The sequence below is a fragment of the Adiantum capillus-veneris genome, chromosome 28, assembly GCF_014529385.1.
Source record: "Adiantum capillus-veneris isolate H3 chromosome 28, ASM1452938v2, whole genome shotgun sequence".
NCBI lineage: Eukaryota > Viridiplantae > Streptophyta > Polypodiopsida > Polypodiales > Pteridaceae > Adiantum > Adiantum capillus-veneris.
The window spans coordinates 65,103,419-65,247,597 of NC_140958.1; the positions used below are offsets into that span (position 1 = coordinate 65,103,419).

At 43.1% G+C, this 144,179-nt stretch overlaps 1 protein-coding gene across 1 annotated transcript; it reads right to left on the reverse strand.

Moving 5' to 3' along the window:
* Positions 1-11,698: 11,698 nt before the first annotated feature.
* LOC147420579 (cytoplasmic tRNA 2-thiolation protein 1-like) lies at positions 11,699-71,882 on the reverse strand. Its single transcript, XM_086503850.1, has 10 exons — positions 71,681-71,882; positions 30,123-30,237; positions 29,905-30,047; positions 29,698-29,817; positions 29,264-29,376; positions 29,094-29,186; positions 28,580-28,620; positions 13,038-13,104; positions 12,837-12,948; positions 11,699-12,604 (listed from the first exon to the last, which is right to left on the reverse strand). The coding sequence occupies exons 1-10, from the start codon at positions 71,879-71,881 to the stop codon at positions 12,416-12,418; spliced, it is 1,194 nt and encodes a 397-aa protein (XP_086359976.1). The 5' UTR covers position 71,882; the 3' UTR covers positions 11,699-12,415.
* Positions 71,883-144,179: the final 72,297 nt, after the last annotated feature.

The window sequence follows — 144,179 nt, forward strand, 5'->3', positions numbered from 1 at the left end:
GATTACATTTTTAGAGACATTTGATACATAAATCATGTAAAGTCCTCCAGAATTTACTCCATGTGCTACTGTCATAGAACCCTTGGATATCTTCCACATGTTCTGTCCAAAAGTGGTGACGTAGCCAGCATCATCAAGTAAACCTGTGCTGATCAAGCTCTTTGTAATTGCGGGAACATGTCTCACATTCTTCAGCGTGAAAGAAGAGCCATTCTGAAACTTCAATTGAACATCTCCAACACCTAAGATCTCACATGTCTGCCCATTGCCTAGCCGAACATGATCTTTAGTGGTCACATAAGAGGTAAACCACTCCTTGTTTGGAGACACATGAAGTGATGCCCCTGAGTCTATAATCCAGTCACTCAGTGTATTTCCATCAGATGTTGTAAGAAGAGCTGAGTCCATTGTATTCTTCAAGAAGTAGATGTCTCTTGACACTAGACTGTCATCCTCTACAACAGTGTTTGTCACATTTATTTCTTGAATCTTCACTGAGGACTTGTTCTTCTCACCATGGTCTTCAGCTTTCTCTTTGCCTTTTTCTGCTTTCCATTCTCTGCAGTCTCTTTTCATGTGACCCTTCTTGCCACAATGGTAGCATTCTATGTCACTCTTGCCTTTAGCACTGCGAGACTTGCTATGAGACTGATTCCTCTTTCCACCTTTGTACTTTTCTTTGGTCCTTCCCGTGACAACTAAGGCTGTTCCTTTGCCTTTGCCCATTGTCTTTCTATTGGTTTCTTCAGTAAGCAGACTTCCTTCTACACCTGCTATGTTCAAACCATCTGGAGGTGCAGAATTACTCAAAGATGTGCGAAAAGTGTCCCAACTTTCCGGCAATGTGATCAACAGGAACATAGCTCTAACAGGTTCATCAAACTTGACACCTTGAGCTGACAACTGACTGTAGATGGTGTTGAATTCATTCAAATGATTGGACATAGGTGTCCCTTCTTTCATCTTCAAGTCAACAAGCTTCTTAAGCCAGTATACATGTGAAGTTGCACTCTGCTTCTCATAAAGATCACTCAGCTTTAACCATGCTTGATAAGCCGACATCTCGTCTGCTACATTGAAGTAAACGCTTTCTGCCAAAGTCAGCATAATGGTAGAAAGTGCCAATTCATCCATTTCGCTTCATTCATCTTCGTTCATATCTTCTGGTTTTATCCCCTTGAGCTTTATAGGTTTTATCTGCTTCTTTTGTACCAACACGTGCCAAATGTGCTTCTTCCACAATGGGAAATTGATTCCATCCAGCTTCTTGATATTGTAAAGAGCAGTGTCTTGTGATCCAGCCATAGCTATGCTTCACAGTAGTTTACTTTCCTGAGAAAAATTCGACAGAGTTTCCCCTGTAAACTGACCTCTGAACCAATATCAACCTGTCAAATGAACCAAGAAAGCTTCAGATTCTGCAAAAATTTCGACAGAGTCTCCTTTGTAAAATGGCTCTGATGTACTCAAAAACAGACCAAAAATAGCTCAAAAAACCATTGTCTCTCTAACACTGTAAGCTGTGGGTAAACCTGTCCTGCACCTGTACTGTCTCTCAATGTCCTGTCACTGTCCTGTAAGCATAGACTGCGACAATGCCTCAACGGCAGTAAAGCAAAGATGCAATCCCAACTGTCTAACTCACAGTCAATACATCCTAACTGCCTATCTAATGGTGCTCGAGGGATCGCTCCAAGACATGTATCACCGAAAGGATCTCAACATTCGAGAATTCCCCAGCTCAATAAAACCTCACTCGACCCTCAACAAAGGCTGCAGTAAATCTGACAATACATAGACTTCCCACAAAATCATACATCCACAAATTTCCGACTATATGTTGTAACCGTTGCGGCGGTTGTTTGCTGCGTGACTCACAGCCAGCAAACCCTCAACAGACATACATCATCTCTGACAATACATCCCATGTGGAAGTACCTGCAATGTCAGGATGAAATCTGGAATATCAAGCAGCAAACACAAGCTACCTGATGAACTAGTGGATGTCGCCTACAGTCTGTGTGTAGATGCGCCCGTGTCGTATGTGACACGCCTCCAAGAACTGTGAGTCGTCCTTCGATGTGTAGAGAGCCACAAATCAACACTCTGGGAGTGTCGATATCCTCAGCACCTGCAGTCGTAGGCCAAAACCCCAAATTTGCAGAGTTGGATCTGCACCCGGCAGATCTGCACCCGCTGAGACCACGTAGTCGAAAATGGCATGCGCAGAACTTTGTCGAAGCCGAACGGTGGCCGAGATGACCTCAGAATGAAATTCTTAGAACACCAAACCGTTCGTGTTCACCCACAAGATTTGGGGCCGTGTCTTTGCCTGTCGAATCTCACTCCAATCTGAGCAGGTGACTCTGGCTACCTGCAAATGCTGCCCTGAGCCTCGATCTGAGCTCTGATACCAGTTGAAGGAGTACGAGTGGAAGTGCGACGCGAGAGAGAGTGCGAGAAGAAGAGCACGACGATATGGTGAACTCGCTCTACTATAATGTGTAGAGCATTGTGAGTTCTTATTAGGTTTTTACAAAAGAATATATGTACATACCTGGCGGCCCGCCCAGTTACCTGGGCGACCACATTGGGCTTTATACCTCAACATTGCGTACCCAGAAGTCTGCTTCTTTGAGAAAATGGGGTCACTTGGAAAAAGATTCAAAAGAATGTGTTGCATTTGGGACTTGTTAGGTCCATCAAAGTATGGGTTTTTTTTTGCACCATGATCAAGTTACATGCCTCATTTTTGGAGCAAAAAATTGGAGTTTTCCATGCGAGGCCATGTTCCGGGGACAGATTACGGCCAAATCAGGCATCTTTTACACCAAAGAACCGCGTCGTGGGGTGTTTCGGGACGCGAGGGGTCAGTACCATGCTCCCTGCACCACGGGTGCGCAAAATCCATGTTTGAAATTTAGATTTTGGCCAAATCAAGCATCTTTTGCACAAAAGAACGGTGTCGGGGGGGGTCTTCCGGACCGGAGGGGGTCCGGACCAAGCTCCGTGCGCCGTGACCCCCTGGTCAAACAGGCCATTTGCGTGCTGTGGCGCACAGAGCTTGGTCCGGACCCCCTGTTCAAATAGGCCATTTGCGCGCCGTGGCGGATGGAGCTTGGTCCAAACCCCCCGGTCCCGAAAAACCCCCCAGCGCCGTTCTTTTATGCAAAAGATGCTTGATTTGACCAAAATCTACAGGTCAAACATGGATTTTGCACGCTTGTGGCGCAAGGAGCCTAGTACAGACCCCTCGCGTCCCAAAACACGCCCCGACGCGGTTCTTTGGTGCAAAAGATGCCTGATTTGGCCGGTATAGACTCCTCGGGTCCCGAAACACCCCCTGGTGCGGTTCTTTGGTACAAAAGATGCCTGATTTGGCCGATACAGACCGCTCGCGTTCTGAAACACCCCCCGGCACAGTTCTTTGGTGCAAAAGATGCCTGATCTTGCCATAATCTGCTCCCGGAACATAGCCTTGCATGGAAAACTCCAATTTTTTAACCACAATCCGGCCAATATATTCCGACAAAGAGAATATTCTAGAGAACCTGCTCGAGACCGGGGATTGAGTTTTGGATTTTTGGCCAGTGATTTTAGTTTTTCGACGAGTGATTTTTCTCATGTACAATGGATTCTACTCATTACGGGGTCTTAAAAATGTGTTTTTCTAAAAGAAGAATTACAAGGGTAAATCAAGCTCTATACTTAACGCATTTCCATGTCCATCTTTAACAGAATAATTTGTCAAATTGCAAGAATTTTCACTATCATTAATGTATGTTAAATATTTCTTAAGTTGGCTCAAACTTTTTTGAAAAATCCATTTTAGGTATGTAGTATAGTTGTGAAGCTTCTACGATATCTCAATAAAGATTGATGGAATTCAATACTCATTTAGGCTCAGTAACAAATTGCAACTTATTGCATAACTTCTACGTTTTATTAAATCCAATTTTTGGGTCCTTTGAAATCAAATGAAAGTCTTATCATGTTTTTAATGTATTAAAACTATACTTCCATGAATATTTCATATTGTATATGGAAGCTATGGTCAGATTATCAGAATCTATCATGACCTGAGGGGTCTAAGCCACTAACTTGGTCCAAGGAACTTTTGTGCATATGTCCTAAAGTCCACCACTTACCCCACCATTCTAGCATTTGGTCAAAGATTCATTAAGTTTCAAGTACTTAAACTTCTAAATAAGAGGCCCTCCTATATCCCATTCTCTTCCTAATTTCTATAAAGGCTAATTGTGCTATTACTATATGTTTCATGTTCACATTTTAGATTTAGATGCCCTTTATTTAGAAATAAGAATAATGATCTTTCCTTTGTTTTATGGTGCCTTCTGACCATCCTTTCACCAGCCGCTATTGATATCCAATTATGTACAAGGAGAGAGAAGACAAAGAGGGGACAAAGAGAGGGAAACTTTTAATATTTAAAAATTGAAAGGTGCTTTTGGGGGGAGACCAGATCTTGTAAAATCTGCATATATTCCCCAAGAAAATAAACAAAAGTATTTTTATAAAGGCATGTCTAGGCTATCTATCCCACCATTTTAGCCCTTGGTCAAAGCTTGATTAAGTTTTAAGTATTTCCTTAAACTGTCAAATAAAGAGGCCCTCCTATACCCCATTCCCTTCCTAATGACTTCAAAGTGCCAATCTTAAGATATTGTTGATGTTCCTTCAAAGGTATTTTAAAGGGACTTGGACAATGGTAAGAGGGAATTGGATTTATGTAAGATATTGGAAAGGTTTTAGTCTCAACCATAAGGTTTTAAAGTAATATGTAAGGTACCTAGAAGGTAGTATATAGGTACTAGTAGAGAGATGTAACAATATGTAAGGTACCTAGAAGGTAGTATATAGGTACTAGTAGAGAGATGTTCCAAAGATTCTTCATTAAAGGCAGGTGCTTGGAACAGTATAAGGTGTCAAAAAGGGGCATGTTGGAAGGTACTTGTTGCAGTATTAAGGTATCTATTAGGTACTCGAAAGGATATTGTAGAAGCACTTTACAATGTTAAGGTGTGCTTGGCATAGTGGGACAACTTAAGGGTTTGTGAATAGTATCTTTCTCAAGCTCAAGGTACTTACAAGTACTTCCAAAAGTATGGCTGATTGATGACACATTATTGTGAATTTAACTCGTTGTGCATCTTTTCATGTAGGTGGAGCTTTTTAGGAGATTCGGGGAGAAAATTCCACATGTTGAAATCTTGATACAAAGCTTTGAAGGCTTGAAGCCCTTTTTTGTTCGCAAACTAAAGGATCAAGATATGTGTGTTTTTATATATCATGTCTAGATGATTTCCCTAAAGGATGCACTAAATATGATGAGGTGGAGCAACAATGGAGTACATAGTGCAGGTTGTGATTGTGATTGTCCAATATGCAGGCTTGAGATAGCCTCTCCTACATTCAAAGCCGCTAACCATCCTAGTACTACCAGAATTACCACTTTATAGAAGTCACTGCTTTGCAAAAAGCATCTAGATGAAATGTTTCATTTGAAAGCATTTCTGACTGGAGATTGTGATGTGGGTCAGGGAAAATGATGGTATGTCCAGAGGAAGTGACATCAAACAACATGTATGTTTTGATCAAAGTGTTTAAGGACATCCATACATGCAATCCCAATGATGAGGAAAGCATGAGAAGCGCAAGGATGTGGTGGCAAAGCAACTGAGTTCCAAGGATTTTGTATCCTTTCTATAGAGTCACCTATAACATATTTTATTAAACACAATTATTTTGTTAACATGTAGGGTCAGATGGTTGTGTTCTCAATTCAAATCAAGGCAACCCTTCTTCTTTGTGTCCAAGTACTATCAATTATGGTGCAGGAGCATGATGGTGTAGGAGCGATTATAAAGAGGATATTGATGCACAAGAAATCGAAGCCAAGTGCATGGAGCATGAAGTGTGAAACAAATGTTGTGGATTATCTAAAGCATCATTTTCAAAATGTTGTTTCTCTGCAATCTCTTGAGTATGTAGCAATGATTGTGAACCTTGATTTGGGTAGAATCTTAAAGAGATGCCTCATATGATGTTTAAAGGAAAAGTATGAGGGTAATTAGGAAGGGAAAAGTCGAAGGATTATCTCTCTCTCTCTCTCTCTCTCTCTCTCTCTCTCTCTCTCTATATATATATATATATATATATATATATATATATATATATATATATATATATATATATATATATATATATATATATATATATATATATGTATAGATATACATTTATATATACACACACACACACATGTGTGTGTGTGTGTGTGTGTGTGTATATATATATACATATATAATATATATACACACACACACATGTGTGTGTGTGTGTATATATACACAATCACACACACACACACACACATATATATATATATATATATATATATATATATATATATACATATATATACATATATATATATATACATATATATATATATATACATATATATATATATATACATATATATATATATATACATATATATATATATATACATATATATATATATATATATGTATATATATATATATGTATATATATATATATATGTATATATATATATATATGTATATATATATATATATGTATATATATATATATATATATATATATATATATATATATATAATATAGATACATACACACACACACACACACACACACACACACATATATATATATATACATATATATATGTGTGTGTGTTCTATCTCTTTGTATTCCCCTAGCGAGTGCGCAAAATCTCTCTCTCTCTCTCTCTCTCTCTCTCTCTCTCTCTCTCTCTCTCTCTCTCTCTCTGTGTGTGTGTGTGTGTGTGTGTGTGTGTGTGTGTGTGTGTGTGTGTGTGTGTGTCTCTGCCCCTTGCAAGCACAAAGGGAGTTTCTTTGCCCTTGCAATCGAGCCAACACACGTTGTCAAGTTAGGCAAGCAAGATGTCCATGCATCGCCCTACAGGCAACAGGGCCAAGCAAGGCAAGATGCACCATTCTTCTTTTGAGAATGATGTTGCTAGAACGCACAGGGGGTTAAGAAGGGGGGAGGGTGGTGGAAGCTTGCAGGGACGATGCTTTTGCTTTGGAAAAGGGGGCATAGTAAATCTTTGAAGATTTCTGTTAATAAGCTCAAAAAGGAGGGAGTATGGAATGAGAATGTTTCTCTTGATATACTATAGTTTGTTACATAGAGAAAATTTGCAGTTTTCTTTCACCTCATAACTTAAGTAAACTATGAGCAAGGCATGCAAAATGTGTTTCTAGCTTCATAAAATATATGAGGCTATGTCCAAAGGAGCTAGATTGGTTGGTTGAGCAATCGACCGCGCCATGATCTGGGTCATGGGTTCGAGTGCGGCCAAACGACACTAGTAACACACAAACATTTGTATCACCTCGCACATGATATGTGCGATTTGCTACAAATATGTGTGTGTGTGTGTGTGTGTGTGTGTGTGTGTGTGTGTGTGTGTGTGTGTGTGTGTGTGTGTGTGTGTGTGTGTGTGTGTGTGTGTGTGTGAGTGAGAGAGAGAGAGAGAGAGAGAGAGAGAGAGATTAGACATGATTAACTTAACTTAATTAGACTATGAGCAAGATATGCAAAAGGTGTTTGCAGCTTTATAAAATATATGCAACTTGGTGGGAAAACATGACACTAAAGTGTCCTAGTGTCCAATTACACAACTAGTGTCAAAGACGTGTGTGTGTATATATATATATATATTTATTTATTTATATTTATATGTATGTATGTATCTATATTATATATATGTGTGTGTGTGTGTGTGTGTCTCTCTCTCTCTCTCTGCCCCTTGCAAGCACAAAGGGAGTTTCTTTGTCCTTGCAGTCGAGCCAACACACGTTGTCAAGTTAGGCAAGCAAGATGTCCATGCATCGCCCTACAGGCAGCAGAGCCAAGCAAGGCAAGATGCACCATTCTTCTTTTGAGAATGATGTTGCTAGAACGCACAGGGGGCGAAGAAGGGGGGAGGGTGGTGGAAGCTTGCAGGGACGATGCTTTTGCTTTGGAAAAGGGGGCATAGTAAGTCTTTGAAGGTTTCTGTTAATAAGCTCAAAAAGGAGTGAGTATGGAATGAGAATGTTTCTCTTGATATACTATAGTTTGTTACATAGAGAAAATTTGCAGTTTTCTTTCACCTCATAACTTAAGTAAACTATGAGCAAGGCATGCAAAATGTGTTTCTAGCTTCATAAAATATATGAGGCTATGTCCAAAGGAGCTGGATTGGTTGGTTGAGCAATCGACCGCGCCACGATCTGGGTCATGGGCTCGAGTGCGGCCAAACGACGCTAGTAACACACAAACACTTGTATCACCTTGCACATGATATGTGCGATTTGCTACAATATATTGTGTGTGTGTGTGTGTGTGTGTGTGTGTGTGTGTGTGTGTGTGTGTGTGTGTGTGTGTGTGTGTGTGTGTGTGTGAGAGAGAGAGAGAGAGAGAGAGAGAGAGAGAGAGAGAGAGAGAGAGAGACTAGACATGCTTAACTTAACTAAAATATACTTAACTTAATTAGACTATGAGCAAGACATGCAAAAGGTGTTTGCAGCTTCATAAAATATATGCAACTTGGTGGGAAAACATGACACTAAAGTGTCCTAGTGTCCAATTACACAACTAGTGTCAAAGACGTTGTGTGTTTTATGTGTGTGTGTGTGTGTGTGTGTGGGGGGGTGGGGGGGGGGGGGGCTGTTGATAGTGGCATGGTTGCTTTTGGCTCTCGCAAATCTATAGCCACATGTATGCAAGTGCACATTTACCCGGGGAGATTGCTGAGGCACTCCCAACAAAGACCTAGGCACCTATTATTCAGAATATTACCTTAACTTTCCCATCATATAAGCATGACATATAGGCCTTGAGAGCTATGTGCCATATGAGCAACCAAGGGGAATTGAAACACCCAAGACCTTAGACATAGAGGCTTTACGGACACTAGTAAATGGCGCATTATTTCCACAGTGGGGGACTGTGTGTGTGTCTGTGTGTGTTTTGTTGTTGTTTCTAACTAATACTAATTAAATGCGACAGTTCATACCAATAAGCCAGTAAACTCAAGAACAAGGCATAAAAACTCAAGCCAGGTAAGGCACAAGCCTGAGAAGCATTGTCATGCTCAACCAACTCCATAGATCCAAGTGTTCACATCCTTTACTCCACAGTAACAAAAAATGCCCTCACTCCTCTCTTTCACAAACACTCACCACGCAATCAAGGCTAAGTGAGGGGCCAAAGCAACCCTCACCTTCTTTTATAGCAGCTCCCAAAGGTTGAGCCAATCTATGCCCCACAATCTGCATACTCAACTAGTCCACAATCCGAGACAGATAGTTACATCGCTTAGCCGCCATGGGTAGACAATAGCGGCATAGGTAGGAGAGAGATATATGGGTAGGAAAATAACATACAGTAGCATTGCGAAAGTTAACCCGCTAGCAGATGGTGCGTGGCAGAGGGGGAGAGAGGGAGGAGTGTGAAATGAAAAGCCGTTAATTACCCCATCTGTCTTGGGGGTGTAAAATGTTAAATGTGGAGTACTGACATTATGAAAGAGCTTATCAAACCCCAAGCGTTCTCCAAGGGTAATATTCCCACGAGAGGTTATAGAGAGGGGGGTCTTATAGACAACAAAGGGTGGTTGTTCCACAACTCAGTGAGAGAAGTCCAATACCCAAACCATAGGGGTTTGCTCCCACCCAATATTGGGAAAAAAACTTGGTTGATACGAGAGGTGGTTTCTACCATAGGAATAGCAGTAGTTTAAGACTAAAAAACGCTAAGAATTCCCAATAGCAATAGGTTGCCAAGAGATAGTGTAATAAGTGTATGTAAACAGATTTTAAATCAATCAAAAAAAAAATCAAAGACAATAGTGATGTGTGCGTGTGTGTTGGGGGGAGGGGGGATCCCTCCCCCTTTTATAATAGTATAAATTCACACTTTAGATGAGTTGAAGACATATCACATAACGAAATTTTCATTTTAGGATTAAGGCCTTTATTTGGAAAGTGCTCTGAGAGGCCTTGCCGACTGGGGTGAAGGTCCTAGCTAGAGGTATTGGGCCAGATAGATTCCCACAATGCAGATCTGCAAGTGAGAACCTCCCCCACCTGTTCAAGGATTTTTTGGGGATATTTGGCCTAGCAAGGAAGATTTGCAAGTGGATTCGAAAGACATGGAAGATTCGGTTCTACAAGAACGATCTTTTTCTTGGGGGGGGGGGAAGGCGATCATAAACCAACCACTTCTCATTAGTACACAAATTGTTAGGTTTGTTACTTTAAACACGTCTAGAAGGCCAGGAACAATCGACTTTTCGAGAATTGCATATTCAAGAAAGCAAGGTAGCGATTATTGCCATTGGGAAAAGGAAAAACTGTGCAGAGTGGGACAAGGTGGTGAACTGTGTGGGTAATGATCTGTTTCTGAGCCAGACAGGTCTTTCACCATTGCCACCCTATTAACCGATGTACTAATGTTTACTGAAAGACGTCATGGCTCGTCATGAGCATGACTAGTATTTGTAATTCTTTTGGGTTGCTGATATAATATACTCACGTTCGTGAGTTTGAAAAAAAAAAAACCCCAGAAAAATCATTTCACAAACATAAAAGATGGGGAGTCGACAGTTGACTCATGCCCATCTTCTCGGATGCTTGGCAAAGGTAGAAGATGGAACTATCAAACTCTATCAGACTATAATCAAAATTCACCTTGTTCAATATAACTCATTTGAGGATCATGGGCAAACTGAATATGTAGCATAGTTAAATGCATAGCGAGTCAAAAGAAAGGGGTTGAGTCCATTGAGAATGTAAAGTCACTTCTATATTTTGTATAATATAAGAATATCGCTAAAGAAAATTCGTCAAGGAATGTAGCATGTGGTGAGTAATCCTTCATCTAGATCGCTTCCCCCTTGCCAAGATCCTTCTCGTAACCAGTTTTTTTCCCTTTTCGTTTCTCCGATGTGTTGAACCCACCAAATGCATAGCAATGTTTGGGAAAGGTTTGCCTCAGGTTAGCCTTGAGCCGGTTGAAAATCAAGATTAGCCAATTGCTAACCAAAATAAAGGGAAGAAATATACATCAAGCCTCGCCAAGAATCTTGGTCATAGCTCGAAATATATATGTGGTGTGAACTTGACATTTGTGACCTAGAAGTGAACTTGGTGGTAAACTATTTGTGAACAAGACACTTTTAAGTGTATTTGGTAGTGTGTACTATGTGTCAATACCAAGTGAACTTCGTGTAAACTAAGGCTACTTACACAATGCGTGTCCGAGCTTGGGCACGCACACATGGAAGTCAACCGTCAAAAGAGCATTGGTTGCACGAGACGGACACTTGACAATCGCATGGGCAGCCAGAAGCCCCTTGGGCGAGGGGTGAGCTGCTAACAACGAGTGTGAAAGGGCTTTCCCATCCAATGTGCTACACAAGCTTAATGACAAGCGTGGAGATTCATACCTTTGATGTGTAAAGCTTTCCGAGAGAGAGAGAGAGAGAGAGAGAGAGAGAGAGAGTGTTTGTGTGTATGTAGAGCTTGTTCAAGAGGTATCAGTGTTCATTTTTTATTTTGTGTGTGTGTGTGTGTGTGTGTGTGAGAGTGAGAGAGAGAGAGAGAGAGAGAGAGAGAGCTTGTTCAGGAGGCACTAGTGTTCATGTTTGTGACTTATACAAGAAGAAAAATGCCCTTCTCGCAAAAGGGTACAGATTGATGCACCTTGCACTTGAACTGCAAGTGTTTTGGTTTCTGTCTGGATGGGTTTTTCTTGTGATCCTTGTGATTCACAACCTACTTCTTGAAACACTTCTGCTTCACATTGTGAGCATGCTTAAGCCCTTGCTATCCTTGTAACAGACTGTACTTACGAGGAATAAAAGCAAAGAATAGCAAGGATAGCATTCTTGTAACAGACTGTACTTACGAGGAATAGAAGCAAAAAATGTAGGTATGGGACATGGCAAGGATATCAAGGATAGCCCTTGTAACAGACTGTACTTACGCGAAAGAATGTAGGTATGGGACATGGCAACCTAATCATGGTGTTACATTGCCATGGGCTCTATTTTACTACAAGGATCTCTTGACTACTGTAGTTCGTTGTCGCATTCTCTCGGTTGTATCTTCTCATGGATAACCATGCAAGGCTTTTGAGGATTCTCATTCTTCCTCGTGAGTTCCATTTACTGGAATGTCAGCTAGTCCTGCCGTTAGTTTTTGTATGGAGAACGGTGGACATGTTCGCCAAGACACCACATTTGTATTGTGGGTATTTTGTCAAGCCCATCAAGATCCAAAACCCTTTGCACAATTGCGGGTCAGTAGACCTCTTAAAATTCGGATAATATACATCAAAAATCCAATGCGCGTCTTGGAACATTTCCTTCCACATTTCTCTCTCTTGCCTGGTTTTCTGTAATGTTAGAATGGGCACCCTCATCAAGCGAACTCAACTTTTTCGACTGTCTGGTCCTGCTGAGTCCCAATCGAGGAAGTCCTCTATTTAATCCATCCAGCAAAACACATGCCTTGCACCATTTCTGCAAGAAGACCTTACAGTAATAAGCCTTACTCTTGAGTGAAAATTTTATGTCTTATCCTGATAAGGAAAGAAGGACAGAGCACGCCATTTTGCTTGCTTTGTACTTCAAACACACAAGGCAAAATGTAATAACAAAATGCTGTTCTCAAACAATTGACAAAGGTTGTCAACTGCACAGCTAGCACTTTTAAAAAACAAGTAATGTCTCTTGCACTAGTTGGCATAATCACCTGACTAGAAATGTATCCACATCGCTCACAGACTCCTTGCTCTGGCATTTTGACGTCAATAGAAATCCGAAAGCTCTCTCCTGACTTGATGATATCAAGAATCGCCCTCGGTCTGTCCATTATTCCAAAGCAGTGCAGCATGGATTAAGTGCAATCAATCCAAACTTCAAAACTTTCTATCTTGAAGTTCCAAAAACGTGCCTTAAAGCTTCTAGATCCTTTATAAATTCACGGGCAAAGCCTCTGTATGCATTTGGTGAGTAGATGCCTGAAACAACCAGAACAGTTCCATATATATCTGGTGATAAAAGAAACACGTACAATTCATGCATCATGCCATCAAACATTTTGTCAAGCAGCTATTCCAATGACCATTAAGTACTCCAAACTAGGAAGATTTTCAAAGTGTCAATGCATGGGCAGGGCTTCATTGTATCCAATTTTTTTCAGCTTGCTTCAGCCACCTGCTCACATAGGCAATAGGAAAACCCATGTTGCCTTCCACTGATTGAGCTAACATACAGCAATAACCTTAACAGAGTGAAACAAAACGGACAAGTGCTGTGCACACAGGACGGCTAATAACTTTATCAGTGCTCAAACCCATCCTTGTGCATCCTAGCTATGTATGCTTAGGTAGGCATACAAGCAGCATGCTCTCAAGCTGTCTATTCCCAAATTAGAAAGATCAAGAAAAGCAAGAGAGAGAAGGAAAGGGGGAAGACATATTGAAGAAGAAGTAAAAGAACAGCAAACAGAGACCTTGCTACAACCATGCTGGGGCAAGAGCATGAACCCTACCATGAAAGCACTAGCATTCAGTCAAGGGCCACATGCGAAGGGAAACTTTTCATAGCCCTTAAGCATCTGGGCAAGTGCAGCCCAAGTAGGATCCGCTTTTTATAGCTCTCTGGCCCCAAAAAAATTGGTCCTCACATTTCAGCCCAAGGGAAAAGTGGCAAGCTTCTCGACTCCGAGAGGAACCGCACTCCCACCGCGGGGCATGCAGGAAACAGAGGGGGTAAACTTCATTGTATTGTGTATCTCCTCTTCGTTTTCTTATAGCTATTAAGAACCTCCTTGTGTTGTGTCCCTCCTCTTGTCTTCGACATCTCTTTCATCAAACAGGTGCAGGAGTAACAAAGAATGAAATTTCTTGCTTACAAATATCTTTGGCTCTCCCTGCTTTCCTTCCAATTGCTGTAAAGCCATGAACAAGGATGTGCTAATCTCCACCCAACCGCTCCTCTTTATAGGAGAACCTGGCCCTATCTTTAGGACCCCTTTCCTCCCTGTTCAGAAGGTTTGTGGTGTGAGTGCGCGTGTGCGGAAGCGTGAGAGAGAGAGAGAGAGAGAGAGAGAGAGAGAGAGAGAGAGAGAGAGAGAGAGAGAGGAGGGGGCGATCAACCCCCCACGACTACCATCAACCACAAGACTTGCAAATACACTGTTTCAGTGTGTCCTGTGGGTACCCCCCTGGCCCCATATATAGGTGCCCAAGGGGAGGTAGGGCAATGCATGGAGAAATCCCCATATGCAAAGGATGGCCAGCCCGGAGGCACACTAGCCGTACATGTCTGCCCTAGACCTGTGAAGCAACAGAGTGGTGTGAGTCTCTCTCAGCACCTGATGTTGAACAAACCATGTGAAGCAGAAGATGTGAGGCAAATGATGAAGATGTGAGTGAGCGCGTGTGCGGAAGCGTGAGAGAGGAGAGAAGAGAGGAAGACAGAAGACAAAACGCTAGATGTGAGAGGAGGGGGCTAATCAGCCCCCCATGACCACCATCAACCACAAACCTGCAATGTACAGTGCGTCAGACTATGGAAGTGGGTACCCCCCTGCCACCTGGCCCCATATATAGGTGCCCAAGGGGAAGGTAGGGCAATGCATAAAGAAACCCCACGACCCAACATGAAAATAATATAGTAGGGCGTCCGAACAAAGTGGACGGCCAGCCCCAAACTCGGGCGGCCGGACCAAGTACAACCTAGACTATGGGTGGCCAACCCAGAGACACTAGCCGTACAAGGAAGTGCTGAAACCAGCCCGTAAAGCGGTAGACTTTGGCTTTCACCCGAAACTTTACTTTGGACACACACACAGAGAACTTTGCAAAGGTAACCTGCGACAGGAATTAACACTTAAAGCGCACACACGGCTCGGAAGCTAGAATGCTCCGAGCAGACGCCGACAACTTGTAGGCCCCAAAATTGGCGCCCCTTTTGGTATTTCTTTATTCTTTAAGAGGGTAAATCACAAAGAAGAGTCCTAGGAATTCTTTACCTGTATCTAGCTAGATACCACCTGTTTTGGCAAAATTTCGACAGGATAACAACCCCAAAACTTGCCCGAAACCAATTCCCCTGCTCGAACTCACTTCCATTGACATATAACCTCTGTTTTCTGCCCAAAAACAGTAAATTCAGCACGCTGTATTTACTGGTTTTTGGCCTGTTTTCAGCCCTAAACAGTTTCTGAACTTTCCTCTAACAGTGGGGCACTGCTCCCTGTTCCCAGTGGTTCTGGCATCCGTATGGCTGAAAAACAGTCCAAATTCAGCGCATAACCAGCACTGAAAACGCACTTGTACGGTGAGGTCGTCACCCTCACCGGTGTTTGCTTTTGGAGCAGCAGTTAGCTACTCCTGTTCCGACTCAGAGAGGCTCTTGCCTCAGCAGAAACGCATATGACCACACAGCTATACATGAGTCAAATGAAGAGCCCTCTCGAGGGGCATCACATTACTACACGTAGGGGAGAGAGAGAGCAGTGTAAGGTGTGCAGGACATGACTTCTTGCACTACACTGTACACGAGAGGGAAAGCTTGCAGTCAATAGCTCTTTACCTGTGGACAAACTTGCAAATGAGACTTTCCCAGCTAGAAATCGAGCGCCCCTTCTTCTGCATGAACGAAAAGGTGCCACTTGGCACATTTACAAGCAGTTTTCCGCTTTAGGCTTCTCGCTAAAAAATCTCCTGATTGGTTGCCCAGTTGACTTTGCAGTAGAGTTCTAATATGTTCCCCTTGTCATTCTGGAGGTAATGACGCGAAGAGATTTTATGGTCCAAAATAGCAATTCCCTAAATTTTAGGGGATGCTTCCTTTGGACTCCCACCGGTCATCTGACCATCTATCCCCATAGGGACCGCATCCAAAAATGCGCGTAGCCCAACTGTCGAGTACTTTCCTTTGGTGACCCCACCTTGGCATTGTGCCTTTATTGAGTTCACTTCCTAGTATCCACCAACTTGCTAAGTGCGACGGGGGAACCTACATGATCTTGAACTGAGCCTAGACATCCTCTTACTATACGAGTTCCAGTGCCGACCAACTTCCCGTCTGCGGAGGAAACTACCGTTCACATTGGCCATACAATGTCTAACCCTTTGCAACTTCAAAAAGAGGGTCTCAAAAATTAAAAAAAAAATCATTGAAAAGAAACCAACTAAGGTTAGTAGTTGCCACGTCCTCGTGACAAGTGCCGTAGACCTGTGTGAAGTAGCAGAGTGGTGTAAATCTAACACCCCCTCTCAGCACTTGATGCTGAACAAACCGCATGAAGCCGAAGATGTGAGGCAAAAAATGAAGATGTCTGTTGTGATGTCTGCAGGCAGTCTGGGGAGTCCCAACCGCCGAGAAATCTTCGTGGAAAGATGCCGTCACGAGCAATGTAGCAAACTGCTGTACTCTGCCGATACACGATGAAGATAATGCGTGAAGGTCCCGAACTGAGTGTGAAAACAACTCCTTGTCATGAAAGAAGTGCCTATAGACCTACAAGTGTCCTGCCTAATAAGATCTGTGGTGTCTGTAGTCAATGTCTGTAGTCAAACCGTCTGGAGAAAATGGAGAAGCCCAAGAACCGTCATGAGAATGACCGGAAGCCCGTCAATGTATAAACCTACAACCCAAGGTGGCCAGGTGCTAAGCTACAAAAAACTCCAAGAAGGCCAGATGTAGCAATCTGCACTGTCTTGCCTGTATCTCTTGCCTCCAATCTCCGGTGTCAACCAAAACAGAATCCGCGCCAACAACGCCACCACACCGTATCTCGGTGTGGCTCTCAATGTGAATGAGCTGGGAGTAGCCTACTGCCCAAGTCAGGGGATAAGTCTGCTCTAAGGTTACCGAGGGTGAGTGTAAGCAACTTTGAAGGTAGCAATCCAAATGATAAGGAGTAAAGAAGAGCAAATGTTGCTAAATTGTCTTTATCTGACAGGATAATAATTCTAAATGGATTATTGGATTTATAAGTGAGAGGGTTTTCTCGCTTGGAACACCAAGAAAAATAATTCTAAATGAATTATTGGAATTTTAAGTGAGAGGGTTTTTCTCACAGGAGACATCCGAGTACAGAGTATTTCTAGTGCGTCATTCAGAGTAATGACAGGAGCACTGTGAAAGCGAATATCTGTAAGGCCACCAGGAATGGGTACTTCTGATGCGTCACATCGGATGGGTGACAGGGAGCATCGGAAAGAAGGTAATCCGACCATCCGGGAACGGGTATCTTTGATGCGTCATAGGATGGGTGACATACAGCATCGCGAAGGAGATTGTACCGTAAATTCGGTAGGAAAGGACTAGGTGATGGGTATTTTTGATGCGTCGCAAGGTGGGTGACGGGTGCATCGAAAAGGGAATATCCATAGTCAGGAGAAAATTCCGAACTGTGTTGAAATTGTGCACAAGGAAAAGCAAGCACTTGAATGAAGATGGGTTCAATGGAAACTTTGAGGAAAAACGGATGCTTTCTGAGAAAGCGGGTTGCTTTTCGGGAGAGCAGATGCTTTCCCGCGAGGAAGTCTATGTCTGCATTGCAACTGTGTATGTGATTGCATCCAGGGACGCCTGGGAAGTGCTGTGAAAGCATTGGTTTTAAGTTATAAGGTTTTATTGAGTTTTTGGACAGATTCATACCATTTTTAAAGGTGACCGGCCGCCCACTTAATAAGTGGGCAGCCTATGATTAAATAAAGCAGTATAAACCAGCCAACGATTTTTCTCTCTTTTTCTGGCAAAACAGCACATAAAAAAAAAAGACCGCGATCTCTACGCGAGCAGCCTGTGCTCAGCTATTTGTGCCGTGGCCAGGAGCTATAAAAGCATCACATGCCCTCAATCAGAGGATAGATCAGTTTTTGCAAGAAGAAGATGCTGCTGCAGATTTCATCCCAAAGAAGACGTTGCCAGTGATGCCCATGGCTGCCCCTAGTGTACCAGATGTCGCCAAACCCAGTGCGCGAGTTCGCTCACGAAGAAGTGCCTACGGAGCGTGTTTCCATTGCGACAAATTGCTGTTTTTCTCTGTTTTCAGTCCATGAACGTCGTAGACAGGGCTGATTTACGAGAAGGAACCCGAGAACACACCTCTTTTGTGTGTAGGATTGGAAGAGAGGATTTTCTATGTAGAGATCTCTTCCAGGGAATTGCTTTTCGAGAACCGAGTTGCGTTTCGAGCGTCGAGACTTCGAAGGTAACAATTTTCATGTTATGATCTCTAAGTATTTGTTTGCAGGTGTACTTCCTCTTAGTGAGGGAGTAGGAGCAAAGGAAGGTATGAGCCTCTGCAAGATAGAAAGCGCTCTCAAAAACTAGAGCCCAAGGGTTTCGTACCCGAGTTTGGGAAGTAGATCCACGGATCGGAGAGAGATAGTCTCTCAAGTTGTGATCCGGAAGTTGGGATTCCCAAGTAAGGACTTCGTGTTCGGGAAAGCAGAGTTGTTCTGCGGGAAGAGGACGCTCGAACAGAGTTGGAAAAGAGAGTTGTAGGGATGCCATGCCCTGAGTCTGGAAGGTGAGATCCAGAGGCGAGAACCTTGATTCTCAAGGATTTGGAATGAGGAACGGAAGTTCCTTGGAATAGGGTTTTGCCTTAGGAATAGGAAGCCGAGGCTTCCAAGAACCATCAAGTCTTATTCTAGAACGAACGCGGTAATACGTTCGGTTCAAGTGCTTGTATAGACTTCTCCTCTATAATAAAGATACTATTACCGGGGGGGGGGGGACCAGCCCATCTTCTAGTCCCCAATATTGTGTCGATCTTCTCACTCTCTCTCTCTCTCTCTCTCTCTCTCTCTCTCTCTCTCTCTCTCTCTATCTATCTATCTATCTATCTATCTATCTATTTCTCTCTATATCCTCTGGCTTCAATAATAAGTGATAAATCCTATTTCTCCAAATATATTTTATATTGCTATGTGCTCCCGTTTGTGACAGTGGTATCAGAGCATGGTATCCTCTCTTTCTCTGTAAAGGAGGACGACTCTGGGAAGATACGGGAAGAAGCCATGACAAGCCAAGAGAGAAGTAAGCAGGCAGAACCCTAAGTCCTGCAAGAAAAAGCTCGCAGAGTTGGAGAAAAAAAAAATCTCTGCAAGAAGTCGACACAAGACTTGGGATTCTCTGAGAAGGCGACAAGAGCGTGATGCTCAAGAACCTAGAGAATCCAAGGAGCAGAATGCTCAAGATCCTTCAGAACCCAAAAGATATCCATGAACATCAATCCAGAACCATAGCCAAGAAATCCCGTCATTTTGGGAAGGATATGAAGAAGGTCTCTAGACCTAGGAACACTCCAGTCAAGTTTGATACTTTTGACGGAAGGGAAGATGTCCTGAAAGCTACTGCTTTCATTTGATAGTTTTAAGTTGCCTTTGCAAACGGCAATTTCTAAGAAGTGTTGAAGGTGAGGCATGTGACCAAACACCTCAAGGGGGGTATATAAAAGCTCTGCAAGGAACTTACAACAAGACTTGGATTCAATTCAAGGCTGAATTTTCCGACAAATTTTTTTTTCCTCTACGCTTTGAGGAAGGCATCCAAGAAGATTGGGATCGGTTTGCCCAATAGGAACACGAGCGAGTCAAAGCAAGTAGTGGAAAACACTGTTGGTGGTAATAACTCGCAAGAGGAAAAGATTGGAAAGAAGAGACGCCATGCACAAGGAATCTTCGGATTGGAACCGTCCGCCTACGTTGAGCGACGGCCCGGAACAAGAACCTTCTTTAATGTGACCGCAACTCTGTTTGTGAAAGAAAGACACCGAGCTTAATGCTCTATGACTTGGGCATTCCCTATGTGGGAGGACACAAGAGATTTAATACCCTCAGGACTAACAGCGCAAGATTATGCGCAAGGACAGAGATCAGATTGATTTCTAGGAGGATTATTCTTCTCAGGATTGAGAAGGCGAAAGTGAGTTAACAGATTCCCGGATGAGGAAACTTCCGATCTATTGGAAAGACGCGAATAACGAGTTCTTACATGGCTCGTAAGTTTGATGATTGGTGAAGGATATCCTCAAGGTATTAGAGGACGGACATGGACCGGTAAGGTAAGTATTGAATTATTGAATTTTTGTTTAATTTAATTTCTAAGTTCTCTTTTGAGAAAGGACTAGCTCAACTCACCATTGAGCAAGATTTGAAATTTTTCCGGTTTCTCTCCGACAGTTTACTTGGACCTCTAAAGTTGAGGACAATTGTTTATAAGTGAGAGGCATGTTGCTAAATTGGCTTTATCTGCAGGAAGATAATTCTAAATGAATTATTGGATTTATAAGTGAGAGGGTTTTCTCGCTTGGAACACCAAGAAAAATAATTCTAAATGAATTATTGGAATTTTAAGTGGGGGTTTTTCTCAAAGGAGACATCCGAGTACAGAGTATTTCTAGTGCCTCATTCAGAGTAATGACAGGAGCACTGTGAAAGCGAATATCTGTAAGGCCACCAGGAATGGGTACTTCTGATGCGTCACATCGGATGGGTGACAGGGAGCATCGGAAAGAAGGTAATCCGACCATCCGGGAACGGGTATCTTTGATGCGTCATAGGATGGGTGACATACAGCATCGCGAAGGAGATTGTACCGTAAATTCGGTAGGAAAGGACTAGGTGATGGGTATTTTTGATGCGTCGCAAGGTGGGTGACGGGTGCATCGAAAAGGGAATATCCATAGTCATGAGGAAATTCCGAACTGTGTTGAAATTGTGCACAAGGAAAAGCAAGCACTTGAATGAAGATGGGTTCAATGGAAACTTTGAGGAAAAACGGATGCTTTCTGAGAAAGCGGGTTGCTTTTCGGGAGAGCAGATGCTTTCCCGCAAGGAAGTCTATGTCTGCATTGCAACTGTGTATGTGATTGCATCCAGGGACGCCTGGGAAGTGCTGTGAAAGCATTGTTTTTAACTTATAAGGTTTTATTGAGATTTTGGACAGATTCAGACCATTTTTAAAGGTGACCTGCCGCCCACTTAATAAGTGGGCAGCCTATGATCAAATGTAGCAGTATAAACCAGCCAGCGATTTTACTCTCTTTTTCTAGCTAAACAGCACACAAAAAAAAGGCCGCGATCTCTACGCAAGCAGCCTGTGCTCAGCTATTCGTGTCGTGGCCACGAGCTATAAAAGCATCACATGCCCTCAATCAGAGGAGAGATAAGTTTTTCCAAGAAGAAGATGCTGCTGCAGATTTCATCCGCAAAGAAGACGTTGCCGGTGATGCCCATGGCTGTCCCAAGTGTCCCAGATGTTGCAAGACCCAATGCGCGAGTTCCCTCACGAAGAAGTGCCTACGGAGCGAGTTTCCATCGCGACTAATTGCTGTTTTTCTCTGTTTTCAGCCCATAAACTTCGTAGACAAGGCTGATTTACGAGAAGGAACCGGAGAACACACCTCTTTTGTGTGTAGAATTGGAAGAGAGGATTTTCTATGTAGAGATCGCTTTCGGGGAATTGCTTTTCGAGAACCGAGTTGCGTTTCGAGCGTCGAGACTTCGAAGGTAACAATTTTCATGTTATGATCTCTAAGTATTTGTTTGCAGGTGTACTTCCTCTTAGTGAGGGAGTAGGAGCAAAGGAAGGCATGAGCCTCTGCAAGATAGAAAGCGCTCTCAGGAATTAGAGCCCAAGGGTTTCATACCCGAGTTTGGGAAGTAGATCCACGGATCGGAGAGAGGTAGTCTCTCAAGTTGTGATCCAGAAGTTGGGATTCCCAAGTAAGGACTTCGTGGTCGGGAAAGCAGAGTTGTTCTGCGGGAAGAGGACTCTCGAAACAGAGTTGGAAAAGAGAGTTGTATGCCCTGAGTCTGGAAGGTGAGATCCAGAGGCGAGAACCTTGATTCTCGAGGATTTGGAATAAGGAACGGAAGTTCCTTGGAATTAGGAAGCCGAGGCTTCCAGGAACCATCAAATCGTATTCTAAAATGAACGTGGTAATACGTTCGGTTCAAGTGCTTGTATAGACTTCTCCTCAGTAATAAAGATACTATTACAAGGGGGGACCAGCCCATCTTCTGGTCCCCAGTATTATGTCGATCTTCTCACTCTATCTCTCTCGCTCTCACTCTCTATCTATTTCTCTCTATATCCTCTGGCTTCAATAATAAGTGATAAATCCTATTTATCCGAATATTTATATTGCTATGCGCTCCCATTTGTGACAGCAACTGCACTACCATCCAAGCCAAGCTCCGGGTGACTCCGGATGTAGTCGTGGGATGCATGATCTCCTGCATCTCGCAGGTAATGTCACAAGACGGGCACCACGTGCCAACAGAAAAGAACAGACCGAACAGACTTTTAGTACTTCAATAACAACAGAACTGAGAGAGAGAGAGAGAGAGAGAGAGAGAGAGAGAGAGAGAGAGAGACGACACACGACACAGAGTGGCGGAATTCCACCCGAGAGTATTGGCCCCAAACCTTGGCACCCCTTTCGGTATTTCTTTATATTGCATCAACACAGTACAAGCCGGTACTCCAGTCTCTACACCTTCTCTAGGAAGCATGCTAGAGAATGAACCCTAACCTTATATTTAAAGGCCCTTGGCCTGAAAAGCAGTTACAGTGAAAAGCCTTCAAAACTCAAAAGCTTCTGGTCCAAAAGCAATGCCAAAAAGCTACCAGCGCGTTCTGCGGAATTCCAGACAGCTGCCACGTCAGCAGTCAACGCAAAACGCGGAGCGTCCGTACAGCTGCCACGTCATCAGTTTTTGCGTGAGTACAAGTCCTGCTTTATTTTACTTTCCTTTCATGAGCTTATAGTCGACCGAGGCATGGTCCATAAGCTCTTGCATGGTAGAGACTTGCTTGGAGAGACAATATTCCTGCAATGGTGATGGTAGTCCAATGGTGTAGCGCTCGCACTGGTCCTCCAAAGAAATAAACTTAAAGAAGGACACCGAAAGGTACACGTCGAGAAACCTTTGGTTATAGTCGTCCATGGTTTCGGTGGCAAAGTTGCCCCACTCTGCCAAAATCCGGACTTCAAAGATCGAAGTCATGTAACTACGTGCAAAAACTGTCTTGAAAGCTTGCCAGGTCCTTGGAGCATGCGGTTGTGTCGTAATTGAACTCCACCATTGCATAGCATTATCTTTAAGAAATCCCACTGCTCGAGAAATCTTGGATTCTTCTGTATAGTTCCCCAAAGCATAGATGTTGTCGAATTGCTGTAGGAACTGCAATGCTTTCACCCCGAAAAAAGTGAAAAATTTGACTGTCGTGCCGCCATCTTTGAAATCTTTGGGTTGGTTAGGTGCATATCCGGGGTATGGATAATAAGGGTATCCATATGGGCTCCAACCATTGTAGCCTGGTGGCGGCGGTGGTGGAGGTGGTGGCAATGACGGTGGCAAAGGCGGTTGCACTGGATCAGGGTCAGATGGTTGCACCATATTCGTGAAGACTCCCTGATCAGAACAGATGGCTGAGAAGGTTGCCGGTTAGAAGCTCTCGTACTTTCTGATGCCGGAGGAGGAGGTACCACCTGGGGCATCAGAGGGGGTAACATGTAGTTCAAAAATTGTTGAAAAATTTGCAGGATCGAAAGATTCTGTTGAGGATGCCGCGAAAGAACGTCATGAAGATCATTGAGCAGAAACTGCAAATATTATGTTGAATCCATGAATTCTATGTATTGGGTTCTTTATGGGTTATGCCCTGTAAGACAGAGTGATGAAGACGGAAGCGCGATGAAGTAAGGGTGGGAGTGGCTAATAAGTCCGGGGTCAGGACCCAAAGATACTTCAAGTAAAAATTCCAATAGCTCTGTCTGCTCTTTTGTAGGGCCGGTGTGCTTTCAGAAAAGCTCACGCCTGATGCTCTGATACCACCTGTCACAAGACGGACACCATGTGCCAATAGAAAAGAACAGACTGAACAAACTTTTAGTACTTCAATAACAACTGAACTGAAAGAGAGAGAGAGAGACGACACGCGACATGGAGTGGCAGAATTCCACCCCAGAGAGTATAGGCCCCAACCTTGGCGTCCCTTTCGGTATTTCTTTATATTGCATCAACACAGTACAACCCAGTACTCCAATCTCTGCACCTTCTCCAGGAAGCATGCCAGAGAATGAGCCCTAACCTCATATTTAAAGGCCCTTGGCCTGAAAAGCAATTACAGTGAAAAGCCTTCAAAACTCAAAAGCTTCTGGTCCAAAAGCAATGCCAAAAAGCTGCCCACGCGTTTTGCGGAATTCCGTACAACTGCCACGTCAACAGTGAGCGCAAAACGCGGAGCGTCCATACAACTACCACGTCACCAATTTGTGTGTGTGTGTGTGTGGGTCTTGCTTTATTTTACTTCCTTTATGTCACTGGGGCCCCATCAGATGGGGTCCCCATAAGTTGGTAGGACTTCTTCTTCTGCTACTTGTCTTCTTAGGGTTTAGGCCCCTCGGCCATGATCTGCAAGTTGGCTCCATCTTTCAGGGCTTTGACAGGTCAGCAATTTGTGACAAGTAAACTCTCCAAGACAGTCCAAAGCACTGAAGTCCCACTTCAGTCTGTAGATCCAAGCAATGAACCTGTCAAAGAAGAGATCCAACATCCTCTCCCTAAGTCCATGTAGATGCTCCTGTGTAAGCAAGTGATCTGACGTGTCGAGGTCAAGTCGTAAGTGTCTGTCCACCCAAGATGGTGGTGTCTTCTCTTGCAATGTCGGAATCCCATATGTCATGAGCATGGCCATATCTCGCGTGAACTCCTCTGATGAATGCATAGGTGTGTCCATAGCAAACCACAAGTCACCACCCCCTCTGGAGTGCGCAACCGCCGAATGATGGTTGGAATGAATGGATCTCCCAAGGATCGTACGCCCGTAGATGATCAAGCCGATGTCGAAGATATCGTATACTGCAGCAGTCACTGAGAGACTGCACGAACCACCACCGGATGGTGTCCTGGCAGGAGGTAACTTCATCCTCTGTGAAAAACACAAGCCAAGAGGCTGCTGTCCGCCCAAAAAAGCAATTGCGAGGTGATGAAAACGCTTCCGCGATTTTCAGCGTGCTCATATGCTCTCGGCAGGGTCCAAAGCGGTGCAGAGGGTCTGGGGAGGGTGGGGAATCAAAGTCACAACCCTAGGTGGGCTGAAAACAGAGAAAACAGCAGGTATGTATGGCTGAAATCTGTAGCAGAAGAAGAGGAATCTCGCCAGCAGAGCACCGGATGCCGAGCCGTGTAGGAATAGCAAGATCCAATGGGCAAGGCCAAGAGCTGTCCCCCCTCTTCTGAAAATGCTGACCTGCTGTCCAGAAAACGCTGGTAATTCAGCCCCAAAAACGCAGGTGCTGCTGTCCCAAAAAAACGCAGATTTGCTGGCTGAAAACGCAGGTAGAGGGAGGGGTGTTCCAGCGAGGAAACAGCCTGAGAAGGCTAACGCTTGCAGCCAGAAGGTGATCGCCATGTGGATCTGCAAAAAACGCAGGTGGAGAGGGTCCTCCACGACAGAAAACTCAGCATCCTATCGCTTGCCTAGCTGATGCAAAAAACGCTGGCAGATCTGGTCTTGGGAGGGAGGACCTCACGCGGGAAGCACCCCGACCATGGAGAGCCTGAGCTATTGATACCATGTGAGAGTGCGCGTGTGCGGAAGCATGAGAGAGGAGAGAGGAGAGGAGAGACAAGAGGAAGACAGAAGACAAAACGCTAGGTGTAAGAGGAGGGGGCTGATCAGCTCCCCATGACCACCATCAACCACAAACCTGCAATGTACAGTGTCAGGCTGTGGAAGTAGGTACCCCCCTGGCCCCATATTGTCACAAACGGGAGCGCATAGCAATATAAAATACATTCGGATAAATAGGATTTATCACTTATTACTGAAGCAGAGGATATAGAGAGAAATGGATAGAGAGAGAGATAGAAAGTGAGAAGATCGACACAATACTGGGGACCAAAAGATGGGCTGGTCCCCCCCATAATAGTATCTTTATTACTGAGGAGAAGTCTATACAAGCACTTGAACTGAACGTATTACCACGTTCGTTCTAGAATAAGACTTGATGGTTCCTAGAAGCCTCAACTTCCGATTCCTAAGGCAAAACTCTATTCCAAGGAACTTCCGTTCCTTATTCCAAATCATCAAGAATCAAGGTTCTCGCCTCTGGATCTCACCTTCCAGACTCGTGGCATAGCATCCATGAAACTCTTTTCTAACTCTAATTCCAGAGTCCTGTTCCTGCAGAATAACTCCGCTTTCCTCGACACGAAGTCCTTCCCTTGGGAATTTCAACTTCCGGATCACATCTCGAGAGTCTACCTCTCTTTGATCTGTGAATCTGCTTCCCAAACTTGGGCACGAAACCCTTGGGCTGATTTGGCTCTAGTTCCTTAGAGCGCTTTCTCCTGCAGAGGCTCATGCCTTCCTCTGCTCCTACTCCCTCACTAAGAGGAAGTACACTTGCAAGCAAAAACTTAGAGATCATAACATGAAAATCGTTACCTTCAAAGTCTCAACGCTCGAAACCCAACTCGGTTCTCGAAAAGCAATTCCCCGGAAGAGATCTCTACATAGAAAATCCTCTCTTCCAATCCTACACACAAAAGAGGTGTGTTCTCAGGTTCCTTCTTGTAAATCAGCCCCGTCTAGGACGTTTATGGGCTGAAAACAGAGGAAAACAGCAGCTTGTCGCGATGGAAACAAGCTCCGTAGGCACGTCTTCGCGAGGGAACTCGCGCACTGGGTCCTGGCGACATCTAGTACACTTGGGGCAGCCATGGGCATCATCGGCAACGTCTTCATTGCGAATGAAATCTACAGCAGCATCTTCTTCTTGCAAAAACCGATCTTCCCTCGGGGAGAGGGTGTGTGAGGCTTTTATAGCTCCCTGGCCACGACACGAATAGCTGCTCGCGTAGAGATCGCGGTCGTTTTTTTTTTTTCTTTTTTTCTTTTTTTTTTGCGTTGTTCTGCCAAAAAAAGAGAGAGAGAATATGTTGGTTGATCTGTTGCCTTATTTATCAGATGGCTGCCCACTTATTGTGTGGGCGGCCGGCATATTTTAAAATAGTCTGAAACTGCCCAAAAACTCAATAAAACCTTATAAGTTTAAAACAATGCTTTCACAGCACTTCCCAGGCGTCCCTGGATGCAATTACATTCACAATTGCAATGCAGACATAGACTTCCTCGCGGGAAAGCATCTGCTTTCCCGAAAAGCAATCCCGCTTTCTAAGAAAGCATTTGTTTTTTTCAAAGTTTCCTCTGAACCCATCTTCATTCAAGTGCTCGCTTTGCCTTGTGCACAATTCTAACACAGTTCGGAATTTCCTCTTGACTATGGATATTCCCTTTCTGATGCACCCGTCACCCACCTTGCGACACATTAGGAATACCTATCACCTAGTCTTTTCCTACCGAACTTACGGTACAATCTTCTTCACGATGCTCTATGTCACCCATCCTATGACGCATCAGAGATGTCCGTTCCCGGATGGTCGGATACTTCTTTCCGATGCTCCTTGTCACCCATCCGATGTGACGCATCCAAAGTACCTGTTCCCGGTGGCCTTACAAATATTCCCTTTCACAAGTGCTCCCGTCATTACTCTGAATGACGCACTAGGAATACTCTGTACTCGGACGTCTCCGGTGAGAAAAACCCTCTCACTTAAAATTCAATAATTCATTTAGAATTATTTTTCTTGGTGTTCCAAGCGAGAAAACCCTCTCACTTATAAATCCAATAATTCATTTAGAATTATTTTACTGTCAGATAAAGCCAATTTAGCAACACATATATAGGTGCGCAAGGGGGAGGTAGGGCAATGCATAAAGAAACCCCACGACCCAGCATGAAAATAATATAGTGGGGCGCCCGGACAAAGTGGACGGCCGGCCCCAAACTTGGGCGGCCGGACAAGGTACAACCTAGACCATGGGTGGCCAACCCGGAGACACTAGCCGTACAAGGAAGTGCCCTAGAACTGTGTGAAGCAGCAAAGTGGTGTAAATCTAACACGTGGTGTCCATCTTTCAGAGATTGTTGAAGTTTCTCTCTTCTCTGTTGTAGGTGGCCAAGGCACTTTTTACTCTCTTTAGGATAGCCCCCCCCCCCCCCCCCCCCTTGTCGGATTTTACAGACTTATACCCCTGTGGCTTTGTTGTATCAATTTTGATGTCTTTTCAATTAGTGTGCCCTTGTGCTTCATTTATATCGGTTCAGATTATGCCTAGGGGCTTGCTCATTGTACTCCATATAAAGGAAAGAGATTGAGTAAAGGCTGCTTGGAAATAGAGGCCCCATAGAATTGTCATCCCATCCAAAAGCCATCTTAGAGAACGCTTTCAAAGGCAAGATGATACAAAAATCCCCCCCCCCCCCCCCCCCCCCCCCCCCCCCCCCCCCCCCCCCCCCCCACACACACACACACACACACACACACACAGAGAGAGAGAGAGAGAGAGAGAGAGAGAGAGAGAGAGAGAGAGAGAGAGAGAACTTACACTCTGTGGAGAAATAGTCCAGCTTCTTGAAGTAAGCATACGTGCACAGAAGTCAAGGTTAATGGCATTGCTTCAAGCACAAAAATAATTATAACAGACGCCTTCAATTGCTGATGCAGCAAAATGCTTTAGAACTTTCCTCTTGACTCACAATCTCACTATCCTTTTTCTTCTTCCCACCCTTCTCCTTTTCTTTCTAGAGAAACATTTGTGCATGCCATCACACGACCGAATCCCCAAGGAGATAGAAATACAAGGAAACCAAACTATCTCCATCTTCATATTCTAGAATACAGCAGCATGCTCTAATACTCGATTGAAAGACAACTAGCTCTTGTGAAAAAGGTGAAAATTGTGTTGCACCTTTTGAACATTATTAAAAATAAATAAAACACGTCTTCCTTCTTGTTCCAGTATATTGAATCAGCCCTAAGCTCTTGATACAAAAGCAAAGAATATACAAAGTTCTTGCAGCAGAAAATGTGCAAGAAGACGATACCAACAAAAAGGATATATGACAATTTCTTTTTCATATGTGTACTTAAAAGGCTTGCAACGAGGGAGAGATCCCTCCTCTCCAGTAACAATGGACGTGCATCGACTCAATCTGCATCCCAAATTTATTTGCACATGACTCTGGAAATCGGAAGCTCCTAACTGCTCACAATTGAAAGAAACATTTACCTTGCAATATCTCCCCTTAGAAGATTCAACAGTATGGTTTCAGCCATATCATCTGCATTATGACCGGTTGCTAGCTTGTTAGCACCAAGCATGACTGCACCTCTATCTAAAGCCTGTCAAAATAATAAATTAAGAAAGCTCATTGTTTGCATCTATGAACGTATGTGCATCTGTTCTTGTACAACCTAGGAATACTGTTCAAGGTCTTCCTTTTGAAGGTAAAAAACAGCCTCACATAAGTTGGCCTTGCCAACTGCTGATACAATCAATTAGAAACACCTCTTTTGTATAAAATAGAGATGAGCCACAAGGTTAGGACAGACATGGATTTACAGATCTATTCACATCAAGTCAAACTTGGCAGGAACATGCTGAGGTAAACAAACAAAGGCATGCAGCACGTGCATAAAAAAGTAAATCCTGTTAGATGTTACCTGGCGTCTGAAGACACCGCAAAATGTACAATTGTTCTTCCGACCTGTCTCAGACACAATCTCATCCATGGTCCAGCCATATAACGATTTGTAGGAGACAACTAGAAGGGGTACACCGTACTGCAAGGCAAATTAAACCACCACATGGGGATCCTTTAAATATAAAACCTTATTTCTAATTTCAAACACCTATATGAATTCATGCACCTGTTTCTCATTTCGCTTCACAGTTTCTAGAGAGTCATCTCTGTATCCAGTAATGCCTTCGTCAATTGACAAAAGAAATATATCCAGACCATAGCCATGTCGCTTATTGAGCTCTGTCAGCACATAAGCCAGGACAGTAGAATCTGCAAAATATAGATTAGTGGGAGACTCATTGCAAAATGTTTTATGCCTGTGACATTTGATAAGGTCCAAAGTACCTTTCCCACCCGAAGCTCCAATTGCAACAAGCTCCCCAGGTTTAAACAGCTGATTTTCAATAATAGTTTGATGGATTTCTTCCTCAAATGCCAGGTAAAAGCAATCCTTGCAGACCTGTGCAAATTTTTTTATTTAAATAAAGTGAAGCAGACAAAAGCACAATTCCTTTGTGGCTCTCTCTCTCTCTCTCTCTCTCTCTCTCTCTCTCTCTCTCTCTCTCTCTCTCTTTTTCTCTTTTTTAAAGAACAATTGCTATATACCGAGTACAGACAGACTTCTAGAGATGCTCAAGAGAGCCTGTCTTCTAGTAGTGTGGATGATCACTGGTAGGGCTATATGTACATCAAGGTGGAAACTAATGAATAAACCACCGTGGAGGGGCATAATGCCAAGTGATCGTGCCTCTATCCATACTGAAAAGAACTGTAGTACGCGCCCAGAGTCGAAGAAACTGATGTTGTCTCCTCTTTGCTGCCCTAGAGAGGCCTGCTGAAGAATCCCATTGGCAGCACAAGCTATGCAAATCTTCCATATAAGCTACAATACTATGCTACATATTGTAGCAAATAGAATATCACAAGGCTGTATGTCAAACTCATGTACTAAAGTTGTAACGTGACACATCCTAACCCTATGTGTCCGTGGACAAGCCACACCACAGCAGGGTTCAGTCAGTCCGATCAAGTTAGATTAGCAGTGATCTGGCACTTTTGTGAGTCTATTCGTAGACCGTGCATGCCCAGTCACTTAGCATAGATGCATATCCTCCGGTTGCGCACAGCATGATCATCGGAATTCCCATCAGAATCCATTAGCATCAGTTACGGGAATTTTCCAATGCATTTAGCCTATTTTCCTATTTATTGGTATTTTCACTTCTTATTTTTAAGTGACTTTCCAACAAAAGTAGGTAGGGCAATTTTGCTAAGTTAATATATAAGCAAACCCAAGTTAGCACGTTCTGGCAGAAGAGGCAGCAGGAGCTTCCCGCTCAACAGGCAACTTCTCGGCAGTACCCCCCAGCACACCCAGCGTTTTGGAGTTCGTCCTCACCGGGCCAGATCCCCACCATTGGCGTTTTCCTCATTTCCAGATATCGCCGTCTTCACCTAAATCCCCCAGCATTGCAGTTCCTCCCCGTGCTAGCAGCAAGAAGCCCAACGCTTTTGCTTTCAAAAACGCCACACAACCAGCCCAGCGTTTCCTTCACAAAAACGCCAGCCAATCTCAGCCTTTTCCAGCGAATTTCAGCATTGCATAGACCTGCAGTAACCAGCGTTTTCAGCCCCAACCACTAACGCTAGGAACCTGCAGCATCAGCGTTTTTACAGCAGAGATTCAGCCTTGAAGAAAACGCAGGTTTTCAGCCATGACACAGTAGCAGATTCCCCCCAAGTTGGTTGCAGATAATCCCCCATTTTCAGCCATAAAAACGCAGCCAAAACAGTCATTTTCAGCGACCGAAACAGTCCCCGAATTCAGCGATTAGAAGCCTACAGATTTCAGCCATCGAGTCGTCGTCGTCATCACCGTCGTCGTCATCGGCATAGTCCCATTGCATCAGTCCATTGCACTCGCATTGCACACCTTTGTGCAATCAAAGTAGACCACTCTCGCCGACGAGAGTGGGGCCTTCGGAGGAGGGTTTTACAACCTCTCGGGTGTCATATCTCTTCTCTCTCCTTCTCTCAATCTCATTCACTTGCACGCACAATATCCACTCACTTTGTTCGTGATCATAGCACTCTCCATAAGACGGAAAGCTCTCTCTTTCCCTAAGAACTAAAAGGAACCTTGAGCAATAAAGATCACTAATCTTGAGAAAATACAACATTCATTCCGCTGCACCTAACATTGATATCAGAGCTTTGGAAGTGTTCTGCATTACTCAAGGAAAGAACCACAAGAACCACAAGAACCACAAGAATTTTTTTTGCTTGTTGCGATCGCACGAACCCAAGTTTACTTGGGCATGGCGATTCCTACTCGTGTTTTGTTGAAGAGTGACAGGAATCCCAAGAAAGAAGGGCTTGTCCAGCCTCCCCTTGTGTCTCTTTTCACTCATTGGGAGCGGACCGTGCACTTAGCGGCCGGCCAATCGACGTGAGGTGGGGAAAAGCAACCTTGGTGTGAGCGCAAGGCCGCCAAGGGGTGCGCCCGCAGAAAGGAGTAGAACTCGGGTGAAGAGAAGATCCTTCTCCAACGCGATTTGCAAGCGAAAGACAACCTCAAGAACCCAAGAGCCTCAAGAACCCAAGTTTTTCGTGAACTTAAGAACCCAGACCACAAGAACCCACGACTTCAGAATGATCATCACTCGAAGCGGAATGGATACTTCGCTTGGAGGTGATGAGAATGAGAGAGGCGAAGAAGAATTTTCCCCACCAGGACGTTTTTCCGACCCTTCCCCATCTACGACAAAGATTGCACTAACTCCTATGGAGGAGTTAAAGCAAATGTTTAAGCAAAGAATAGCAGAAATGAAACGCAGACACGCAAAAGAAAAAGCAGAAAGAGAAGCCGAAAGAAAGGCAAGCCAAGAACGGCGCGACCGACACATGCAACAGTTCTTGCGACTCTCGTATCCCGTGTCGACCCAGATGCAAGAGATTCAGGAGACGGAAACTCTCTCAGTCTCTTCTTCTCCACTGCATGACACACAGGATTTGCATGATTGTGCGAAGCATGATGATGATTCGATTGACAATGAATTGCATGATGATTTGAAGCGCAATGATAAGCATGATGATTTGGATGCCAATGATTTGCATAATGATTTGGATGACAATGACAAGCATGATGATTTGCATGATCAAGATGTGATTTCTCCCAAGCATGATGAGTTGCATGAAGATAATGTGATTGTTCACAAGGATGATGTGTTAGTAGATGCTTTTCCTAGCGAAACTAACCTCGTTGTAGATTCGATCAATCACGAAGATCCGATGTTGGCTTTCGAGTCGAGGTCTAAAGAACCCCCACATGACGATTCGATCATTCAGGAAGAATCGATCTTGGCTTTCGAGTCGAGGTCCACAGATCCCCCACAAGAAGATTCAATAGATCCCGAAGAAGCGATCTTGGCTCTCGAGCCTTGGTCCAGAGAACCATCACAGGAAGTATTGTGTCTTCGGATGATTGATACGCACGCATTGTTCGAGTGATTCATTCGTGACGGTTTCCTGTATTTTCGTCAGCATCGTTATGTGATCCCTTTTCCGAGGCATGACATATTGCATGTTGAGCACGTTTCTATCATGGATGAGCACGAATGTATGCGGATTGTTCATGAAAAGTTGAAAAGTGTGTATGACAGGAAGTCACATTCCATGTCTCTTCCTTGGCATGACACAGTTTCGGAACGAGCACATGATAGTGTGAGCACCAAGCATGGGCATTTCCATTGTGATTTGCCACAGTTGATTGATTTCGATCACACAGAAAAGATTCGATCGCATTGTTTGCATGTGTTGGATGAACAGTTTGTCACTCCGTCTCTAGGTTCGTCTACATTGCATACACAGTCTTTAGAGAAGACAAGATTTTTTTCCTTCACTTTACATGGACTGGGTATGTTCATGGTTTTGTGTTGGAGATGGTTTCAGGAATTTTCAGCCATGGAGATTCTTGAAGACGGAAGCAGCAGGACTCTAGACGAAGTTGAAGCAAGGAAGGAGCCACAGAAGATTTTGTGTCTCTTTCGGTGCGGCCCAAAGAAGCAAGCGTTGTAGACCTTTATGAAGTTCAAATACCGCACGACCCACACATCAGAGTGGGCCGGCGAAGAGTCCCTTCCAGGATTCCGGATGCTGTTGGCGATCTCCCTCGACACCATACAGTTCGGTACCAGTACCTCACTTTGAAAAGGAGGGGATGTCACGTGACATATCCCGACCCTATGTGTCCGTGCACAAGCGACACCACATCACGGTTCAGTCAGTCCGATCAAGTTAGATTAGCAGTGATCTGGCACTTCTGTGAGTCTATTCGTAGACTGTGCATGCCCAGTCACTTAGCATAGATTGCATATCCTCCGGTTGCACACAGCATAATCATCGGAATTCTCATCAGAATCCATTAGCATCAATTAGGGGAATTTTCTAGTGCATTTAGCCTATATTCCTATTTATTAGTATTTTCACTTATTATTCTTAAGTGACTTTTCAACAAAAGTAGGTAGGGCAATTTTGTTAAGTTAATATATAAGCAAACCCAAGTTAGCACGTTCTGGCAGAAGAGGCAGCAGGAGCTTCCCGCTCAACAGGCAACTTCTCGGCAGTACCCCCCAGCACACCCAGCGTTTTGGCGTTCATCCTCGCCGGGCCAGATCCCCACCATTGGGGTTTTCCTCATTTGCAGATATCACCGTCTTCACCTAGATCCCCCAGCATTGCAGTTCCTCCCCGTGCTAGCAGCAAGAAGCCCAGTGTTTTTGGTTGCAAAAACACCACACAACCAGCCCAACGTTTCCTTCACAAAAACGCCAGCCAATCTCAGCCTTTTCCAGCGAATTTCAGCATTGCATAGACCTGCAGTAACCAGCGTTTTCAGCCCCACCCACTAACGCTAGGAACCTGCAGCATCAGCGTTTTTACAGCAGAGATTCAGCCTGGAAGAAAACGCAGGTTTTCAGCCATGACACAGTAGCAGATTCCCCCCAAGTTGGTTGCAGATGATCCCCCATTTTCAGTCATAAAAACGCAGCCAAAACAGTCATTTTCAGCCACCGAAACAGTCCCCGAATTCAGCGATTAGAAGCCTACAGATTTCAGCCATCGAGTCGTCGTCGTTATCACCGTCGTCGTCATCGGCATAGTCCCATTGCATCAATCCATTGCATTCGCATTGTACACCTTTGTGCAATCAAAGTAGACCACTCTCGTCGACGAGAGTGGGGCCTTCGGAGGAGGGTTTTACAACCTCTCGGGTGTCGTATCTCTTCTCTCTCCTTCTCTCAGTCTCATTCACTTGCACGCACAATATCCACTCACTTTGTTCGTGATCATAGCACTCTCCATAAGACGAAAAGCTCTCTCTTTCCCTAAGAACTAAAAGGAACCTTGAGCAATAAAGATCACTATTCTTGAGAAAATACAACATTCATTCCGCTGCACCTAACATTGGTATCAGAGCTTTGGAAGTGTTCTGCATTACTCAAGGAAAGAACCGCAAGAACCACAAGAAATTTTTTTGCTTGTTGCGATCACACGAACCCAAGTTTACTTGGGCATGGCGATTCCTACTCGTGTTTTGTTGAAGAGTGACAGGAATCCCAAGAAAGAAGGGCTTGTCCAGCCTCCCCTTGTGTCTCTTTTCACTCATTGGGAGCGGACCGTGCACTTAGCGGCCGGCCAATCGACGTGAGGTGGGAAAAAGCAACCTTGGTGTGAGCGCAAGGCCGCCAAGGGGTGCGCCCGCAGAAAGGAGTAGAACTCGGGTGAAGAGAATATCCTTCTCCAACGCGATTTGCAAGCGAAAAAAACCCTCAACAACCCAAGTTTTTAATGAACTTAAGAACCCAGACCACAAGAACCCACGACTTCAGAATGATCATCACTCGAAGCGGAATGGATACTTCGCTTGGAGGTGATGAGCATGAGAGAGGCGAAGAAGAATTTTCCCCACCAAGAGGTTTTTCCGACCCTTCCCCATCTACGACAAAGATTGCACTAACTCCTATGGAGGAGTTAAAGCAGATGTTTAAGGAAAGAATGGCAGAAATGAAACGCAGACACGCAAAAGAAAAAGCAGAAAGAGAAGCCGAAAGAAAGGCAAGCCAAGAACGGTGTGACCAACACATGCAAGAGTTCTTGCGACTCTCGTATCCCGTGCCGACCCAAATGCAAGAGATTCAGGAGACAGAGACTCTCTCAGTCTCTTCTTCTCCACTGCATGACACACAGGATTTGCATGATTGTGCCTTCTGATGATGATTTGATTGACAATGACTTGCATGATGATTTGAAGCACAATGACTTGCATGATGATTTGGATGCCAATGATTTGGATGACAATGACAAGCATGATGATTTGCATGATCAAGATGTGATTTCTCCCAAGCATGATGAGTTGCATGAAGATGATGTGATTGTTCACAAGGATGATGTGTTAGTGGATGCTTTTCCTAGCGAAACTAACCTCGTTGTAGATTCGATCAATCACGAAGATCCGATCTTGGCTTTCGAGTCGAGGTCTAAAGAACTCCCACAGGACGATTCGATCATTCAGGAAGAATCGATCTTGGCTTTCGAGTCGAGGTCCACAGATCCCCCGCAAGAAGATTCAATAGATCCCGAAAAAGCGATCTTGGCTCTCGAGCCTTGGTCCAAAGAACCATCACAGAAAGTATTGTGTGTTAGCATGATTGATACGCACGCATTGTTCGAGTGTTTCATTCGTGACAGTTTCCTGTATTTTAGTCAGCATCGTTATGTGACCCCTTTTCCTAGGCATGACATATTGCATGTTGAGCACGTTTCTATCATAGATGAGCACGAATGTATGCGGATTTTTCATGAAAAGTTGAAAAGTCTGTATGACAGGAAGTCACATTCCATGTCTCTTCCTTGGCATGACGCAGTTTCGGAAGGAGCACATGATAGTGTGAGCACCAAGCATGGGCATTTCCATTGTGATTTGCCACAATTGATTGATTTCGATCACACAGAAAAGATTCGATCGCATTGTTTGCATGTGTTGGATGAACGGTTTGTCACTCCGTCTCTAGGTTCGTCTACATTGCATACACAGTCTTTAGAGAAGACAAGATTTTTTTCCTTCACTTTACATGGACTGGGTATGTTCATGGTTTTGTGTTGGAGATGGTTTCAGGAATTTTCAACCATGGAGATTCTTGAAGACGGAAGAAGCAGGACTCTAGACGAAGTTGAAGCAAGGAAGGAGCCACAGAAGACTTTGTGTCTCTTTCGGTGCGGCCCAAAGAAGCAAGCGTTGCAGACCTTTATGAAGTTCAAATACCGCACGACCCACACATCAGAGTGGGCCGACGAAGAGTCCCTTCCAGGATTCAGGATGCTGTTGGCGATCTCCCTCGACGCCATACAGTTCGGTACCAGTACCTCACTTTGAAAAGGAGGGGATGTCACGTGACACATCCCGACCCTATGTGTCCGTGGACAAACCACACCACAGCAGGGTTCAGTCAGTCCGATCAAGTTAGATTAGCAGTGATCTGGCACTTTTGTGAGTCTATTCGTAGACCGTGCATGCCCAGTCACTTCGCATAGATGCATATCCTCCCGTTGCACACTGCATGATCATCGGAATTCCCATCAGAATCCATTAGCATCAGTTACGGGAATTTTCCAATGCATTTAGCCTATTTTCCTATTTATTGGTATTTTCACTTCTTATTTTTAAGTGACTTTCCAACAAAAGTAGGTAGGGCAATTTTGCTAAGTTAATATATAAGCAAACCCAAGTTAGCACGTTCTGGCAGAAGAGGCAGCAGGAGCTTCCCGCTCAACAGGCAACTTCTCGGCAGTACCCCCCAGCACACCCAACGTTTTGGAGTTCATCCTCACCGGGCCAGATCCCCACCATTGGCGTTTTCCTCATTTGCAGATATCGCCGACTTCACCTAGATCCCCCAGCATTGCAGTTCCTCCCCGTGCTAGCAGCAAGAAGCCCAGCGTTTTCGCTTGCAAAAACGCCACACAACCAGCCCAGCGTTTCCTTCACAAAAACGCCAGCCAATCTCAGCCTTTTCCAGCGAATTTCAGCATTGCATAGACCTGCAGTAACCAGCGTTTTCAGCCCCAACCACTAACGCTAGGAACCTGCAGCATCAGCGTTTTTACAGCAGAGATTCAGCCTTGAAGAAAACGCAGGTTTTCAGCCATGACATAGTAGCAGATTCCCCCCAAGTTGGTTGCAGATGATCCCCCATTTTCAGTCATAAAAACGCAGCCAAAACAGTCATTTTCAGCCACCGAAACAGTCCCCGAATTCAGCGATTAGAAGCCTACAGATTTCAGCCATCGAGTCGTCGTCGTCATCACCGTCGTCGTCATCGGCATAGTCCCATTGCATCAATCCATTGCATTCGCATTGTACACCTTTGTGCAATCAAAGTAGACCACTCTCGCCGACGAGAGTGGGGCCTTCGGAGGAGGGTTTTACAACCTCTCGGGTGTCGTATCTCTTCTCTCTCCTTCTCTCAATCTCATTCACTTGCACGCACAATATCCACTCACTTTGTTCGTGATCATAGCACTCTCCATTATACGAAAAGCTCTCTCTTTCCCTAAGAACTAAAAGGAACCTTGAGCAATAAAGATCACTATTCTTGAGAAAATACAACATTCATTCCGCTGCACCTAACATTGGTATCAGAGCTTTGGAAGTGTTCTGCATTACTCTAGGAAAGAACCACAAGAACCACAAGAATTTTTTTTGCTTGTTGCGATCGCACGAACCCAAGTTTACTTGGGCGTGGCGATTCCTACTCGTGTTTTGTTGAAGAGTTACAGGAATCCCAAGAAAGAAGGGCTTGTCCAGCCTCCCCTTGTGTCTCTTTTCACTCATTGGCAGCGGACCGTGCACTTAGCGTCCGGCCAATCGACGTGAGGTGGGAAAAAGAAACCTTGGTGTGAGCGCAAGGCCGCCAAGGGGTGCGCCCGCAGAAAGGAGTAGAACTCGGGTGAAGAGAAGATCCTTCTCCAACGCGATTTGCAAGCGAAAAAAACCCTCAACAACCCAAGTTTTTCATGAACTTAAGAACCCAGACCACAAGAACCCACGACTTCAGAATGATCATCACTCGAAGCGGAATGGATACTTCGCTTGGAGGTGATGAGCATGAGAGAGGCGAAGAAGAATTTTCCCCACCAGGAGGTTTTTCCGACCCTTCCCACTCTACGACAAAGATTGCACTAACTCCTATGGAGGAGTTAAGGCAGATGTTTAAGGAAAGAATGGCAGAAATGAAACGCAGACACGCAAAAGGAAAAGCAGAAAGAGAAGCCGAAAGAAAGGCAAGCCAAAAACGGCACGACCGACACATGCAAGAGTTCTTGCGACTCTCGTATCCCGTGCCGACCCAAATGCAAGAGATTCAGGAGACGGAGACTCTCTCAGTCTCTTCTTCTCCAATGCATGACACACAGGATTTGCATAATTGTGTGAAGCATGATGATGATTTGATTGACAATGACTTGCATGATGATTTGGATGCCAATGATTTGCATAATGATTTGGATGACAATGACAAGCATGATGATTTGCATGATCAAGATGTGATTTCTCCCAAGCATGATGAGTTGCATGAAGATGATGTGATTGTTCACAAGGATGATGTGTTAGTGATTGCTTTTCCTAGCGAAACTAACCTCGTTGTAGATTCGATCAATCACGAAGATCCGATCTTGGCTTTCGAGTCGAGGTCTAAAGAACTCCCACAGGACGATTCGATCATTCAGGAAGAATCGATCTTGGCTTTCGAGTCGAGGTCCACAGATCCCCCGCAAGAAGATTCAATAGATCCCAAAGAAGCGATCTTGGCTCTCGAGCCTTGGTCCATAGAACCATCACAGGAAGTATTGTGTGTTAGCATGATTGATACGCACGCATTGTTCGAGTGTTTCATTCGTGACTGTTTCCTGTATTTTAGTCAGCATCGTTATGTGACCCCTTTTCCTAGGCATGACATATTGCATGTTGAGCACGTTTCTATCATGGATGAGCACGAATGTATGCGGATTGTTCATGAAAAGTTGAAAAGTCTGTATGACAGGAAGTCACATTCCATGTCTCTTCCTTGGCATGACGCAGTTTCGGAAGGAGCACATGATAGTGTGAGCACCAAGCATGGGCATTTCCATTGTGATTTGCCACAGTTGATTGATTTCGATCACACAGAAAAGATTCGATAGCATTGTTTGCATGTGTTGGATGAACGGTTTGTCACTCCGTCTCTAGGTTCGTCTACATTGCATACACAGTCTTTAGAGAAGACAAGATTTTTTTCCTTCACTTTACATGGACTGGGTATGTTCATGGTTTTGTGTTGGAGATGGTTTCAGGAATTTTCAACCATGGAGATTCTTGAAGACGGAAGAAGCAAGACTCTAGACGAAGTTGAAGCAAGGAAGGAGCCACAGAAGACTTTGTGTCTCTTTCGGTGCGGCCCAAAGAAGCAAGCGTTGCAGACCTTTATGAAGTTCAAATACCGCACGACCCACACATCAGAGTGGGCCAGCGAAGAGTCCCTTCCAGGATTCCGGATGCTGTTGGCGATCTCCCTCGAGGCCATACAGTTCGGTTCCAGTACCTCAATTTGAAAAGGAGGGGATGTCACGTGACACATCCCGACCCTATGTGTCCGTGGACAAGCCACACCACAGCAGGGTTCAGTCAGTCCGATCAAGTTAGATTAGCAGTGATCTGGCACTTTTGTGAGTCTATTCGTAGACCGTGCATGCCCAGTCACTTAGCATAGATGCATATCCTCCGGTTGCACACAGCATGATCATCGGAATTCCCATCAAAATCCATTAGCATCAGTTACGGGAATTTTCCAATGCATTTAGCCTATTTTCCTATTTATTGGTATTTTCACTTCTTATTTTTAAGTGACTTTCCAACAAAAGTAGGTAGGGCAATTTTGCTAAGTTAATATATAAGCAAACCCAAGTTAGCACGTTCTGGCAGAAGAGGCAGCAGGAGCTTCCCGCTCAACAGGCAACTTCTCGGCAGTACCCCCCAGCACACCCAGCGTTTTGGAGTTCATCCTCATCGGGCCAGATCCCCACCATTGGCGTTTTCCTCATTTGCAGATATCGCCGTCTTCACCTAGATCCCCCAGCATTGCAGTTCCTCCCCGTGCTAGCAGCAAGAAGCCCAGCGTTTTTGCTTGCAAAAACGCCACACAACCAGCCCAGCGTTTCCTTCACAAAAACGCCAGCCAATCTCAGCCTTTTCCAGCGAATTTCAGCATTGCATAGACCTGCAGTAACCAGCGTTTTCAGCCCCAACCACTAACGCTAGGAACCTGCAGCATCAGCGTTTTTACAGCAGAGATTCAGCCTTGAAGAAAACGCAGGTTTTCAGCCATGACACACTAGCAGATTCCCCCCAAGTTGGTTGCAGATGATCCCCCATTTTCAGCCATAAAGACGCAGCCAAAACAGTCATTTTCAGCCACCGAAACAATCCCCGAATTCAGCGATTAGAAGCCTACAGATTTCAGCCATCGAGTCGTCGTCGTCGTCGTCATCACCGTCGTGGTCATCGGCATAGTCCCATTGCATCAGTCCATTGCATTCGCATTGTACACCTTTGTGCAATCAAAGTAGACCACTCTCGCCGACGAAAGTGGGGCCTTCGGAGGAGGGTTTTACAACCTCTCGGGTGTCGTATCTCTTCTCTCTCCTTCTCTCAGTCTCATTCACTTGCACGCACAATATCCACTCACTTTGTTCGTGATCATAGCACTCTCCATAAGACGAAAAGCTCTCTCTTTCCCTAAGAACTAAAAGGAACCTTGAGCAATAAAGATCACTATTCTTGACAAAATACAACATTCATTCCGCTGCACCTAACATTGGTATCAGAGCTTTGGAAGTGTTTTGCATTACTCAAGGAAAGAACCACAAGCAGCACAAGAATTTTTTTTGCTTGTTGCGATCGCACGAACCCAAGTTTACTTGGGGGTGGCGATTCCTGCTCGTGTTTTGTTGAAGAGTTACAGGAATCCCAAGAAAGAAGGGCTTGTCCAGCCTCCCCTTGTGTCTGTTTTCACTCATTGGGAGCGGACCGTGCACTTAGCGGCCGGCCAATCGACGTGAGGTGGGAAAAAGCAACCTTGGTGTGAGCGCAAGGCCGCCAAGGGGTGCGCCCGCAGAAAGGATTAGAACGCGGGTGAAGAGAAGATCCTTCTCCAACACGATTTGCAAGCGAAAGAAAACTTCAAGAACCCAAGACCCTCAAGAACCCAAGTTTTTCGTGAACTTAAGAACCCAGACCACAAGAACCCACGACTTCAGAATGATCATCACTCGAAGCGGAATGGATACTTCGCTTGGAGATGATGAGCATCAGAGAGGCGAAGAAGAATTTTCCCCACCAGGAGGTTTTTCCGACCCTTCCCCATCTACGACAAAGATTGCACTAACTCCTATGGAGGAGTTAAAGCAGATGTTGAAGGAAAGAATGGCAGAAATGAAATGCAGACACGCAAAAGAAAAAGCAGAAAGAGAAGCCGAAAGAAAGGCAAGCCAAGAACGGTGTGACCAACACATGCAAGAGTTCTTGCGACTCTCGTATCCCGTGCCGACCCAAATGCAAGAGATTCAGGAGACGGAGACTCTCTCAGTCTCTTCTTCTCCACTGCATGACACACAGGATTTGCATGATTGTGCGAAGCATGATGATGATTTGATTGACAATGACTTGCATGATGATTTGAAGCACAATGATAAGCATGATGATTTGGATGCCAATGATTTGCATAATGATTTGGATGACAATGACAAGCATGATGATTTGCATGATCAAGATGTGATTTCTCCCAAGCATGATGAGTTGCATGAAGATGATGTGATTGTTCACAAGGATGATGTGTTAGTGGATGCTTTTCCTAGCGAAACTAACCTCGTTGTAGATTCGATCAATCACGAAGATCCGATCTTGGCTTTCGAGTCGAGGTCTAAAGAACCCCCACAGGACGATTCGATCATTCAGGAAGAATCGATCTTGGCTTTCGAGTCGAGGTCCACAAATCCCCCAGAAGAAGATTCAATAGATCCCGAAGAACCGTTCTTGGCTCTTGAGCCTTGGTCCAAAGAACCATCACAGGAAGTTATGTGTGTTCGCATGATTGATACGCACGCATTGTTTGAGTGTTTCATTCGTGACGGTTTCCTGTATTTTAGTCAGCATCGTTATGTGACCCCTTTTCCTAGGCATGACATATTGCATGTTGAGCACGTTTCTATCATGGATGAGCACGAATGTATGCGGATTGTTCATGAAATGTTGAAAAGTGTGTATGACAGGAAGTCACATTCCATGTCTCTTCCTTGGCATGACACAGTTTCGGAACGAGCAAATGATAGTGTGAGCACCAAGCATGGGCATTTCCATTGTGATTTGCCACAGTTGATTGATTTCGATCACACAGAAAAGATTCGATCGCATTGTTTGCATGTGTTGGATGAACGGTTTGTCACTCCGTCTCTAGGTTCGTCTACATTGCATACACAGTCTTTAGAGAAGACAAGATTTTTTTCCTTCACTTTACATGGACTGGGTATGTTCATGGTTTTGTGTTGGAGATGGTTTCAGGAATTTTCAGCCATGGAGATTCTTGAAGACGGAAGAAGCAGGACTCTAGACGAAGTTGAAGCAAGGAAGGAGCCACAGAAGACTTTGTGTCTCTTTCGGTGCGGCCCATAGAAGCAAGCGTTGCAGACCTTTATGAAGTTCAAATACCGCACGACCCACACATCAGAGTGGGCCGGCGAAGAGTCCCTTCCAGGATTCCGGATGCTGTTGGCGATCTCCCTTGACGCCATACAGTTCGGTACCAATATCTCACTTTGAAAAGGAGGGGATGTCACGTGACACATCCCGACCCTATGTGTCCGTGCACAAGCCACACCACAGCAGGGTTCAATCAGTCCGATCAAGTTAGATTAGCAGTGATCTGGCACTTTTGTGAGTCTATTCGTAGACCGTGCATGCCCAGTCACTTAGCATAGATGCATATCCTCCGGTTGCACACAGCATGATCATCGGAATTCCCATCAGAATCCATTAGCATCAATTAGGGGAATTTTCTAGTGCATTTAGCCTATATTCCTATTTATTGGTATTTTCACTTCTTATTTTTAAGTGACTTTGCAACAAAAGTAGGTAGGGCAATTTTGCTAAGTTAATATATAAGCAAACCCAAGTTAGCACTTTCTGGCAGAAGAGGCAGCAGGAGCTTCCCACTCAACAGGCAACTTCTCGGCAGTACCCCCCAGCACACCCAGCGTTTTGGAGTTCATCCTCGTTGGGCCAGATCCCCACCATTGGCGTTTTCCTCATTTGCAGATATCCCTGTCTTCACCTAGATCCCCCAGCATTGCAGTTCCTCCCCGTGCTAGCAGCAAGAAGCCCAGTGTTTTTGCTTGCAAAAACGCCACACAACCAGCCCAACGTTTCCTTCACAAAAACGCCAGCCAATCTCAGCCTTTTCCAGCGAATTTCAGCATTGCATAGACCTGCAGTAACCAGCGTTTTCAGCCCCAACCACTAACGCTAGGAACCTGCAGCATCAGCGTTTTTACAGCAGAGATTCAGCCTTGAAGAAAACTCAGGTTTTCAGCCATGACACAGTAGCAGATTCCCCCCAAGTTGGTTGCAGATGATCCCCCATTTTCAGTCATAAAAACGCAGCCAAAACAGTCATTTTCAGCCACCGAAATAGTCCCCGAATTCAGCGATTAGAAGCCTACAGATTTCAGCCATCGAGTCGTCGTCGTCATCGGCATAGTCCCATTGCATCAGTCCATTGCATTCGCATTGTACACCTTTGTGCAATCAAAGTAGACCACTCTCGCCGACGAGAGTGGGGCCTTCGGAGGAGGGTTTTACAACCTCTCGGGTGTCGTATCTCTTCTCTCTCCTTCTCTCAGTCTCATTCACTTGCACGCACAATATCCACTCACTTTGTTCGTGATCATAGCACTCTCCATAAGACGGAAAGCTCTCTCTTTCCCTAAGAACTAAAAGGAACCTTGAGCAATAAAGATCACTAATCTTGAGAAAATACAACATTCATTCCGCTGCACATAACAAAAGTAGGCACCATGTCCAATGTGCCCCGTCTGTATCCCAAGGCTGTCAGCAAAAATATTGGATCTGTGGAAGATCCCTCATACATGGTATGTGAGCCCGGATGTCACAAAAGCCAGGTGACGGCCCCCACGTCACAAAACCCTCCTGAATCCCAAGTCTACAAAAAAGGCAACAAACAGCACGCCATACATAATGTGCATGTGGGCAGATCCAGAAACAATGGTGGAGCGTCTCCTCCACCTGTGTCAAACAACACTGACAAGCAAGATCATGTCTTGCCCGAGCAACCCACGTCCCAACCGGGAGGCCTGCATGCGCTAGCATCCAAAGGAAATACGAAATACGACAGCTGACATGAAGGCTCCAAATGCAGGACCAATACTAATACATGAATGCATGAGAGAGCTTCTGCTCCAACCAATGTTGTCGCTGGTGTGGCTGATGACGGACAGTCTAGTGGCGAAAAATGATCTCTGCCAATGCGCGTGCTGTACTGCGAACCAAGCGTGGATGCACATCATCAAAAAAAGCCCACGCCCTCATGCATGGGCAGATCCGAGTCACCCAGGATAGCTTGCCGCCAATCCGGAGGAAGAGCATCCTCAAACTCTAGCATTCGGGTGGCAACTCCCCTGCATATACCGAACTCAATGCTAATGAAATCTGCATCAAGCAAACCTGACTCTAACCAGATCCGTACAAAAGCTGTTGGCCCATCATCCCATCTGCCCAGTCAATATGAGTCCGCTCCCCTAACTGCGTCTTGATAGTTTGGACAGCAGAGCACCACTCTGCATCTCTAGATCAATGATGCCGAACCCTCCCTCTTCGTGAGGCAATATAACGGTACACCAGCTAACTCTGGGACGGGTGTCATGCATGCCATCCGAACCTCCCCACAATTAGTTGCGCACCAAACGCCGAAGCCGAATGAATACCCCAGAATGCATAGTCTGGCAAGAAGCGGTGTACCAAACAGTTGCCAAGAGAACTTGGTTCACAATCAAGCGCAAGAGAGAGATGCATAGATGACCAATGACAAAGATTCCTCCTAACTGACTGTAGAACTGGCTCAAATTGTTGTTCCAATGATACATCAATGCCAATCTCAAAGCCCAAGTAACGACATGATTGTCCACGAGCCAACCAGTGGACACCTCGACTCCGATCTAGAACACTTGCAATGCCACATACATGAGCAAGGCACGTGTGGAGAGGAGAGATCCCTAAGGTAGAAAGAGACAAGACCTTTGAGAGAGAGAGAGAGAGAGAGAGAGAGAGAGATCTCTGGGAAAGGCTCTCCATGCTAATAACAAGCTACTAATAGAAGTGACCAAGGGTGGTCCGGCATAGAACTGACATGTTGTAACAAACTTGGATACCCCAAGTCAAGATTCTACCGCAACACAGCAGAGATTCACTTCAAAACAGTTCACACTTCACAATTAGGTCGACACGGCCCGGCGTAGTTCCGGTGTCTAGAGATATTGGCCCCAAAGACTCGCACCCCTTTCGGTATTTCTTTTTGTATTGATCTGTGTTCAAAGTACGAGAGTGGGTAGGTGCTCACTCTCAAACTTTGTGTCCAGATGCTCTGAGAAGTGAGGCCCTGCCCACTTATTTATTGGTACAAGGGATGCCCAAAAGAAGAGCCCCAAAATCAAAAGCTTAAAAGCTTTTTAAAAATAAAGCAATTTATCCCAAAAGCTGCTAATTCAGCCAGCGTAGAATTAAGCTAGCGCGAAAGCAGGGAATTCCGTACAGCTATCCGTACACCTACCACGTCAGCATGTCTTTGCGCCGCAAATTTCTGATTTCGTACCAACCTGCCACGTGTCATTTGTCCGGCAGTGTGTGTATGTCCCGGGTCTGCTACCACTTTGTGAATGTGTGCAGGACCATGCCACGTCACCCATTTGTGATTTCAGCCCGTCCTCGTCGTCATCATTTGTCATCGACATCGTCGGCAAGTCCATTGCATCTAGACCATTGTACCAGATTTGTGCAATCAATAGCATAGACCTCTCTCGCCATAGAGAGGGGGGACCCTTGGAGGAGGGTTTGAGAACCGTCTCTCTCTCTCTCTCTCTCTCTCTCTCTCTCTCTCTCTCTCTCGCAGGAACCCTAGCCCAACTCTCTTCTCCCTCTCTGTCGCAGGCCTCCCTAGAGCGAGGGGCAGCCCTGCAGGAGAGCCTTTCACAGCCATAGCTCCGCCTCGCCTCCCATGTCCAGCAGAATACCTGCTCAACAGGCCTCACTCGGCGGCTCCTGCTCCGACTCAACCCGAGTTCGTCCTGCCCGACTAATGAGTGCCCCTGCCCGACTGAACTCTGTCAACACAATCAATATTGAGCCCTAACTACAGGCGACCCTTCCCACGCAGAGCCTTGACTGCGAGGAAACCGGAAGAGACTCAAATAAGCAAATCTGACCCTTCCCACAAGAAACTCAGAGCCTCAAGTGGGAGGAAACCGGAAGAGACTTGAGTAAGAAGAAACTTCTCCCACCTGCAAATCTGCGATGCAACGCGAGGGTTCTCTCTCCCCAATCAAACGGACCCGTCTTTTTGTGCCCACCCCACGGATGGATCCAATGGACCGTCTCCAATCTCAAATTCGAGAGCTCAAGGACGAGAATGCAGAACTCAAGGTGCGTCTTGCAGCCCTTGAGACACGTCTCTCCTCCTTGGAGTCCCAAAAGCAAGACGATAGTGAGCACCTTCTCGCCAAAGCAAAGGAGGTCGAACACACCCTAACCGCAACCATGGCCAACCTTGTCACCCAAGTTCAAGAAGCAACCATCACGGTCTCCTCCAAAGTAGAAGAGTGCATGCAAGAACGTCGCCAACGGGAAGGACTAGCACTATCCGTTCGAATCGGTGGCTTGCCATCTACTTGGTGGGGGGAGAGTGATGACTACACATCAACTCTAGTGAAGCTTAACCAAGCCATCCACCCAACGGAGTTCGACCCCAACACAATTGACAAGGTTCACCACGACAAGCGCACCAACCAAGGCATCTTGGTCTTCAAGGCTAAAGAGGCACGTAGAGCATTTCTACAACAAGCACGACTTCTCAAGGGCACCAAAATTTGGATAAGCGAGGCATTGACACCCGCCCAACTCAAAGTTAAGAAACAAGAACTCCAAAAGGTTCGTGAAGCACGAGCAATCGGAAAATGGGCCGTCTACCGAGGCGGCAAGGCCATCATTGAGGAATTTCGAGCTCCAAAAACTCCCAAGCCACCTTTTCCTTTTCCCTCTCCTAAGTGACATGTGTCACAATTTTGTTGTATCCACTTTAGTCATAATTCTCCATGTACTCCTCTAGTAAAGAGGCAGAACCGTGTACGTTTTCTTGGTCCCATGGGTCATATTTGACCTCCGAGGACGATAATGAAATCTATCTATCTATCTATCTATCTCTCTCAGCACCTTCATTCACAGTCGCATTCACTTTGTTTGCGATCATTGCACTCTCTCACTAAAGGAACGGAAGGCTCTCCCTTCCGTAAGGAAAAGGAACCCTTGAGCACAGTTCGGAGCACTCATCTTGAGCAAAGTTCAATATTCACTTCCGCTGCACCTTACACCCAAGGACACCCTCGCACGAACGGTAGCCGAAGGAGAAGCTAAAACTTGAAAAACACACTCAACAACCATGAGACTGTCGCTAGCATCAACCTCCACACATTGAGAATCCATGTGCAAATCACAAAAAGAAAAAGAAAGATTGTAACAAACTTGAACACTCCAAGTCAAGATTCTACCACGACACAGTAAAGATTCACTTCAAAACAGTTCACAATTCACAATTGATTCGACACGGCCCGGCGGAGTTCCGTGCCTAGAGATATTGCCGGGGTGGGTGTGTGGATGTGTCCTCTGCTGCCCCCTTGTCCAAGGCCACGACACGTCATCAGTTTGTGATATACCCCCCTCTTGAAAGCAATGTAATCGACCTCGATTACGCTTGCAAAACAGACAGAAGCCATAAACTGTCTTAGCAGACACTGACTGTTAGTACCGACGCACTAGGAACACAACGGTGACTTCTAGCACATGTACCAATCGACAGTCACTTCACAAGACATCTCAGGACATCACATGACAAATCACATTCAATAATCATTCCAACCTCAAAACCATGATTAATTGGCAACATATTTAACAATCGCATCTAGATCCAGTCGGGACCTCTCAGATGCCCGATTGACTCAATCATATCTATAGAGATTTATCAAATCGAAATGCTGCAGTCATTTCGTCTATCAGTTCCTGTCACCAGCGTGTGACTACTATCTATCCTTTTTGTTGATTTCTTTCTTATTATCTATTTACTTTCACTTTTTGGAAACACCCCTCGGGAAATCTAACTGCCCTGCATTGCATAGCTAGTGTGGAACTGTCCAGAGGGAGTCCAGGCCTGAGGGCAAGAGAGCACTAAGGTTGGACAAGGACTATGGTTAGCCAAGTGGGGTCATTGACTAGCCAAAGTGGAATCCTTTGCTACAGAGGCTACATTTCAGTTTTGGATGTGGCCACAGTGTACAAAGAGGGTCGGATGACCTAGAAAGATATAATGGCAGCATCTCCTAAAATTTAGGGAACTGCTATTTTGGGACCTGAAAATGTCTTCGCGTCATTACGTGCAGTTTGACATGGGGATCATTTTGTTACTCTGTGGCCAAGTCAACAGAGGCTGCAGGTGAGATATTTTTAGACCCGAGGGTCTAAAGCGGGAAAATGCACAAATGAGTGACACTTGGCACTCTGAGGCCAGTTTACTACTTATAGAGAAGGCAAAAACGTGATTTATAGCTGGGAGGCTCATTTTGCAAGTCTCTGTCACAGGTTAAGAGCTATGGAGTGCTTGCTTTCCCTCTTATGCACAGTGCGGTGCCAGGAGTGATGCCCTGCACGCTACGCACTGCCCTCTCTCTCCCCTTTGGCAGTATGTTATGCCCCTCTAGTGGGCTCTTCATTTGACCAATGTACAGTTGTGTGGGTTCATGCGCGATTGCCGAGGCAAGAGCCTCTTGCACAGGTACTGGATTAGCTAGCGGCTAATCCCCCCGCAGGTACAGGTGAATTCGGAGAGGTTTCACGCCAGAAATCTCGTCCGATTCAAAGGGCAAGTAGCCCTACAGGTGCGGGAGCTCGAGGACTTGCTAGGGATGCGACCGGCACGCGAAACGGAGCCCGAAACAGTGAATTACAGCCTGCTGTGTATTTTTGCAGGTTTAGGGTTTTGGCCCTAAACGGACCCTAATACCCCCAGGAGGTTCGGGGACGCAAGGGGACCGCTGTACAGGCGATCTGGCGCATTTTCAGGGCTGAAAACAGAGAATTCAGCGTGCTGCAGATTCTCGCCAGGTTTTGCAAAGTGCCCGTATGCGTCGGGAAAGTCGGTCAATGCGTGGGAATACTGACCGTGAAGGGTTCTAGTACAGTTATGCTGCCGAAATCGGGCTGGAACAGTGGAAATTCAGCCGAGTTTGTGCGGGGCAGCTTGTAGGAACCACAGCGTTTATTCCCTCTTTTGAATAATAAAGAAATACCGAAAGGGGCGCCTAAGTTAGGGGCCAATCTGGTGTCTGTCTACTCATACAGGTGCAATTTAGCAGCCTGTATCCCTCTCCCCTTTGATGTGTCTTGAAAGTACAGGTAAAATAGACGACTAATAATGGGTGAAAGCTAAATCAAGGTTTAAAGTAAAGTCTACCGCCCTTTTTGGATTGAACAGGCCGGTTTCATGGTTCCATCGACGGGATTAAATCACTTTTTTCCATAGAAGTGAGCCTTGGTCAGTTTTCGGCTTGAAGACACAGGGGATCATAGACGAGACACAGGGAATTGTAATTATGGCTGACAGACCAGATGATGTGACTGAAGAGGTTTCCTCTTCACAGGGTCAACAGACACATGAAGTGGGTGAGTCCTCAAGACCACCACAGACTGATGATGATATATTCAGGACCCAGTTGGTTACTGCTGTGGCTATGTTTACACAAGTAATGCAGAATCCGAGGTTTTTAGCCTTTCTGCAACCTCCTGTTCCGTCTCAGCAAGTTGGGTCACTGGATCATATTCAAAAGCCTGTTAAGGCTCGAGCACAGGTGATTCATACCGCACAGTCAATGGAAACACCTGTACACTTGACGGAGAACATGCAGTCTCCACAACGTATGCCTAAGGTGCAAGAACAGGTGGCTGAGATGCCAGTTTTTCAAGCTGTACCAATTCAGCCCGCCACCTTTCAGCAGCCTATAGCTGGTTCTAATGGGCAGGGAAGCAACCTACAGGCTATGCAACAGGTCTTCCCACCACCTTCAGTACACCCTGGCTATTTTGGAGGTGGATCGGTATTTCAGAGCATGGCTGGTCATGCACCTGGAAATCAGTTTTACATGCCAGGAACAGTGTTCGGGGGTGCTCAAACGATGATGCCTAACCCCATGTATGGTGTCACAGGCATGCTACCAGGGTTTCAAAGCACTCAGGGACAATTTGGGATGCCACAAGCAAATTTTGGTATGGCTGGAATTACAAATCAGCAGCCAAATATGGCATTTCTAGGTCAAGTTAATAGCGGCCAAGGAACACAGATGAACCTTAATAGTGTTCCCATGTTTCAGTCACTTCCATATGACAATTTAACGCCGCTGGAGAGGCCAACTCCGTACAAAGAAGGTGGCAAAGGAGTGTCATTCACGACCTTTACAGGGTTTGATGACAGGAAGAAGGCTCTTTCATTCCTCCAGCAGTTTGACAAGGCCTATGCAGGGGGAAACTTTACAGAGGCTTCAAAGGTCCGCAAGGCAGCCACTTTCTTGACAGGGAATGCGGGACAATGGTGGACAACTTTATTGCTTCAAGGGCAAGCTCCGTCCACATGGATTTACTTCAAGCAGATTTTTGCAGCAGCATGGTTATCTGATGATTTCGAAGCAGATGTCATGACAGAATGGCACCAGCTTAATGCTGCCACTTGCAGAAATCTGGATGATTACAATCGGAAGTTTTGGAAAGCTCTACTTCCAGTAACTTCCTATAGATTTGTGCCATTGACAGAACAGATAGAAAAATACTGTTGTGGCCTACCCAAAGGATTGAGAAAATACTGCACGAAGACAAAAGTCACTACTTTGACGCAGCTCATCGAGGTAGCAAACACTGGCAATGGTTTGCTCAAGGGAGAAGATTGTGAATTTAACACTGGCGTCAAGGCAGGATCAGGCAAGAAAAATTCAGCCAAGAAGCACGTTCCCAATGAGGCTCCTAAAGGGACTCAGGAGTCAGCCAACACAGGGAAAGACAAAGCTACGGCTGAATCAGAAAAAGGACCAGCAAAGAAATGGAAAAGACGTTTTCCTCGCAAGTCAGAAGAGCAAAAGAAGGTCCTGAGGACAGAGAACAAATGTTTTATATGTGAGCAGCCTGGCCACATCGCTTACAACTGTCCTACAAAGAAAAGGCCAGCTGATTCTGAAGACAAGGAAGACAAGAAAGGAAAGAAGCCCATGGCTGGTCTAGTGCCAGATATGGTGGGCGACAAGCCAAATTCAGATGCAAGTGAGCTTTGCAGAGCATGGGGAAAGGTTAGGGATCAAACAGTGCTTATCTTCTTTGATCCAGGTGCCAAAGCCAACTTTATTTCCCCAGAATTGGCTTCAAAGTTGGGAATCAGACCTGAAGAGATGGGGTATACAGCAGAGGCAGGTTTGGCATGTCCTGGCCATACAGAGGCTGTGACACCCATCATTGGAAAGTTGCGTCTACATATCCAGTCCTATGTAGATGCTGAAGAATTTTACATCATGCCACTGGACGGATGTGATGTGTTGTTAGGTATTCCTTGGTTGTTTCGTGTACAGGGAATCATGGATGCCTACAACAAAAAGATCACTGTACAGAGCAGGGGAAAGACTCACATTCTGGATGTAAAGCTTAAAGGGGAGTCTATTCCTACTGTATCAGCTTCTGCTATTACTTCTGTAATGAAAAAGCATCTTTCTGCGTACTTGGTTTTTGCACGTGAAGTGTCAGATTGTGATGAATCAAATTTATCTGTGCTAGATAAAGAAAGGTCAATGTTTTTACAACAGTATAGTGACTGTTTTTCCGATTCATTACCGTCTCAATTACCGCCAGAGAGACCCGAGGACCATGCGATAGATTTGGTGCCAGGCTGTAGCCCACCAAATAAGCCTCCGTACAGGGTTAGTGCGGCTCAGCAGAAAGAGATAATGGGCCAAGTACAGGAGCTGTTAGAAAAGGGGCTGATTCAGCCCAGTTCATCTCCATTCTGTTCTCCAGTGTTGTTGGTGCAGAAAAAGGATGGCTCATGGCGTATGTGCATCGACTACCGTGCACTAAACAAGAATACCATCAAGAATAGGTTTCCCATACCTAGAATTGATGATATTATGGACAAATTAGAAGGAGCAGCTATGTTTAGCAGGATAGATCTAAAGAGTGGGTATCATCAGATCCGCATTAGATCAGAGGATGTGCACAAGACTGCTTTTAGAACAACGTTTGGCCTTTACGAATTTTTAGTGATGCCCTTTGGTCTCACAAATGCTCCTGCTACGTTTAATAGGATGATGGACAGAATTTTCCGTCCACACCAGCAGTTTGTTGGTACGTTCTTTGATGACATGATAGTCTATTCAAAGAATGAAGAGGAGCATAGGCATCACTTGGCCATTGTGTTCAAAGAGCTACGCAGTCATAGGTTGCTCATCAATGCAAAGAAAAGTGAGTTTTTTCTGGAAGAGATTCACTTTCTGGGACACATTGTCTCAAAGGATGGTGTCAGAATGGATCCTGCAAAAGTCGAAGCGATCAAGTCATGGCCAAATTTGAAGACGGTGCATGATGTCCGAAGCTTTTTGGGACTATGCTCCTATTACAGAAGGTTTATCCGAAATTTCGCTGAGATTGCTTCACCTTTACATGCTCTTCAAAAGAAGGCAGTCACCTTTAGATGGACACAGAAAGAGATTTCAGCTTTTAATCTCTTAAAGGAAAAGATGACTTCAGATCCAGTCATTGTGTTGCCAGATCTTAGGAAGTCATTTGTTGTCCAGTGTGATGCCTGCGGTAGTAGCATTGGTGCTGTGCTAATGCAAGATGGCAGGGTAGTAGCCTATGAGAGCAGAATTTTGCAAGGGCCAGAGATGACCATGCAGGTCTATGAGAAAGAGTTACTGGCTGTGATTCATGCGCTCTTAAGTTGGAAACACTACCTGCTAGGTGCAGACTTTGTTGTCCAAACGGATCATCAGACCTTGCGATACTTCTTGACACAGACAAAGTTATCTGAGAAGCATATGCGATGGGCAAATATCTTGTCCATGTTCCATTTTCAGATTGTGCATGTAGAAGGCAAGAAGAACATTGTGGCTGATGCCTTGTCAAGAAAGCCACAAATTTCAGCTGTGTCGATTCCTTATCATCATGAACTTGATGATATGAGAGAACAGTATGCAAATGATGAAGATTTTGCAAGGGTCTTCGAGCAACTAATGGATGGACAACGTCATGAACACTATCTTCTTAAAGACGGGTCCATGATGATGCATGGCAGATTGTGTGTCACAAAGCCATTGCGACGCAAAGTTATGGAAGAGAGTCATGTCCCACCGTATGCAGGGCATCGTGGTATTGATGCTACAGTTAAAGCGGTTGAGACATTCTTCTATTGGCCTACATTGAGAAGGGATGTGGATGCCTTTGTGCGAGAATGCCTAATATGCCAAAAGGTCAAGTTTGACAGGCAAAAGGCACCAGGGTTATTGCAACCCCTACCTATTCCAGATAAACCATGGGAAAGTATTGCTATGGATTTTATCTTTGATCTTCCAAGAACGCAGACAGGAAATGATGGTATTTGGACCATTATTTGCAGATTCAGCAAACAGGCTCATTTTATTCCTGTCAGGAAGAAGATAAAGCCAGATCAGATGGCACGCTTGTTTATGAGCAATATTTTCAAGTATCATGGCATGCCACAGTCGATTGTTAGCGACCGTGATCCACGCATGACAAGTTTGTTCTGGAGAGGCTTGTTTGAGAATATGGGCACCACGCTCAAATTCTCTTCGTCATTTCATCCTCAAACAGATGGGCAGTCAGAAGAGGCAAATTCTACTGTCCTAGATCTGCTGAAGTGCTATGTGTCAGAGCATAAAGGAAAGTGGGAGCAGTATTTGCCATTGGTGGAGTATGCATACAATAATACAGTGCATTCATCAACTGGCAAGGCACCTTTTGAGATAGTTGAAGGTGGCAAGAAAGTTCCTCCCATACTGCATACAAAGGACAAGATATTTGAAGCAGATAAGTATGTTCAGGACATGGATGAAATGTACAAGAAGGTCAAAGTGGCCTTAGAAAGGACTCAGGCAAAGCAAAAGAAAGTAGCTGATCGTCACCGTCGTGAAGTGGTATATTCACTTGGTGATTGGGTGCTTTTACGCTTTGAAAAGGCAAGGTTAAAGAAGATGAAGGGCAAGGAAAGAGTGTTTCCAAAGCTCAGCATGCGTTACTATGGGCCTTTTCAAGTGTGCGACATAATCAGTGATGTTGCATATAGGCTGAAATTGCCTGACAGTTGGAAGATTCACAATGCGTTTCATGTGAGTCTTCTCAGACCCTATGTGGGTGATGTGCCAGAAGCTATTCCAGCTGAAGATCAGCCGGAAGTCGAGGAACTTGACGAGATCTTGGTCCCTGAACAGATTTTGGCACACAAAGAAAGGAAAGTGAAAGGCAAGGTTGCTAGGCGTTACTTGGTAAAGTTCAGAAACTATCCACCAATGGATGCTAAGTGGATGGAAGAAGGTGAACTTGCAGAGTCACCAACTGTGTTATCACTTTACCTGGAAGCCTTCGATTTGCAACCTACCTTGACCCCTTGAGTTTCAAAGCTACATGGATTGTCAGTGTGACAATGGCTTCTGAAACAAATGATGTACATGGTATTTAAAGTGAGCTCAAATGAAATACCTGTTACATGAATGTTAGAGCTGTACAGATTGTCAGTTTGGCAATTGCTCTTATGGAATGTCCAAAAGTTTGGTTAGTGCTATAGAAGTGAGTATTTCTTGTCAGTCTGTCAAGGATACAGTGATTGCTTCTATTGAAGAGTACATGTGTAACTGCATTCTTAAACTGTCGGTTTGGGTATGCTCGAAAGTGTTACGGGATCCAACGTGTACTATAAGACAGTGGCAAAATGAGCAGCTACCATTTTGTCATTGGAAAGTTAGTGACTCAAAGCAATGGCAGAGTGCGAAGCTACCACTATGTCATTGGGACAGGGTTCACACGCAGGCAATACATGAGTCGACGAGGTGTTGAATACACCAGGGTTAACAATGAGCATGTATGTGTCGTATATGTGTCGACATGTGTTGAATACATCAGTGTTGACAGTAAGCATGGACGACATAGATGCAAACGAGGACGTTTGAGATTTCAAGAGGGGGGTATGTCACCAGCGTGTGACTACTATCTATCCTTTTTGTTGATTTCTTTCTTATTATCTATTTACTTTCACTTTTTGGAAACACCCCTCGGGAAATCTAACTGCCCTGCATTGCATAGCTAGTGTGGAACTGTCCAGAGGGAGTCCAGGCCTGAGGGCAAGAGAGCACTAAGGTTGGACAAGGACTATGGTTAGCCAAGTGGGGTCATTGACTAGCCAAAGTGGAATCCTTTGCTACAGAGGCTACATTTCAGTTTTGGATGTGGCCACAGTGTACAAAGAGGGTCGGATGACCTAGAAAGATATAATGGCAGCATCTCCTAAAATTTAGGGAACTGCTATTTTGGGACCTGAAAATGTCTTCGCGTCATTACGTGCAGTTTGACATGGGGATCATTTTGTTACTCTGTGGCCAAGTCAACAGAGGCTGCAGGTGAGATATTTTTAGACCCGAGGGTCTAAAGCGGGAAAATGCACAAATGAGTGACACTTGGCACTCTGAGGCCAGTTTACTACTTATAGAGAAGGCAAAAACGTGATTTATAGCTGGGAGGCTCATTTTGCAAGTCTCTGTCACAGGTTAAGAGCTATGGAGTGCTTGCTTTCCCTCTTATGCACAGTGCGGTGCCAGGAGTGATGCCCTGCACGCTACGCACTGCCCTCTCTCTCCCCTTTGGCAGTATGTTATGCCCCTCTAGTGGGCTCTTCATTTGACCAATGTACAGTTGTGTGGGTTCATGCGCGATTGCCGAGGCAAGAGCCTCTTGCACAGGTACTGGATTAGCTAGCGGCTAATCCCCCCGCAGGTACAGGTGAATTCGGAGAGGTTTCACGCCAGAAATCTCGTCCGATTCAAAGGGCAAGTAGCCCTACAGGTGCGGGAGCTCGAGGACTTGCTAGGGATGCGACCGGCACGCGAAACGGAGCCCGAAACAGTGAATTACAGCCTGCTGTGTATTTTTGCAGGTTTAGGGTTTTGGCCCTAAACGGACCCTAATACCCCCAGGAGGTTCGGGGACGCAAGGGGACCGCTGTACAGGCGATCTGGCGCATTTTCAGGGCTGAAAACAGAGAATTCAGCGTGCTGCAGATTCTCGCCAGGTTTTGCAAAGTGCCCGTATGCGTCGGGAAAGTCGGTCAATGCGTGGGAATACTGACCGTGAAGGGTTCTAGTACAGTTATGCTGCCGAAATCGGGCTGGAACAGTGGAAATTCAGCCGAGTTTGTGCGGGGCAGCTTGTAGGAACCACAGCGTTTATTCCCTCTTTTGAATAATAAAGAAATACCGAAAGGGGCGCCTAAGTTAGGGGCCAATCTGGTGTCTGTCTACTCATACAGGTGCAATTTAGCAGCCTGTATCCCTCTCCCCTTTGATGTGTCTTGAAAGTACAGGTAAAATAGACGACTAATAATGGGTGAAAGCTAAATCAAGGTTTAAAGTAAAGTCTACCGCCCTTTTTGGATTGAACAGGCCGGTTTCAGTTCCTGCATTTAAACAAGTCAAGTACAAATTAGTATCATATTATCGGAATTCCAGTTCTTAAAGTCATTACAGCATAATACTATCAGCTCACAGTATCCTTGAAACTCAAAAGAGACATCAGTGACTGAAGTATCAAAAATCGGAGCAATCTGTTGACAAAGGAGAGGAGCGACTCCCCTCTTGTACATACCCACTGCACCAAATTCCGCCCAAGCTAAGTTCGGGGTTTGATTTGGAATAGACTATGCTAAACCATATGCTTCAAGATAAAGGTTCACAATCTGAGGAGTATCTGCCAGGTCCTCCTCCTCTATCCACTTCGCATCTAATGCGGGATAGTTCTTGAATTTAACCAAGAACTGCCTTATCACTTTACCTTTCATCTTTCTATCTTTATGTGCTAATATCTATATTGGAACGAGTATCTCCTCGTTTTCCTCTGCTTCGGATTGCTCATCTGGCTCCCCCATCCTCGGACACATCGCCTTTAAAAGGTTTCAAGAGACTCACAGGAAAAGCATTGTGAATTCTCCAAGTATCGGGCAGCTTCAGTCTAAAGGAGACATCATTTATCTTTTCGAAAATCTGGACAAGTCCATAGTATCTCATGCTAAGCTTTGGAAAAAGCAGCTCCTTTCCCTTTTTCTTTCTCAGGCGTGCTTTCTCAAAACGTAAGAGCACCCAATCGTTCTCCTTTAATTTCAAATCGCGACGATGTCGATCTGCTGCCTTTTTCTGTCTTTCCTGAGATTTCTCCAAAGCCTCCCGGACCTTGGCAAAGCAGTGTCCAAGTCCCGTGTGTACTGGTCGGCTTCAAAAATCTTATCTTTCGTGCTTAGGAAGGGTGGAACCTTCGTAGCACCTTCAATAATCTCAAATGGCGCCTTCCCCGTCGAAGAGTGAATCGTGTTATGGTAGGCAAATTCCACCAAGGGCAAATACTTTTCCCATTGAGTCTTTTGATCGAGATGTAAGACTTCGATAAATCCAATACGACTGAATTTTCAATCTCTAATTGCCCGTCTGTCTGCGGGTGGAAAGATGACGAGAACTGCAACCGCGTGCCAATGTTCTCCCAAATAGCCAAACTCGTGAATCGGGGATCTCTGTCAGAGACAATTGTCTCATGCATGCCATGTAATCTAAAAATCTGGGCAATAAACAGTCTCGCTAAGTGATCCGGCTTGATTGTTTTCTTCACTGGAATGAAATGAGCTTGCTTGCTAAATCTGTCAATAAAAGTCCAAATACCATCGTGCCCACTCTGTGTTTTCGGGAGATCAAAAATGAAATCCATTGCAATACTTTCCTAGGGGCGGGTGGGAATGGATAGGCTATAACAATCCCTGTGCTTTATGCCTATCAAACTTGACCTTCTGGCATACCAAGCAACTACGTACAAAATCGTCCACGTCCTTCTTGAGTTTCGGCCAAAAGAAGTATCGCTCCACACCTTTCAAGGTAGTAGCAATGCCCCGGTGACCCGTAAATGGTGGACAATGGCATTTGGTTAAAACCTTTTCCCTCACCAGCTATGTAACGCACAACATCGTTTTCTTCATCAAGTAGCCATCCCGAATGGAATATCCCGCGACTACCGCCCCATTCTGTATTTGACCGGATACATCTCCAAAATCTGGATCTGTGGCATACTGATCAACCATATTCTCGAAGCTTCTATGATGTATCGCGGAAATAGCCAGAAACAATGCCTTCTAGGACAAAGCATCCGTCACCAAGTTCTTCTGTCTCTACACATAGACAATCTGGAAGTGAAACTGTGACAAGATGTTCGCCCACCGTATCTGCTTTTCCGATAGCTGCTTCTGTGACACGAAGTAGCGTAAACTCTGGTGATCTGTGAAGACCGTAAAATCGGCTCCGAGTAGGTAATGTCGCCACTGAGCAAAGAGCATGGATAACCGCCAAAAGCTCTTTCTCATATATCTGTGCTGTCAATTCAGGCCTTGAGAACAATCGGCTCTCGTAGGCAATGACATGGCCTTCTTGGATTAAACTCTGGTGATCTGTGAAGACCGTAAAATCGGCTCCAATAGGTAATGTCGCCACTGAGCAAAAAGCATGGATAACCGCCAAAAGCTCTTTCTCATATATATGTGCTGTCAATTCAGGCCTTGAGAACAATCGGCTCTCGTAGGCAATGACATGGCCTTCTTGCATTAAGACCGCACCCAAACTACGATCACAAGCATCACAATATACTTCAGATGACTTTTGCAAATCCGGCAAAGTCAAAACCGGTCCTGTAGTCAATTTCTCTTTCAATGTCTGAAAGGCAGTCACCTTTGTGGGTCCCCACGAGAAAGGGACTCCTTTTTTTGTCAAGATATGCAAAGGGGAAGCAACCTGTGTAAACTTTCTAATGAACCGCCGGTAGTAAGAGCATAAGCAAAAGAAGCTTTTAACTTCGTGGACATTCTTCAAAACGGGCCAATCACGTATAGTCGCAATCTTGGCCGGGTCCATCTGCACTCCTGCTGCTGAGAGGATGTGTCCCAAAAAGTGTATCTCTGATAAGAAAAAATCACTTTTCTTTGCATTGATCACCAACTTGTGATCTCTCAATGCCTGAAAGACGTGTAGTAGATGTTCTCTATGTTCTGCCTCATCCTTGGAGAAGACAATAAAGCCATCAAAGAAAGTACCAACAAAAGATCTGTACTCTCTGAAAATCCTGTATATCATTCGGTTAAAGGTCGTTGGAGCATTGGTAAGGCCAAAAGGCATCACCAAAAATTCATATAAACCGAAGCTCGTCCGAAAAGCTGTCTTGTAGACATCTCATTCGGATCTAATGATATCCGCTCTTCAAATCGATCCTGCTGAAACAAGAGGATCCATGTAGTCGATCAAGAATATCATCGATCCTCGGAATCGGAAATCTGTTCTTGATGGTGATTTTATTGAGAGCTCTTTAATAAATGCACATTCTCCAAGATCCGTATTTCTTTCAAACCAACAACACCGGAGAGCAATAAGGTGAAGTACTCGGCTGGATAAGACCCTTTTCCAAGAGGTCTTTCACTTGGTTCATAATCTCTTCATTCTAGGCTCGGCTCACTCGGTAAGGTGGCCGGTTCGGTGGAGTGCTTCCAAGTAGCGGATCAATAGTATGATCCTTAGAACGAGATAGTGGCAACTCGCCTGGCAAGCCCTCAGAAAAGCAATCGGCAAGAGTGTGGAGAAAACCTTGGCGTTCGTTTTCAAGGTCAAAACATATTCGACCTTCAATCATCCTTCAGTTCTCTCCAGAAAATCGAGTAAAGAAACTAAATTTCATCAAGTACAATGTTTGTGCCCTTCATTTGTCAAAGTCGCTTTCTTTGCCCGATAATCAACCACGGCGTTGTTCTTGTGGTACCAAGGGATTTCGAGGAGGACGTCACAACCTCCTAAGGGCATTGCATAGAAGTCCTCGTGCCCTAAACACCCTTGACATTACAAACGAAGTTTGCCAATGATCATTGTAATGGCAACATCCTGTTCGGGTGCCGCTAGAACTACCTCCGCTTGTGGCCTCAGCCTATTGGGCGTAATTCCAAATCGAGCCACCAATTCAAGTGAAAAGAAGTTGGCCTTGGCTCCTCCATTAAAGCTTCTTGATCTTTCACTTTGCCCTAAGAGCGGCAAAGTTTTGTACTTTCATTCATCTGTGTCGGGCCCCACGCAATGTGGTACCAGTGATGCTTTCATCCTGCCACGTTCCTGCTGATGGGCTAGCCTCTATTGCAAGGGCTGGTGTCCCATACCACCAAGCCCACGTCAGGCAGGTGTGTGGGTAGAGTTGCAAGGGCCTAGAGTCCAAGTGTGGTGATCACACAAGATGTCTCACAAATGAGACCTCAATTTCTTAACCTCCCTTCAACTACGGGTGCGTTCACACGCATGGTTGATTCACATTGGCCGAACGTATTGTAGGCGCCCATTCTGATATCTGGGGATGCAACACCATCTCAGTCTTTGTCCCATGATCACTCTTCTCCTACTGACTCTTAACACTTCTTATCACTATCATGTTGTCGTGCAAGATCCTACTATTGAACAAAACTCTACTAGGCATTTTGTGGCTGAGAGAACCGTCCCCCTCCTATGACCAATCTATCGTTGTTGTCACCCTCTAGGGTAGTCTCTCCCCATATGACCCATCGCAACCCCTAAGACACTAGTTTAGTTTTCCCACAACCACGATCCTCTGTGAGTGTAGCACCCCTTTCCACTCAAAAGTAATAGTACCTAGAAACTGTGGGAGGGATGACAACCACCTTAATAGATGGCACATACGTCTCAATCTGCATTGAGCACATGAAAGATATGCCAAAGATACCTCCCATCTCCTGCACCATATAAGGCACCAAAACTGTGCAGGTAGCTCTCAAAAAGCAATTTTTACAAGATATTTCAGGACCTGACATCTGTTTCAAAAATAGCTAATTTAAAATCTTCATACCACTATACCACAAAATTCAATCTATCCACCATAGTGATAGAAAAACGGGCAGCCAATGTAGAGGTAAGCTCCTGTGATGAGAATGGCAATGGAAGTACATCTACCTAACAAAATGATGTCCTCACCTAACAAAATGATGTCCTCCACTCAACATTGATCCATGGTAACTAGTGACATCATTAGCCAATTCTAATTATTAACTTGTTAGAGTTCATATTCCTATTCGGTGGTGGCTCTAGTATCTACCATGAGCAATTGTCACAAAGTGATGACGTGCCGGACAGCAGAAACCCTAATTTCTGCCAAAAACCCTAAAATTCCTACAAACCCTAATTTCTGCCAGAAACCCTAATTTCCGAAAATCGCGGAGGTTGAAAATTTTTTATTTTTTATTTTTTATTTTTTTTAATGATGAGCGACACGAATCTTGCTTTTTCTCTACGCCATGAAAAAGAGAGAGAACTTGCTTTTTTTTTTTTTTTTAAAGAGACTCTCTAAGAGAGAGAGAGAACTGATGCTTTTTATTTTTAAAAGCTTTTGGGGCTCTGCTTTTGGGCATCCCTTGTAACCTTTAAATTAGTGGTGAGGGCCTCACTTCTCAGAGCATCTGGACGCAGAGTCTGCGAGTGAAACCCTAGCCACTCTCTTGTACTTTGATTTGATTAATATAAAAAGAAATACCAAAAGGGGCGCCAGTCTTTGGGGCCAATATCTCTAGGCACGGAATTCCGCCGGGCCAATGTACATCTATTGTGATCTATGACTTGTTTTGAAGTGGTTATTTGGTGCTGTCGCGGTTGATTCTTGACTTGGAGTGTCCAAGTCTATTACAATGGTATGACAGCACGGCCGATTTCTCTTCTACGGGATTTCCGATCCCCGGAAAAATTTTTCCGCGGCACCTATGGCTTTAGGCAATGATCAGTCCACTCCCTCTGCATCTGGAGATGCGGGCAGGGATCACAACGAAGATTCCGGCAGAGAGTATGGCCTGCCTTGGCCTACTTAGGAGGAGCGGCGAGAGATGGAGCGTCGCCAGTTCATCGGCGATGCAACAAAGATGATGCTCAATTTTGTGAAGGACCCGAAGATGGCAAAATATATGAACCAGACCTCTTTGGAAGAGGTACAGATGGAGTGGCAAAGAACAAAAAACAACATACCACTCCCAAAACCCGCTCTCAAGAAACCTTCTGCCTCCAAGAAAATATACGGAGAAGGAACTGGAGAATGTGGTTGATGCACGGATTGCTCAACTTTTTGACGTGCAAAAGAAAGCCAAAAAGCACGGCAAAAAGCAGAAGAAAAGCACTGACTTTCCAGGTTATTTGGGTCGTTAGTCGACTTTTGACAAGGCAAAGAAACAGAAGAAGCGTGTTCGATTTGAAGGAGTACCCAATTCTTCTTCTTCTTCTTCTTCTGATTCTTCTAGCTCCTCGGATTTGAGCGAAGAAGACAGAAAAGGTAAAAAGCGAAGCAAGAAACAAAGCTTCGGAAAGGGCAAGAAAAAGGCAAAAAGGCTACATCTCGCCCAGAGACTGACAGTTCTACTGAGGACTCGTCTACAGACAACTCAGATTCCGATGACGGAAAGTTTTATGCGAACAAGAAGAATTTTTACAAAGCCAACCAGTATGACTTTCTCGAAGATAAAAGCAAGAAAGTCCGAGAGTTTAAGGAAGGTGGCCACTCGATCAAGTTTGATACTTTTCAGGATACTCACATGCTTCGAAGGCTTTGTCTTTTGTACAGCAGCTTGACATTGCTTTCGCGGGAGGAGGCTATTCAGAGCACTCCAAGATTCGGAGAGCTACCTCTTACCTTAAGGGGAATGCTCGTACTTGGTGGTCCACGCTTCTTTTAAACAAGATTGCGCCAGTTAAATGGCTAAAATTTGAAAAGCTTTTATTTCTTCTTGGTTGACGCAAGAATATAAACGAGATATACGAGCTGCTTGGAACCATCTTCGGATGACCAAGAAAGACACAATCAATGCTTATTGTGAAAGATTCTGGAGCTCTTTTCTACCCGCCTCTTCATTCAAGAAGATCTGGTTCAGAGAACAGATTGAGCGGTTTACCTTGGGTCTACCTACAGAGATCCGAGATCACTGCTTGGAACAGAAGTCAGCTTCTATTCAGGAGTTGATGAGTCATGCGAAGAGGGGCTTTGCCATTCACTATGGCAGTCTGACCTACCCCACAGATGAGGCCATGACACAACGAGCCGAACAGACTTCTGGGAATGAAAGTAGAAAGAAAAAGAGCAACCCAGAGAAAAATGATGCACGACCCAAGCTTACTCCTGAGGAGAGAGCTCGCTTCATCAGAGAGGGGAAGTGCTTTGGATGCGGGGAACATGGACATATCTCCGCGAAGTGCCCTAAAAAGGCACAGAAAGAAGAGAATGATAAAGACGACGACAGGCCTGAGAGTTAGAGAGCAGCTGAGGAATGTGGCAGAAAAGGCAGATAGAAAAGCAGAACTGGTACCACATGGCGTGGGACCTGCACCGAATCTAATGAATGAAAGTAAAAACTTTGCCGCTTTTGGGGCAAAGTGAAGGAGCCAAGGCCAACTTCTTTTCACTTGGAATTGGCGGCTCGATTTGGAATCACACCCGACAGACTGACGCCAGAGGCGGAGGTGGTTCGACTGGCACCTGGATGGGATGTTGCCATTACACCGAGCATTGGCAAACTTCGTTTGCAATGACAGGGGTGTTCAGGGCACGCGAGTGACGTTCTACTCAAGATCCCTTGTTACCACAAGAACTACGCCGTGGTTGACTACCGGGCCGAGAAAGCGACTTTGATAAATGAAGGGCTTAGAGATTGTACTTGATGAACTTCGGTTTCTTACTCATTCTTTTGGGAGAGAACTGAACGATGGATAAAGGTTGAATATGTTTTGACCTGATCAAAAGAACGCCAGGATTTTTCTCCACACTCATGCCGATTGCTTTTCAGAGGGCCTGAACATCAAACCATTGATCTGATACCTGGAAGCACGCCACCGAATCGGCCACCTTACCGTGTGAGCCGAGTACAAAATGAAAAGATTATGAACCCAGTGAAAGACCTCTTGGAAAAGGGTCTTGTCCAGCCTAGTACTTCACCGTATTGCTCTCCATTGTTGTTGGTTTTGAAGAAAGACGGATCTTGGAGAATGTGCATCGATTATAGCACTCAACGAAATCACCATCAAGAACAGATTTCTGATTCCTAGGATCGATGATATACTCAACAGGTTACAGGGATCCTCGTGCTTTAGCGGGATTTACCTGAAGAGTGGATATCATCAGATCAGGATAGCGCCAAGAGATGTCTACAAGACAGCTTTTCGGACGACTTTTGGGTTATTTGAGTTTTTGGTGATGCCTTTTGGCTTAACCAATGCTCCTGCGACATTTAACCGGATGATGGACAGGATTTTTCGAGAGTACAGGCTATTTGTTGACACTTTCTTTGACGACATCATTGTTTTCTCCAAGAATGAGGCAGAACACAGAGATCATCTGCTTCAAGTCTTTCAGGCATTACGAGATCACACATTAGTGATTAATGCAAAGCAAAGTGAATTTTTCCTACCAAAGTTACACTTTTTGGGACACATTGTGTCAGCAGAGCAGGAGTGCAAATGGACCCGGCCAAGATAGAGACTATCCGTGATTGGCCCGATTTGAGGAATGTCCATGAAGTTAGAAGCTTCTTGGGACTGTGTTCGTACTACAGGCGGTTCATACAAAAGTTTGCAGAGGTTGCTTCCCCTTTGCATACCTTGACACAGAAAGGAGTACCTTTTTCGTGGGGACCCATAGAGGTGACTGCCTTTCGGACATTGAAAGAGAAATTGACTACGGGACCTATTTTGACTTTGCCGGACTTGCAGAAGTCATTTGAAGTATATTGTGATGCTTGTGGTCGTAGTCTGGGTGCGGTCTTGATGCAAGAAGGCCATGTCATAGCTTACGAGAGCCGTTTGTTCTCTAGGCCGGAGATGACAGCACAGATATATGAGAAAGAGCTTTTGGAGGTTATCCATGCTCTTACTCAGTGGCGACATTACCTACTCGGAGCGGATTTTACTATCTTTACAGACCATCAGAGATTGCGCTACTTCTTGTCACAGAAGCAGCTTTCGAAAAAGCAGATGCGGTGGGCGAACATCTTGTCACAGTTCCACTTCCAGATTGTCCATGTGCAGGGACAGAAGAATGTGGTGGCAGATGCTTTGTCTCAGAAACCGTTGGTTCTGGCTGTTTCCGCTTCAGTGATTTTAGATTTATTGAAGTCTTGTATCTCGGATCAGAAGACTCAATGGGAAAAGAACTTACCTTTGATAGAATTTGCCTACAATAACACGATACACTCTTCGACGGGGAAGACGCCATGTGAGATTGTTGAAAGTGCTGCGAAGGTTCCATCCTTCCTGAGCACGAAAGATTAGATATTTGAAGCGGATGAATATTCGCGAGATTTGGATACGGCTTTTGCCAAGGTTCGCGAGACTTTGCAGGAGTCTCAAGAACGACAGAAAAAGGCAGCGGATCGCCATCGTCGCGACTTGAAATTGAAGGAGGATGATTGGGTGCTCTTACTTTTGAGAAGGCACGCCTACGAAAGAAAAAGGGAAAGGAGAGGCTTTTTCCAAAGCTTAGTATGCAATACTGCGGACCTTTCCAGATCACTGACAAGATAAATGATGTCTCCTTTCGATTGAAACTGCCAAATACTTGGAGGATTCATAATGAATTGCATGTGAGTCTCTTGAACCCTGTGAAGGGTGATGTGCCTGATGATGGGGAGCCTGATGAGCAACCCGAAGTGGAAGAAAACGAGGAGATCCTTGTTCCTGAACAGATTTTGGCACATAACGATACGAAGAAAGGTAAAGTCCGAAGGCAGTTCTTGGTTTAGTTCAAGAACTTTCCTACATTTGATGCGAAGCGGATGGAGGAGGAGGACCTAGCAGATACTCCTCGGATTGTGAAACTTTACCTCGATGTTTTGGTTTAGCATAGTCTACTCCAAACGGAACCCAGAAACTCAGCTTGGCCGAAGATCTGGTGCAGTGGGATGCACAAGAGGGGAGTTACTCCGCTCCTTTGTCTCGATTTTGATACTAAAGTCACTGATGTCTCTTTGAGCTTCAGGGATACTGAGAGCTGACAGTATTCTGTTGGATGACTTTATCAAATGGAATTCCTGATAATGATATTGATTTGTTCTTGACTTCTTTTGAGTGCAGGAACTGATAGCCGAAATGACTGCAGCATTTTGGTCTGATTGATCTCGAATAGACATGGTTGCAATAGGGATTAGTCAATCGGACATCGATGAGGTCCTGATTGGACCTAGATGTGATTACTAGCTACATTGCCGATAAATCATGGTCTAAGATCCGAATGAATGTTGAATGTCATGTGATGTCTGGTGATGTCCAGTGATGTCGTGTGATGTGACTGTCGATTTTGTACATGTGCTAGATGTGTGTTCCTAGTACGTAGGTACTAAAAGTCAGTGTCTGCTAAGACGGTTTATGGCTTTTGTCGGTTTTGCAAGCGTAATTGCGGTCGATTACAATGCTTTCAAGAGGGGGGTATGTCACAAAGTGATGACATGGCGGACAGCAGAAACCCTAATTTCTGCCAGAAACCCTAAAATTCTTGCAAACCCTAATTTTTGCCAGAAACCCTAATTTTCGAAAATCGCGAAGGCTGGAAAAAAAAAATTTGCTTTTTTTTTTTAATGACGAGCGACGCAAATCTTGCTTTTTCTCTACGCCATGAGAAAGAGAGAGAACTTGCTTTTTTTTTTTTTTTTTAAAGACTCTCTAAGAGAGAGAGAGAGAGAACTGATGCTTATAAAAGCTTTTGGGGCTCTGCTTTTGGGCATCCCTTGTAACCTTTAAATTAGTGGTGAGGGCCTCACTTCTCAGAGCATCTGGACGTAGAGTCTGAGAGTGAAACCCTAGCAACTCTCTTGTACTTTGATTTGATTAATATAAAAAGAAATACCGAAAGGGGCGCCAGTCTTTGGGGCCAATATCTCTAGGCACGGAACTCCGTCGGGCCAGTGTACATCTATTGTGATCTGAGACTTGTTTTGAAGTGGTTATTTGGTGCTGTCGCGGTTGATTCTTGACTTGGAGTGTCCAAGTCTGTTACAGCAATTTAGGGAGTGAAGGTTGTTTTGTGGTTGTGCTTGGCCGTATTTGAGGTAAACGTACCTGTTCTCAGGTTTGTAGGTTGCTGAAGGCTCTCTACGGCCTGAAGCAAAGCCCCTCGAGCATGGTACCAGAAGATAGACTCTTTCTTCCTACGACACACCTTTGGACGATCTTCTGCGGATCGAGATTTACACATTTACCGTGAGGGAGGATTGGTGACACTTGCTATCCTCTATGTGGACGATCTTGTGATTACAGGTAGCCATGTTGAGCACATCCGTAGTACTATGGAGACCTTGGCTAAGGAGTTTGAGATGACATACCTTGACTTGCTTCACTACTTTCTTGGATTGGAGATATGGCAGAAAGAGGGGGGCATCTTTCTCTCCCAAGAGCGTTGTATCCAAAAGTTGTTGGAAGCATTTGGTATGACTGAGTGCAAACCTATCTTAACCCCTATGGATCCCAATCAAAAGTTGTCACAATATGATCTCCGAGATGTAGCAGATGCTACAAAGTATCGGAAAATGGTTGGTTCTCTTATTTGGGTCTCTCAACACCAAGTTTCCTGTTAGTTGGGACTTCTCAGTTCTTTCATGCAGAAACTCGCCAAGTCACATTTGGAGCAGGCTCTTCGGACTTTGCGGCATTAAAAGGTGACCAAGTCATTAGGCATTCACTACGCAGCTGGAGGTACAGACTCCTAGATCATTCTACAAGGATGGAGTGATTAAGATTGGGATGGAGATCGAGATGGACGACACTCGACTATAGGTTACACCTTTTCTTTTGGCTCAGGAGCAGTTTCATGGAGCAGCAAGAAACAACCTGTAGTTGCCTTATCTTCCACAGAGACAGAGTACAGGGCCGTTTGCAATGCTACATGCGAGTAAGTGTGGATACAGAGGCTACTTTCGGAGATGGGATTTCCCCAGCAAACGACCGTCATGTACTCTCACAACCAGAGTTATATAGCCATTGCGAGGAATCCGATGTTCCATGCCCGAACCAAGCATATAGAGATACAATACCATTTTGTTTGTGAGAAGACCAAGGATGGCTCTTCACCAAACCTCTTCCACAAGAGACATTATCCTCTCATACCAAGTCCCCTGGACTTGTCTCCCATCCAAGAGCCGAGAGGGCGTGTTAAAATTCAGATTCCTGTCCGGTGGTGGCTCCAGTATCTTCCACGAGCAATTTAAGGAGTAGGGGTTGTTTTGTGGCTATGCCCGACCGTATTTGAGGTAGATGTACCTGTTCTCGACGATGCACTCCACGGTGTTTCTCACCCAATAGACTGGTATAGGGCGGAACCCCCGTTCCGAGGGTTTCGCGAGGTCAAAGTCTCATATGTTCTGCATTTCTGCTACTAAATATGTGTGTCAAGTCACTTTTAGTGAGTTTACATATTTATTAGCATTTTTAGCCATTTCTCAAAATCGTGGGGTTTTACAGTAGGTAGAGCAATTCCGAGAATTGCCTATATATGCAACCCACCCCCATGTACTTTTGGCATGTTGTGATCATTACAGAGCTCCAACGTTTTGACACACACTCTCTCTCTAGCGTTTTCTCTTGCTAGAGTTTTTGCAATGTGTGGCCTCACCCTCTCTCTAGCGTTATTGCTCTCTCTCTCTCTCTCTCTCTCTCTCTCTCTTTTCACCTCTGATCCCTGTTTCTCTTGCTAGTGCTTCCTTTCCCTTGCCGTATACACATCCTCTCGGAGTGTCATTGCTTGCGGTGTGTTCCCGTGCCCATACGGTGGGCGGTTCGCGCTAGGAGCTTGAGTACGAGGAGATCCATCGCGATAGATCCGAGATCTATTGGCTGCGCGATACGGAGAGGAAGTTGCTTGCGGTTGCAGACAAGTTCATCACCCGATTCGCCCTTTTCCACTACACCTTTTGACATAACATGGGTGTAGGAACATCCCACAAGGCACCTAGTGATGCCCCTGTGAGAGAGTACCTCGATTCAATCACCAATATTCTGTTGAAGATCTTCATATATGAGCATAGACAATACCATATCACACGAGACAAGGGGAGCAATACTACACACCTTGTTGTCACCCCAACCCAACTCACCTCTCAACAAAGCTCAAAGTGTGTGTATAGTAAAGCAAAGAGTTAGCTATATAATGTGTACAAGGGACCTTTGGGGATGCTCAATGGACCTATCTCCTGTAGAAAGGACAAACTAGAGTTACTATGAGTGCTAGCTATACATCATGGTGGCATATAGGAAGAATGCAATATGAACCACCGAGGAGGTGTATAATGCCATGTGATGTGTCCCTAATCCATACTGGAAAATGCTCAAGACCATACCCATAGCCAAAGAAAAGAGTATATACGCCGCTTTGCTGCCTTAGAGAAAGTTGTCGATGTATCCCACTGGCTCCAAAGAGTATGCAACAAATCTGGCTAGATTGTTGTCAAGCTGGTAGATGTCGAGCAAGGTTGTTATCCCAATGTGAGCATAGAGAGCCTTCCACATGAACTTCCACATAATCCATACCAGCCTAACACGTGTTATATCTTGCTTGTCGCGTCACTATATGGCACGGCTCCAGCTAGGGGGATCTATGGTGGGAAAGGGAAGTGGAAATCATAATGCAATCTCAGTTTCCGTCGACTGGGTGAACTGAGGGTAAACTCGAATCAAAAATGGTGCCCCGAGTTCACTCCTAGTTCACCCGTCTCGCGGGATGTGGGTCGAACCCAAGACGTCTCAGTTGCCACACGCTAGAGCATGTCGTTGTCCATGTTAGCATGGCACATGATCACACCCTAGTTTATCCGCCCTTAGTTCACCCCCAGTTCACTGCATGATCCGACAACTGAGATTAAAGTCGCCTCGCTCCCCCAAATTTGGGCCTTAGATCCCCTGTGAGCCAAAGCCGTGCCATATAGTGACGAGGTCTTGCTTGGGTTCAGCTTCAATAGACTCAACGCAAGACCCAAAACCACCAGCTGTCGATCGGACCCGTACCCTCTATCAAGGATGAAATTGTTGACTACAGGTTAGTTTTGCGCATGCAGACAAGTACATAACAGTAGCAAGCAAAATGACAATAGCTCGCTCTCTCTCTCTCTCTCTCTCTCTCTCTCGTGCGCACGCCTACGCACCTGCTGAAGAGTCTTAGGCCTGCGTAAAGCTGGTCGCCGTTGTAGGCAGAGATCACAGAAGCGCCCCATAAAGCTAGCTCGTTGTGAAGGGGTCTTAAGATTCCTTAAGTTGTGAGAATTTTTCAACCATGAAAACCTACCAGATGTCTTGATGAATTTGGTGCGAATCAAGGTTAATGGCAGAGCTGGTGGAGGTTTCATACGTGGGGAACATAGCCACATTTGATGGATTCCGTATGAAGCCATAACCAATCGAGGTTAATGACATCGTTGGCGTAGGTTCAAATCTTCAACATTGTCATACTTAATTATTTCTGTTGGCATACTAGAGGAAAAAAGACTTCTAGCTTTTGTAAAATGCCTCTCTATCACAATTCGTTGCCATAGTGATCTAAGCACACTCATCTTTCATAGTGATTTCAAGAAATCTGCCCAAAGAAATGCAAGTTTACTCATGAAGGTGGAGAGAACTTGCCAAACTAAATGCGCTAGGCTACTCCATCGCAAAATTCTTAATGAGCAACAAAAGTGAGCCGGTCATCACGAAAGACAAGTCATCTCCTAAATAGGAGAGTAACTAGCAAGGTTGATTAACTTGGTGTACCTTGCAAGGCAGTCTAATTGCAATATTGTTTTCATTGAATGTTTGTTGCTCTCTCGAAGGCTCTCGATTTGGACCATAGTTAAGACCCCGAAAAGCTTTCAAACCATGCTTGTGTGTCTTGCATAAGAAGTTTAGCAACTTCTTTGATCATCTCTTGAGTAGTGCAAGACCTAGGGAGTGATATTGGTTGAAACTTTTAGCATTTTGCAATTTTTTTCATTGAGACTTTACTAAGAAACAATTTGAGGCTCACGTTGATGTAAAGCTTTCTCTCTTGTTGTAGGAAATTTTTCTACTTCAATTCTGAATATTTGATGCAAATTGCGTTATATTCCATGGCTCTACTTCATTACCAAAAATATCAATATTTTACAAACATGCGAAAAATGTCCTTTGAGAAACCAACTCCTTATAGAACCATTGCAAATGAATATTGTGGAAAGATGACAATTTCAAGGGGATAGTGCATACTAGTTAGTTCAAGTTGGCAACAAGAAAAGGAAATGCACTCTCTCTTAATGACCTCGTCCAATAAGAGGAAAGGTAGTGTCCAAGCACTATGCTATACAAAAGCTGACAGACAAGTTGCTTGGCCTGTACATCAACCTCTACCCTCGAATGGAGCCTAACACATAGGTTGTAAATTCTATCATGCTACCTTAAAGTTTTTTATGTGTGCAAGGATGATAACTAGGAATGTCTTTTGACGTTGTCTTCCGTAAATACTAATTTTCCTATTGGTGTTTATGATGGTGATAGGTAACAGGGCTTTCATGTACGTTCAAAGCTTTGGTAGTAACATGTTTTGAGTCTTACTTCACGTTATGTATTGCTTTTCAAAAATCCCCATCCCCTTCCATTTTGGGAGGCTGCAACAATGCACAATGTTTGGCTTAATGAAAGGAATCCTTGTTGAACACTGTTTTCCTAGTCACTCTTATTATTTTTATGCTATTGATACCAATGTGTTTTGCGTGGCTGTCACCTACACACACTAGTGTTATGAACCCTAAAGGGCCTCATAACTTTAACTTTATTTACTCTAGCTATGGAACTCATTTGTAGACTTAGAATGGTTGTTGGGACATGTCACTTGTGGCCCTAAGTTATGGTGGGACCCTCCCCCCCCCCCCCCCCCGAATCCACGTTCCCAGGGCTCCTTCTTTGTATCAAGGACACAAATTTTCATAAAATCCTCATATGCTTGGATAAGGAAGCATTGGCTAAGGATGAGAACTCCTTCCTCCTATTGCTTCACATACTAGACATACCTTGGTTCAATATTTACACCTTGGCAAAGTAGAATCCTGAAGCTGTGTGTAGCAAAATCAAAGACATCTCCCGTTGAAGAATATATGGGATGATGATATCAAAGAACACTCAGAAAGGCTAGAGCATTGTCCATACATGACGAGGAAATTCATCGGGGACCATGGGTGCAAAATCAAGAATGATACTCTTGTCAAGAAAAGAAAGAAAACCATTCTCCAAGGGTCTCCTACTTACCCACTCTCACCATTCACTACTACTAGAAGGTCCCTCATACCTAAGGAGCCCAATATACCTTTTTCAAATGCTAGCACTACATTCAACATGGCCAAAAGTCTATGGAGTAATACAAAGATCCTTACATACCCCACAGGCTCTCACAAATCACCCTTGGTGGGGCCAACAATAAGGCAGTGGCCCTAGGGAATTTTACATTGATGGCTCCTCTTACTGAAGGTCTCCTCCTTACACTCCTCAATGATGTCAACAAAAATGCTATGAAGATTGGCTTGTTGCGCATCCTATAGGTTAACAACTTTGTGATTGAAGAGCCATATGTGATGCCTTGCCCTTTGAAAATGAGCTGCTTTGACACTCAAAGGTGGAATGTTGTGGTGGAATGCCTCTTGGGAGCAAAGGAAGTAATCTCCATGACAAGCATAGACCACATTGACACTACCCAAGTTTGAAATGTCCACAGACCTTTCATAAACATCCACATTTGAAATGAAAGGCAAAGACCACACCAACACTTCCCAACTTTGGAATGTCCACAGAACTTTCATCAAATGTTGATGTGAATCCACTGGAGAAGGAGAATTTTGTAAGGATGGGAAAATCCTATGGTTTGACCATGCTCTATGGATTATCATGTGTCATGTAGTCTATAACGGTTGTGACGAGGTCGATCGCCTTCCTACCGTAGAGTCGTGAGGGCGGTGTTTAGGGGGAGACCGCTCAGGTGGCTAGACCAATGTGGACGGTAGGCCACACTACTATATGAGTTTGGGAATGAGCAACCATTCTCATTCTCTCTATGGATGGGTGGAGAGCTAACGACCTATCCCTCTCATGCAGGAATGCTCGTAGTGGTAGTAGTGTATTCTAACATTGGTATCAGAGCTAGAGTGGATCATTCCACATGAATGGGCCCACATGAGCCTTAATCTAGATTTGATTGGATTAAGGGAGGTTGTGTGGATAAGCTCTATGTAAAAACCTCACGGCACTGAGCTTCTTCGTCATCGCCGCACAGAGGGAATCTCTCTCTCTCTCTCTCTCTCTCTCTCTCTCTCTCTCTCTCTCTCTCTCTCTCTCTCTCTCTCTCTCTCTCTCTCTCTCACACACACACACACACACACACCCATCACTCTCTATCTCTCTCCCCTTGATTTCTCTTTTGCATTGCCACCGTTTGGTGTTGCTGTTCGTTCCCCCTTACATTACGGCAATTCGTCACTGTTACCTGTCGCTATGCCCTCTCGCTGCCCGCCATCAGCTACCCCTTGGTGTTGCCTCTTGGTGTTGTCTATCGGTGCCCTTGATACACCACCTATTGACCGTCGCTGTTGAGCACCACTAGCATCAGCTAGTCACATCACCGGACATTACTCTCTCATCTCCACATGCTATCGCTGCTCCCCCGCTATTGTTGAACACAACCGCCACCACTAACCACACTTGTTGCCACCATTGGCGGACATCTATCACATTGCCACCTCTCTCGCGTTGCCGTTGTGCCACCCAATGCAATCGTTGTTGCCACCCTTTGCCAACACCCATAGTGAATTTCTCTCTCTATTCTCTATATTCACAAAGAAGGTTGATTAATGCAGAAGCTTCAATGTTCCAACATATATAAGAATCTCTTCACATGTACATTTTTTGTCTACAAAGATCTTATAAGTTTTGATGAAAGACAAAGCTCTTGGCATGACATACTCTTGCAGTGAATATATTGGGACATGCCAACTTCAAGACTGGCTTGCAATTCTTGGAAGAAAGGGGGGTGACTATTTTTCTTAATTTCTCATTCGTTAGCGTTTGGTTTTGCACATCTTCATTATTTTGTTTTTCTTTGCATTTATTTTACTAGTAAAATTAAAAAATGCCTGCATGTCGTAGCGTGTCCCCACCACCCTCTAGTTCTCTTGGATTTTTGGGTTTGCTCTCAGTGATTGCGGGCTTAACTCCGACCAAATTGTTCGATAATAGACACCAAGCTCTCTCTCCCATTTTGAAGCATTCTCGTGGATCACATCTCATGACCCACAAATGCCCTCCACATTTGTAGACCTTGTCCTTGGACCTAGCATGATCGCACAGCTGCCAACCCTAACGACCCTCCTCTAGCCGATGAGCCAGACTTTATGGATACCAACTTTGTTGAGGGGGACGATGTCAGGCCTAAGGTAAGACCGGGCAGGCCAAGGGCCAAGATGGAGTCATGCGGTCAAGGGGGCCCTATTATTAGCAAGGCAGGGCCTATATATGGCATGGTCGGGTGGATAGTTGCAAGCTCTAGTCCCCTCAGTCTCACATTGGTATCAGAGCTCAAGGGAGGGGAGAGCTATGGAGGCAGGAGGAAAGCTTTGCATGGCTGCATGTTCTCTCTCTCTCTCTCTCTCTCTCTCTCTCTCTCTCTCTCTCTCTCTCTCTCTCTCTCTCTCTCTCTCTCTCTCTCTCTCTCTATTCTTCATGACGGAATTACAGCCGTAAAGGGAGAAGCCATGGATGAACTGTGGGCACATTTTCTCACCAAGAAGGGGGGAAGCTCGTGGACATGGTCTCTTGATTCTCAGGGCGGGCTTGACAAAGGAGTCTTGATGACCTGTGGGCACGCACCCTTGCGTACAAGACAGACTGTGGTCGGCCTGCAGCATTTGGCCCATGCCTAGGCTTGCAGGGTGCGCAACGGTGAGAGATGCAAAACTCGCTTTTGCAGTACTGCCATATGAGCAAGGTGGTGGATTCTTGAGAAGCCTTGGTCACCGGCGTAGGCGGCCGCCATCACTGCAGAAACTTGGAATTCACATTTTTTGAGATTATGGGTGCCCTAATGGTGACCTAAAGGTCCAACCTAAGGGTTTTTTCCCATGCCCCATGGTGGGTTTGATAGATTATTCCGTCTTTGAGGTTCTAAGGAGTGTGTAACAAGATATTCAACAAAATACAAACATTTATTTTGATGTAGTATTTAGGCCCTTAGGCATGTTGGGGACAAGTTCCTATTGTCTACTCCTAGCTTGGATATCAAAAAAGTCATTATTGTCCTTTTTTTTGTGCAATTCCAAGATTATGTGGGATGTTTATATTAAGGAAAAAAAGAAAGATATCATCCTACAAAATTGTATGAAAAATCTGATGACTGCAAGTAACCTGTAGAACCTGTGACTACCTGTAAGTTGTAGCCACTACAAGCATATGCAGATCTCACTCCTGCAACTCTGCAAGAGTGGGTACAAGAGTGGGTAAGCGTTGTTTGATGGCAAAAGAACATGGAAGCTCACACACAGAGTGTGCAGCTAGCATGCAAAAGGCAGTGGAATCAATCATTGATGTCGACGATGAATGAAGTTTTCTATGACCTTCAAGGGCAAGGTCAAATAGGATTTTCCACAGGCAAGATAACCCAAAAAATCCAAGATGGCATGCATGATGCATGCATAATCATGCATGTAGAGATTGATTTCTCTACAATATATGATGGATGATTGGCACACGAATAGTGCTAAGCTTTTACAACTTTGCCAATCAAAGTGATCCTATTAAGCAAGTGAGTAGGTATCCTCAGGTCTGGTGTAGCTACGAGCAACCATAGATAATTCATGATCAAGCACGGCATATTCATGCAAGCTGTTAACAACCTCAGTCGGTTGACAAGGTCGCGGGTACATAGATTTATTTAAAACTAACTTGATTCTAAGTTTATTTTGCAGAAACATTCTACGAATTTGAGGAAGATAGTACAACTATCTTTCCCACTTTCTAAAGAATGTTTATAATTGGGATAAAGGAGCAAGGCTCCTCTCCTTTCGAAGACGCTCATGGGCACGACTTCTGTAACCCAACTAGAGCATTGAAGTTTTCACAAGCTTCCAATTTGGTTGCAAATTGAGCAAGGCCCTTTGCAATAGGAAGTAGAGCATCTATTGAACGAAGCAATGGTATCTAGCAAAGAATTTATCGATTTTCTTCTTGATTGCAACTCATTCAATTATTACGACAGCAAGACCCATCGGCATACATACTTAATGAGGTACACAATTGATTTTTGTTTATTGAGCATGTGCTTGATGGCTATGGTATGCAATGGATGTCAGTGAATGATCAAGGATAATAGTCATCAAGACAAGGAGGTACGAGATGCATAACTTGCAAGTATTTTTTTGCTTCTCCATAAGATCTACAATTAAACAAGGTCAATTTTTGTGAATGATTGACCAGGTTGACTTTCTTTTGCTATGACATATGTTTGTGAGCAAGAGTATCTGTAGCTATGAGCAATGGTAGCATCCAAAGTGGGGCTATTGAGATGTATTGTAAGACAAGGGTGACTAGAGCCTGAGAGTCCACCACCCAACCACCCTTTATATAGACATGCCCCTGGCCCTTTGCCTTAGTTGGACTCCCTGTTCCACATCGCCTAGCCCGGCCCTGCCTTGTCTAGTCCGGCCTTGCCGGTGTCTTGACATTACTCCCCCCTTAAGAAGAGTTTTTGTCCTCGAAAACAAAAGTGGGAAACTTCTTCTTAAGAACACTAATGTTTTCCCAAGTGGCACCTTCTTCAAGTCAGTCTTTCCACTTGATTAAGGCTTGTTGTCGTACGTGATGATGTGTACGCAACTCATGATAATCAAGAACACGTTCAGGTTCATGCGGTAAGGTAGGAGGTTCAATGTAATCAACCAAAACCTGTTGGTCAATGACATTGTCGTCCCCATGTAACCGCTTTCGTAGACGGCTAATTGCATGAAACACCGGATGAATGCGAGAATGTGAAGGTAGCAATAGTTTGTAGGCACGATCACCTACTCGGTTGAGTATTTTGAAAGGCCCACAATATCGGGGAGATAATTTAGGTGTCGGTCCAGTTTTCAGACTTTCTGAATGTTCTGGCACACGTAAAAATACTTCCTCCCCTTCTTCAAAGGTAATTTGCTAACGTTTCTCATCAACGTATTTCTTATACCAATCTTGTGCTTGCCGGACATTCTGACGAGCAAGTTTTAGCATATCCATGTGGTCTTGGAGAAAATCCTTAACCTGTTGGAGTTTTTCGGTTCCCAACCCCACCGTAACTGGTGACCTAGGTTGAAACCCGTACATGAGCATGAAAGGACTAAAACCTGTTGTGACATGCTTAGCACAGTTGTAGGAAAACTCGAGAATAGGTAAGTATTCTTCCCAGTCTGACTGTTTTTTGCTAACGTATGCTCTTAGCATATCCTCTAGCACCTGGTTAACCCTTTTCGTTTGACCATCTATTTCTGGATGATCAGCTATACTGAGGTTTAGTTGTGTACCCAATCGTTTAAATACAGCTCTCCAAAAGTGGCTGTTAAACTTGGGATCACGGTCGCTAACAATGCTACTTGGCAACCGATACAATTTGTATAGATTGTCCACAAATAACTTGGCTAGTTATGGCGTCTTAACCGTTGATTTGGTCGGAATAAACTTACATAGTTTAGTCAACCTGTCTACGACCATCCATACTGAGTCATGACCTCGTATAGTGGTTGGTAAACCTACAATAAAATCCACAGAGATACTTTCCCATTTTCCATTGGGAATCTCCAAAGGATGTAAGAGTCCTCCTGCTTTCATGCACTCTGCCTTGTTAACCTGACATTTTTGGCAGTGCAAGACATAAGCTTGCACAAAGCCATGTATACCTGGCCAGTAAAACTATCGTCGTACGAGCATAAGTTTTTCTAATCGCCGGGTGCCCTTCACTTGGACTATCATGACATTCATAAAGAATTTGGCCCCGAATGTCCGTGTCCATCGGTACACAAACTCTCCCCTTGTGGAGTAGGTACCCATTGTTGATGGTAAAATGCTTCCATCGTTGTAGTTCATCACTTGATAAAGGAGAACTAGGTGTGGAGGTTAACTGAACACTACAGTCATTGGAGTGAGAAGGATCCCTCTTTTGAACATGGCTCCACACTTTGGAATATGCTTCATCATGCTCATATTTGCCCTTGAGAGAATCTAAAAATTCACTAAGAAGTTCCATGCACAAGAGCGAATTGTTCTCTGGCATTCTACTTAGAGCGTCTGCCACTACATTGTATTGGCCTTTGCGACACCTTAGCTTGGCATCATATTCCTGAAGGATCTCGGCCCACCTGGCTTTTCGACCCTTTAAATCTGTTTGTTGTGTAAACCATTTGATGCTTTCATGGTCAAACACAATCTCGAACTGAGCATACAGATAATGCCGCCATGTTTTTAAGGCAGACACTATTGCATAGAGTTCGCGTTCATAAGAAGAATAGTTCTGCTGAGCTGCATCAAGCTTCTTGCTTTCAAATGCAATCGGCCGTCCGTCTTGTAACAGGATTGCTCCAATAGCACGATCACTGTCATCCGTTTCCAAAACGAATGGTTTTAAAGGATCTACAATAGCCAGTATAGGAGCTGTAGTTAATGCATCCTTGAGCGTATCGAAAATGTGCTGTTGAGCGGATCCCCACTGAAAAGATTTTCCTTGCCTTTGAGTTGATCCGTCATAGGAACAACAATTTGAGCATAGTTTTTAACGAACCTTCGGTAAAAACCTGCAAATCCTAAAAATATCTGTAATTCTTCCAGATTTTTAGGAGAAGGCCATTTTCTGATGGTATCCACTTTGGATTGATCCATGTATAGGCCGTGAGCTGAAATAACATGCCCTAAATAATGAATTTCATCTTTTAGAAAATCACATTTAGATTCCTTGGCATATAACTTGTTTGTACGTAACTACTTAAACACCTGCCTGAGATATTGTAAGTGTTCTTCTTCAGAAGCACTATAGACTAGGATGTCATCGAGGAAAACAATGACAAATTTTCCCAAATATGGCTTCAAGACACTATCCATAAGTTCATGAATGTTGCGAGCACATTGGTTAACCCAAAGGGCATCACCAAAAACTCGTAGTGTCCAAACCTTGTTCGGAATGCAGTCTTAGGTATATCGGCAAGCCAAATACTGACTTGATGATATCCTAACTGCAAGTCGATTTTCGTAAAAATGCGAGCACGAGTTAGTTTATCAAATAACTCAGCTACTCTTGGCCATGGGTATTTGTTCTTAACTGTAACCGCATTTAAGCCCTGGTAGTCTACGCACATGTGCATACTGTCGTCCTTTTTCTTCACTAAAAGGATAGGTGAAGCCCATGGTGAAGAACTGGGTTGTATAAACCCTCTGCTAAGGTAGTTAGCAAGCTGATGTTCCACCTCAACAGCCTCTGAGTAACTCATACGGTAAGGGGTTTACTAACAGGTTTACAGCCTGCAGCCACGTCAATGCTATGCTGTACTAATCGTGTTGGCGGTAATCCTGATGGCAAATCATCAGGAAATACATCTTGAAATTCCTGTAATAGTTTTTGTAATTGACTAGCAACGTTTGCTTGTTTAGAATTAGCAATTGGTGGAATAGAGGAGAGAGAAGCATGCGACGTTGAGGAATGTTCAACAGACTCAATGTTAGAAAGAAAATGAGACAGTGAGTAACACAAGAAAACTTGATCTATTTCATTATCAGAAACGAGTTGCATAAGCTCAGCGGTACAAATCAGTGGTGATGAAGGTATATCTTTTTCTCCTAAAAACAACACATGTGCACCATGGGATTCAAAAATCAAGTTGTTGTGCTCATAGCTACGCTTCAGTGATGGTCCTAGGCTATGCAACCACTCCCTACCAAGAACCACATCCGCCCTTTCCATGTTCATAACTTGAAAATCCAAACAAGTAGAGTACCCTTGTACTTCTAATGGAACAGCTCGGCATTGAGTATCCCGTATTTCAGTATCATGTCCATTCATCATTGCTACCTTGTAGCGGTGGGTACTAGGAGTTTGAGGCAGTTTGAGCTTTTTCACCAATCCATAATTGATGAAATTGTGAGTAGCACCGTCATCTACCAAGATGCGCACCTTGTGCCCTTGCAGATATCCATGCATACGTACTAACTCATGTGGTCCAAAGGTTTGTTGCCACATGGAAGCTGTGAGACAACATTCATGCACCACCTCAGTGTGTGTTACTTCCACTGTGGAGAATTTTGAGGAAGACTCAAGAGGCAGTAGTTGCACCGTGTGCACTGCTTTCTCCTTCCCTTGAGTATCACATTTTCCCTTGGGACAATCCTTTTTTCCATGACCTCTTCCTAAACATTGAAAACATAACTTCTCTTTCTTTGCTTTATCAAAATCCTCAGGAGAGAGAGGACCCTTGGACCCCTTGGGTTTGTTAGATGCATCTGATTTAGCAACTAGAAATTTTCTTTTATTGTGCCCATAATGAGTGCGTGTATTACCATGTATACTAGCACGCACGTTACTATTATGTGTCTTCTTCTCATCAGGGTCATCATGAATATGTGCTTTCACTATGGCTTCCTCAAGTGTTTTAGGGTCTTGGGTCTTGACATACTTCTTAAGTTTGGGTGTCAGACCTCGTATGAACCCTTGTACTTGTTGAAAGGTATCCAAGCCTTCCAACTTGAGGATAACGTCCCGATAGTGAGAGATATATTCAAGGAGTGACAAGTATTGGCGCATGGAACATGTGTCCCAAGCGTCCAATTCCAATCGGCCTCATTTGTAGGCAAAAATTCCTTGCTAAACATTGCTTCAAAGGCTGCCCAACTCTGTGGTATGATGTTCTTCTCCTTGAGAGACATCCACCATTTGTAGGCCTTGCCTTCCAGAGTTAAACTCGTCTGCAAAGCTTTGACTGCATCTAGAGTACGCCGTAAGGCGTGAATTCCATCCCACTTGCTGAGGAAGATATTCACTGCATACTTATTGCGGTCTCTGTCTTCTCCCTTAAAGACTGGTGGCTTAAAGTTCTTTAACAAGTCATCCACCTCTTTGGCAGTGAGAGTATGCAACGTATCAGTAGTTGGGCCTTGCCTTTGTGTGCCAACGTGCTCATGCATGTGGGTGTCAGCAGGACTCTTAGACTGCTGATGCATTAATTGAATTACTAATGTGGAGAGTTTAGTAACATTTTTATTTAAAGCTTTAAAATTTTCATCCATGACTGTCATGCGTGTCTGAAGTGCACGAAATTCTTGAATATCGAGCAATTCATAAGTATCTTCTCCTGCCATAGCATCGCGGGTACTCTCCTTGAGAGGATCCGGCCGCGGGCCATCATTGGTAGGATCAGGAGTACTTTGCTCAAAATCGAATGTCATATTGATATCCGAATCCATGGCTACACCGTGCGGTGAAAGAAGTACTCATAAAATATACTTGATATTGGGAGCACTCGCAAAGTATAGTAGCCGTGCTAACTTCATCAAAATCGAGAGTAGTCTACCGTATACACCCTTTATATAGGCATGCCTCTGGCCCTTTGCCCTAGTTGGACTCCCCGTTCCACACCGCCTAGCCCGGCCCTGCCTTGTCTAGTCCGGCCTTGCCGGTGTCCTGACATGTATCATGTAAAGACAAGACTTCCCTTGTTTGGAATATGCTATGAGCATACGAAGGGGGGGGGGGCTTGGCAAGTGTCTGCATGTTATTTCATTATGTGCCAAGATGGCATACATGGTGAGTCTCTGGGACTGACACTGACGCCCACTATTTCAATTATGTGTCGCGACAAAGTCCCTAGGTGCTGGTCAAATCCATTTTATAGACCATTTTGATCACGTAGTATCAAGAACAATTTCAGTGGCCAAAAGTTATTGGATATTAGAAGGACTTCTTAAGGTTACAAGTGCTATTAAACAACATTAATGGATGGTTTTTTATGCATATAGCAAGGCTATGTGTTGTTAATGAAAATGTTTCATTGTTTGTACCTAGAAGTGACTTATGTTTCGCATTCTATTATGGTTCAAACGTTTCGGCAAGGCTTGCAAAAGATTGCAGTAGAAAGAGTTTAGTTTCTTTCACAACTATTTACACTCCTCTTTCATGTGTGCTATGAGCATCATATTCACCATAAGTATTGGCAACTATGATCATTGATTTGTAGGTTCGGATTTGTTTTTGCTAAATACATGCACACTAGGGTGTTATGGGCCATAGTGTTTAGCAAAGGATGATCTAGAGCGGCATGCACATTCAGGACAGTAGTCGCTTATAAAGCATCTTGCACTCTATGTGCAGTATCCTTATGGGATAATTTTTGGTTTGCTTACCATAAGGTAAAGCATGTCTGCGAGACTAGGTGTGGTCTCTTCATGTTTTAGCTAGGTTCTCAACCTTGAACACTCATTATGGTGGGGTTGTTTCCTGATATGATAAGATAACAAGTCAAGGACTTAAGTTTTACTAATGAGTTACATCAACCAGTACTTTCATGGAAAGTGAAAAGAGTACTCTTTGGGGCACATCTTTGTTGTGATAACTCGCTTAGCCTGCTCATGTGGGTTCTAAATGGAGTTTACATGCTATGTTGGTTATGGGAGGTTACACAAAACGGTTGCAAAAGGGACAATAGTGTGGAAAATCAAGATGTTAGTCTTGGTTTCATTGAACCTCCTTCCGAACCGTGTCCCGAGAACCGTGTCCCGATCCAACGAACAGCTCGATTCATGAAGGATGCCACTGTGGAAAACATTAGCGTTTTTATGAAGATACAACCACTTTTGTTTTTGAGGACAAAAACACTTTTTCATGGGGGGAGTAATGCTTTTCCTAGGGTAAGACCGAGCATGCCAAGGGCTAGGATGGAGTCATGCGGTCAAGGGGCCCTATTATTAGCAAGGCAGGGCCTATATAGGACATGGTCGGGTGGAGAGTTGCATGCTTTAGTCCCCTAAGTCTCACAGATGATGGGGACCTCTTGGATGATGAGGATGATGACTATGATCTAGTGGACCCTGTTGACATCCTGACAGAGATAGAGCTCTCTAGCAAGATGTTTAAATGTTTTAACACAAAATTGACCACCTTAGAGAAGTCTAGGTTAATGTAGTATCACCATGTTATAGAGCATCTCTGCATGCCTAGATGCATTGACAGCCGCTTTGGTAGGCTCTCCTCATAGTAGGAGAAATCCCATGGCATGAGTGGGTGTAGCCTCACCCATAGTCATGGGAGTCCACGCCGATGTGCCTACAAGGCCATCCATAGAGATAGCCTCGTCCCTACTCAAAGATTTAAATTGCCTAGCTTTGGAGGTGAGGAAAGAGAGCGAAACAAGGATTCAATAAATATGTTCCTAGCAAAGTGGTCGGATATTCACGTGCTACAAGAGCAACCTAGCGATGTGCAGCCTATAGAGGCTAGCTTCTTGTTGACTGATAAGGCCTGCAAGTGGTGGATGAGTTTGACTACTTCTCTTGCCACTTGTGTAGAGTTTAAAATGATGTTTTGAAAGGGATTCTTGTCAATCAATGAAGAAGATAGAAAGTGGGAGTTATAAGACAAGTGCTCGATGGATAATAAGTCCCTAGCTGAGTACATCTCAGACTATAGAGAGATAGTACTCAAATTGAAAGGGATCGATGCATTTTAGATTCTACAAGGCTTTAAGAGGCCTCGTGGATGTTTATCTTGAGTACATTGAGCCTTTTCAACTGAAAGACTTATCCAAGGCAATAAAATATGTGCAAATTTATGATGACATCAAGCATCATGGTGCACAAGATGGGGAAGGTAGGGCCAAGGGTAAAGAGAAAAAGGGTCGAGGTTTAAAAGAAAAGGGTTCCGTAGTGAGAAGCAAGGGGAGAGAATAGACCGGGGGAGTTAGGGGGTGGTTGTTGGATTAAAAAACCGTGACCATTCAAAAAGAAAGAAGACTCCAAAATCCCCCCCAAAAAAGAAGAGAATTATGTTAAAGCTCAAAAGAAATCATTGCTTTAGCTGCAATGAGGTAGGGCACACCAAGGCCGAATGTCCAAAGCTTAAAGCTAGCACTAGTGGCAATGATCCCAAGAGAGATGGTAAATACTCTAGGCAGGTGTATATGGTGCAAAGTCTTCCTCTGAATTCTGAAGAGTTCAAGGAAGTGACAATGTGCCACTGTGATGAGAGTCATGCTTGTTCGGTGACACCAGTAATGTGCCAGTCTAGCATAGGCCGTCATGACACGATGTGTATGTATGGCACCATAGATGGCTGTAGAGTCATGGTCTTCATAGACGATGGAGCTAGCCATAACTTCTTAAATTACTTGTTAGTTAAGAAGTTCTCCACCCACCGAGATTTTCTTCCCTTCAATTCATTCTCACTTGAAAGGAATTTTAGACTTTCACAATCCATCCGGACCTCAAAAGTGGCACCATATAAATAATGTTTCCACTTTTTAAGTACATGTACTATCATTAGTAACTCTCACTCATAGGCCGAGTAGTTATGTCGGGTACGATCTAACTTTTTACTCTCAAATTCAATTCAACATCACCTTTGCATAAGTATGACCCCAATGGCCTCATTACTTGCGTATGTCTCCGAGACAAATGGTTCATTTGGATCAACTATAGTTATTATAGGTGTGTCTGCTATAGCTACCTTAAGCTTTTTCAAAGCTCTTTTGTTGGGCTTCCCCCCAACTTTTACTTTTATTTTTTGACCTCAACTGGTCAGTCAACGGGACTGCAATCTTTGCACAGTCCTTCACATATTGTTGGTAGAACCGCGACATACCAAGAAAGATATGCAATTTCTCGAGATTTCTTGTTGATGCTGGCCACCTAAGAAAAGCTTCCACTTTCTCACTTTCCATTCACGTTCCCTCTGCGAATATAATATGACTAAGATAATGAATCTCGGTCTCAAAGAAATCACATATGCTTTTCTTCACAAATAGTTTATGTTTTCTCAATAACCCAAATACTATATGTAAATGTTCTAAGTGGTTTTTTTAAATTATTGTAGACTAGTATATCATCTAGAAAAACTACTACAAATTTTCCTAGCACAGACATAAAACACTATTCATAAGTGTCATAAATGTCGTTGGTGCATTCGTTAGCCCAAATGGAATAAGAAAGAACTCAAAATGCCCAAAATGGGTCTTAAATGTTGTCTTCGCAACCTCTTCTAGTATAATTCTCACTTGATGATAACTAGATCTCAGGTCTGTCTTTGATAAATACTTTAACCATCAAAGTTGATCAAACAACTCATCCAACGTAGCATCGCATACTTGTTCTTAATTTTTATCTGATTAAGATCCTTATAATCTATGAACATTCGTATAGATCCGTCCTTCTTTACCAGAAGGATAGGTGATGCCCAAGGACTAGAAATAAGCATAATATTGCCTTTGTTCAAGTATTTCATCAACTGTTTCTCCCCGTCCTGTGCCTCAAAGTGGCTTAATCCATAAGCAAGTTTACTTATAAGTTTTGAACCTGGCACAACATCGATGCCATGGTCTACTTCCCAACAAGGTGGCGAGCCATTCAGTAAATCACCAAGAAATACATCCTGAAAATACTCTAATAAGTTTATGAAGACATCTACATATTTTTTCTTAAGGGTCTCATTTGCCTTGGATTTTTTTGGTTTTAGAATTGCATGCATACCAAATAGGGTTCTCAAATAGTGGGTCTCATCCAAGGCCATCTTTTTTATTGTGCTTGTCTACACAAATATTACTTGTTATAGTTTCAACTATGGAAACATTTTTATTACTTTCATTTAAATCAACAGAATTTAAAAGAGGGTTAACAAGCAAATACCTCTACTATCTAGCCTCTAAGGACTGCTCTATGTTGCTCCATGGATGAAATGAGTGCCCTGTAGGGTGATGACCCTACCATCGTGCTTAAATTGTAATGTGTCATGCAAATCATTCCAAACTAGAGTAGGGCCTAGGCTATTCAACCACTCCTTACTTAGATTGATCTATCCAAGTGCATGACCTGAAAGTCAATTGAAGCCTCGTAGTCCTACATGGATAATGGAACTCCCAAGACTACGGTATTACATGCCATTTTATCATAATTGTTGGCCAATCCAACAATACACTCATGATCGCTTGTGGTCTCGGTCAACCTTAAAGGTGGGTCTTCACGGAACTCTCTCTCGATTTTCACTCTTTCTGCATAAGGTATCCCTATTGTAGTAGATCTAACGGTTGGTCCTCGACCTTCACTTAAATACAAACATGATGGAAATAGTGGTGGTGCACTTGGTCTTGCGTTGACTGGATAACCATCTCTATTGATATCTGGTCTTGGTATGGCATCTTGAGGGAATCCAGGTGGATAGATTGGCATTTCCACTCTCCTTGTCTAGTCTGATTGTATATTGGTCTTCTTTGAATGGATTGGTCGTTCTATTGGAGATGGGTCCATTAGGGAGATTCACTTGAGGAGGCATGTTTTCCATCTCTATGATTATTTCATCTCTCATTATTGCTCTAGGAGGGAATCTAGGTGGCTCCCTTTTGGAATTCTCGGAGGAATTCTCGTGTTTGGTGGAGGTATTTGAGGTCCTTCATTGAACAAATATCGACCTATTTCTAATGCAATCCATGGATTTGTGCTTTCTACAACTTTGTATTCTTGTCCATACTTGTCAACAACTATAGATTTCCATTGACAATCTACTTTGTATGTATAGACATATAAGAGCTTGTAATCCGTCAGCTCTTCTAGGTATGGCTTTGAGAACCTATAAAGGTTGACCTCATTGTCATCAATGTATCTATATAGTCCTTCACTCTCATGATCTACCATCCAAACTCTTTCAACAAATTTGGTCTTTATCAATTGCAATTTGGAAGATCCATTACAGGCGGATGCTCCTCTATTGCTAGGATTTCGGAGCTTGTGTAAGCTGAGTTTGAATCTATACTAGACATGATTTCTGGGCTTAACAACTCTATCCTGATGTAAGAAGACTTATTCCAATGTATTCAAGTGCCTTGGTTAGGAAAAAGTCGAAACTATGTCCAAAATCGTGATGTTTTCTCACAATTCTCTCAAATGTCAATTTTTGACACCCCTAACTTTTGGATGCATTTTGAGCCTTTAAACAACGTTTTTTTTAGCACTCATTGTTGTTTAGGGGGGTCACATTGAATCTTGTAGAGCTAGTTTGACGCTTCATTTTGATAAAAAAAAGTTTTTGAATCCGATATCGGGAACTCAAGTTATGGTCAAACAGTGTTCTGTCGCATTCAATCTTCTTGTAAGTCAATTCTAGGGATTTTAGAGTGCCAACACTAGATGCATGCTTTGGAACACTTATAGGTGTTCCAATGTTGTTTTGGAATGATATTTGGGATTCTAGGGTCAAAAGGAAGTTCTTTGATTGGTCAATGTTCTTGGCCTCAACCTGTGCCGGAAGTCTTCATACACGTATGATGTCTCTTGACTCACAATTGCTCCAAACTTTAACTGTAAACTCTCCTTGATGTACTCTAACCACTCCACGTCTCAATTTGTGATTCTGACACTTTTAGTCATGTCTATCACTCCTTTTTCTGTTTGGTTGCTTGCAACTTCCCAAGGAGGTTAGCTAAGCCAAAAGTGATCCAAATTGAACGAAACTTGGCCTCTAGGCCTATTTTGTGATGGCAAACACTTCTGTCAGCTCATATGTAAGTTTTGGCATTTAATTTGGGGCTTGAGGCATCATACACATATGATGTCTTTTGTGGCAAAATGAAGTGACTTTTATCCCAAAGACTCTTTATCACTCAAGCAACTCTCTTCAACTTTTAGAATTTAATTTAAAAAATTGGATAAAATTTGGTATAGAAGCTTGTTTTGTGGTGCTAAACACCCTGGTATGCTCTGATGTCAACTTTGTTTCCTAAAATTTTCCTTTAGACATCATACGTATATGATGTCTAGCTGGTCAAATTGAAGTGAAACTCACTCTAGAGGTCTCCCACCTCACAAGCAACTCATGGCAGCTTTCAGAATTCAATTCCAACACTTTTTGTGCTAGATATGATTAATTCAAGTATTCACTTTGCATAGATTCGTCTTGTGGCCTTTACAAGCCCAAAAATGCTTCAAATTCAATGGAATTTTTCCTATTTGCTTCTTAACTACTCTAGATCACAAGGGTGCACTCATATGTATATTTTGACCTTAAATCTAGCCTCTAGGACATCATACACGTATGATGTCTACCTGGTCAGAATAAAGTTCTATTTCTACCCAAGGTGCTCCTTGGTATGTACAACATGCACATGTGCTCACAACAAATTTTGGAAATCAAAATTGTACAAAATCACCACTTTTGACAAGGAAATTCCCCAATAGAGTAAAATCCCCTCAATTCTCAATCTATATGCCCAAAAGAAATGAAATTTGGTGTATGTGCTCAACACAACATGCAAAATAGGGGTGTGAAGTCAAAAGTTCGCTTTTGCTGCTAGAATTACCCTTCAGACATCATACGCGTATGATGTTTGCTGATGAATTTTTGGCCAAAATTTATCCACAAGAATCCCCAAGTCTCCAGCACTGGTTTTCAAGCACTTCTACCAATTTTCATGCAAAAATATGCTCAGAATCACAAGTTTCTCTTTTTTCGGTTTCCTACACTTCGTCTTTTGTCTTTTGGGTACCAAGTGTTGGTCAAAACTTATCTCAAGTATAAGGACGACCCCCATCATTGTCATTATCATGTGAGGCAATGCAGCAAGTTAGTATGGAACTACCCTTGCTAAGGTTGGTGCTCTCAAAATGTCCTAGAAAGCATCGGTGCATGCATGAAAGAGCTTGGAAGGTATTTGTAAGATAAGAAGTTTCATGATTCTCTCATCAACCCAACAACTAGTGACAATAAGAAATATGTGCTCAAGAGATTGACGAACACAAACAATTATTTTTCCTACTCAATCTGCTCAACCTCATTGTCAACAAGAAGCAACCAATATTGTGAAGGAAATTGTTGAGGAGTTTGGCTAGTTTTACAACGAGATTACTGATACAAAGGTTACCATCATCACATCAGTTGTCAAGATCAACACAAACTAGATTGTATGGATTGCATAGGAGATTTTAGATGCAAAGAATGGAAGGATGAAGAATGTGGTTGCTAAATCACTTTTTGCAGGGTTTGTTGTGAAGCATAGAAAGGACGGGTCATGCTTTATCGACATGAGCATCAAGGGTTATCTTGTGAAAACTACATCGCATATTGACTTGTTGATCAACCTAGATTTGCAGGTTGGAAACCTAAAACACCAATTGCACCAATAAAGGAATCAATGCTTACCATCAAAGAAAGAGCAATTCAATTACATGGACGTTGCAGCAGAACAATCAAAGCAATGAGGTAAAACTAATTTATTTTTCAAATTGGTATTTTTGTTTTACAAGTTAGTATCTTTGGCTGCTATAGTCTTTGTAAGTTTGTGTTTACCTCAAGTCCTTAGTCTAGTCTTTGTAAGTTTGTGTTTACCTGAGGTCCTTAGTTTAGCCACACTTTCAAGTTGTTTTAGATGTTGCCCTTTCAAATGTCCACATGTGCACATTGCATGCATTGTGTAGAATCATTGAGAAGATTGTGCACCTTTACATAGGGTTTTCATGGAAACTACAACCTTTGCCATAAAAAGTATTGAACTTCGTGGGGGTGGTGACTGAGCTAGACCCCAAGAGGTCATCTGGTGGAAATAATGTTACCAAGAAAGCTTCTATCGATGGAGTGAAGTCCGGAACCTTTACTCCACTAATAAAAGAGTACATATGGTGGAAATATTGTTCCTATGAGAGCTTCTATTAGTAGGGTGAATGCTATGACCTTCTTAGGATTCCATAATAAACTAGATAATTATTATGAGCTATGATTTTTCTAATTTTCTTCAACACTTGCATAAGTGGTTGAAGGAATTCTCTTTTTTATGCAAAATACTATCGACAATCATACTCCTTGGCCTATAAATAAATATGAAAGGTTGTCAATCTGGTCAACTCAAGGTATGGAAAAGTCCCACTACCAAAGTTTTTCAAGCACACTAGACATGGTGGAGAAGCCCATAAAGTTAATAGCTTGCTTAAAGTATTCAAGTGGTTTTACAGAAAAATGTGGCACAAAACAAGATCGTAAGAAGCCAAAAAATTATTAGAAAAATTTGATATTGCTATAGTGATACAGAGGATATACAAAAAGGGAAAGATGCACACAGTACGTATCTGCAAATGAAAGGTTTTTACAATGGCTTTCCACTAGAGAGAGGCAAGGAAGCAAATGGAGAAATACAAGGATCAATTGTGGAAACTTGATCCAACATCATTCTTTTCATTTTTTTTCCCTCCACTTCAAGTACTCTTGCTTCTTATAACCCTGCAACAACTTGCCTATATTACTAGAAGAGGCAAAGACACAACCAACCATAGTATGTTCTTCTTGAGCCCATAAATCTTAAAGCAAATCCAAAAACTCTAATGGCTGCTTGCTTCATTCCCCCCCCCCCCCCCCCCCCCCCCCCCCCCCCCCCCCCCCTTCAAGCACTCTTGCTTCTTGTAACCCAGCAACAACTTGCCTATGTCACTAGAAGAGGCAAAGACACGACCAGCCATACTATGCACTTCTAAAAGTATACAAAGTTTCTCCCCTTGTGCTCCTTTGTAAGGTCGATAGAGATCTTCTGAAAGTCTAAAATTTCATTCCTGAATTCAATCGTCTAGAAATGCCTCCAACTAGAAAGGAACATTAATATTTCTTGCTTGACTTGATAGAGTAGGTCCATCATCTATCATCACTTATCTCTTCAATCTCCCTCCATGCTTTCCACATTCTTCTTGCTAGAAGCTTTTTTGTAAAAAAAGAAAAGCAATAAATTTCATACATTAAGACCACTCAAGCATCTACATCACACCATATTCCACAACTCGATACATATGGAAGGTGTCTAACTTAAGAGATTCCATATTTAATACATGTGTTCTCCCTACGCAAAAAGACAATGCATGGAGATCCACCCATATACATAGTTTTTGTGTAAGGAGGACACATCTTAAAAAAACTCAATCAAAATATTATACTCCAAGAAGTGTCCTCCCTGCGCAAAAATACAAGAGCCACCCGTATACATAGTTTTTGTATAAGGAGGACATAACCTAAAAAAACTCAATCAAAATATTATACCTCAAGAAGTGTTCTCCCTATGTGATTTTAGTAGGCTTGGACGGGCATCTGAAAACAATGAATTTGCGTAGGGAGAACACAAGTTCAATGGAAGATACACATCTTGCTACTAATATATCAATTGAAAAATGTGTCTTCCCTACATGAAAATACAATGGACAGAGAGCCACCCATATACAAAGTTTTTGTGCAAGGAGGAAACATGTTGAAAAAACTCAGATAAAAGCTTATACTCCAAGAAGTGTCTTCCATATGCGATTTTAGTAAGCCCAGACAGGCACCTGAGTATGCTAAATTTGCATAATTTACAAATGAGTGAACATAACTCCTCATGGTTGGCCAAAATACTCCAAGTCTTAAGATCCGCTGCATACTTTGGTCTTCCGCAAAGTGAAGTACTACTATGGTAACATGTGCTTGACTTAGGTATTGGGTTTTCTCCTCAGAGTTTAATACACAAAAGAAATATTCCATCTCGATTTCTTTTGTATAGCCTTCTAGCTAGTAATTGATACATAGCCGATTGCTCAATTAATCCGGTTGTAATAGGAAGTGATATTTGCAAATCCACTTGATCTATGGTCATCAATGATACCATATTTTTTAACCATCGGGGTATCATTTCCACAGAGAATAGATATGCATCTAGTAGATCGTCGTCTATCCTTTCAGTGATTCTCCTAAAATAATCCTTGATAATTGATTTTCTCTTTGGTGAGTGGTGCCCTTTTTTACAATCATAGTGAAATCAAATTCTAAAAGAATGACGAACCATCTCACTATTCTTCCTGTGTTGCATGGCTTGTTGACCAAGTACAATAAGGCTTGGTGGTCCACAAACAACACAAACTTGTTAGCTAATAGGTAATGTCTATACTTTTTTACGGCATAGGTCATTCCTAATCCTTCTCTTTTGGTGGTTGTATAGGTTTTCTCTGCCATATTCAATTGTCTACTAGCATAAGAAATAGGAAAATCAAATTTTCCGTCTAGTTGAGCTAGTATGCACCCAATGGCAAAATTGGGAGCATCTACATGTATGTGAAATATCTTATTCCAATCTGGTGCTTTCAATATTGGGGTTGAATAAATGAGAGCTTGCTTAAGCTTCATGAAGGATTCTTCACACTCATTAGTCTACTCAAAGAGTGTAATCAATCTATACATGGGTTTTGCAATTATAGCGTACATGTAAATGAATCGTCTGTAATATCCACAATGTCCCATGAAAGCTTCCTTTAGAACTTTCTTCAACTCTTGATATTTCTTTTTTCGTTCAACTCATGTCATGGTTGAATCCTTGTCTTGGTATTTAGGTTTTGCTTGAGTTTCCTTTCTAGTTTTTCTTGATGTTTTTGATATTTCTTGCTTTTTGTTTGAAGGATATCTACCCGTGATTTTGTCTTTGACACAATCATGTGCATCTATTTGCATCAGAAATTGTGTTCTACTAGAGACTGATGGCATGGGTTTAGATTTCAAGTTTTTGGTGTCTCTTTTTCTTCTATACCATTTTCGTTCTTGGTTTCTGGTTTGGAAAGTCAAAAAACGTTTTCTCCTCTCCTTTCATGAGTAGTTTAGCTCTCACATGTTCTTTTTCCAACCCCGAATCATCTGAGGTAGCTAAATGTTATTCTAACTCGTTTGTTGCATCATAGTAGAGGTCTGAAAAGACTTGTTGAGCTTTCATTAAGTCTTTGGGTTCTTGAATTTTGTCTTCAATGTGAAGGATTGAGATCATTTGTATTGGAATTGTGTCATAGCCATCCTCATTGCAAAATTGAGTAGGCATAGACATATTTACACACACATCCACTGTTGCTAAAATTTGAGTCCACTCAAATGGCTCAAACAAATGCTCCGAAAAGGGTTTAGGTACATAGGCGTCACCTGTGCAATCCCTTTCTAAGATACATTCTTCTCGTTTTAAGCTCCCATTTTCTGAGGCTCCACACATCCAAAAAGGTGTATCTTTGTTTAACCAAGATGGAAGCTTCGTTTGAGCTGAGTCAAATTCTTGTATGGGTGTTTTCATGACATCACTATAAGTTGTGATCTTTTAGATTAATCCTTGTTATTGATCCCACTTGCTTCAAGTACAGGTAATTATTCCTGGATGAGTTGTACTTGTCGCATGAAAGGTCTTCTAACGTCCACTATTGCAAAAGTATGTTGATAATCAATTCCACTGGAACTAACTATCACTTTTTCAAGCAGTCATAAGGGTCTTTTGATGTGTCCATCAGCCAATTGCAATTTCATTCGAGTTTGTCTAATGGCTGGTTTTCCCCATGATTCCCATACTGGTTTTGTGGCTAAGGCTATGCCTGGTTTCTATATCATTATATCTCACTGGAAGGGTTGTGTTTCATTCTTCCCCTTTGTAGTATTCTCCGACTTTGTTCATTGGGGCGGATATAATCTCTTCGTGTTTCAAATTTTCCAATTTTTTTGCGATTAGCCATGTTATCCTCACCTTCTCTAGAGTTTTTTGTAGACCATTCCATAAATATGGTCTGATTTTTAGCAGTTCTCCTAAAGTAAGAGTGTATTGAATGGGTGTAGACATGATTGAATGGATGTTGTCTACCTCAAGGGTCTGTTCTGTTCTTTTTATCTGAGTGGTTTTAAACACTATGGGTTCGTCTTCGTTATCTCCCAAGTAAGAGGGTATTGTTATCAAAGTCATTGGTTTAGACATTCTTGAAGCTTTAGAGCCGCAATCCCCATTTAAGGATTGTACATCCATGTCCATATCGGGAGGTAGATTGTCTAACCAAACGTCCTCTATAGGAGCTGATTTCAAAGTTAGGCTCCCATCATTAATCTCTCACTTTTTCCCATAAATGTCCTGGCCAGTTTTCTTCTATGAACGGAATTCCATCTAAGGCATCTTCACCATCAGGCACTATGAGTTTTGGCTCTTTAGTTTCAAGGTGGGGTTCTACCACCACTTTGGATTTCTCTTTATTGGTTCCTACCACAAGCTCCTCAGGTTTTGCTATACTCTTGAGCTTGGGTTTTTGTTTTTCCAGTATCTCTTGAGTAATTCTTACCAAATTTTGATAAGCTTCAAGCTTAGCTGCTTCAATATCTGGAGAAGGATAGCTTTTTTTTTCTTCATGTTTTGGCGTGCTTTAAGTCCCGCTTGGTAAGCTTCCAAGGCTGCGTTAATCGGCTTAAAAATTTTGTCTACCAAAATTGATCCTCCGGATTTCACCATGGTTTCCTTGATTTCACTTCCAGTTTCTTTCACTTTTTCCTGAAATAGTTTCTTGGCTTTCTCCTCGATTTCAGCCCTTTGTTTCTGTATTATTATCTCATACCTTAGGTTCACTCTCTGATGAGCTACTAGCTATGACTTGGACTACGTTCACTACTATTTTACCCTTTTTTAAAGGATTTTTTGGACAATCTTCAGGAAAGTGTCCTCCCTTTTTGCAACATTGTATACAAAAAGCTTCAACTGGCTTAATGTTCTTGCTATGGGCATTCATTTTTCCAGTGATCATCTGCACCACAGTTATGGCAGTTTCTAGTTCTTGGCTTAATCATGGATCTTACCGTTGGAGGTATAACACCTTGATTAGCTACATTGGTGCAAGCTCTGGTGTAGCATAAGTCACAGGTTGTTCCATTGGTGGTGGATGTGAATTATACCACTCTCAATCTACCATTACTGTAGATAGACTAGGCTCAACATAGGGTGTAACAGGCACTAGTGCTTGTTCATCTTTGATTCCCTCTACATACCCATCGGTGTTCTTTGAGCTGGGGACATATTAGGCTGATATCTATACATGGGTTGTCCTTGTGGCCTCATAGGCACATATTGAACATTTCCATTATACTTTGGTCGGTAATAGCACTCATTGATCTTGTGGTTGGTCCATTTACCCTCGATTGCACACCATTTTTGTGGCCTAATTGGTTGTCCCTATTGAGGTATTCCTTGGCCTCGTCCCCTCATAGGTGCTTTTTGCATGTTATTCATCATTTCATTCATCCTTTTGAGCATGTCTTCTATGGCTGTAAGCAGTGCTAGAGCAGCTGTTCCCACTTGTGTTGGTTTGGTGGATGCTGTTTTCTCACTTTGATTATCCTTAGGGACATCTTCTTCATTGAAAATATCACAATTATCTCCCAAGTCAATGGCATCCGATACACACTCTTCTAGGGTCATATGTTTCTTGCTATACAATATAGCATGAAGTTCTTTGTTTAACAGTCCCTCTAGAAATATTTCTAGTTCTGCGCATCTTGCAATGTATTGATTCATTCTAGTTGCACAATCCCTAACAGACTCACCTTGTTTCTCCTTGAAGCTATACATTTGAGCTACCGTATTATGTTTGATCCCCGTTTCGGAACATGCAGCTACAAATCCTTGAGCTAATGTATTTAAATCCATGATTGACCTCGGTGGAATGTTTTGAAACCATGCCAGTGCTTTTTCTTCTAATGTCATTCCATATCCCTCAAATTGAGTATGAAAATCAAATATGCATTCTGCTCTCAGCACTTGCTTACAGCTTGCTAAGTGGTCATATGGATCCCCAGATCCTATATTTTTTGACCCATTTTTAAAAATCAGCTGGTTTGACACGTCTATTTGGCTCAACTCCTGGTCTCCTGGTAGTTGGTCCTATCCCGAGTCCTTCAAACTAGTATATTGGAAATAGTGACTCATGTAGCGCTGGACTGTCTTTAGTGTCACACGGTTTTCTTTGTGATGATGTAGGTTCGGGTTTTTTTAACATTGCTCCCAAAAGATGTTTCGCAGAGTTCCTCTCTTGGTATAGTTTTTGGTCCTTGGTCCAATATCCAATCTCTTATGGAGTACCCTTGGTATTTGGTTTGTTCTACCTCCTCAGGACTCATCATAACAAAGTTATTGTTATAAAAATCCCTAAATAGGTAGGTTGATAGATCTGTTGAACCCTTGTCTTTGATTTTGTAGATATAGATGATGTTCATGGGTGTTAATTGCCCTGATTTGGCATGAGAAGTACATAGAAGATCATTGACATTTCTATTCTCCCAACAATAGACTCTGATTCTAGGATTATTAGTGCTAAGCCATTTCAAAGGCTTCAAATCAACTTGATTGTATCCCTCGAATTCTAAAGTTGGTGGTCCTTCTTTTGCTGTCGTATCCGGAATGAGTGTATTCACCTCTAATGCCCATTTGTCTATCACAACAGGGTTTCCAACTTTTAAAAACTGAGTCCCGTTTCTATCCATATACATTTCTCCTTGGTTATTTTCTCTTATTTCCTCTTCAAATTCTATGTCATGGTCAACAATGCGAATAGCCTATTCTTCATTAGGATCAAGGTAAACCTGAGCTCCATGGTCATTTGTCTTATAAAATATGAGTATGTGTTTATATCGCACTGTCGTTCTAGTTCTTGAATGAGTCGGATAGGAAGACATTTCAGATGTTGATTCTAAAAAAGTGTTTGAGACTTCTTCAAACATAGTGTCCAAGTGATCATCTTGATTCACACTCTCGTCGGTGGATACTCTACTAGCGGTCTCTCCAAATATACCTTGGTTTGCTAGTATACGACCAGATCTAAGGTTCATATACTTGTTATCAATTTCTTCCACTTGACTTGATTGCAACTTCTGTCAAGCTTTTAATTCCTTGTCTGCAACCTGACTCCTGTATCATTTTTGATCAAGTTAGCTATTCTTTCACAAAGACTGTACAATTTTCAATAACTATTGTGACTGGTCTACGTATATCACTTCATTTTGAGCTAAGTGAGTTAGCAATTGAGACTTCCATATTCTACTTTTACAAAAAGCCAAATGACTAATCTACAACCTAGAATCTGAGTGAACATGTAATAATTTGGATCCGATTCAACCCAAAATTGACAGGTGGTCTTATATTATGTTGTTCTAACATTGTACAAGCTTAAAAGTCCAAAATTCTGTCTCTGTGTATCGGAAGTAAATAATCTCAATTATTTACTTTTCTCAGTTTTCACACTTTTTAGGCTTGTGTTGCTAGGTATTCAACTTGTTATGGTCCCTGGACAAGTTTCACTGAGTTTGAACAAAATTTGTCCAAGTTATCAATTCTTTCGTGTCCGCAGACTCAGTTTTTAAGAATCTGGCTTAAGTCTCACTTTTGTGATCCAAATTCCACCAAATTTGATTTGTGTGGTCTACTTGATATGCTTGACCTTGTAATATACCCAAATGTGCAAAAATATTTAATTTTGTAGCAAATGTAAATAATCATGATTACTTACTCCTGGTATTTTTGTGCAAATTTTTGCCACAATGTTGACACAGAATGGTTAAGTAGCTCAACTTAAGCTCCCTAGCCAAGTTTCATCAAGTTTGGATAATCCCTGTTCAAATGGTCAACAATTCTGTGTTAGACTCTTGACTTTACAAATTTGGCCACAATTTTCACTTCAATGATCCAAATCTTACCAAATTTGATTTGTGGGCTTAATATAACATGCTAAAACTAGTGGTATGCTGGGTTGGTAAAAAAATTTGAGAAATGGGACAAAAGTAAATAATCGCGATTATTTACTTCTGGCAAAATTTTTCATCTTTTTGTTAAACAAAGCATGTACACTTGTTTAACAGTTCAATGTAAGCCTTTAAGTCAAGTTTCACTAAGTTAAACAAAATTTTCCCAATTCACATTTAAGTTCTCGACAATCAGTAAAGACTTCAGTTTTTACCAAGGTTTTGGTCAGTTTGGTGATCCAAATTCTATGCCTTTACAAAAGATGTTTGTACACATGCATAGAGTCTCTGGTATCAACCTTGGTAACTTTTTAGCTGAAAGTAAATAATCGTGATTATTTATTTTAGGCCTAAAATGAGCACTTGTTTTAACTTTTTCATTGGATAGTCTTTTTATGATCTATTTTAAGCCTCTGAGTCAAGTCAAAACTTAATTTGGTTTAAAATGTCAAGAAACAGTAAATAATCCGAGTTTTTGCAAACTCTTGAAAATTCACCTCAAATGCGTCCTTAAGCTTACCCACTGGTTCATACAACTTTTAAAGCATAATCTCTAGCCGGATTCAGTGGTTGACAATTTTTTGGTGCTGTTTCAAGTTGTAGACATGAAATTCTGCAGCTTCACATAAACAACTCACAATTGATTCTTTTGGAGTTAGCAATGTTCTGAGATCCACCTCGGATTCTACTTACCATACTCCTAGATTCTGCTGCAATGGGGTTGTGAAAAGTGTCCACAAACACTCGTTTTCTTGTTTTTATGGTTTTTTGAGCCTTGATCTTAAGACTTGTCTCGCCCCTCAACCATTCTCAAAATTATAGTCTAGTTTTACAATCCTACAATCCTAAAAGATACTTTGCAAGTATAGTTACTTCCAAGCTACCTTTACACAGCAAAAGACGCCAATCTTAAGATATGTGGTTTTAAAAAGAAGGTTTTGACTCTAGGTGATCCTAGAGGAAGTTAAAGGACAATGTTGGGGTCTCCATTGTTGCATAGCTCCAATGACCAAGAAAATTATCAATCCGGAGGGATGAGCTACCCGGCTAGGATGGAAACACTCACATGATTAGTGAGCTAATCATGGAAACACAAATGGTTGACTCTACGAGATGAGCTTCTCGGCCTATGGAGGAGCTAAGCCACAATGAAGGGCAATCTCCACATCCACTTTCCTTCATCTCTAATCAACCCAATCACACACACTAAGATTGCAAGACGCACACAACACTAATCCTATCATGCAACACCCTAATCGCAAGTACACACACATAGATCTATTGAGCACCACACTCCAATCAAACCTACCTGCACACACAAGCAAGAGAGGACAATCACACAAGATTAGAGAGGGATTAACCATTAATTAGTTAAGATCTAGCTAATCTAAGCATCATAGGCAATCATAAGAAGCATGAGAGAGGCATAGTGTAAGAGAATTAAGCATTGATTAGTGTTAACCAAGTCACATGAGCAAGGAGAAGCTCAAGGACTCCATAGCCACACACCTCAAGAGCTCTCACAAAAGAGTGCTCTCAACAAATGAGCTTGAGAACCCTAATTTCTTTTACACACTGCCTTATATACCTAGGGTAAAAATATGCAATGTCCGGGCGCCCAAGGCCTTTAGGGCTCCACCACTTATTGAATTTGCCTAGGCACACTAACTGACCTATCCTTTACAGCTTGGAACTCTCATTGACCCCGTAACACATTAAAATATTACAATGGCTTGAAATAAGTCGGGAATTTACAATATGTGACCATTTTGGGAAAATGTGAAAAATGTGTAACTTCAACCTTTACTGCTTCTTCATGTTGATCTTCGATGTGCATTCATACGTCTGTTGTCTTTAGCAGCTTTTGTTAACTGACGTTGACTCAGTGAACATTCCCCCTTTCCGATTTTAGTGCCCGTCCTCGGGCATTGTTGAAAAGTGTCCATGGAGGCTGTGGAAGGTTTTGATCGTCTTCATATGTCGTTGATGGGCTGATCGTCTTCATATGTCGTTGAATTTGTTGATGAGGTTCAATTTGTTGCAGCATCTTGATTGGTCCGAATATGTCTTATGTGAGAGATGATGTTGCATTTTTCCGTTGTAATAGCATAAGATGAGGCTATTGTTTATTTATGAAAAGTATGTACAAGAAAAGTAGAATGATGAGGTTCTAAATTAGGGTATGATACCTGGATGACCAAAAGAAAAAAACCCAGTGTGCGCGTATGTCACACGTGTCAATGCAAGGAATTTGCCGATACACCGCGTGCGAGCCACAAATGGTTCCAAGCACACAACAAGCCTAAACTAGTAAGCTCAAAGATGACGATGGTGTGTCACTCACTGCTCTACGCTTGCTTCGTGGAGGATTCCTCGCCGCAAAGAAGAGGGAGACGCTGCTACGCTGCGCTCAACCGCCTCGCCGCCGTCGTGCCGCCGCAATGCTCGATCGCACTCTCTCTCTCTCTCTCACGCATACACACACACACACACACACACACACACACACACACACAAGGAGATGAAGAAGAAGAAGATGGAGATGGAGCAAGAGCACGAGCTCACCCCATTCACACTTGGGCGCCCATGCTTAGCCAATTAATCCCTTGAATGTTCTAGTTAGAGTGCGCCTCTCATCGACGATCACTCTTACCCTTTTCCTATTGGACCGACAAGCCTGGTACCTGACTCTACCAAGTAAATAATACAACGTCCGTCGTAGGTGATAGGGTGTCCGTGAGTCATGAGGGTTAACATGCCCCCCTTCCTGATGTACATTCCATCCTCGGAAGCTATTGAGTTGAAGCTCGTTCGTCGAGGTGGAAGAGCATTTGAGATGAATGTCCTTAGTCTTCTTTAGTCACTGCAAAATCAAACAACATTGGCACAGTGATTGCATTCTCATATAGAATTAAAAAGCATATGCAGTTGTAGGCAGACAATGTGATTGGTAACAAAATTTTAACCCATTTGTCAGCAATAAAGATTAAATTGCAATATAATCAAATGCATAAACAGATGTAAAGGTAAAAAATTAAACAAGTCTGGGGTTGCTAATTTAACGGTCGAAAGGCACTAAAGATCGACTATTAATACCATGGGTAAGCTTCTTAATTTTCTTTGGTCAATTAAGTTGTTTAATCGCGAGAGCCAAGTATTTCATGTTCGAGGGCTGACTAGAGGCTATACCTAGAAGACCTTGTAGTTAAGCTGTGATAAAAGGAATTTCGCATGAAATCATCGCCTAACTGATTACCTTTTCTTTGAACCCCCAAAGTCTTTTCACAGTGATTCAATTTTGATGTGGGTGCTTATTTTGTATGCCTTGGGTTTTTTGCTTTTCAAGGAAAAGCGCCCACACTGGGAACCTCTAGGGCTCTAGTACCATAGGCGATACATGTGAGTGAAGTACCAAATCAAGCTGAGGTTTCTCTTCCAGGTTAAGATTTTACATTGTGGCACTTTGATTTTTTGTTTGTTCGTTTTTAGCATTTTAATTTTGTAACTTTGGGGGGCCATATAACACTGTTACCCTCCCCAGGCTCATCACACTAGTAAACTCCCTTTATAATACTTAAGCTAAAGGTCAATAGGGTCAAGCCCACTAGAAAGCCTCAGTACATTTCACACAATGCTGCCTAAATCGGATTAAAAACCTAAGTAACCATTAATTATTAGGAAGGCATTCCCCATGGTATTAAGAGAAGATTTCTAACACCTAGCTTGGTCAAACTAGCTTAGTCAGATTGCTTGATTTTTTAATCTAGACAAGTGATTATGACAAAAAATGACATTGAATTTAATGTTTGATACTAAGCAAATGCGCTGAATATTATGCTACCAATCACAATTAAAGCAAACAAACATGGATGCAAAAAAAGATAAGGGGCAATGCTAATGGACAGAAGCACTTGTTTGTGTTGATGATCGCGCATGATTTGAAGAGTGAGTCGAGATAAAGATTCCATGAAGGTCCAAATCCTAACAATAGCAACACACTCCTGTACACACTAGGAAACACAAAGAATATCTCTGGGAGGCACATCAATGGGAAAAGGTACCAACACTTATTGAACACAACAAAAAAACATAAGAAACCCTAACCTAATTATTTGCACTCCCCCTAGAGAGTCAAGGGAATAGGATATTGTAGAGATTGGGGGGAAACCCTAAGGCTAAACCCTATCCTCGTCGTCGAGATAAACAAAGTCATCATCCATGAGACCATATGTGCCATCCGTATAGTCATGTAAATCTTCTTCTTCATCATAGGTACCCATGTTTACTAAGAAGGTCACTAGATGCCTATAGTCATCTTGGTCAAAAGGGTAGGCCTGTGCAATGGGAGAAACGCTCTCTACTAAGTATGGGTCAGTCGTGGTCAAGAGACGTATCAACCATTCTAACTCCTCGAAATTCCTCTCACATGCTAGCGTACCTACCAAATCCCATTCACATGCAAGCACCGGAAAGACCATGTGAAACATTTGTGAAAAGTAACGAGGGTACCTCTCACCCAAGGCAGGAGTGGATGACTCTAGCGTACTAGCCAATATGGTTCAATCTCTTGGACATGCAATGTTTTGGCGTTTATTTCCTTAAGAGGCAATATCTCTGGGAGTGTGGCTTGAGTGGAAGGGCTAAGAGTTGGTTTCTGTGTTGTGACACCCCCTGTCCCCCAATCAATAGTGCATTTGGTGGCTATCATCCACGTGCGTCCTAGATTTATATTACCCTCCATAGTTCCAACAGGCATGATCAGAAAGTCTTGAGCTACAACCCCATTGTCATAACTGACAGAAGTGTGTCAGATTCCAAAAACCGAAGTTTTTTTCTTGTTGACACCCTTGACTTGGATAATACTCTCAGATAGAGGTGGCTTCCCTAACTGACACCACACCCCATATGATAGCAGATTATATTTAGCACCCATGTCTAATAAGGCATTATATAGCACTTTTCCATAGGTGGTGTTTAGCTCAATAGGGTATCGTAGAGGTGTGTCAGAGTCCAACCAATCCTCGTCGGTTTCAACGTGGAATGCATGTGTGACTCCAAGGTTAGCCTCTCGTTTTCGTCTTATGCGTTGTTGTCGCTCCTTAGCCTCAGCTTGAGCTTGTATCTTCTTCAATTCTATTTGTGCCTTGGCTGCCTTTTTTGTATGGATGGCAGGTAGCTCCTCTTGGCTTAAAGGATCATAGTATCTTTTAAATTTGCTCCCATTGAGGAATCCAATGGTTTCAACTCCATCAAGAGTCTCCACATGAATGGTTCCTTGTGGGGTGATCTCACATACTCTATATGGTCCTTTTCCCGCATATTTCAACTTTTTCTTTTTGTTACACACTCCATACATAAGGACTTTATCACCAACATTGATATCTTTGGTCTTTAGATGACGGTCAAACCATTTCTTCCTCCTATCTTTCTCCACAAGTGCATTTTGCACAGCTAATTGCCTCTTTTCATCTAGCCTTTCAAGGATAAATAATCACTCAACTAAGGGGTTACCATCCCAACCTTCTTGAGAAGCTACTCGAAGACTAGAAACGACAAACTCCCATGGCATAACCGCTTCTTGGCCATACACCATCTTGAATGGTGTGCAGTTAATGGCAACTTTGTACGCAGTACGATAAGCCCATAGAGCTGATGTAAGCTTTAAATCCTAGTATGTGCGATGAGCTTCCACCGTTTTGGTTAAGATAGAGATTAAGGTCTTATTGGTGCTCTCAGCTTGGCCATTTGCTTGTGGATAATAAGGTGTGGACTTATGGTGAGCTATCATAAAGTTGGTAGTGAGTTCTTTTATTACTCCATTTATAAAATGAGTACCATTGTCACTCACAATCTCAAAGGGACAACCAAATCTTGTAATAATATTCTCAAAGAGAAACTTGGCAGTTGATTTTGCATCGGCCTTACGTGTTGCCCTGGCTTTCGCCCACTTTGTCACATAGTCAGTGGCAACGATAATATATCGAGATTGAGTGCTACGAGCTGCTGGACTAATTGGGCCTACAAAGTCCAAACCCCATTTTTCAAATGGTTGAGTCACTTTAACAGGATGTAAGGGCATCCTATCCTTTCGTCGTGTGATCTTGTAACGTTGGCATTTATCACATCCTTTTGCAAAAAGTGATGCATCCTTGAATAAGGTAGGACACGAATAGCCTGATTGCAACACCTTTCTAGTTGTTAGTTCCCCTGAGAAATGTCCGCCGGCTATACCCATGTGGGCTTCTTGCAGTATGTAAATACTCATCCTCACGGGCACAACATCTAAGAATATCATCCTTCCCTAGCCTGTAGAGAGTTCCTGCAATGAGAGAGTAAGGTTCACATTCTTTTAACAGTTTTCAAGCTATGTTTTTACGAAGCTCTTTGGGGGGAAAACCATTAACTAGAAAGTTCACAATCTTCTCACTCCATTCAGGTATGGTTTCGACTAAGAATAGAGAAGTATCGGGGAACTCATCATTGAATCCAGTAGGGTCTTCACCATTGGGTATGCGAAACACAATATCCGCCATGACATGTCTTTTTCCAGGTCTCACCACAACGGTAAAATCAAACTCAAGGAGAATTAACAACCATCGTGTAATTCTTCCCGTGGAACAAGGTTTATTTACTAGATACAACAAGGCTTGATGATCAACATAGAACACAAACTTGTTGGTCAGAAGGTAGTAGCAAAATTTCTTCACTGCATAAATCATACCTAAACCTTCTCGCTCTGTAGTGGTGTAGTTTCTCTCAGCATCATTCAATTGACGACTTGCAAAGCTAATGGGGTAGTCCAGTTTATGTTCTCCTGGTTGAGCTAGAACACACCGAATAGCAAAGTTCGATGCATCAATATGCACATGAAAAATTACATTCCAATTGGGCACTCGTAGAATAGCACTAGTCAAGGTCTTTTTCAATGACTCATAAGCATGGTCACACTCCGCAGTCCATTGGAACTCAATAAGAAGCTTGTACAAAGGATGAGCTATCTCAGCAAAGTTTAAAATAAGATGGTAATAACCAACATGGCCTATGAACCTTTGAACTCCTTTATAGTTTGTAGGTAGTGGCAATTCAGCAATGGCTTTAATTTTTCCCTCATCTGTGGAAATCCCATTTTTTGACACTATATGCCCTAAAATGACTCCATGTTTAACCCATAATTGGCATTTGAAAGGGTTTAAGGAGATGCAATACAATCTACACTTCTTAAACACTTTTCGTAAGCATGATAGATGTTCTTTCCAAGAGGAATAAACACAAAGGTCATCTAAGAAAGCTTCACAAAACTCCCTCAAATATTCTCTAAAAGCAGTGTTTATTAATCTTTGAAAGGTAGCAGGGGCATTGGTTAAACCAAAAGCCATAACACAAAATGCGAACACTCCAAATTCGGTTATAAAGGCTGTTTTAGCTTGGTCCTCCAGCGCAATTGTGATTTGATTGTAGCCAGAGTACCCATCTAAAAAGATATAAGCTTCCTTCCCTGCAACTCTTTCAAGCACATGTTCTGAATATGGCAAGGGGTAATGGTCCCTCCTAGTGGCAGCATTGACCTTCTTGAGATCCACACACACTCTGAGTTTCCTATTCTTTTTTGGCACAATCACTATTGGAGACACCCATTCTGAGTGCTCAATAGGGTATATGAATCCGCATTCCACAAGCTTTTCAATCTCTTCTTGAACGATTTTTGCATATTTAGGATTCATTGGGTAGGGTCATTGCTGAACTGGTTTAGCCATGCTATTCATAGGGATTGTGTGTTGCACCACGAAAGGTGGACCACCTTTCATATCATGATAAGTCCATGCAAATATATCCCTGAATTCCTTGAGAAGTTCTTTAAGTACACACTCCTCAGTCTCTGTCAGATCCTGGGCAATAAAAACAGGTTTAGACTCTTCTCCCGTGTCTGCTAACTCTATTTCCTTAACTATCGCTGGACCGCCATAGACTCCATTGCTCCCATCGATAGGTTTTCTTTGGGCCTTTGTATACACAACCTTATGTTCCTCTGTGGTATATGATTTGAAATGTTCAGGTGCAAGGTGTAAGTTTGTGGGGTCCTGTTGTTCAGTGAACTGTGATTTCACTTCTGATTCCTTTTGTTGTTGAGCTAACTCTCGATTTTATCGTCTCCTTACAGTACGGCTCAACTTTGGCTTCTCTGTAGCCTTTAGTTGTGCGATGTCAATGGGTTGTGGACTACACCACATAACGCTTTGAAGGTATTCACCCCAGTTATCTACCAACTTTCGATGAGCATCACATGCCCCTATATAATTAAGCCATTCTACGATAGATTTCTTTTCATTTATTCTAGCACGCACATTTACTCGATATCGTCGTCTCTTATACCTCTTACTCTTCTTGTTTAATTCTCGATTACGGAAGATGTCTAGTGAAGAGTCACTAGATGAATCACTACTTGTGTCAAATGCTCCCTTGGATAGATTGTCATCTTGGTTACCACTGGGCCCTGAATGGTTTGTCCCCACATTTGCACTAAGATTTAACTCAGATTCTTTGTCCTCAGAGTCAATTTCAATTGATGATTCTGACCCCAAATCATGTGGGCTATAGTCTTGTGAGGCGCTACTGGTTCCAATGCCAGTCAAACTTTCATCTTGTAGGTCATCAGAAGCTATATGCATTGCTTCTAGCATGTTTAAGGGTACAAGTGGTGGTATTTCATCCCCCTCAGGTGTTACCCACGTCGTCCCCCTATTTCCCCAAGTGTCTATGGTTGCTGCTAGGTGGACCCAATCCACATTGTCCGACTCAGTCATCCCAGGTAGTACATCCATATAAGAAGAATCTTCCCCAACATCAGTGTCCGCTTTACACGTGTAACAATACTGCAATGGGGCCGAGTGAACTGTGGTGTCAGATCTATTATCAATTATAAACCTGTTTCCTAGAGGATGTGCTCGACCGGTCACAAGATCCACTCGAATGACAGAATCTTGGAACTGCAAGTAGACATGGTTTTTAGACCAGTCATGCACCATTTTTGCTTCCCTCATGAAAGGACGTCCTAAGATCATCTCCGATGTCATAGTGTGTTTGGAGAAATCCATAACAATGAAGGTAATCCTTATTTTATGTCCAAAGACCTTGATCTTGAGATCTTCTAGCATCCCAATAGGTTTAACAATAGACCCATTGGCCATCTTCACTACTATAGTTGTGGTCGCAAGGTGAGGTCTTCCCATAGTTTCCCACCAATTTTTAGTCACAATGCTAACCCCAGCGCCACCATCAAGGATTCCCTTCACAGTTAATCCTTTAGTAGTGATTGGTATGGTCGCATTGGATTCATCACCCTCAAAGTATTGTCCCAACTTGTTAACAGGTATTTCTATAACAAGGTTCTCATCTAGGTTGGGTTGTGGATCTAAGTGTTCCTCCTCTATTGGCATCTCCCCAGCTCCATCCATCTGTGCAAATTGTGGTAGCCCAAACTTCAGTTCTCCATTGAGGAAGGCTCGAAGAGATGAGACTAGCTCAGGGTCTTTAAATAGTTTGGACATGATAGTGGTTCTAACTTCTGAAGACATGAAATCCATCAATTTGGCAATATTTAACGGCACCTTTTGGCCTTGAGTCCCTTGACGTGGGGAAGATGGGATCTCCATTTCTTCGATAGGATCAAGTAGTCCCTCTGTAAACATTCTTTCCATCAAGAAGTGAGTACGCCCACTTTCCCATGACTTTAAGTCACTTTCTTCTTGGATGACATTAGGTATGGCTAAGGGTCTATGGACTTGGTGAGGTTGATGTTGTGTAGGGAACACGGTGTCTATAATCTGGATCTGCCTAGGTGCTGGTTCTAGACCCCTTTGGATATCTTCTACCAAACTCCTTAATTGCTTGACTCGCTCAATCTCCTCTGTAGGGTTTGGATAAGTTCCTACCTTCTTCCCGGATCCTAGCCATTGTGGCTCATGAAGATCTTCCTTGTTCGTTTCTATCTTAGTGGTCGTTTTGGTCTCCATGGTTTCACGTGAATCAGAATCCTCTTCAGCGTCGTTCATATATACAGGGTCATCACCAGTCCCTATGTTGGTCTTTGAACTGGGCTCTGACTTCGCTGCTTTTTGCAATCTCTTCCTTCGTGTTTTCTTCTTTTTCTGAGATTGGGCAATTGATGCCATGTCTCTTTCCTTAAGAACATAATTTTGTTTGTGGAGCATCGATCGTGTGAGTACGTTTATTGGTACCACATGTGTACTTTGTGATGGCTCCTCAGTAACTTCAATGAAGTTTAATGGTGCATTTGGATTATTTGGACATTGGGCAATCAAATGATCTATGCCACATCGATTACACATGAGTATCGGCATTGTAAACGTGCTCGCTTGATTGGTTTGCATTAGTGTGGCATTCTTTTGTAGACTAATAGGACACTCAGCTACACGATGTGGACCTCCACACTTATAGCATTGAAGAGGTCTCTTAGCAGTGTAATTGATATTTTGGCCTCTTGCCACAAGAGCAGCTACTTGATAGACAGGTTTGACTTGTCCCCAATAGTCCTTCATGTAGTATTGTGAACTTTCTTCAAGCACATCCATCCCATAGGCGATATTAGGATCTATATCTTCCTCACAGCCTTCCAAACAAGAAATAGATGACTCACAACCCACTTGATTCACAGAAGTGATTCTCGGATGTGGTGGTTGCGGTCCTAGCACTGGAGGTGGTAAAGGTGTTCTTTGAACAACATTTTGGGTCCTAGGTACCATGTGTTGTGTTGTTTGTTCAAGAGGTGGGGCCGGCATCAATGCAGGCACTCGAGGTGTGTCTGTCCATGCTAAGGTTGGTCTATTGGCCATCACGCGCTTAAATACTATGCAATCCTTAGCTTGATGACCATACCTCGCACAGGCATTGCAGTTCCCATTGAATTTCACTCTAAAAGTAGGGCATTCACTGGTACTATGCGGTCCATAGCATACCGAGGACCATTGTTGCTCCCTTCTTGGATACGTATGATTGTTCTGCGGAGCACGATTGTCTCTAAGACTCTCTTGAATAGCCTTGGTGAGATCTGCTAAAGTCATCTCAGATATCTTTGGCTCCTTAGCAATAGGCTTTAGGGTCATTGGTTGATGCCTCGATGCCTGTGAGCTAATAGATTTAGGCTCAACAGACACTCTTTCTCCTTGTATCATTAAATTATCCTCCAATTGGATCGCATTGGTGATGACTGCTTCCCAAGTGGTGATACCTCTCATGACTAGGCCATTGTAGATATCCTCATGTCGTAATCCCTGAATGAATCTATCGAGAAATTGGTTATTGTTGAAGCGCTCATTTGGATTACAACGAGAATTCAAATGCTTCAAGCGATTAATAAAGTCTCTCACCGACTCTATGTCCTCTCGTTGGGCTGAGAGGCTACACCCCAAAGCACTCCCTCTCGTATGTATTCTTTCAAGAACAGTCTCCTAAGAGTAGGGTAAATCGTTTTTTCTTCCACCCTTAGGGTTCTATACCAATCCCCAGCCTTTCCACTTAAGGTTAGGCTTAAAGCATTGCTCTTATGTAGGTCATTGTGTTCTCCTAGAGAATCACATATTTGTTCAAACACTTTGATATGCTTTCTCACATCCCAGTCTCCACTAAATTTTTGTGTGAGCTTGGCTATTTGTACTGCCTTACTTCTAGGCTCTCTATCAGGCGTGTTACGCATATTCTCAGCAATAGATCGATCAATAGCTTCAGCAAACGTTGCCAAGTCACCTAAGTGAGTAGGCACCGTGGATGAAGGTGCTCCAGAGACTACATGTGGAGTAGGTATTGGCATCGGGCTTGGTGCATAGGAAGCCCTTGGGTTCCACGTTGGGTACGATGTTGTGCCATGTGGTGGTCCATAGTTCATATGTGTGGCCCTAGGCATAGCAGACGTTGGATGTGACATGCTAATGCTAGCCGGTATAGTCCCATGGAAATAAGAACTTGGGTGTTGTGGTTGTGGAGCATAGGTAGTTGAGACAGTGGGAGGGGTGGGGACTACATGAGTACGAGGACCCATGGGTGTATACGATTGGTACACACTTGTAGGTACTGTTGCAGGCATTGAGCTACCATGTAGCGGTGCTTTACTAACAAATGAGGTCCATGGCATGTTTCTCGGCATGCCCATCATTGGGGTAGGCATGGTAGCCGTGGTGTCATCAAGGGAAAGATGAGCTAGACTTGGAAAGGTAAAGCTATCCCTTGTGGGCTCAGATTGCACTGAGACCCCTGGCGAAACAACGTATGGAGGATCCATCGGACTTACCGAGGGAGTCTCCATTTGCAATAAGGTCGGTTGTTTAGCCTTTCTTGTATCCAAGAATCTCATGAGACCCGTTGAAGGCATGTTGATCCACTTGTTCTGTCTCTCTAACTCAATGACCCTATGGATGACCTCACAAACTCTTTGTTGTTGATCCTCCACACTAGTAGCACCCATTGTGGATTGTAGGACATCTAACCAACCCACATGATAGGTGTGACCTGTGTATAGGTCGGTCAGAGTCTCTGTTTGTAATTCGTACCCCCAGTTCTCATTTAGGAACACTCTATTAGGATTGAGGTGCTAGGGGTGTCCTTTGAGCTAGATGCAATGTTGCTTTCTAGGGGTTGGCCCTTAGCGGTTGCTAAGTCAGGAGCACTCGATTGCTCTCCTAGCAAAGATATTGACATAGGCCCTTTCGCTTTTAACTCTCTTAGTTGCTCCGCCTTACGTAAGCTCTCGACTTCCTTTTCCCTCGTTGCAAGGATATATCGCTCAACCTCTTGCACTTCGGCAAGGCTTCTACCATCGGGTAATATGAACTCGGAGGGAAAAAACTCTGAAGAGTCAGGAGGTGTAGTGAATGAAGTATTCACGTGCACATTCTCTAAGGATATAGTCTCTACGTAGATCATGAATGGAGAATTTACTTCCCCACCCTCCTCATTTACATCATTAGCTCCATGTTCGAAGCGAGTGGCTCTACTAAAGGTTTCCTTCAAGCGGCTAAGCACGCTCGGTCCGGACCGCGGGCCCATGGCATGCATGTCTTGGCTTGAGCTATCGGGATTAGGCATTGGGAAACCCTCCATGACGTCGTAGTCAGAGGAACAGTCACTAGTCGCTATGTTCGGGTCTTGGTTTGTACTACCTTGGGTCCCCGCTGAGGGCCCGGAACCTAAAGTAGGTGGATATTGAGAACTCGCGTAAGTCAAAATTCTCTCTAGTTGCTCTGTCTCTAGCACACGACCAGAGCGCAGATGCATGTGCCTTTGGCACCCTACAAGCGTCGGCGAATAACCTCGAAGGTTAACCGCTTACCTTTTTTAAGTGTACGTTTTCACTCGTGTTTTTTACGTTTTTAATATTTTTAAAATGTTTTTAATGTTTGATTTTTTTGATTAAAGTGTGTGATAGCTCGAAACGAGCGTATCACTAAGAGGGTCGCTATGTGCTTTACAACACAATTTTCGGGCATCTGAAGTTCTGTTGGTCCTCAAAAAATCGATTTTTAGCTACGTGTGAAGCTAAAATTTGTAATTTTAAAAGGCGACTGAGACCTAGGCGTAGCGTGAGCTTGGGCTTGGGTCTGAGAGATATTCCCGATCCCGATCCTACCTTTAAATTTTTTTTTAATTTAAAAAAAAAATCTTTTTTAGTTTTTTTTATTTTTTAAAGCTTTTTAAAAAATCTTTTTTAGTTTTTTTTATAAATTTTTTAAAAAAAAGGATAAGGTCGCCGCGGCTTGCGCGAGAGCACACACACACACACACACACACACACACTCTATTTACTTACTTCTAACTAATACACCTACTCTTACACACTAACACACTCTATTAACTCTCACAGATCTACTTCCTACTTACTTACACAGAAAACTAACAACTTTAATACACAGAGAATACACATAGTACCTTTGAAAACTCCATTAACAAAGAAAACTAACAACCTTAATACACAGAGAATAAACACAGTACCTTTGAAAACTCCATTAACAAAAAAAATACATAGTATAACACAAAATCCTTCTTCTCAACACACACACCCTCCTTCCTTACCTTTCCTACAATAGAAATTGCACGACAAAAGAAGCACAGAGTGCCATTTAAGCTTAGTGTATGGCATTCCCCGGCAACGGCACCAAAAATGTGCGCGTATGTCGCACGTGTCAATGCAAGGAACTTGCCGATACACCACGTGCGGGCCACAAATGGCTCCAAGCACAGAACAAGCCTAAACTAGTAAGCTCAAAGATGACGAAAGTGTGTCACTCACCGCTCTACGCTGGCTTCGTGGAGGATTCCTTGCCGCGAAGAAGAGGGAGACGCCGCTACGCCACACTCAACCGCCTCGCCACCATCGTGCCGCCGCAATGCTCGATCGCACACACTCTCTCTCTCTCTCTCACGCATACACACACACACAAGGAGATGAAGAAGAAGAAGATGGAGATGGAGCAAGAGCACTCTTCAATTGCACGAATGAGAGAATGAGTGAATTTTAGGTTTAGTTGACTTTTATATGATCTCACCCCATTCACACTTGGGCGCCCATGCTTAGCCAACTAATCCCTTGAATGTTCCAGTTAGAGTGTGCCTCTCATCGGCGATCACTCTTACCCTTTTCCTATTGGACCGACAAGCCCGGTACCTGACTCTACCAAGTAAATAATACAACGTCTGTCGTAGGTGATAGGGTGTCCGTGAGTCGTGAGGGTTAACACCCAGTGGGAAAAAAGTGCCTTTGGGATAAGCGCATTATTAGAGTACTTATTAGCATGGGAAATATTAATAAAGTATTGAAGGGATTATTCATTGATAGATATGGAATTAAAAAATGTGATATCTGTGGAAGTGTACTGGGCCGACACCAATTTGCCAAGGTCAGCACCAAGCGATGGGGAGCGTTGGGCAATCACCAAGCCTCCTATTTGATTGGTGCTGACTCCACTGTCACATGTAATGTTTTTATCCCCAAGGTCAACACCAAGCGATGGGGAGCGTTGGGCAGTCCCCAAGATTAGTATTGACTCAATTGCATTTTTGTAATCACATTACCATGGTCTCCATCATCGGTTATACCAAGGTCAACACCAAGCGATAGGGAGCGTTGGGCAGTCCCCAAGATTTCTATTCGCCCCGTATTGACTTCACTATATGACACGTCTTTTCGTTATCGGTTATCATGCCCCAAGGTCTTTGCTGTCACTTGTAATGGTTTTAACACCAAGGTCAACACCAAGCGATAGGGAGAGTTGGGCAATTCCCTTGAAGCTTCCTATTCGCTAAGTAGTGACCCCGTTGAATGACTTTTTTGGTTAGCATGACATTGACTCGTTACTTGTTGTAGTCCACGCATTTAAGAATGGTTTTCGTTGACGAGGATATGTGCTCTCATCTTACTGTGCAATGTGCATGAGTGTTGGACTCTACGACACTCCACCAATTGTAAGTAAATAGACTTTGACTCTTATGCTCATCTCATCAAGCATGAGCAACACGACTTAGATATGCTCAACTCTTCCAGCTTGAGCGTAAGCCTAATAACTACGACTTTTAGCACAGAGTTTAATATAACTTGAAGCTTTGGGACTAATGCTTTGCTCATTTTATGGCTCAGCAGACCAACTGTGACTATGCCAAAGAGTGTTTTTTGCACCCTGGCGACTTGACTTTTTACATTCTTGTGCTTACTACAAACATTTCTTCAGGTAAAAGTAAGATTGAATCCTCAAAAAGAGGATTAGTGAAGGACCAAGTTGGCATTGACGGTTTCTTTTGCCATACCTGTTTTATCATCTTTGAATCAAAAGCTTTTGTGTTGGTTAGGTCGTCCTTCTTTGAATGTGAAGACTCCATTATCTGTTTGATTCTCCAATTAGGCATGTTGATAGGAGTCTTTGATGTTGTCGTAGGCCTCTGCTGGCTTTGTCGGCATTTGGCTTTTGACTAGGAGCATTGGAAGACTTAGGAATCAAAATATTTTGAGGACCTTTGTAACTCCTTTGTTGACTTTGCCTTGCTTTAGGTTTTGTTTGTTTCTTGAGATCTTCATGCAGGTCTGGTGTAGCTGCAGTTGGCTTGCGATTGACTGGTAGCCAAATCTTTGTATAACCTATGTAGAATCCTTGTCTAAGAGAAAGATTCTTTGAGATCCATCTTTTCTCTGTATCCCCTTGAGAGTTGTGGTTGAATTTAGCATCCTTTGATGTTGTTATGTTGTTTACCTGGTTCTTAGGTATCCTAGCATATTGTCGAGGTTGATACCTAATGGGCCTTCTTTCTTGGGAGGGAGTTGACATTACTTCATATGCTCTAACCTGCGGTTTTGGTACCCATATCTGTCTATTACCTCCATAGTAATCCTGTTCTTTTAAGCTCCATTGTGATGCTATCCATCCCATGTGTTTGTCTTTTTGTGTTGATTTCTTGTCTTTAATCCAAACCAAATCATTGAATTTGACTAAACTGCTTTGGACAAACACTTGCTTGATTATCTTTTTCTTTCTTGAGTACTTTGACTGAAATATCTTTGCTTTTCTGGGTGTCTCCTTAGAGGTTTCGATTGGTCAGCAATTGACTTGAAATTATGAAATCCTGACTTGCTAGAAGTATCTAATCCACGGGGGTTCTTTGGTGTAGAGGCATATGTTGTCACACCTTCTTTGATAATCGGTGGAGGGTCCACTTTAGCTTTACCTTTGTCAGCAAGATTTGTCTTCGTTTCTTGTGACTTTTGCAACTCTGAATCTAGCATTAACGGTACCTGTAAATGGTGCTGGCTACCTCTTGGAGAAGAGAGTATTAGCATTGTATCTTCTTTGTAGGCCTTGTGTTGGTCTAACCACTGATGTCCAAGGATGACATCTGCTTTGAAGGCTTCGCCTGAAACTTTACCTGCTCTTCATGATTCTAGATGCTAAGGGTAGAAACCATCTCTTTTTGACTTGTATCCTTACCCATGATTTCTCTATTATTTGGCTTGCCCTGAGAAATCTCTAGAATGCTTTGGATGTTGTCTGAAACCATATTGCAATCTGCTTCTTTATCCAGTAGAGAATTGCATCTGACACTTGTTCCTTTTGTACTGATGAGAACTACAACTATTCTCATTGGAGGTTCTATAGAAGATCTTTGTCCTAATTTTGCCATGGTCTCATCTTGATCTAGTTGTGTCTCTATGGAGAGTGACTTGAGACTTTGTTTTCCAATCTGACTTACATTGGCTGATTCAGCTAGCAATGTCTAGATCTTTGGACTTCCTATTGCTTCTTGGTTGTCTGCAACCCCGGTATTCTTTACTTCAAGCTTTGGTGGCATTCTCTGCTCAATAGATATCGTGGTTTCCCTTTGCTCTATTTGATCTGCACTTGCTATTGCTTGATTTGCTTTAAGCTCTTTTGAAGTTCTATTCGATGGAGATGAATTATCTTCAATAAGATCTGCTTTGATATAAGTCTCCATTTGAAATGTGCTTGAGGACTTTGTGCTGTCGTCTGCGATTGACTAGTCTTGGTCTTCATTCTTGGTTATCTTTAAAGACTGCATCTTGTTTGCATTCTGTATCTTGAACATCTTCTGGGCCATTGGCATTCCCATTATGATGTCGTTTGGCATATCTTTTGTTGTGATCACGTGGAATTGAGCTATGATGATCTATGAACTTACTTCAATGGTGGTGGAGATGATTCCCCAGTATTCTACTCGTTTGTCTCTTGATATGCTCACAAATTTAGGAGCATCTTCCAATTGTGGTTGTCCACATTTTTTCGAAGTGCAAAAAGACATGAGGTTCTTGTCTAACTGATAATCTAGCTTTACTTCACTTGATAGCTTTTCTTCGTTTTCACCAACAATGTTGCACTTGATCGTCTTAGGATTCGTGTCTAAATTGACTGCTTTTGCTGTGGTAGTGTCCTTTGGTTGGGCTTTATTTGCATTTTCTTTGCTTTCACCACCTGCTTCAATCGATGTTGACTCCATTGGCTGTAATATTGCACTTTTTGCTTACAACTATTGAGAATTGTCTGCTTGCATTTGGGTAACCCTTGATCTTAAAAGATCCACTATACTTTCTGGAAGAATCTGTCTCTTCGGAGGAGATTTCGGTGGTGACCTTTTTGCAGCCTTCTGGACTTTAGCCTTCATTGAATTTGACTTTTCTATCACCTGTTCTGGCAGCTTGAGGCTTTACATAATCTTCAGATAGTCTTTGACTTCAGTCTTACCATCCATAGAGGTTTGTACAAGGTCGTGATCTTGCTGATATTCATTGTCGTCTGCATCTCGATATGCATATGTGAGCTTGATCACATGTAACTGTTTGAACAGTATTGGACTTGTTGGCTTCTGACTCTGACTTGTGGAGGTCAGCTGAAACTTCTATCCTTGATGATCTTCATAGATGCATTTGTCTACTGATTCTGATGGAATCTGGGTCAATTAGAAACTTCCAACAACCATATGATCTTTCAATTGTTTCTGCTTTGAAGGAGTTTGTTTGCTAGAAGCCCTAGGGCTTCTAAACTGGTGTAGCATTTCCTGGTATATAAGTTGATTTGATGGATTTGTAGCTCCCCCCTTCCTAGGGTGATCACTATAGTTTGTTTCATTATAAGAGTTCAAAATTGTTTGGTTTTGATTTAGTCTCACCTTTTGGGACTATGAAGGCACACTTTAGGTAGCATTGTTGATGTTTGGCATCTGCAAACCTTCTGTATCATTTCCTATGTATCTCCGTGAAACATGACAAATTATTCCCTAAGTCAAGTTGTAAATAGCATTATCTTTGCCTTGATATTGTCTATCCCATGGGTCTCCTATGATATGAGCTTCTGTAGTTTCAGGACCCAAGGCATCATAGATGCTAGACTCCCGTCTATATCTACGATTGTTTTGGTCAAAGTATATGCTTGTTTGGTCACAACATCGAAGCTTGATTTCCGACGGAGGAGAGTTTGGCTCTGAACAAATTTTTGGGTTCACTTTGTTAATATCCTTCAACTCTAGAGAGGATGGGCTATAATAGATTCTTTCCTTTGAAATGAACCATCCTTTTTGATCTATCATTGGACGCACTTCTATGAGCTGGTATGTGGGCCGTTCAAACACTGGTTGATCCTTTTTGTACAGTTTCCGTTTTTAGTCTACATAGTGTGCATATGAATTATGTATACCATACAAAGCTAACATCATTCTATTTGATGTGTCCCTTAGATTCGTGAATGATTGCACACTTGTGGAAGTGGATGCAGAATCATTTGCAAACCTAACAGTATTTTCAACATTCGGTGATATCTGGACACCTTGACAAAATTCATGCAAGAATTTGTTGTTCAAAGAATCAATTTTAAGCTTTTCAGGTACCTGTGCATCTTTATGCTGGTTTTGAATTTATAGTGTTTTTATTGGTGCTTCTAACGGTAATGCAGAATCATCTGATTGCATTAAAAGTGACGAGTTAAATGCACTTACATCGAGATTCGCATTTCCAATTTGCTATGTACCTTGCTTGGCAGTTAATGTGTCCTTGTTGTCTGGATTTCTTGGACAATCTTCAGAAAATTGTCCACCTTTGCATCCACAATCTGAGCAATACGCCATGACTAGTGGTATTTCATTTGGTTATGTCATGTCAAGCTCTAGCTAAGAAGTTTTTGTTTCTATGCTTGCCAAATTGTCGGCTTCTTCTTTTAGAACACTGAGCATCAAGATGTAGAATGCCTCATCTTGACCTTTGTACTGTCTTTGGCTTGGTTCTCCAATTAGACCGTCTTCTATTGATTGATCTGTTGGATGTTCCATTCCTCGCTCTCGATTATAGATCTGAACATTGTAATCCATGTACAATGACCCTGATTGCATATGCACCAACTATATATTTTGCTGACTTGAGCAGATTTCTGAATGAACACTGGGGTTGACTTTCTGAACTTCTATCTGTACTTTATCTTTGAGCTTGCAATACCTGGCTCCACTAAAGTCTGTGAGCATCTGGGAGTTCTCTGAATTTGGCTTCACTCTGATCATTAGGATCTTGGCTCTTACCACAACACAAATCAATCACAATTTAAAATCATTAAGCACACATTGATTTTTAAGTGCACAATCAAGGGCAAAATAGTGCACACACACCTAAAATTAGGCATACACACACTCAATTAGAATGCACACACACTTGATTTTAGTGCATAACACACTTGCAATTGACCATTCAAGCATGCAATTAGATCAATTAGGCACACAATTAGCAACACACATTCACCAATTAGCAATTGAATTTGTCAATTTCATACGCCACCAAATCTTAAAAATTTCGGCATTACGACGGCATGAAAACGAACAATCCAAAAATTTCATAGCATCATAGCATTAACATTGCATTGCATCAACATAGCATAGCATTACATTTATTGCATCATGGTGGAGTCTCTACACAATTCTACACATCTTTAGATTCTAAGGAGGTTGAGAATACCACCTTGATTACCTTTCCTTGAAGATCGATTGAACGGTTGAAAGCTCCAATCCGTAGAAGCAAATTAGTGTGTAGGTTAGCAAAATTAGTCAAATTAGCAAGGGGTTAGTGTGAAATTAGAGTGTGTAAACACACAATTGGCAAGATACAGTGACAAATTAGGGAACTATGAACACATTGCTTCATGCACACACATCCAAAATCCACAAAAACATAGACACACAAGTGAAATTAGTGAGGAAACACATCCGATTATGTCACAATTACACTAGCGTAGGCCACTGTCCTCGACAGCGGCGCCAAATTTTGGGGGTCTCCATCATTACGTAGCTCCAATGACCAACAAAATTATCAATCCGGAGGGATGAGCTACCCAGCTAGGGCATGGAAACACTCACACGATTAGTGAGCTAATCATGGAAACACAAATGGTTGACTCTACGAGGTGAGCTTCTTGGCCTATGGAGGAGCTAAGCCACAATGAAGGGCAATCTCCACATCCACTTCCGTACACCTCTAAGCAACCCAACCACACATACTAATGATTGCAAGATGCACACAATACTAATCCTATCATGCAATACAGTAATGCAAGCACACACACATAGATCTATCGAGCACCACATTCCAATCAAACCTACATGCACACACAAGCAAGAGAGGGTAATCACACAAGATTAGAGAGGGATTAACCACTAATTAGTTAAGATCTAGCTAATCTAAGTATCATAGGCAATCATAAGAAGCATGAGAGAGGCATAGTGTAAGAGAATTAAGCATTGATTAGTGTTAACCAAGTCACATGCGCAAGGAGAAGCTCAAGGACTCCATAGCCACACACCTCAAGAGCTCTCACCAAAGAGTGCTCTCAACAAATGAGCTTGAGAGCCCTAATTTCTTTTATACACTGCCATATATACCTAGGGTAAAAATATGCAATGTCGGGGAGCCCAAGGCCTTTAGGGCTCCACCACTTACTGAATCTGCAACCTAGGCACACTAACTGACCTATTCTTTACAGCTTGGACTCCCATTGAGCTTGTAACACATTAAAATATTACAATGGCTTGAAATAAATCGAGAATTTACAATACGTGACCATTTAGGGAAAATGTGAAAAATGTGTAACTTCAATCTTTACTACTTCTTCATGTTTATCTTCGATGTGCATTTGTACGTCTTTGGTCTTTACCAACTTTTGTTAACTGACTTTGACTCAGTTAACAGACAACTACACAAGACGCTCGTGTTTTCCCTAGTTTAGGTCTCTTCGATCCCCGGCAACGGTGCCAAATGTGGGACGGGTTTCTAACCTCACTCCTGTCTTATTGCAGACATAGCAAGAACCACGAACATAATTGTCAATCCATGGGACGCAGCTGACTCGACTAGTGCATAGAGGCTACAAGAGGTTGTTAATCTCTTGGAAAACAACAGACAACTCGCATCTAACTCAAGCTACACTCAAATGACAAAATCACCAAAAGCTAGTCGCTAATCGACAAACAAATCATAACCGTTACAGCATTAAACGACATCCAAACTTTAAGAAACTTCTAGGATATGTTTATAAGACCTAAGCACACATGCTTATGGTCTCATATCTCACTTTAGGTCAAGTGAAAAAATCACGATTATTAACAGCAGTGAGTTTTTGACCTAGTTGTTTTCGACCCAAAATGCATTGAAATGCTTAGCAATGATGCCCCAATACCCCGCCTATACTTATTTTTATGATTTTCTGGCTTAAATTCCTACTTATGATGAATTCAGGCCGTAGGTCGGCGACGCCAAAAGCTACGAATTACCATGAAATGCTTACGTCAACGCCGCGTAGAGCTCTTACCTGCGGTTGCAACGCAACAAACGGCACTGCAATGTGACAATTGAGAAGGGAGTAGGAAGGACCAGAAGGAGAGAAGTGAGCGTTGTTAGCTCACGCTGTGTTCTATTATCTAAAAACTTACAAAATACTTACAAAAATTGGCTTTTATACCTTAGCCAAGGTTTTTGTGGTCAAAACTAATAATTTGGGAGCTTTAACTAAAGATAGGTTGATACAATCTAGAAGCTTGTAGCCCCGGCTCATCAATTACACTGTTTCTCTGGAAAGTAGGAGTTACAACATTCTCGATTTATCAAAATAAGAAGTGTTTTGTGCAGTAAAAGCTCCAAAAAATGTTATTTGAATTAGCTTGAGCACTGCTAACAGTGGAGGTTGCTAACCCAAAATAGGTTGAGGTCTCTCCAATCCCATTGTATGTTTGGCATTCCATATGTGATGGATCCATATACATAGGTTGTCCTTTTGGTCTCATTAGCACACACTACACATTCATACTAAGGCCTACAATAACACTTGTGGGTCTCATGGTTTGTCAATTTTCTCAATTGCACACCATTTCTAATAACTTTAGGGTCTCTTGGTTTGTCCATTTTGTCTCAATCACACACCATTTCTAATAACATGTGGGTCTCATGGTTTGTCCATTTTCCCTCAATCGCACATCATTTTTGTGGCTTAGGTTACCCCATTAGCTTTTTCTAGTGGTCCTTGACCCATTACTTTGCCTTTGCAGACTTGCTATCATATGATGCATCCACTTCAACATCCTTGTATTCATCTATAGGAAGAGGTCTAACTACCAATCCCACTTTAGTACGTACTACTGCTATAGTTCTATCATTGTTTGCATCAACTCTAGCCTCTTCCTCATTGTAGACTTCATAGTTGTCTCCTATGTCAATTGCATCCAATATGCAAGATCCCAATTCCATATGTTTATTGCAATACAAACTGGAATGATTTTTCTTTGTTCAAGAGTCCTTCCAAGCATAGTAGGACTAGTCTTTCTTCCTTTAGGTTTTCTTGTCTAAAAAATCTAGCCGACGTGTTATCTCATGTGGTTGGCACAATCTCTAATAGGTCTCTGCTTGTTTTTGCTTGAAAATGTAGATCTAGCATATAGTGTTGTGCTTGATCTTAGTTTCTAAAAAGACAGCTACAAACCTTCTTGCAAGTGTTTGAATATTTATTGTTATACCTATTAACAACTTTTGGTTCAATTTGAATCTCTTTTGTTTGACCCAAATGCAAAGTTTGAATTTTATTATTTTCTTTGATTTTTTCAATAAACAGGTCAAAAATTGATAATAAATAGCAAATGAGCTCAGATGGAGAAACTGAAGATACGTTAGGGATCAGAAGAACAAGGCGGACATGCACAAAAATTTTCAATCGAATCGACAAATGGAAGCGGGAAGCTTAAATTAAGCCGCCAAGGCCTACTTTTGCAAATTCTTGCAGAGTGAGCTAACGGAATCCGATTGAAGAAATTTTTGAGTCTAACATAGATTTCACGGCCTAGTAGGACTAACAGGGAAATATGGGGAAAAATAGTTTGGGAAGTCCGAGTATAGATATCCAAGGTAGCTCAAAATACCCTCATTTTCACTAGTCACTCTTGGAGGAGAGAGCTTTCTGCCTTATCCGTGCACGATTTTCGGAGTCTATAGTCGTCCATTGACAGCGCCGTCTCACACGAGACATGAGTGGTAAGTTCTAAACTTATCAATGAACATTTCTATATGGTCGGGTAGCAAGTCTAGGCTCAGGAAAAAACCCCAGAAACCCAATTGTGCACGAAGTCCTACGACACAAAATTCATCATAGCGGCCTGTCAGCTCAACCGAATTGGACGAGACTTGAACTGTAGCATGCCCCTATATAGTAGAACACTTTTATATCACCAGATATAAATTTGGCAGGGGTCGAGGGGGTCCCAAGTAAATAATTTAGGTTTTTTCCATATGCTAGAATTGGATTTTGACTCCACGGGGCAGCTTATAGACTGGGTCTATACACAATGTACCCAGATGGTTTCATGGAAACAGTCAAGGCAAGCTCTCAAACAACAGAAAACAGCTTGAAGGCTACAAAGCGTCAAATTTGACATATGAAGTCAAACTGACTCCGAATGGGCCCAAACTGGATGAGTAGCATCAAGACTATGTAGCGGACAAGTCCATAGCTTCAAAAGTGACTAACCAACTCTACATGCCAAGTAGTCACAAAAATTAGTGGTTTCAGAGTTGACAAGAGCAAGAAGTGATGCCGACACGACCGAACTTTACCAAATTCATTTAGGACTTGTTTTAGATGTATTAAAGATGTTTAGGTCATCAAATTGTCAATTCTTGCAAAAAAAGCGACTGCTGTAAACAATCGTGATTATTTACTTTTATGCTTATTTGGCTTGAATTTCATCTTTTCACTTCACCTATCACACTTGTACACATCTATTGCATGCCACATGTCAAGAATGAGCCAAAATGATCAAGAGAAACTCTGATTTTGCAAAAAAAACCGCACAAAAGTCTTTTCAATCCAAACTTTGAATTAACTGTCACATTTTTCATCCAAATCACTCCATATCTCATACACAGACTCTACATCATGCCTAGAACCAAATTGCAACAAAAAAAGTACACATTGATGAAAAAGTTAATAATCACGATTATTTACTTTTTTTGCCAAAATGGATGCAATTTGCAACTTTGAATTTATGGGACCAAAGAACATGATGTCCCAAGCCCATTAATCAAGTTTGAGCAAGTTTGGATCTCAAAAACTCAAAATCTCTTTATATCTACTGTTTCAAAGTCTAAAAGCCTAAATCTGGCACCATTTCCATCTAGTGAACTCAAATGAGCCCACACTTCACTTAGAGTATCTAAATGCCATATGTTTCAAGCCTATGATATCAAAAATGTAAAAAGTTGGAAAAAATCCCCAGCTATATATAATCGCGATTATTTGCTTTTGTTGCAAAATTTTCTTTAACTGCATGATTTTGATCTCTACATGTTTTTATGCATCTATGCATACTCCAAAATTGATTTGAAGCAAAATGGACATCATTTGCCCCAACAATTCAGACTCGGGGCATTTAAGAGCGGTATTTTGCAGAATTTTCTAACTTTGACACTGTATTCACTTAATAGGAGCAATGCAAGCGGCTGAGAAGGCAAAGAAAAGGGTGTCCCATAAAGATAAGCTGTAGGAGCTGACACCGTACCAGTTACATCCAAGCTCAATGAAGACAACAAATACAACCTACTTGTCTAAAGAACAACTCGAATAAAACAACACAACGGTTTTCACTGGCAGATTCAAGAGTGAAGAAGGACATTAGGTAGAATTGAAAATGCTACCTAAGGCGGCGGCGAAGCGGTTGAGCGCGGCACGACTGCAGATTCTTCTTCATCACGGCGAGGAATCCACCACGAAGGCGAGCGTAGAGCGGTGAGTGACACACCCTTTGCTCTCTTGAGCTTGCTATATTAGTCTTGTTGTGTGCTTGGAGCCATTTGTGGCTCGTACACGGTGTATCGGCAAGTCCCTTGCTTCAACAGTGCGGCAAGGAGCGCACATTTTTGGCGCCGCTGCCGGGGAATCGCCCTGCACTAAGCCCAAGAGGCACTTTGTGCTTCTCCTATGAGTTGTTTGTAGTAGGAAAGAAGAGGAAGAGGAAGAGGAATGAGTTGTTTTTCTATAAGTTGTTAATTTCTGTGTTGTCTTCAAGTTCTGTGATTTCTGCATAATGTTGTGTTTTCTGTTTGCACACAGTCTTTGCACAATTAGTAGTCGTTAGTTTGTTTGCAGTGAATGAATAAGTAGGAAGGCAGTTAGCAATTTCTGTTTGCACACAGTCTGTACACAGTTTTCTGTCAAGGTTTGGCTGCACACAGTCTTTGCACAGTAAGGTAGTGAGAGAGGAAGTAGGTGGACAGTTAGCTCACTGTCAGTAAGCAGTTAACAGATTAGTCAGTGGTTAGCAGCACTGTTAGTAAGTAGATAAGGTAGTGAGCTGTCTGTGAGCTGTTGACTGGGAGGTTAGGTAGGTGACAGTGTGTGTGGCCAAGAAAGGGTCACCTAAACCGCGCGCGGTCATCGCCAAAAAAAATAAAAATAAATAAATAAAAATTAAAAAAAACCAAAAAATATTTAAGCGTGAGTGATTGGGGGGCTACACTAAAATTTTGATCGGGATCATTTTCCCAAGCCCAAGCCCAAGCCCAAGCCCAAGCCCAAGCCCAGGCCTCAGTCTTATGATATATACTAGACTCACTCTTATATATATACCCTACCCCCTCAAGAGGGAATGAGAGCATGTGGGGCAAGTCCTCCACTCTCCTCCCTTCTCTTCCCACTTGCACCCTTAGACTTTCTAATTTGGGCCTAGTTCCCTACTAGAAATTGACGGTTTTAGGGATTCCGAGGGCATAAAGTGACCAAACGGAGGGCTGTAAAGCACGGCATGTCCCTCTGACCGAGACGCTCATTTTGAGCTATCATACGTTCTATTCTATAGCTGGGTCAGAAAAAAAGGACCAAAGAATCAAAAAATAAATAAATAAGAAAAGACTTGGGTTGCAAAACACCCAAAATTACTAGGTGAGCAGCCTTCACGGGCCCTCACTGACACTTCTAGGGGATCCAAGTCATATGAACCTACACTCTGGATGAGTGTTAGAGCATGAGCATATTGGTAGTGCCTCCATTTACGTGGGCACCCATTATTCCTCCACCCTAGGTTTTGGACCTTCGGCCGGAACTCAAGGTAGCGCGACCCAAGATCCTCATATCGCGTCTAGTGATTCTTCCTCTGACTACGAAGTCATGGAGGGGTATCCTACACCAAACCCTGATAGTTCAAGTCAAGACATGCATGCCATGGGCCCACGGCCCGGGTCCAGCGTGTTTAGCCGCTCAAAAGAGACCCTTAGTAGAGCTACTCGCTCCGAACATGCGGTTAATGAAATAAATGAAGGGAGTGGGGAAGTAAATTCGTCATTCATGCCTAAAATGGACCCTATGCTTCTTGAGAGTGTGCATGTGAATGTTCCATCCACTGCACCTCCTGATCCTTTAGGACTATCTCCCTCTGAGGTTTTACTACCCGATGGTAGGAGTCTTGCCGAAGTACAAGAGATCGAACGCTATATGCAAGCAACAAGGGAGAGGGAAATTGAGAACCTACGAAGGCTAGAACAAAGTCGAGCCCTGAAAGCAAAGGCTCCTATGACAACAATCATGCCAGCCGAGCAACCGAGTGCTCCCAAGGTAGCAGTCCCGGAGGGGCAAGCTATGGGGAGCAATAATGCTTCCACCTCAAGGGAAACCTCCAGCACGCCAGGCCTAGATGGGATATTCCTAAACGAAAATTGGGAGTATGACCTACAAGCAGAAGCTTTAACTGATCGGTACACAGGACACACCTATCATGTGGGTTGGTTAGATGTTCTACAATCCACATCGGGTGCTACTAGCATAGATGAGAAACAACAGAAAGTTTGTGATGTCCTCCATAGGATTGTCGAGTTAGAAAGACAGAACACAGGGATCAACATGCCTTCAACAGGCCTAATGAGATTCTTGGATACGGGAAAGGCCAACCAACCAACCCTGTCACAAATGGAGACTCCCCCAGTGAGCCCCATTGATCCTCCATATGTTGTTTCGCCAGGAGCCTCAGTACAATCTGAGCCCACAAGTGGCAGCTTTACCTTCCCAGATCTAGCTCATCTTTCTCTTAATGACACTACGGCTACCATGCATATCCCAATGGTGAGCATGACAAGAATTACACCATGGAGTTCATTTGTTAACACTGCGCCGATGCCTAGTAGCACAGTGCCCCCAACTATACCTACATGTATGTATCAATCATGTGCACCTGTCGTACCTCAGCCTCATGTAGCTACTACACCTCCGATTATTCCAAGAGCTTACAATCCACAATGGAGTTATCCAAGCTCTTATACAAGTGGAGCCATGCCATTTAATAATAACATGCCATATCAGGCACCCCCTATGCCTAGGGCCACGCCTGTAAACTTTGGACCACCGTCTGGTACACCACCATACAAAATTTGGGACCCAAGAGCCGCGCGTATGCCAAGGCCAAGGCCAACTCCCATCTCACATGTGGTTCCAGGAGCACATACACCCATTATACCTACTCAAATAGGAGATTTGGCAGCATTTTCTCAAACTATCGGTCGCTCTATTGCGGAAAACATGCGTAGTGCACCTGATAGAGAGCCTAGGAGCAAGGCAGTTCAAGTAGCTAAGCTCACACAAAAATTCAGTGGAGACGGAGATGCTAGAAAGCATATGGAAGTCTTTGAACATGTGTGCGATTCCTTGGAAGAGCACAATGAGCTACATAAGTGTAAGGCTTTGAGTTTGACCCTAAGCGGAAAGGCTGGAGATTAGTATAGAACCTTAAGAGTAGAGGAGAAAATGATCTACTCTACTCTTAGGAGATTGTTCTTAAAAGAATACATACGAGAGGGAGTACTTTGGGGTGTAGCCTCTCAGCTCTAGAAAGCCCAACGAGAAGAAGGTGAATCCACGAGAGACTTCATTAGTCGCCTAAAGAATTTGAATTCTCGATGCAATCCAAACGAGCGATTCAACAACAACCAATTGCTCGATAGATTCATTAGGGGACTACGACATGAAAGTATCTATAATGGCCTAGTCATTAGAGGTATCACTACTTGGGAAGCAGTCACCATGAATGCAATCCAAATAGAGGATAATTTAATGATTGCACGAGAAAGAGTGTCTGCCGAGCCGAAGTCAAGTAGCTCGCAAGCATCAGGGCATGAGCCAATGAAGATAAAGCCAATCGTGAAAGAGCAAACGATATCTGAGATGACTTTGGCACATCTCACCAAGGCCATCCAAGAAAGCCTAGGGGTAATCGTGCTCCACAAAACACTCATATGTATCCAAGAAGGGAGCAACAATGGTGCTCAATTTGCTTGGGCCCACATACTACGAGTGAATGCCCTACTTTCCGAATAAAGTTTAACGGGACTTGTAACGCGTGTGGTAGGTATGGCCATCAAGCAAAGGATTGCCTAATGCTTAAACGCATCATGGAAAATAGACCGCACATAGCTTGGGCAGACTCACCTCGAGTTCCTGCATTGATGCCTACCCCACCCATGGAGCAACAGTTGCCATTACAACACATGGTCCCTAGAACCCAAAATGTGGTCAAAACCACACCGTTGCCACCTCCAGTGCTAGGACGGCAACCCCCTCATCCAAGAGTTACACCTATGAACCAAATAGGTTGCGAGTCATCTAGTACTTATGTAGATTGCGAAGGGGACATAGACCCTAATATCACCTATGGAGTCGACATGCTTGAGGAGTGTCCCATGTACTATATGGAAGACCATTGGGGACAAATCAAACCGGTATATCAAGCTACTGCGCTAGCAGCAAGAGGCCAAAACATTAATAGTTTTGCCAGGAGACCACCTCTTCAGTGCTACGAATGTGGTGGACCACATCGAGTAGCTGAGTGCCCCATTAGAATGCAAAAGAATGCTGCACTAATGCAAACAAGTCAAGGGAGTGCATTGGTAATGCCAATACTCATTTGTAATCGTTGTGGCATAGATCATTTGATCGCACAGTGTCCTAACAATCCAAACGCACCGAAAATCACACCATTGAACTTAATAGAGATTGTTGATGGGACACCACCAACTATAAACATAGCACAAGTGAATGCACTCACACGGTCGATGCTCCAAAAGCAAAATTACATCCTCGAAGAGAGAGATGCTGCATCCATTGGCCGAGCGAGAAAGAAGAAAACACGAAGAAAGAAATCCCTTAATGCTTCTAGCTCAAAACCTAGTTCAAAGACTAACATAGGGACAGGAGAGGATCCCGTATATATGAATGACCCTGAGGATGACCACGGAGACCAAAATTACTACAAAGGAAAAAGCCAGTGAGGAGGATCACGAGAGGGAATTACGACGAACACCAAAAGAGTATTCAAAGTTAAACCACCCAGTTGCGAACCCCCAAGATAAGCCACGAGAGACGAAAAATGAGGATTGCAAGAGAAAGATTGGAACCTATCCAAACCCAACAGTGGAAATTGAACGAGTCCAACAACTGAGGGGTTTGGTGGAAGAAACTCAACGAACATTAGAACCTGAACCCAAACATATCCAGATGTCCGACACAGTGTTTCCCACACAAGTTCAACCTCACAAGAACTACAGGCCGTTAGCTATACCCAGTATCATTCGGGAAGAGAGTGAGGGTAGGACATCTGAAAGTGGACACACACCTTTCCTACTAGAGAGAATGTTTGGTGAGGGAATGCCCGACCCCCTTGAGGAAGTGGAGATTCCATCTTCACCATTCTCTTGTCAGGGTCCTACGTCCCACAAGATGCCATTAAATGTTGCCAAATTGATGGATTTCATGTCTTCAGAAGTTAGAACCACCATCATGTCCAAACTATATAAAGACCCCGAGCTAGTCTCAGCTCTTCGAGCCTTCCTCAATGGAGAATTATAGGCCGGATTACCACAGTTTGCACATATGAACAAACCTGACTCGGTAATGAATGATGAGGAACATTTAGCACCACCATCTGACCTAGCGGGACATGAATCTGTAATTGAAGTACCCGTTAACAAGTTGGGGCAATACTTTGAAGGTGATGAATCTAATGCTACTCAGCCAATCACTACTAAAGGATTAACTGTAAAGGGAGTCCTTGACGGTGGTGCGGGAGTCAGCATGGTGACAAAGAGTTGTTGGGAGTCTATGGGGCGACCTCACCATGAAGCCACAAGCGTAGTGGTAAAAATGGCTAATGGATCTATTGTTACGCCTCTTGGAATGCTTAAGGATCTCAGGATCAAGGTCTTGGGACATAAGGTAAGGCAGACTTTCATTGTTATGGAATTTTCCAAGCATCCTATGTCATTTGAGATGATCTTAGGGCGTCCATTCATGAGGGAAGCAAAAATGGTGCATGACTGGTCCAAAAACCACGTCTACTTACAGTTCCAAGACTCTGTCATTCGAGTTGATCTTTTAAGTGGTCGAACGCATCCTCTAGGAAATAAATTCATCATTGATAATCGATCAGACACAACAATTCACTCAGCTCCATTACAGTATTGTTACACGTGTAACGAAGACACGGATATTGGGGAGAACTCTCCTTATATGGATATCCTACCCGGAATGGCTGAATCAGACAATGTTGATTGGGTACACCTAGCGGCAACTATAGATACATGGGGAGCTAGAGGAACAACCTGGGTAACACCAGATGGGGAAGAGATACCACACATTGCACCAGTAAACATGTTAGGTGTAGCGCATGTAACATCCGATGATAAGAAAGAGGCACACCTACCTGAGAGTGAAACCGATGATTCCTCAAAGGCTTCAGGCCAATACACATCAAAAACGGAATCTCAGGGAGAAATGGATTCAGAACCTGAGGAAATATCGAGTGAGCCAAGTATAGAAACTGAACACTCAAGGCCTAGTACGACCATCTATGGTAATTTATATGAGAGTGAAGAAGATACAAGCGAAGACCTATCAAGCGAGTCGAGTTCAAACATTTACCAAAATCAAAACCTTAACAAGAAACAAAGGTCATATAAGAGACGACGATATCGAGAAAATGTGAGAGCTAGGATAAACAAGGAAAGATCTACTGCAGAATAGCTTAGCTATCTAGGGGCATGTGATGCTCATCGAAAGCTAGTAGATAATTGGGGTGAACATCTCTAGAGTGTCATGTGGTGCAGCCCGCGACCCATTGACCTCGCTCAATTGGAAGTTACAGAGCCGAAATTGAGTCGAACTATAAGAAGACGTCAAAACCGAGAGTTAGCACAACAACAAAAGGAGGCAGAACTAAAAGAAAGGTCTCCGTCAGGACAAGAGCCTGCTGACTTACATACGGCTCCTGAACATTTTAAATCTTATACCACGGGGGAGCGAAAGGTTGTGTATGCCAAAGCCCAACGAATACCTACCAATGGAAGCAGTGGAGTCTATGATGGTCCAGCGGTAGTTAAAAAGAGATAGAATTAGCAGAACCAGGTGAGGAGTCTAAACCAGTCTTTATTGCTCAAGACCTTACCGAAATTGAAGAGGCTGTACTTAAGGAGCTCCTCAAGGAATACAAGGATATCTTTGCTTGGACATATCATGACATGAAGGGCGTCCCACCTTCTGTGGTGCAACATACAATTCCCATGATCAACACTGCTAAACCCGTCCAGCAACGACCCTATCCAATGAATCCTAAGTACGCTAAAATTGTACAAGAGGAGATTGAAAAACTTATCCAACGTGGATTCATATACCCTATTGAGCACTCAGAATGGGTTTCTCCGATAGTCATTGTACCAAAAAAGAATGGGAAACTAAGAGTGTGCGTGGACCTCAAGAAAGTTAATGCAGCTACTAGGAGAGATCATTATCCCTTGCCATATTCAGAACATGTGCTTGAAAGAGTTGCGGGCAAGGAAGCTTATAGCTTTTTAGATGGGTACTCTGGTTACAATCAAATCACAATTGCATTAGAGGACCAAGCTAAAACTGCTTTTATCACAGAGTTTGGAGTGTTTGCATTTCGTGTTATGGCTTTTGGCTTAACAAATGCCCCTGCTACATTCCAACGATTAATAAACACTGCGTTTAAAGAATTTCTAAGGGAGTTTTGTGAAGCTTTCCTAGACGACCTTTGTGTTTATTCTTCTTGGGAGAAGCATTTGTTATATCTACGAAAAATATTTGAAAGGTGCAGATTTTATCGCATCTCATTGAATCCTTTCAAATGCCAATTTTGGGTTAAGCATGGAGTCATTCTAGGGCATATAGTGTCCAAGAACGAGATATCCACAGATGAGAGTAAGATTAAAGCCATTACCGATTTTCCACCACCTACTAACTATAAAGGAGTTCAAAGATTTATGGGCCATGTTGGTTATTATCGAAGGTTTATTTTAAACTTTGCCGAGATAGCGCGTCCATTGTACAAGCTTCTTATCGAGTTTCACTAGACGGAAGAATGTCATCAATCTTATGATTTATTAAAGAAGGCCCTAACAAGTGCTCCAATCCTGCGAACACCTGATTGGAATGTACCTTTTCATGTGCATATTAATGCATCAAATTTTGCTATTGGGTGTGTTCTAACTCAACCAGGAGAACATAAATTGGACTACCCTATTAGCTTTGCAAGTCGCCAATTAAATGATGCCGAGATGAACTACACTACTACAGAGCGCGAAGGTCTAGCTATGATTTACGCAGTAAAGAAATTTCGCTATTACCTTCTTGCTACCAAGTTTGTGTTTTATGTTGATCATCAAGCATTGCTATATTTGGTAAACAAGCTGTGTTCCACAGGTCGAATTATACGATGGTTGTTAATTCTTCTTGAGTTCGACTTCACCGTTGTTGTGAGGCCTGGGAGGAAACATGTCATGGCGGATCATTTATCTCGTATCCCTAATGGCGAAGCTCCTACGGGGGTTGATGATGAATTGCCTGATACTCCTTTGTTCATTGTTGAGACAATGCCTGAATGGAGTGAAAAGATTGTTAACTTCTTAGTTAATGGTTTTCGACCCAAAGAACTGCGAAAAGATATAGCTCGAAAATTAATCAAGGAATGCGAACCCTATTGCTTACTGGCTGGAACTCTCTATAAGAGAGGAAAAGATGATGTTCTTAGACGCTGTGCCCGCGAGGATGAGTATTTATATATTCTACAAGAGGCACACATGGGCGTAGCTGGTGGTCACTTTTCAGGAAACTTGACTGCCCGAAAGATCTTACAGTCAGGCTATTGGTGGCCCACTCTGTTTAAGGATGCATCACTTTTTGCAAAGGGATGTGATGAATGCCAACGCTTCAACAAGCCACAAAGAAGGGATAGGATGCCTCTACATCCCATCAAGGTAACCCAACCATTTGAAAAGTGGGTCTTAGACTTTGTAGGACCAATTAGTCCGGCTGCACGTAACACGCAATCACGATATATCATTGTCGCTACCGACTATGTAACCAAATGGGCTGAAGCAAAAGCAACACGAAAGGTGGATGCAAAAACAACAGCTAAGTTCCTCTTTGAGAACATTATCACACGTTTTGGATGCCCCTTTGAACTTGTGAGTGACAATGGAACTCATTTTATAAATGAAGTAATAAAAGAACTCACATCAAACTTCATGATATCTCACCACAAGTCTACACCCTATTATCCCCAAGCAAATGGCCAAGCTGAGAGTACCAACAAAACTCTCATCTCCATTTTGACAAAGACAGTCGAGGCTCATTGCACCGATTGGGACCTAAAGCTTACATCAGCTTTATGGGCTTATCGTACTGCGTATAAAGTTTCTATTAATTGCACACCGTTTAAGATGGTGTATGGCCAAGAAGCAGTTATGCCATGGGAGTTTGTCATTCCTAGTCTTCGAGTAGCTTCTCAAGAAGGTTGGGATGGTAACCCCTTAGTGGAGCGATTATATATCCTGGAAAGGCTAGATGAAGAAAGGCAATTAGCTGTGCGAAATGCTCTAGTGGAGAAGGATAGGAGAAAGAAGTGGTTTGATAGCCATTTAAAGGATAAAGACATCAAGGTTGGTGATAAAGTTCTTATGTACGGGGTACGTAATGAAAAGAAGAAATTGAAATACGCTGGTAAGGGACCATATCGAGTGTGTGAAATTACGCCGCAAGGTACCATTCGTGTGGAGACTCTAGATGGAGTTGAAACCATTGGATTCCTTAATGGGAGTAAATTCAAAAGATATTATGATCCTCTAAGCCAGGAAGAGTTGCAAGCCATCCATCAAAAGAAGGCTGCCAAGGAACAAGCAGAGCTTAAAAAAATCCAAGCAAGAGTTGAGGCTCGAGAACGACAACAAGGTCTTAGACGCCAACGAGAGGCTAATCTGGGAATCACGCAAGCATTTTTCGAGGACACAGATGACGACTCATTAGAATCTGAGCCACCCCTACGATACCCAATTGAGCTAAATAGCTCCTATGGGAAAGTACTATACAATGCCTTATTAGATACGGGAGCTAAACACAATTTGTTATCCTATGGAGTTTGGTGTCAATTAGGGAAACCGACCCTATCCCCGAGTACGATGCAAGTCAAGGGCATTAATAAAAAGAAAACTGCTATTCTTGGAGTCCTTCAGACCCCCTGTTGTCTATGACAATGGCAACATAGTGCAGAGGTTTCTAGTCATGCCCGTAGGAGCTATGGAAGGCAACGTAAACCTGGGACGCACGTGGATGTTCGCAACCAAATGCACTATTGATTGGGATACTGGTAGTGTCACGACGCGACCACCGACTCTTACCCCTATCATTCAAGCAAAGTCACCTCCGTTGCAAACTCTAGCAAAGTTGAAGGATAGCCAACATTCACAAGCCAAGGTGGTTAACTCGTCTTTGCCGGCTACCCATGAATCTAGCACTTCAACACTTGTAGTTGCAGCAAGCAGTAATATTGCAAGTACTCAACCTGCACGACCTAAGAGTACATATCAATGGGTCCCCAAGGCCTTACTTCCAACTACCTCAACCCTCCCATCCATTCCAAGAAAAAATTTCCCGGGAAAACCAAGAGCGCGCCCTAGGAGAGTCAAGACCAAATCACGATGGATTCCAAAACAACTATTAGAAGCCCAAGGCTACTATGATGGAAATGAGAAAATTTGGGTACCTAAACGTAAAATGTGTCCTTCCCTATCAACAACAAACCCATATGAGTCAAACAGTGTAACGCTAAAGCCAATGGCAGACCGTGGGAAGGGAAAGATCACAGAATGCTACACACCTAGTCCAGAGCTAGTTTGGGCTCCAAGGCAAAACCAATTTATTCCACCTAGCTCAGGAAGGGGGGAGTTCCATGAAGCTTCTAGCTCCTCATGTAATACATCCATAGAGGTAAAACATTCTACACAGCCTCCATCTATAGTAGTGGACCTCCATGAAGCTACAAAAGAAGCCACACCTCCCAATGTTCAAGAATCACCTGATGAACCACTTCAAGTTCGATCCTGGGAGAGTACCTTACCACCCTTGCAACTTGACGAGGCACCTAGGGTAATAGAAAACTACTAGCAAAAATCCTCACCTATTACCAACTGGAACAATTGGTTTCAAAGGGTGACGACATCATTTCAAACGGTATGATCTACCCAAGGAAGGGGGGAGTGTTTGTGGACATCCATCATTCACTTGCTTCCCTCTCAACCTTTCCCCCTGACCTCTTAATCTCCGATCTTAGGGAATGTATATATAAAGCCTTATACTCACAAAAACAAGATAAAAAAGTAAAAGAGCAAGAGCCATAACACAAATCATAAAAACAAATTATGCACAAGAACACGACCCTTGTAATATTTGCACTCTAACCATCATCTATTTGCGTGTACAGATATCGCTAGTACGCTAGAGTCATCCACTCCTGCCTTGGGTGAGAGGTACCCTCGTTACTTTTCACAAATATTTCACATGGTCTTTCCAGTGTTTGCATGTGAATGGGATTTGATAGGTACGCTAGCATGTGAGAGGAATTTTGAGGAGTTAGAATGGCTGATACGTCTCTTGACCACGTCTGATCCATACTTAGTAGAGAGCGTTTCTCCCATTGCACAAGCCTACCCTTTTGACCAAGATGACTATAGGCGTCTAGTGACCTTCTTAGTAAACATGGGTACCTATGATGAAGAAGAAAATTTACACGACTACACGGATGGCACATATGGTCTCATGGATGATGACTTTGTTTATCTCGACGACGAGGATAGGGGTTTAGCCTTAGGGTTTCCCCCCAACCTCTACAATATCCTATTCCCTTGACTCTCTAGGGGGAGTGCAAATAATTAGGTTAGGGTTCCTTATGTTTTTTGTTGTGTTCAATAAGTGTTGGTAACTTTTTCCACTAATGTGCCTCCTGGAGGTATTCCTTTTGTTTCCTAGTGTGTATAGGAGCGTGTTGCTATTGGTAGGATTTGGACCTTCATGGAATCTTTATCTCGACTCACTCTTCAAATCAAGCGCGACCATCGACACAAACAGGTGTTTCTTGTCCATTAGCATTGCCCCTTATCTTTTTTGCATCTATGATTGTCAGCTTTAATTATGATTGGTAGCCTAATATTCACCGCATTTGCTTAGTATCAAACATTTAATTCAATGTAATTTTTTGTCATAATCACTTGTCTAGGTTTAAAAATCAAGCAGTCCGACAAACTAGTTTGACCAAGTTAGGTGTTAGAAATCTTCTCTTAATACCATGGGGAATGCCTTCCTAATAATTAATGGTTACTTAGGTTCTTAATCCGATTTAGGCAGCATTGTGTGAAATGTACTAGGGCTTTCTAGTGGGCTTGACCGTATTGACCTTTAGCTTAAGTATTATAAAGGGAGTTTACTAGTGTGATGAGCTTGGGGAGGTGTATCAGTGTTATATGACCCCCCAAAGTTACAAAATTAAAATGCTGAAAATGAACAAACAAAAAATTAAAGTGCCGCACTATAAAATCTTAAGCTGGAAGAGAAATCTTAGCTTGATTTGGTACTTCACTCACATGTATTGCCTATGGTACTAGAGCCCTAGAGGTTCCCAGTATGGGCGCTTTTACTTGAAAAGCAAAAAACCCAAGGCATACAAAATAAGCACACACATCAAAATTGAATCACTGTGAAAAGACTTTGGGGGGTCAAAGAAAAGTAATTAGTCAGGCGATGATTTCATGAGAAATTCCTTTTATGGTAGCTTAACTACAAGGTCTTTTAGATATAGCCTCTAGTCAGCCCTCGAACATGAATACTTGACTCTCGCGATTAAACAACTTAATTGACCACATAAAATTAAGAAGCTTACCCATGGTATTAATATTCGATCTCTAGTGCCTTTCGACCGTCAAATTAGCGACCCCAGACTTGTTTAATTTTTTACCTTTACATCTGTTTATGCATTTGATTACATTGCAATTTAATGTTCATTGCTGACAAATTGTTTGAAATTCTTTTACCAATCAATTTGTCTACCTAAAACTGCATATGCTTTTTAATCACTTATGAGAATGCAATTACTGTGCCAATGTTGTTTGATTTTGTAGTGACTGAAGAAGGCTAAGGACATTCATCTCAAATGCTATGCCACCTCGACGAACGAGCTTCAACTCAATAGCTTCCGAGGACGGAATCTGCATCAGAAATGGGGGCATGTTAACCCTCACGGCTCACGGACACCCCATCACCTACGACGGACGTGTATTATGTATTTGGTAGAGTCAGGTACCGGGCTTGTCGGACCAATAGGAAAAGGGTAAGAGTGATTTCCGATGAGAGGCGCACTCTAACTGGGACATTCAAGGGATTAGTTGGCTAAGCATGGGCGCCCAAGTGTGAATGGGGTAAGCTCATATAAAAGCCAACTAAACCTAAAATTCACTCATTCTCTCATTTGTGCAATAGAAGAGTGCTCTTGCTCCATCTCCATCTCCGTCTTCTTCTTCTTCACCTCCTTGTGTGTGTGGGTATGTGTGTGTGTGTGAGAGAGAGAGAGAGGGAGAGTGTGTGTGCGATCGAGCATTACGAAGGCACGACGGCGGCGAAGCGGTTGAGCGCGGCACGACTGCAGCTTCTTCTTCATCGCGGCGAGGAATCCACCACAAAGGCGAGCGTAGAGCGGTGAGTGACACACCCTTTGCTCTCTTGAGCTTGCTAGATTAGTCTTGTTGTGTGCTTGGAGCCATTTGTGGCTCGCACACGGTGTATCGGCAAGTCCCTTGCTTTGACAATGCGGCAAGGAGCGCACAACGTTTTTCGCAGATGGGTTTAGAGTGAGGGTTTTGAGTGTAGAAGCTTAGGGACAGGTGTATCCTAGTGAGGGGATGGTGTTCCTTAAGTTTCGTATGAATCTAGCATGATTAGGTGAGTTACCTTCCGTATGTGTGTATGTGGCTAGGTGGTGTAATTGAGAGCAGTGAGGTTCTTGATTGTGGTTTAGTTGGCCTTCCTGAGTGTTGTATGTGTAGGATGGTCTCAGCCTGACAAGCTAAAGAGATTTCCTCCGTGTGCCTATCGTGTCATCTGTCTCCTTGATTGACATTATGTTGATCTAGGTAGTGTTTGCATGCACTTCATGGGTGTGTGAGTCGCTTCCCGTCCAACATTGGGGCCGCTGCCGGGGACACAAGGACCTAAGTAGGTTTCCTACTGACACTCGTGTGATGGTTGCTTGATTTAGTTTCGGCTAAAGAAAGCGTTTTTCTTAAGTGGATCCGGAAGAGGATATTCTGTGATCAAGTGGATAGCCAGGAAGCGTGTGTCTTGCCCAGGGTTTGCGACTAGATAGGTTTAGTTAGGATCTGTGGATTAGAGTAGTTGTTGGTGGTCGAGTGATTTGTGAGGTGATAAAAGCGTTTACTAGTCTGTGTGTGGCAGTGAAGCGTTTTTCTACTCATAGATGCAAAACCCCATATGATTTGTAGGAGTAGCTTTAGGTAAGTGATCCAATTCTGATCTAGAGCTATTCAGCATTGAATTATTTGCTAAAGTGCTTGATTGCATTTGAAATCACGGAAAAGTGTGCTTTTGAGGGTAAAAATGCATTAAACAAGCTTTTGTGGACATTTTTGTATGACTGACTGATGTTGTGCATATAAAAGAGCATTTGCAAGGGTTCCGTGAAGAAAACCTGCAATTCTGTAAACATAGACATCTTACGCGTAGGATGTCTCAAGGGGGCTCTGGAGACCAAATTTGAAAATTCTGACTGCACCAGTGGGTTCAGAGGGTAGGTTTTACCCTAGTAACATATTGACTTGGGTGTTTTTCCCTATTTTTGTTGACCAAAAGACAAAAGGCGGAGTCAGAAAACGTAAAATTTCAAAAAAGGCTTAAATTGAGTGATTTTTGCATGTTTTTGCAATTTTGAAGCATACTTGCACTTGCTGAGAGCATAAGGAAGCATCAAGGACACTTCAGTCTCAAAAAATCAGTAGTAGACATCCTACGCGTAGGATGTCTACAGGGTGATCTGGGCATTTTTTTGAAAATCTGAGGTTACTAGTGTGTTTAGAAGGTAGGTTCTACCCTATTTTCACCTGGAAAGTGGAAATTTGCCAAATTTTGACAGATCAAAGCCAAAAGACTAGAATTGCCAGACATCCTACCCAAATTATGCCCAAGGCATAATTTTTGAGACCAAACCAAAGGGTGACTTCAGAGGCATGTTCTAAATGTTGTATTGAGTGCATGTGATAAATTTCATCTCATTTGGGTCAGTGAAAGGGAAGATTGAGCCGACTTTAGCATTCTGACTGAAAAAAAAGGCAAGAACAGCTAAAATTTGGGACTTTTGAATTCCAAACCAAATTCTAAGCATACCACTGGGTTGCTGACATCAAGGGGAAGCTTTGGATCAAGTCTGGGGTCAAACAGGCCAAAACGACATCCTACGTGTAGGATGTCTTCTGTGTGATTTAAGACTCTAAACACATTTCTGAGCATACCACAGTGATCAACACCTTAAGGAGAGCCTGTGGTTCCAATTTGGGGCAATTATGAGCAGTTAGACATCCTACGCGTAGGATGTCTAAGGCATGATTTAGAGGCCAAAATTCTCCTGTGGACATAGCAGGGTGTTGTATAGCCTTAGGCAAGCCTCCTAGGCAAATTTGGTCCAATTTGGAGTTGATTTGACTTGGGAATTCATTAGAACAGACATCAGGCTTTTGAAACAGATTCTTGATCATTTGACCAACCTATAGGTGTCAGAATCAAAAAGTAAAAATAGCTGTGAGCTTAGCACATCAAGGGGAAGCTACAGTGCAAGTTTGAGTTGAATGCAGTTAGACATCCTACACGTAGGATGTCTCTAACTTGATTTAGGACTCCAAACCAATTCATGAGTACACCACTGTGATCAGCACATCAAGGAGAAGCTGGGGTGAAAATTTCAAGTCATTCTGAGCAAAAAGACATCCTACGCGTAGGATGTCTCAAGGACATTTTCAGGTCCAAAGGAAATTCTGAGCATACCATTGTGTTGCTAGACTCAACGGGAGTCTCTGTACCAAATTTTGTTAAATTCTGAGCATATAGACATCCTACGCGTAGGATGTCTCTAGGCTAGTTTTAGGGTCCAACTGTACTTTTGACCATACAGAAGTGTTCACAGTGTCACAGAGATCCCAAATATTCTTTTAAAATTGAATTTGGACTCATTTTGACCAGTCTATACTGCATTTCACTGTTTTGGCCATAACTTTCACAAACGGTATCGGATAGGAAAAGTTTTTATATCAAAACGTAGCCTGAGAGCGGCTCTACAGATCTTAGAGCAAAACTTGAACTAAATGTATGCCTACGGCAACCATTTAGGTCAACTTTGAAAAAAAAAACATTGTTTAAGGCCTCAAAATGCATCCGGAAGTCAGGGGTGTCTGAAAGCGACAATTTGCGAGAATTGTGACGAAACGGTTGCGGTTTTGGACATAGTTTCAACTTTTCCCTAACCAAAGCACTTGAACACAGTGGACTAAGTCTACTTGAACCAAGCAAATGATCTTAAGCCCAGAAATCATGTCTACCCTAGAATCAAACACAGCTTACACAAGCTTGGAGATCCCGACGATAGACGAATATCCTCCCACAACGGATCTTCCAAAGTTACAATTGATAAAGACCCATCTTGTTGAGAGAGTTTGGATGATTGGTCATGAGAGTGAAGGACCAGATAGATACATTGACGACAATGAGGTCAATCTTTATAGGCGCTCAGATCCATACCTAGAAGAGATAACGGATTACAAGCTCTTATATGTCTACACATACGGAGTCGACTGTCAATGGAGATCTATAGTTGTCGACAAGTATGGACGAGAATACAGAGTTGTAGAAAGCACAAATCCACAGAGTGTACTAGAAAGAGGTGGATATTTGGTCAATGAAGGACTACAAATGCCTCCACCAAACACGAGAATTCCTATAGGAGTTCCAAGAAGAGAGCCACTAGGATTCCCTTCAAGAGCGATAACGAGAGAAGGATTGGGAGAGTCTCTGGTTAGACTTGTAGACAATCGACGAGTTAGACCATCCCAAGTCCAGAAATGGGTAAACAGAAAATACTCCGGAGATAAAGATCCGAGAGATCACGTAACGGCTTTTAGAAGAGTGATTAGAGTAGAGGAAGTTTCAGATTTTGCGACACAGTTTGTGGGATTTGGATTGACTCTAAAAGATGATGCAGCTACATGGTTCGACTCGGTGGAAAAATGGGATTTTGAGACCATAGATGAGTTGTTTGAGGAGTTTATTGAAGAATTCTCACCAAAAGGCATTGCTCACAACATGGTTTCGCAAATCCATAGATTCAAACAGAAAGAGGATGAATCAGTACGCAAAGCATCATTACGACTCAAGATATATGTTAAGCTCTGTCTGAGAGCGGAATTACCTACTCAAGCACGACTGATGCTGATATTTATCCAGGGAATGAGAGATGAGGGCCTTTAGAAGGATCTGCATATGATAAGGAGGATGACGCTAAACGAGTTGATCAAAGAAGCTCTTTATCTAGTGGATAACTGTGAGGCATACAAAGAAACGGACTTAAAGAGTCAAGGAGATGACACATCCTCTCAGCACAGTGTTTCACAGATAAGTGAGTCCATTGCCAAGCCAACGACACCTATTGATCAAGAAAAGCTTATCGATGACTTGGTCAAGAGGTTGATTCCTCTTGTAAGGTCTGATTCAGGAGAGCCGAAGTGGTGTGAAATTGAGAGAAAATGGACGAACCATACGGGGGAAGAGTGCTATTATAGTATGGAAAATGCTAGGGAGAGGTATGTACAACCTATTCCAGAAGCACCTACTCCACCTAGATACATTACGGGGAATGCGCCAAGACCAGTAGGAGTTTTAAGGCCACAACTTGTCTTAAGACAACAACCTCCGCTACTGCCAGGTGCTAGAATGCAGGTAGACATGAGATACATGCCAATGATGGAAGCATCAAATAAACCAACGCAAGTACCAGCTACAATGTGGTATAGAAACCAAAGAGAGTACTACCCTTCGGAGCAACAAAATGTGAGAGAAACACATGGAGTGGTGAGGCCGGTACAACCTCCACCTCCTGGGTTTCAGTCGAAAGAAAGAAGGTATGAAATGGACGAAAAGACATTGCGATTCATTGCAAATAGCGGCTTATCTAGGTCAAAGCTTGCTTATAGCCAAGAGGAAATGCTAAAAGAACCTCCCCAACCAGAGACAGATTGTCACAAAAGTTGTGACAACCACTTGGTCAAACAATGTCCTCATACGGAGATCATTGAAGTAAATGCCTATTGTCTTGAGTGTGGCATCACTCCCGATTGCCCGAAAAAACCAAACCAAATCAGGAAAATCACGACAAATGTATTAGGGATTGTTCAGCTACCTAGTAGCTCAGAAAATGGAAATGTCGTACCAGTTCAAGTGGTTACGAGAGCACAAGCTCAAAAGAAAGCTCATGCGAATCCAGAGACAAAGAACATGGAAAGTGACACGAGTCCAAAGACAGATGATGGACCAAAGACAGACGCACCTAGTCAGAAAACCAAGAGCAAACGAAATAGTTGGAAAGCTAGAAAGACTAGGATGAAAGCACGCAGGGAACGAGAGCAAAAATCCCTAGCGGAGAAGCTTACTGAAGCTGAGGAGAAGATAAAACAACATGAGGAAAAGGAGGCACCTTCTCTTACACAGATGGTTAAACCTCTAGAAGAACCATCCACGGATGAGAAACCGAGAAGTGCTAGTTTAGGAGGATCTGTATTGGCAAAGAAGGTTAATGAGGCATTAGATGCCCTCTTGAAAGCTTATGATGGGAAGCTCAAAAACAACCAAACCCAAGAACACAGGTGGATGACATATCCCTATGCCAGAAAATGATTTAAACATCCCAAGCTTTACTAGAACCACCAGTTGCAAAACCTGAGGATGTGATCCGTGTCATGCCTACACAAGTAATCCCACCAAACGAGGAACTAAAAGAGCCAGATTCTAGTCATGAGCACAGACCAAACCTCAAAGACCCAGCATTAGAACCAAGGATAGTACTGAATACCACGGATAACTCTTCCGAGGGATTTCACCAAGCTATACCTGAGGATTGTAAAGAGATAGATGGTCTTGATGAATTGTGGAAACAAGTCAGAGAGGCCAATGAAGCCGATGACCTACGAAGACGAGTAGCCAAAATTGGTGATGAACGAGGAGTGTTTCTACCACCAATAGAGGAATTTGAGACTGGATCTCAAATGAATCTAGACGTGCAATCGTATTGGGGCAAGAAAGGATCTGTACAATCTATGGATAGTCAACCCCATTCACTAAGAACACTACCGTCCTACATGGGAGAGTATGAGACCAAGTCAGATGTGGTTGCAGTCCCATCACAGAGACTGACTCCCAACAAGGCCATCGATT

Excerpts from the sequence above, each read along its gene's own strand:
- LOC147420579 (XM_086503850.1), bottom strand. The coding sequence starts at position 71,881 with ATGAAACCTCCACCAGCTCTGCCATTAACCTTGATTCGCACCAAATTC. Across the intron at positions 29,818-29,904 it reads TGAAGCGAAATGAGAAACAG|TACGGTGTACCCCTTCTAGT; the intron begins GTGCATGAATTC and ends TTTGCCTTGCAG. Across the intron at positions 12,605-12,836 it reads GTGGATACATTTCTAGTCAG|AAATGGTGCAAGGCATGTGT; the intron begins GTGATTATGCCA and ends GTCTTCTTGCAG.